Source organism: Emys orbicularis, chromosome 8, assembly GCF_028017835.1.
Source record: "Emys orbicularis isolate rEmyOrb1 chromosome 8, rEmyOrb1.hap1, whole genome shotgun sequence".
NCBI classification, from domain to species: Eukaryota; Metazoa; Chordata; order Testudines; family Emydidae; genus Emys; species Emys orbicularis.
In genome coordinates this window covers 78310402-78446422 of record NC_088690.1, presented here as the reverse complement: position 1 = coordinate 78446422, position 136021 = coordinate 78310402, and the positions used below count along the sequence as shown (strand labels likewise).

The window sequence follows — 136021 nt, the reverse complement described above, 5'->3', positions numbered from 1 at the left end:
AATACTAAACATCCATGAATAAATCAGAGATAAAGATCATAGTATCATAGAAATGCAGGTCTTGACGGGACTTTGAGAGGTCGTCTAGTCCAGCCCTCACCCCCCGCACTGAGGCAGGACCAAGTAAAGTTAGACTATCCTTGACAGATGTTTGTCCAACCTGTTCTGAAAAACCTCCAGTGATGGGGATTCACAACCTTCCTTGGAAGCCTGTTCCAGAGCTTAACTAGCCTTCTGGTTAGTTTTTCCTAATATCTAACCTAAATCTCCCCTGCTGCAGATCAAGCCCATTACTTCTTGTCCTACCTTCAGTGGACATGGAGAACCATTGATCACTGTCCTTTTTATAACAGCCCGTAGCATATTTGAAGACTGTTATCCGGTTCCCCCGTCAGTCTTCTTTTCTCAGGACTGAACATGCCCAGGTTTTTTATGTTACAAACAAGCGTTCACAAAGAAGTTCCCTTTATTATGAGTATTAGATACTCAGGTCCAAGTGGTTTGGATGCCCGATTCCCATTAAAATTAACAGGAACCAGGCATCTCTCAACCCCCCTAGACTGTTCTGAAAATCTTAGCCTCAAAATTCATTCTGTAACAACACAAGCCCCTTAAAGCTGGATCATTTCCAGCTGTACTTTTCAAGTAAATTATTAAAATGTTTTATTAGTGAAAAAATCTGAGCCCTTTGGGGCAGCTCTTGTGCCGTGTAATATCACTGCAGGGTGAAATTTTCCAAAGCACCTAAGATTTTAAAGCCAGAAGGGATCGTTGTGATCGCCTAGTCTGACCTCCTGCATAACACAGGTCATAGAACTTCCCTGAATTAATTCCTGTTTCAAATCCAGTAGCTGTGGCAGATCTAGAGCATATTTTGATGTATTGAGGGCTGTACTGGAATTTCACGCTATCACTTTAAGACTGTGGGGGGCTTTTTAGTCCTGCTGGCAGGCTAGGGGGCTCGGTAAGGAAGCCTCAAAGTGTACGATCAGAGTCAGTCTGAAAAGGTCGAGTTTAAAGAAAGGTGAGGTGAGTTGTGCCTCTCTCTGCCTTACAGAGCAGCCTGTTTTCTCTCTCTTGGTTTTTGGGATCAAGTGTGTACTCATTCTGAATTTTAAGACAGAAAATAGTGGTATGTTGCAAGCTTCCAGCAAGAGTATGCATATTTTTTATCTAACTTCGCAGTATGCGTGCCGTGAACATAACACACAGCTTTTAGAGAAACATCCAGTCTTGATTGAAAGATTTCTAGTGATGGAGAATCCACCACAACCCTCTCCAGAGGATTTAGGCACCTAGGTGCAGATTTTAAAGGGGTTTAGGTGCCTAACTCCCATTGAGAATTAAGGGCCTAAAAACCTTTGAGGATCTGGCTGTTAGGTGCCAAAGTGCAATTGACTTTTAATGAGATTTAGGCCTTGAAGTGCACAAGGTGCTTTTGAAAAAACCTGAGTATAATTATAATACTAATGATGGTTAATCACAGATAAGCACTTTCATTAATCAACAAGCTGAGTCTCATTTTTGCCTTTCAAAAGAATACCCAGTAGGGGGAAAGACCCTCTCACAAGCAAGCAGTGCCATTCGCTGAGCTTTTCTCATTTTCATCCAGCAAGTTGATTTTACTGAGTATCAGCACCTTCATAGGCATGTCCTCCTAATGCTAATCTGTAGCCCTAGGGTTCCCAAGTGCATATTTATTTTGCAACTATCATTGTGGGATTGCACTCAAAACTGCACAGACAGTGAAGAAAGCAATTTCAGTGTGAACGATTGTTATTGATTAATAAGAATGTATTGATACATCTCAGTGTTACAGAGATCTGGCCTCGGCCTGCCAAACCTTACTCGGGTAAGTAGTGGTTGCTCATGCAGTCAGGCCCTTTGGAGTGAATGGATTGTGTGTAAGGATTACTCATCTGAGGAGGGATTTTTTAGGATCAAGCCAGAGGCAGGATTTACAGAGGCAAGTAGAAACAGGCCCTGTGCTGGGAATGCGACAGATCCCTTTACAAACAGCAGTTCAGAACCAGCTTCTCAGGGAGGGCCTGGATGGCGTTTTAAAATTACAGATGCTTGGCAAACTGGCCCGCCTGGACCACTGCTCTGTCTCTAGAGAGACAGAACGCAGCTATCGATTGTACATGGAGGGAATGTTTCATTTGGAAAGGAGATATTGACTTAACACCTCTGGATTAGCTCATACCCATGACCTCCCCCGACTGCTCAGGCCCAGACCCTTCCTGGCCCTACAGGGTCTGCATGGAGGGCAGGGTCCAAGGAGATCCTGAGTGAGGGCCAGGCAGAATTACAGTCCCCGAGCGCAGGCTAGAGCCCAAAGGGGTGGAGACACCTTGAGAAGAGGCAGCACCAGGGCTCCATCTCCCATCCCCCACTATTTTGTGTCGAGTGGATACACTGGCTGTGTGCAGGGGCATTCTTCTTACTTGAGGCAAAATGCCTCTCACTCAGGGCTTAGAAAAAACAACAATTATTTTTCATGGGAAATGTTGAAAATTTTTCATTAAAATGTTTTTTTTTTAAACCAGTGAAAGTTTTGTTGGGTTTCCAACAAAAAACGGAAACCCCCTCCCCCCCAAATGTGCAGTTTTCGATACACAATTTTCAGTAAAACATGTTCAGTTTTCAAAAACAAGAATGAGACAATCTCTACCAAAGCCCACAATACTTTCTGCTGATATTTTTTCAATTTCCGGGTTTCTCAATGAAAAACTGGCCAATTTTGAGAAAAATATTTTTTTTTAATGAAAAAATGTTTTAATGAAACAATATCCAGCTGCTCCAAGGGGGCAATGCCTGTCCCTTGCTGTGGATTTTGCTTACAAGCCACATCAAACCCTCCATTAGTCTGTGTTGCTTCCACTGAAGGCCGGGGGATAGTTTGCCATTGATTTCAAGGGGAGCAGGAGTAGGGCCATTAGTTCTGTAGTCAGGAAAAACTCTCATTGTTTGCAATGGGAACAGGATCGGGCTCTAGGAGAGGAGCATGGGGTCTGGCCCTTAGATAGCTCAGAACAGGATAAAAGTTGGACTCAAAGCCACAATCTGAACCCTACTGGATGTTGAGGTCATTTGGATCCAGATCCAGGGCTGAACCCTGCAGTTCAAACCCATCTCTAAACCGGAGGGTCACTTTGAGTTGTATTTATTTCCCTTTCTCTAAGAGATGAAGGATAACAGAACAGCTGCCTTTTTGCAGCTCAAGGCACCCTTGGCAATATTTATAAATACAAGTATTATCACTACAGATCCTTTGGTTTTCTCTCGCTCCCCCAATCAGTAATGGCCTGACAAAAAGCAGGCACTGGGACTCCCCTCCACCCCACCAAAAAAAGCCAGGCAATAGATATGTTTTGCAGCATGCAAGGGCAACAGATGTAGATGCTTTTGGACCAAGTTCTCAAGTTGAGGGCCCTTGCAGACAACACCCTGTTAGGACCCCCCTCTTTTTTTATATGTGGGGGTCTCTGGCTTATTTTGCCTAGGCACTGACAGAAGGAAATCCACAGTTAAAATCAGTTGCACCAGGATCATTTATTTAATGTGGCTTTTCTGCATCGCTCATTTCAGAGATGCCTTTCTCCCCTCGCCCCTCCCCCCGTCCTCTGAAGACAAAACTCTATTCACAAGTGACTGCTAAATTAAGAAGGTTAAAATTACCTTTGGAAGTACTCAGGGTACTGTGGCAAGTAACGTGTGTTCTTGTGAGCATTTCAGTGTCCAAATGCCAAAGGCTTTACCCAGCTCCCCGAACATCAGTACCATAGTGAAATAAAGCTGAGACTGTTAAGAGTACATCTGACACTGACTTAGACAGTCATGTCACAGCGGAGGGATCCAACCACACCATTCCCAAAGTGGGTGCCAAACTTGTCTCAATGCCAAGAATGTATTCTGTCTCTGCAGAGCTTGAAACCAAATCTGCCTTTGGAGCAGACAGCTCCAAGCTCATCCATGTTTAGAAAAAGTTGTGTGAAGAAAGATCTTCTTGATTGGGTTCAAAGCACGTGAATCTGCATCTGAACATCAATGAGACTATGCAGAAGTGTCAGCTTCATAGCTATAAAATCAGATGTACTAGACTGGTCTTACTGGAGATTATGATCTGGGTTGTTGTTGTTTGTTAATATAGATCAGCAAAATAACAGCGGCAGGTGCTGATGCATCAGAGCTGTGCCAGGTTTAGAAGTAACTGGAGTCTCCTGTTCAATTGGGTTCACATAGGGGACTAAATATAACTCTTAGCAATTAAAAAAAGACATTACTAGAAATAACTGTCAGGGCGATTAACTCTTCTGTGTTCAAACAAACTGCAAACTGTTTGCTTTGCTTGGTCACCGGGTTATTTTAGGTGCAGCCTTTGGGGCCTGACCCTCCAGGGTGCTGAAGTCTATGGGAGTTGACGGAGCTCATCAGTTTGAAGCAGGATCTTCAGAATCAGGGCTACATACTCAGCCAACTCTTACTGGAGGAGTCGCCTCCTGCAGTCAATTCCTTTGCCAGAGACATGCCTGGAGCCTGACAGACATGCTAGCCGCAGTGAACTGTATTGTATGGTTGTAGGAAGGGATTTTCAGACATCTGAGCAATTTGGGTTTGAAAATCCCTCTTGTGAAGCATATGTTTGGGGCACCTGGTCCTTATGAGAATGTCCTATAGATTTTAACAAGGAAGGAATTAAGAAGTTTCTATAGAAAGGACTCTCAAACCTACAGCGCTTAATAGCGAATAAGGTCCTTTCCATCGTTTTTTTAAACCGTCCTATAGAATTCTGTAGCAGGGATAGAATTCCCTATTAAAGTTTGTGGGATGGAATGACAAGCACTATAGAAAGTTGATTTTCCTCTATGAAACTCTACAAGAGATGTCCAGAAAGGACAATAAGCTAAAGCAACCAGATCATTATTGACACTGTTCTTTTGGTATTTTTCACCCAATCATTATTTTACATCCAAATAGTTGTATTATTTTTTAAGACTAGAGAAACAGATCCTGCAGGACCTCAATGCACTGAAGGCCTGCAGTGGGTTGGGCCCATGATGCATAATGACAGTAGGTTAATAAAGCTAAATGACAGAGCAGCATTATGCCCTTGTCTTGCTCAGCCTAGCAGAGGAGTAAGGTACCTCACAGCTTTGCTCAGCCAACCTGGATCTTGGGTCCAGGGTTTCTGAGACTATGGTGATGAGGGCCATGTAAGCACACGACAGACAGATCCATTGAGCCTGGTGTGGGATGGAGCCCTTACCCTCTGCAATCCTCGTGGGTGAGGAAGTGTGAGAGGAGAAACAGAGCCAAAGCTCCCAACCATTCCCCTGAGAGTGGCTAGTCAGACATAATGAGGGAGTAAGCTGCAGCCTAAGGAACCAGGAAGGGAAATGTGCCTCTGAGGGCTGTCTCTGCAGCATAGGACCTCCCTAGGCTGCTCCTGGGGATAAGGCGTGGTGTCATTTATGAATCTCGCCTTGCTCAGGTCTCAGTCTGAAGGTACAATCTAGCCCACAGTAAACCTGCCATAAATAATAAACACCTATTCTGATTGGCCATCAGTCTCCACTCACAAAACAGCCTTGAGCTGCTGGAATCCTTCTGGCTTCGGAGGAGACAAGTCTATGAGAGTGTGTGAGCCCATATTACCATCTAGCTTTATCAAAAAGCTGCAGAGGCTCTAAACATGGGCGCGCCAGAGCAAGATCTGTAAACCCGGGCTCCAGACGGCAGCCACTTTGAATGCCCCAAACTCACAAAGCCCTCGCTCATTTCTCGAGGTGGTGGGAAGGCGCAGATACACCAAGTGTGGCCAGGGAAACAGAGGAAGCGACTAAGCAGAAGGCATATGAAAGGCCCATAAACCACCAGGGGCTGTGCCACACAAGGACGCATGTATGACTAAATGAGTTGGTCACAGGATCTGTCCATGCAGCTCGGCCCTTTAAAGATCTCCACTATTCTGGGGGCAGCCTGGGGCAGGCAGCTAAGCATAGACAAAGAGAGCCATGCTGGAGTTGAAAGAAAAGACAAGCTTGGAGGAAAACCACAGGCCTAAATCCTATTGATCTCTGCTGCATCCTAGTAAAGAAGACACCTTAAAGAGGCAGCTCTGAGTCTGAGTGCCCTGCACACCCGTTTCCTTAGGTTTCTTTCAGAGTCAATTAACAAGGTGTCACGCTCGTCCTAGGATCTCAGAGCCCCTTGCAAACGTCCAGTAATTTCTGAGAAGGAGGCCAGACCGGCATCAGTAAGACCCCATCCCCAGAGCAAGCCTGAATGCCCTTCAGCGCAGGCAGCAAGGCCCATCTGTGCCCTCAGGCTGGGCCGGAGGGGGAGTCTGGGGTCTGCTGAGTCACTGTTGTGCCGAGTGCTCAGGACTTGATGTGGTGCCAAAGAAGCTGTGCTGTGTTAAAACCGATGCTCGTGCAGCTAGAGGCTGCGATGGACACAGCTGATACCAACTAAACAAGCACATAAAGAAGTGGACCCGATCCTGCTAAAAGTTGCCTGGGCTTCACTGCGGCGCTGCCTGCGCATGGGAGCTCAGCTGCACACATCTCTTTGCAGCGTCAGGGACTGTGTTTTTTGCAGCTGCAGGAAATGCAGCACGGAGTGCGTGAGTGACTCGCCCAGGCTTGCACAGCGAGTCTGGGGCAGAGCCGCGAGCAGAACCCAGGAGTCCTAGCATCCAATCCTCTGCCCTAACCACTCGATGACACAGGCAGCAAGGAGTCGTGGCGCCAGCCTGCAGGCCTCCTGGGCATGCCAGGTAGGACTGGTGGGCAAACGCTTCCCTCAGTCACACTGATGGAAACGTGGCGTACAGCGTCACATAGGCATTGCCAGCATGGACCAGCCCTGCAGTCCAGCCACTCCACTGCCAGCAGCAGATGCTTCAGAAGAAGGTGCAAGAATCTCCCTAGTGGAAAATTATGGAATAACCTGTCCCTGGGGCAAGTTTTCCCCGACCGTTAGTGCCTGGCTCGTGCTCAAGTCTGGGGCTGAGAGCCTCTAGCAATGCTTTCTGCGATCGTGTGTACCTGTGAATGTCCCCGGCCAAATGACCAGAGATCAACTAAGGGATGTTGCCAGGGGTGGGGAGCAGGGAGAGGGACTGGCCTCCAGAAGTTCCAGTCACTGACGAGAGGAGGCAATCAGTGCTGGCCAGCGCTGGAACGTCACCGAGGGAGCCGTCTACCTACCGTGTTGTTCAACGTGTATTACACACGAAAAACGGCTAAAAGAACTTTGACATTACAGCGTCCTGCCCTCAGCAATTAGGAAGTTACCCAAGCCTGACCCCTTCTGCTCCTGGCCCCTCCCACCTACCCTTGTCTCAGACCCAGTCTTCTTCCCAGCCCCCTCAGTTTGTAGTCCTAGGCCCAGTCTCCCCTTCACCTCTCCCCCCTTGGCTCTGTGTCCCACTCCCAGATACCATCTGCCTCGGCCCAACCTCCTAATCCGAGGTCCCACCTCAGCTCCATAGCCCAGGCCCCCATCCTACCTCCTTCAGCTCCTCTTCCCAGCCACTCCCCTGGCTCTTTTTCCCAGTCTCCCCCCATCCCTCTGGCCCCTTGCCCCAGTCTCACCACCTTTCTTCTCCTCTCTGCCTGGGCACCAGCCAGGGGCATAGACACCAAGGAGACAGGCTCCCAGCTCTCACTTCCAGTGCCGAGCCTGGAGCAGCCAGCAGCAGTCGTTACAGGGAAAGTCCTGAGTCCTGTAGCCCTGGGCTGGGACATGCTCTGTCACTCTGTGGGCTTGGCACATGTGCAGCCTGGTCACACACAGGGACTGAGTGGGACTGGAGCATGCTCAGTGTGGACAGAATGATTGGGGAAATTAGCTGCCAAACTCAACCACACCCAAATGGGCTATTTAAATGTGAGAAGCATCATATGATTGCCCAGCGGCCCTGGTGCTGTAGCCTTCGGGGTGACTGAGCCCTCGTGAATCTGTGTTACCTTGAGCTCATCAGATAGTGCCATTGTGAAGTAGCCTCTTGTTCAGCACAAAGGGTGATTTCATGTCACCATCATTGGGGTGGGGAAAGCTAGGAGCCCAAAAGTGCTACTGAAGGTGACCTTTTATAAACAGCCCTAGAAGAGTTAAGAGCTGAGGCAGCATGGCTCTCACAAGCTTTCAAGGTGGATTGATTGCTTTGTTCAATTCCCGTTCGCCTCTCCAGGATGAATAACATCACACAGAGTGCAGAGGAAGAATGAACATGGGAGTGGGACAGATTTGGGCTTGGGACATACAGCCTGTTACATCAAAAGGCCCCAGCTGGCTCAGCGCTCAAGCCTTGATCCCCAGCGTTTGATTTCTGAACTCAGTGCCAGGAAAAGGGAGAGCATTTTAGAATCTGCCCCTTTTCATCGCAAGCCGCTTTTGTTCAGCTCTCATGCTGGAGGAACACGAAATACTTGCCCATAAAGATCTCTCCATTGCCCCATCCTTGCTGCATTAGTAGGAGGACAGACCGTCTGTAACTGGGTCAGGTTCTTCTTCCGTAATTATATGTGCGAGCTCATCACAGCTGGCCATCTGTGAGTGCCTGCTTATGCATTAAATAGTCATCAATGTTCCTTTCTCTGGGGCGTTTCAGCAAAGGCTCTCATGACATGTTACAGACATTAATGAAGAAATCCTCACAGTGCTCCAGGAGGTAAGGCAGGGACACGCATGCCACTCAACAGAATCCCCTCTGGAGTGGACATGATAGTTGCTAACAGCATCCACAACACCACAAAGCAGTTTTAGGAATAATGAGCCAGAACCTCGGCTACGGCATTGCTCCCTTCATGTCCGTGGCGCTACACAGTTGGAGATTTGGCCCCCAAGACTTCAGGTAGCAGACAGGAATTAATCAAGTGGAAAGCTGGCCAGGACAGTGTTTGTACAGACCCCACATCACATAAGCATGTGCTTAAGACCTAAGGCCCAGATCCTCAAAGGTAGTGGGGAGCCCAAAGCCCTTTGAGCATGTGGGGCTAAATCCTTTTCTGAACTGGGCCTGAAGGGCTGGTCTATGCGGGACATTACTGTGCAGCAAGCTGGGGTGTGATGCTCCAGTGCACCAGCCTGCCGTGCAGTAACATCCCGTCCGGACACTGCTACAGAGCACTGTGCTGTAGACTCACACCCTGGGGCTTGCTGCAGAGTAACATCCCATGTAGACACGCCAGAGTGCCGCAGGATTGTAGTGAGCACAAGGGACCAGGCTTTGGGGTTTATATTTCTTCTGAAGGAAAGCAGCACAGTGCCCTCTACCCTCCTGCTGGTGCTTTGGTGACTAAGGGTACGTCCACACTGCAAAGTAAACCCATGCTTGAGCCTGGGCTCAAGTCTAATCCCCCTTGAGTCTATACTGCAATTGCACTAATCCAGGGCTCAGACTCAGGGTGCCAGGACCCTGCAGGGCTGGAGGTCCGTGCTTGAGTTAAACTGGGACCCAGGGTCCAAGCTCTATTGCTTTGAAGTGTATACACTGCTCCGCTTGACTCTGGCCCCAGGAGACAGCTGGAAGTATCCCACAATTCCATGGGACAACTTCCTCAGTCCTCTCTAGCCCAACAATCAGGGGCTGCTCTAGCTATTTTGCCGCCCCAAGCACGGCAGGCAGGCTGCCTTCGGCGGCATGCCTGCAGGAGGTCCCCATCCCGCGGATTTGACGGCATGCCTGCGGGAGGTCTGCTGATCCTGTGGCTTCGGCGTACCCGCCGCCGAATTCCCACCGAATCCGCGGGACCGGCGGACCTCCCGCAGGCATGCCGCCGAAGGCTGCCTGACTGCCGCCCTTGCAGGGACTGGCAGGGCGCCCCCCGCAGCTTGCCGCCCCAGGCACGCGCTTGGAGCGCTGGTGCCTGGAGTTGCTGCTACCAACAATCTGCAATGCACATTATTGATAACAAAAGCCCCTTCCCATTCTGTGAATGACAGCTGCTCAGGTCAGCATTAACCCATTTTCTGCTGAGCACTGATTAGCAAGCACACTACAGAGAGCCTCTGGGCTTTGCAATGGAGAGTGAAGTCATCAAACCTTTTGCAAAGGGAGCTGCTTCAAACCACCTGTAATGTGCAGGGTGGGCAGTAAAGTTTCCCCACAGTGCATCATGGTCCTAGGACGAGAAAGGCCATATTTTGGGGGGAGAGCAAGAACGCTAGGGACTCTGGGATATGGTTATTTTGACTCCGGTCTGTGCTCTGCAGTGTGGAGGACAAAGCCCTAGATTCGAGCACAGGTTTAAAATGTCTTAATGTAGGGTTAAAATACAGTGTAGCTGCTCAAGCCCCAGGTTCGCTAACGTGGGTCAGCTGACGCGAATCCCACTAAGCCTGGGCTCATGTTGCAGTGGAGACATAGGTGAGGGAAGCGCTCTGTGCACTGACTCACCTGCGTGGCCAAGCCTGTCTGCTGTGAACTCTGCAGAATGCCCTTTGCAGCCACGTGTGTTAGACTCAGGGCCCTCTGCACGTAGCCTGTCAGAGAAAGAGGGTGACATTATTGTGCTCTAGATACCCCAGGGTAATGCTGGAGTAACACCACTGAAGTCACTTGTGTAAAGGAGTGGCTGTAGCCCAGTGTGTTTATGGGAAATACAACCACAGTGTGGCAGGGCTGTTTGAACACTCGGACTCTCCCTTGGACTCTATCTGTGCTGCACGTGTGCAAAGGAACTCAGGCTCAGCCCCCTCAACAGTGGAAAGACCTCTCAGCTGTCCGGTGTTTGGGTCCAATATTGCTTCCATTAATTTGGGTTCAGAGCCCACTGGTTCCACCCCATGTGACAAACAGCTGAATTTAGCCCAGACCAGAAACAGTTGATTAGCCTCAGGATTTCTTTATAGGCTGAGCTCTGGCAGTAACTGCAGCGAAGCAGTGTAGGGTATGTCTACACTACAGCAGCAGAACTACAGAGCTGTAGATGTGCCCCGGTAGCGCCATAGCATAGACGCATCCTACATGGACAGATGGGGTTTTTCTGTCAATATAATCTACTTCTCGGAGCGATGGTAGCTCGGTTGCTGGAAGAATTCTTCTCTCAACCTCCTACATCAACAGTGGGGGTTAGCTCGCCCTAACTACGTCGCACAAGGTATAACATTTTTCACAGCCTGAGCAACGTAGCTAGGTTGATCTAATTTTCAGCTGTAGACCATTCCTTAAGGCTTATGCCATAGTCCTGTTTGAGATGGGATCAGCAAGGCAAGGCCATGGTATAATAACAAGCCTCCCTGTGTGGTTAGTCATGTGCTTATCCTAATCGGGCTAGAGTAGGAGGCAGGATGAGGGGGCACTGCCTTAAGAACGTGCTTTGTCCCATGAGAACTCTGCCCTCGGATACGTGTGTAACCCTCATGGGGCTGGACCTTGCTCTCAGTGAGCCTAGCGCACAGCAAAGGAGTCATTCCGGATTTACACAGGGGATGCGCTCAGACGCTGCTTCCTCAGTGGGAGATTCACACTTGCCACTGATGGCCAAACTGTGTCTCCCCCAGGGAAATGAGACTGCTCTGGAACTATCACCCATGGGAAAAACAGAAGTAAAATGTCTACTTCCCTCAGCTTTACTTCCCTCAACCATGATCAACTGATCATGTTGCCAACTACCCACTGCACATGACACAACCCTCAGGGGCTCTTCAGCCATCACCTACGGAGCACCCTGGGTTTCATCTGACTTGAGCTACCAGGACTCCAGCATAGCCCTATCTGGTATGTCAGCAGATGTACTGTCCCTCAAGCTCCAAAGTGTCCCACTATAGCCACTATAGCTCAAGAGCAGATTGGGGGGGAGGGAGGGAGAGAGCTTACAAGCTCCCTGACCATGACTAAGGCAGCAGAGGTAAGAGAAAGAGAGGCATTTTTCCATGCGTGGCGCCTCTCAGTTTCCTGGGTGTTCGCCTTTCCCCTCCCCACCCCATCTCCACACTTCAGGGGGGTGTCACTGCTCGGAGGCGGCGCCCCCTGGCTGTGCCTGGCAGGAGAGCAGGTACCTGCAGGGTGGAGTTCGTCTTTTCCTTGTTCTGCTCTTCTCCCGCTTCACCCATCTCATCACCCCCCACGGCTGCTCCCTCTCTAGCTCACCCCTCCCAGCTCCTCTCAGTTCTTCTCCCCACCTTTCCGCCCCCAGCCACCCCAAATCAAGCAATGCAGGGGCCCCTCTGGCTTGGCCACGTTGCTATCCCATGCAGCCTGCCACTCCCTCTCTCGGCTGCTCCTCATATAGCCCCTCTAATCCCATGGGCTTCCACAGGGACTGTGGGGCTTAGGACAGCCAAAAACACAAGGCTCAGGAAAGGGAGGAGGGGGAGGGGAGTTTGGAGAGCTGGGTTTAAAGGGGGGTGAGAAGGAAAAGGAGAGGGCTCCAGGCCACAGTGCAGCACAATGGAAAGCATGAGGGTGGCAGGGGACAGAGGCACAGCCACAGGAGGCAGGAGCTTAGGGAATGGAGGGTGCAGGGCCCTGAGTGTCATCAAGCTTGAGTGTGATGCAGAAGCAACTGGAAGGCTGGGGCGATGGGGACAGGAGGCTGCTGGGAACTGTGCTTCAGGAGCAATGCAGGGAAAGGCTCACCCAGAGCGTTATGCACCCCTGGCCAAGCCTTTGGGGCTGAATGGATGCAGCCCAGCTTCTCCTGCCCTCCTACCACAGACTGTTTTAAAGCAACAGGCACCCCTCCAGCATCTGTCCATCTTAGAGGGGAAACTTTGGGGTGTCTCCCTGCTGCGGGGGGGGGGGGGAGTCAGAGTCACATCCTGCCCTCAACCCACCTCATCCTGGGTACCTGCATCTGCAAGTCTGGGAGCTGGAATGCAGTGCCAAGAGTCCCCATTGAGTCCAATGGGCTAAGAAGGAAATTTACCTGCAGCTCTTGAACCATTGAGGAGTCCCATTCTCCCCTTGAGAAGGGGTGTGGTGCAGAGATGCTAGGTTCAAGACTTCAGCCAGCAAGGGACACAGAGGACTGAGCTCAGATCATGACAGAGCAGTAAAGGGGAAGCTGATCTCAAGATATTTAGTTTAAAACCATTTATTTGAAGTCACTTGGTCTGTACATGCATCCCGTCACCCTTCTGGGGTCTAACAGTATTTACCAAGCTTCGTGAGACTGTCCCTGCCATTATCTTGGTGGGTACGGGGGGGCCAGACAGGGGAAGCTGTGAGACACAAACAGCACTGGCTAGGAAGGGGCAGAACATGGCTAGGCAATGGGAGTATTTCCCTATAAGCCCTCAGCCCACATCAGCAGTGACCAAGGAACAGCCACTATTGCAACCCAGGGCCTACTCTGAGCAGAGACCCAGCTGAGGTAGTGGCTTTGTGAAGCACACAAATGCTTAGAGGACAAGGGGAAGCCCATCTAATCCAGGTTGGACGGAGGTCACCAGTGGGGTTCCTCAAGGTTCGGTTTTGGGTCCGATTTTATTCAATCTATTCGTTACTGACCTCGGAACCGAATGTAGGAGTGGGCTGATAAAGTTTGCGGATGACACAAAGTTGGGAGGTATTGCCAATTCGGAGAAGGATCGGGATATTCTGCAGGGAGACTTGGATGACCTTGTAAATTGGAGTAACAATAATAGGATGAGATTTAATAGTGAGAAGTGTAAGGTGATGCATTTAGGGATGACTAACAAGAATTTTAGTTATAAGTTAGGGACGAATAGGTTGGAAGTGACGGAGGAGGAGAAGGACCTCGGAGTCCTGGTTGATCGCAGGATGACTATGAGTCGGCAATGTGACGTGGCTGTGAAAAAAGCTAATGCGATTTTGGGATGCGTTAGGCGAGGTATTTCTAGTAGGGACAGGGAGGTGCTGCTTCCGTTATACAAGGCGCTGGTGAGACCTCATTTGGAGTACTGTGTGCAGTTCTGGTCTCCTACGTTTAAAAAGGATGAACTCAAACTGGAACGGGTACAGAGAAGGGCCACTAGGATGATCCGAGGAATGGAAAACCTTTCCTATGAAAGGAGACTCGAGGAGCTCGGTTTGTTTAGCCTAACCAAAAGAAGGCTGAGGGGGGATATGATTGCTCTCTTTAAATATATCAAAGGGATTAATACCAAGGAGGGAGAGGAATTATTTCAGCTTAGTAGTAATGTGGACACGAGAACGAATGGGTATAAACTGGCCGTGGGGAAGTTTAGGCTTGAAATTAGAAGAAGGTTTCTAACCGTCAGAGGGGTGAAATTTTGGAACAGCCTTCCGAGGGAAACGGTGGGGGCGAAAGACCTTTCTGGCTTCAAGATTAGGCTTGATAAGTTTATGGAAGGAATGGTTTGAAGGGATAACGTGATTTTAGTCAATTAGGCATTAACGTGCCATCGCGGGTAAAATGAGGGTCCGGCTGTAGAATCTTGCCTGTATGCTCGGGGTTCTGCTGATCGCCATATTTGGGGTCGGGAAGGAATTTTCCTCCAGGGTAGATTGGCAGAGGCCCTGGAGGTTTTTCGCCTTCCTCCGCAGCATAGGGCAGGGGTCGCAGGCTGGAAGATTCTGTTGTGGGTGGGTCAGCTTTTGTGGCCTGCATCATGCGGGAGGTCAGACTAGATGACCATATTGGTCCCTTCTGACCTTAAAGTCTATGAGTCTATGAGTAATTAATTTCACTTGCACCAGGCTCCAGAGGTGAAAGGCCACTGCATTAAACCACACCTGCAGTGGCCTGAGTCTGTATCTGCACTCAGGTTTGGCCTGGGCACTCACCTGTCATGACAGAGGGGCAACTGGGCCAAATCTGAGTTAGTGGTGGCCACACAAACCCCATGTGCCAGGTCGCACTGCCTGGAATGGGGAGTTAGGCCTAGCCCCACAGGACAGGAGCCACCAATGAAGGGTGAGTGCAGGGTGGGCTCACTTTCCAACCCCCTCCCTGACCTCTCCCCTGCCACGGGGGCCTCCCCTCTGCACCAGGCCAGGAAAAGTATGTTTGTGTAGGCCAGGGCCCACTGATAGGTTAATGTGGCAACCCATCTACAACCTTCCTGAGATAGTGATAGGATATTGCTATTGGCCTTGTTGGCCACTGCAGTAACGGTGGGCACTAGAATCTTTACAGTGGTTGCGTATCGAGGGGATACATGGATTGTAGTGTAATGTTTAATATAGTCACTTTAAACCCTTCTTCTGTTTCTTTTCCAGGACTTGCGCTATGTAACTTTCCTGTTCTTTCTGTATTTTTAAGTCTGACACTTGAGTCCTGCGCAAAAAAAAAAAAAAAAAAAAATAATCAGAAAGTTGCACTGGCAAGTGTCACGCTGCTAATTTATCACCAATTCTCCTGGTCGCTTCCTGGGCAGGTTAATCAGGGATCTTCTAAGCAATTACTAAGGAAACGGCCGCATTAACAAGGAACCTTTATTAACCCAGAGCTAAAGGCTGCCCCGGTGGTAGCACTCAGGAGTTTTTTGCCACTCTGTATCCAGGTGTGTTAGCAAACGAGGGTTACACTGATTTCACTCCTTGGCATTAGCAACATAATTCTCCTGTTCCTGGCAATCAGTGTCAGGTTGGTAAATCAGACTCCAGGCGTGAAAGGTGCAGGGAAGACCCACTGCTCAGCCAAGAGGTGGCTCAGGCCTGGTACACACTTAAAAGTTATGTCTGCATTGCTACATGGTCCAGGGGTGTGAAAAACCCACCCCCCGAGCGACACAGCTATATAAGAACATAAGAAAGGCCGTACTGGGTCAGACCAAAGGTCCATCTAGCCCAGTATCTGTCTACCGACAGTGGCCAATGCCAGGTGCCCCAGAGGGAGTGAACCTAACAGGCAATGATCAAGTGATCTCTCTCCTGCCATCCATCTCCATCCTCTGACGAACAGAGGCTAGGGACACCATTCTTACCCATCCTGGCTAATAGCCATTTATGGACTTAGCCACCATGAATTTATCCAGTCCCCTTTTAAACATTGTTATAGTCCTAGCCTTCACAACCTCCTCAGGTAAGGAGTTCCACAAGTTGACTGTGCGCTGCATGAAGAAGAACTTCCTTTTATTTGTTTTAAACCTGCTGCCTATTAATTTCATTTGGTGACCCCTAGTTCTTGTATTATGGGAATAAGTAAATAACTTTTCCTTATCCACTTTCTCAACATCACTCATGATTTTATATACCTCTATCATGTCCCCCCTTAGTCTTCTCTTTTCCAAACTGAAGAGTCCTAGCCTCTTTAATCTTTCCTCATATGGGACTCTCTCTAAACCCTTAATCATTTTAGTTGCTCTTTTCTGAACCTTTTCTAGTGCTAGAATATCTTTTTTGAGGTGAGGAGACCACATCTGTACACAGTATTCGAGATGTGGGCGTACCATGGATTTATATAAGGGCAATAATATATTCTCAGTCTTATTCTCTATCCCCTTTTTGTCAGCTATGCTGACAAAACCCCCAGGGTGGACACAGCTGCATTGATGGAAGAGGCTTCTGTTGATGTAGCCAACGTCATTCGGGAAGGTGGTGTTCCTACACCAACAGAAACCCTGTGTGCAGATGTAGGCTGTGTCTAGGCTAGGGGGTGACGCCAGCATGGGCCCCATGCTGTAGATACACCCGAAGAAGAATTCAGTGCTTTTCATTAGAGAGAATTTCATGCAGATGAAAGGTGCAAGGCTGGCAGCCACAGAGAGGGTTCATTCTCCATTTATCCACAGAGCAGGTACAACACGAGCACAGAATGCAAACATCCCCCGATTAATATGCCTACCCCCTGATCTGGAGGGACAGTCCAGACGGGAAGTCTCCATGGACAACTCAGTCCTTGGCTGCTCTACTGAGACAGCTAGCAATGGGGCCGATGAATGGGTTTCATAATGCAGACACCCATTCCCAGCCACTGGGATCCGCCTGCGTGACAGATGCCTTGGCCCCTGTGCCATGCTGCCCTGGTTGCAATCAGCAGAGGCACTTGAGCTAGATCTCTCTCACTTTACACGTTGGGGGTTGGCAGGATGTTCTCTGTGAGGAGCCCTCAACTTTGGAACCTACTCCCCTCCCACCTGCTCTGAAACAGCACCGGCCTGCTGACCTTCCAGGCATGCTGCAAGAGCCGGAAGGCGACTGACAGAGGCAAAGGATCAGTGTGGAGGCAGATGGCTTGTAGTTGGAGTGAATTTAATGTGATTACTTTTGAAGTGACATCAAAGGCAGCTAGAGAGCCAGATGGGTAGATTGTTAAAACACTGAAACAGACAAAATAGACCCCATATTCCCACTGAGGTCAGCGTCAAACTCCCACTGGCTGCAGCACGAGGCCGATAACCATCTAAGGAGGTAATACTCACTTGAGTGTTTGCTTCTGCTTGGTGATGAACTGCTGCAGCTCCTTAATTTCATTCTCTTTGTCATTCAGAAGATCCTCCTGTTTCATAATATGGCTCTCGATTTCTACCAAAAAAAAAAAAAAATGTGGAGGGGGGAGTTGAGGCTTAAAACTCACTTGAGATGCAGCTAATCTTCGGTGCATTTCTATTCCCTCTGGTATGAACATGGCAGCTGGATTTTTTTTTGGCCTTTGTTTTAAGGATTTCTTATAGTATCAGCTACAAACAGTGATACTGAAAACATGGGGAAAATGTTCCAACACCCCCCAAAATGGAGATTAGCTCTGCAGCAGGTGCTGTTGAAATGCTGACAACAGTGACATTTGGCTACAGTCAGTTCTGGATTGGTTTCACATTATTGTGCATCTGATCATAAACACAAACCGTCTGCAATGCCGGCATGAATCCTAACTGGGGCAGCTGGGGTGAGAGGACAGCTTGTTAAACAGAAATACACCAAAAATAAAGGTTCTTGGGTCTAGCCCCTTCCATCTGAAGGCTTCAGGACGCTGCACAGATGTCTGCAGGCTTCACAACACCCCTGTAAGGAAGGTATGTATCACTAGCAATATAGTACAGCTAGAGATATTGAGGCACAGAGAGGTTAAAGGGCTAATCCTGTGAAATGTGGAGTACCCCTGAATGCCCTCAGCTCCCACTGACTTCAGCTGAAGGCACTGGGCACCTCCCAGGAGACGTCTGGCACATCCCAGGATCAGGCCCCAAGTGACTTGCCCGATCACATGCTATATCTGTGGCAGAGATAGGCCCAGATCCCCCTATGCCTTCATCTCCAGGTCGTGCTTCCTGAAGCTAAACAGTAAGGTGCTTTCATTACAGATGAGGGGAAGAGACTGAGTGGAACAAAGCGTTGCCCTGTTAAATGTTTTATTGCTCAAACCCTGGATTGGGCCACGCACGACTTTGATTGCCTGGCCTGGGATTTCAGCCTAATGCCTCGGGAGCACCTTAACCTGATTTGGGAGGAAAACCTGACCAAAAAAAGAAGTGGGTAGATATTTAAAATGTGCCATCTGCTTGTGGAGAAAGCCAGCTCTCCTTAGCAGTCAAGCAGGGCCACTCCGAGCCTTTGCTCAATGACTCAGAGAAGCACGATTCCCTCTCTGCTCCTCCCTTTCTCCAGGAGGGGCCCGTATCTGCACCAGGCCTTTCCCAGCTGCAGAGTCCTTCCCTCCTGCACCAGCTCCGCTGATATACTAATGGGAGAGTGGAACCACAGCTCCACCAACTCCTTGCACTGCTTCATGCCCACGTAGGTGCCCGGGAATAGTGATTGCATGGAACGTGCTCCCTCATCCCCTGCACCTGGATCTACGGTCCAGAGAGACCCAGTGGCGGGTGGCATGTGTGTGTGTCTGTCTTGGCGGGAGTACGATATTAAGTCACATCACACTTCCTAATTAAAGTAAATCCTGGTTACTGGCCTTTTGTTTCTAAGCTGGTAGAGCAATGCATAACAGACTTTAGCCTCTGGTAAACTTACCATTGCATTTGCTTATTAGCTTGTCTTTTTTGGTGGATTCTCTTAGCGCTTTGCTCTTAATGTTGGAAAGTCTAGAATAGAAGCAACAAAAATGAAGGCAAGTGACATGAGTGTCAGTGTAATTTTAAATGCTGAAGAACCTTCCCATCTGCAAGGGCTGATCTTCCTTCTGCACCCACATGGCCATGCAACCCCCTTAGGCAGCTCTAAACATCTCAGCCACCACGGCATTTGGAGATCTCATTACCTGATGTGTACTCGCATGGCAGCTACTCTGCTTAGCCTCTGTTTGTCAGAAACTGGGAATGGGCGACAGAGGATGGATCACTTGATGATACCTGTTCTGTTCATTCCCTCTGGGGCACCTGGCATTGGCCACTGCTGGAAGACAGGATACTGGGCTAGATGGACCTTTGGTCTGACCCAGTATGACCGTTCTTATGTACTCAGGCATCCAAATGACACTGATTGGGACTACATATTTAAGCCCTGATCCTGCAAAAGTGATCCACTTGGGCAGGCCTGTACGACCAGGCAAAGGCCCAGAGGCTTCAAAATGATCCCTACACACAAATCACTTTACAGGGCTGGGGCCTTAGGCAGAAATGCCCTTTAAAAAACGCTGCTGAACCTCTCCCATCACAAAGCAATACATTTTAGAGGCAACCTGAAGAGCCTTATCTTCCAAACCCTAAATTCCAGGCCTCACATTGCTGAACTTGGCTCCAAATTCATCAAAGCATTTAATCATGAGCTTAAAATTAAGCACATGCTTAAGTCCCATTTAAGTCAACTGAATTTAAATACATAGTTAAATGTAGTCAACAAGGGAGTTTGTTGTGATGAAGCTGATTTTATTACTTGTATTATTGTAACGGCCAGTTGCCCCAGTCACTGACCAGGGAGAGCCCCATTGTGCTAGGGGCTGTACAATCAGAACAAAAAATGATTGCTATGGTTGCTAATAGCTTTTGGCTCCAATTCAGCAAAGCACTTTAGTACGTGCTTAACTATTTTCCGATCTCTAATTCTATTAAATTCAGGTAAACACACTTTGCTCCCACATGAGAACGGAGTCCCTAATTAAGTACAATGCTGTCATACCCAGCTTGGTTACTAACGAGACAAAATACTTGCTGCCTGTTTTCAAATATTAAAACACAAATTCCCCCTCCCCAACTTACGCTTTTTCAAAGACTTGTTTCTCTCTTTCAAGCTGCTTGGACAAAACCTCAATCTCCCCGAGCGCAAACTGCAGCTTCTCAGCTTCCTTGGCAAGCAGGATTTTGGTCTTTGAGTGCTCCTCCTCTTCTTTCTGTAATACACAAAGCATCCCTATGTTCTCTGCCAGCCCCAGACCAATCCAGAGTGTAAATCACGGATTTATAGAAATGTGAGGCTTGAGAGGTCAAGACAAGCCCCCTGCGCTGAGGCAGGACCGAGTAAACCTATGCCAGCCCTGACAGGTGTCTATCCAACCTGTTCTTAAAAACCTCCAATGAGGGGGATCCCTTGGAAGCCTGTTCCAGAGCTTAACTACCCTTGAGTTAACCCTTAACTACTTCTTGTTGCCAAGAAGGCTAACGGCATTTTGGGCTGTATAAGTAGGGGCATTGCCAGCAGATCGAGGAACGTGATCGTTCCCCTTTATTCGACATTGGTGAGGCCTCATCTGGAATACTGTGTCCAATTTTGGGCCCCACACTACAAGAAGGATGTGGAAAAATTGGAAAGAGTCCAGCGGAGGGCAACAAAAATGATTAGGGGTCTGGAGCACATGACTTATGAGGAGAGGCTGAGGGAACTGGGATTGTTTAGTCTCCAGAAGAGAAGAATGAGGGGGGATTTGATAGCAGCCTTCAACTACCTGAAGGGGGGTTCCAAAGAGGATGGAGCTCGGCTGTTCTCAGTGGTGGCAGATGACAGAACAAGGAGCAATGGTCTCAAGTTGCAGTGGGGGAGGTCCAGGTTGGATATTAGGAAACACTATTTCACTAGGAGGGTGGTGAAGCACTGGAATGCGTTACCTAGGGAGGTGGTGGAGTCTCCTTCCTTGGAGGTTTTTAAGGCCCGGCTTGACAAAGCCCTGGCTGGGATGATTTAGTTGGGAATTGGTCCTGCTTTGAGCAGGGGGTTGGACTAGATGACCTCTTGAGGTCCCTTCCAACCCTGATATTCTATGATTCTATGATTCTATGATACCCTTAAAGTTTTTCCTAATAACTAACCTAAATCTCCCTTGCTGCAGATTAAGCCCATTACTTCTTGTCCTAACTTCAGTGGACATGGAGAACCATTGATCACTGTCCTCTTTCTAACAGCCCTTAGGATATTTGAAGACTATTATCAGGTCCCCCCTCAAAATCTAACGTATGTTGATCATTTACAGTTCCAGAGGACGTTTCACTTCAGAAGTTGCCAAAGCACTTTACGACCAGTCTAATCATTTTGCCCACTAATGAAAGGAAGCCATGGCTAGGATGGAAGGTGGTAGCTGATTAACAATGCACAGCAAAATTACAAAGCAAGTTAGGACAGGATATGTTAAAGAAAAAAAAAAAAAGACTATAGCCAGTTGAAACTGCAAGGGAGTTGAAGGAGGCAGAATGCAAATCCCTACAATGGCCAGGCCACCGGCGCTAACACCCAAACTCTAAGGAAACGTGTCACTGGATCTTTAATGATCACAAGTGGACAAGTCCACCATTTTGTCTTCTCCAAAAGACAAAACCTTTGGCAGGACAGTGCCCCTAGCATCACTAAGGAATATTAATTCAATATCTACTCAGAGAGATGAGTGCCACTTACTGAATTATCCAGCCACACAATTCTTTAAATGTAAACAGTGAAAGATCTTGACTGGCCAATTTCATCCTTCTGCTTACAAGCTCTTAAGTAATCAGGGCGTTTATTAGTTACATCTTTCCTGGTGAACTTCAATCAAAGGATGGAAAATCCATTAATTACACAATATATGTGGGCTACCTCACTAGCTAAGGACCTGGGTGTCCCACTCCACTTGCTCCTACCATACACAACTTACCATTCAGGCTAAGAGGCTCTCAAACACACTAACAACTGAACACGTTTTTTCCATTGTTAGCTCAGTGATGGAGAGGATCTATCTGGCTCCCACTCATCCATGACATCTAAGCATGCACTCTTCTGTGATCTCCCAGTTACCATGGAGCTGGCATGGAAGAGGCCAACATGTCGCAGATTTTTTGGTATATTTGATACTTTGGAAAAGTGCATTTAAAATTGACTATTATTTTATACCTATTGGAATTGAAATTATTTTTTAAAATGAAGTAAATGGATTTGTCATTTAATCACCTTTAAGCAACATCCTAAGCTTCATCTTCAACCAGGCATCACATAATAGATCAACTGCTCACAGCTCCAAAGTAAACAGGGCTATTTTCTGTTCTGTTTTTCACAGGTTCTTATACGGCACTCCTCATGGTAGCATCTGAGCACCATCCAGTAGTAGTAATGCACAGCTCACGTGTTGTTTGCTCTCTCATCCTTGCCCACTGGGAGAGTTTTTTTAAAATATACCTGTTGCGATGTATTTATATTAAAGAAGGCAAGGTCAAAGAAATGAGCCTTGCACTTGGAATGGAAGGTGGTGAGGTTTGTGATAGTTCTTAGTTCCTGAGGGGAAGAAGGGGGGTCATTGACCAGCTCCCAAGCACTTCCACTGGCTGAACAGATGTGTCTCCTCTCCCTCTCCCCCTCCCCTCCCCCCATCCATGCTCCATGGGCCTCCTAGTACCTTTACTCTGTATAACCTCAGGAGCCACAAAAAGTTAAAATGTCAAACATCTAAGCAAGCTCCCAGGGCACTGACCTGGTTGTTTAGACAGCTCACTACATACGGCTCAAGCAAGTACAGCACCACTGAAAACAAAATAGCTAGACACAAAGATTTAAAAAGAGAGGAAAAGGGGTGGGGGTGGTAGAGAGAATACACACTCAGAGAAGACTAGTTAGTGGTACTAAGACAGTCTTTTTATTCTGTTTGTGCCACACGTAGCCCCATGGAATCTTAGTCCGCTGACAATTAATACTCCTTTCCATGAGCTTCACTCTCTTTGGTGTCTAATTAATGCAGTACTCAGCGATTTTTTTTTTAGAACTGCTAAGCTGCATCAAGACTACCCTTGAGTCCAAATGCAGCTCTCCTACCTTTGAATAAACACTGCAAGGCTAATTTCAATCTGTTTGGCCTAGTTTCCAACAGAAATGGAAATCGTTACATTATTCATTGAGGCCTTCACCAGGATTGGAGCCCCATGGTACCAGATGCTGTTCAAAATGTACGAAGATGTAAGTCCCTACCCCCAAGAGGTTACTTACCTCCAACTTCTTTACAACAGCCTCATAATCCTCCTTACGTACAAAATTCTCCTCCTGTATTGCTATCTGCAAAAGGAATTTGAAGTTCAATAGATCAGTTACATGCACAGATGGAGCTTCAACACAGTACGGTAGACCTCCAAGAGTGACTAGTGATTTTGAGTGCCCAACTTCACACCCTTCAAAGAAGGCTGACTTTCCAAGGGCAAATGCTCAGCATTTTCTGATCATCAGCCCTTTCTTAGGTGTCTCAACTTGGACACCCAAAGACAGACACACCCAAATCGCTCATGTTTTTTTAAAGGCCTGGCCATAAAATCCAAGTGTGGTACAATGACCCTGCTGCTAGCAGCTAGCAGGTCACTGGGGCAGAGGTGTCTCAAGAAGAATTTACTATTTTGAACACAAACAAAACTAGGGGAAAGGTGCCTTGCATGCCCGTGAAAACAGCACTGGCACATGCAACACAAACACACCCGCTCACAGGCAAATGCCAGAGAGCCAGGGAGGGGGGACCAATGAGCACATGCACCCAATTGCTCAGACCCCAATCCCCTGCATCTGGGGCAGCCCACAGCATAGCCCAGGGTAGGGTAACCAGATAGCAAGTGTGAAAAATTGGGATGGGGGGGTAAAAAGAGCCTTTATAAGAAAAAGCCCCAAATATCGGGACTGTCCCTATAAAATTGGGACAACTGGTCACCCTAGTGCGAGGTGAGGAGCCTCAGGAAGCCACTGGGACAAAAAGCCACAAGCACTGGCCCCACCCACCAACGCTCCAAGCCCCGCCCATCCGCGTCCGCTCCGCCCATAGGCCCCCGCCGGAGCGCTGCGCTGACGCCCGCACCCGGAGCCGCAGCCGCTCTATTAGCGCCTCCTGGGTCGCGATGAGGTCCCGCAGCTGCCGGAAGGCCAGAGCCTCGGTACCCGGCCGCCCCCACTCCGGCTCCCCCGGCCCCGCCGCCATCTCCGCGCTCCCCCCGCCGTTGGAAATGGCCGCCGCTTCCACCGTGGCCAATCACAACCCAGCTCCCTCACCGCCCCCAGCAACGGGGACAGCGAGGCACCGCCCGCTGGCAACCGGGCGGGGGACACGCCCACTCCTTAAAGGCCACTCAGGGGCATGTCTACACAGGCAGGAAAAACCCGTGGCTGGCCCTGGCCGCTGATTCCGCCTAAGGGGCTGCTTAATTGCACTGTAGCCATTCGGGCTGGGGCTGGTGTTGGGGCTCTGCGAGGGGAGAGGGTCCCAGAGCTGGGGCTGCAGGCTGAGCCAGAACATCTACGCTGCAATTAAACAGCCCCTTGGCCAGAGTCAGGTGGCATGGGCCAGCCCTGAGTGTCTAATTGCAGTGTAGACATACACAGAGGGAAACACAAAGGGGGTGGGGAGCGGACAGGGAGAGGGAGAAGAGGAGTTTGAAAGGAGAGCGGGAAGCTGAGCGGCCTGACCCATAACCCCAGGCGCTGGGCGGCCCCAGCCTTGATGTGGGACCTGGGCACTGGTGACTAAGACAGATAGGAAAGGGAATAGTCTCTCTCCAGTGGAACAGCATCACTGGGCCTTTGGGAATTGGCTACTGGGGGAGAGGGCAGGGGCACAGCTTGGGGTGGCAGGGGCACAGCTTGGGGTAGCATGGGCAAGGTGGCAAAAGGCCTGCAGGACAGGCTGGGTGAGGAGTGCCCAGGGTGGTAGGGAAGGGAGGCCATGATGAGCCAGAGAGGCCAGCACAGTGTCAGCTGCAGGGGCCTGCAAGCCAGAGGAGTAAGCATTCCTGCTAGGCAGCCAGCTCGTGGGATCACTGACACTGTAAGTAGGGGAAGCCTGGGCAGGAAGAGAGTAAGTCAACCCTAGACATGTTGGGCCTAAAACCCATTTACACCTGTCAGTACATTCTATGCGGATATACCTTCCTTACACCTGTGTAAAGCAAAAGGAACATCAGACTCATGGAGCTGACACTGGAGACATCAGACAGGTTTAGATGTGGAACTGAATGGAGGATAAAAGGTTATCTGCCTAGATTATAAACTCTTTGGGGCAGGGATCATCATGTCTGGGTTTGTACAGCACCTAGCACAATAGGGTTCTGGTCTGTGACTAGGGCTCAGAGGTGCTACAGCAACACAAATAATAATTAATGCCAATACCTAAAGGTAGTGGGAAAGGTGCTTCTCTCCTGGCTGTCACACAAAATTACCAGTCTAACAAAAGCACAGTGATAGCTCTGGCTTTGTTAATGGAAGTGTTGGGTTTTGTTTCTGGTGATGGTTAAAGGCACTCTTGCCATAGGAAAGCACCTTCAAAAAGGTGGATCTTACATTTCACCTAAACAGGCAGTTTTGGGCTTAGTAAACCGTGGGAAAATTGCTAAAATGTCATAGACAAGGCCCCTCCCTGGGGTTTCTTCTTACAATAGGCAGGGCTCTGCTGCTAATAATATTGTGCTCTGACACCTGGTCAAATAGTAGCCATTGCTGTATAGATGACAGCTGAAACCATAGCAAGAGATGAGATCACATGCAGGGGCTTTATCTATACAAGACTTCAGCAATTCTCCCACTGCTGGTGCAGGATCAGCACTAGCACTGATTGGGTCAGGTGTTCTAACTACTGGTCTGAGCAGGAAATATAGGAGAGGAGCTAGGGAACACTGGTGTAACTCTGGAAAGATATGTTAAAGGAGCAGTTAGAAAGCAATGAGAATCTTACAGCAATAAGGTGACACTAAAGAATGTAGGTTTCATCTTCTAAATAGTTGTCACTCTGCTTAAAGCATGTTTCCCTCCTATGTTTCTCCAAAACTCCAGCCCCTCCCACCCAGCTGCATTAATAGCACTGATTCTGTTAAGGAAATGAAGTTATATGGTGTCTGTTTCTACTGAGAATCATTCTCGTTTTTTCAGTAGTGACCCACTGGGAATGAGTCCAAGTTCTATGCAAAATGCAGTTGCACTGGCATTGATTTACTGATGTTAAATATATTTTTGATCTGTAGCTGGGCTGTACACAATGGATAACCTGTGTCAGCTGCTGATTAACAGGACTATTACAAGCAAATGGTTTACATTTATGACCTTTGATGCCAAAGCACCATACAATGAAGTATTGGGGTACAGATCAGAAGCCAGCCAGGGCACTTCACATGACAGGGAGTAGGCAATTTTGCTAAGGAGCCTGGTGCAGTCAGCTACTTTGATCATGTGTGATAGGAGAGAGAGAGCAAGTAGGAATTCAGTTAAAAAGGTACCTTCTGAAAGCTTCCCCCACATAGTAAACTCTAAGGTACTCAATTTATCAATATTGGAAGGCTTAAGGGACAAGTCAGTCCTTTGGGATTTAAGCATCTGGCTGTATGGGGGTTTAGGAACTTCCTCATGTGAGGCTTGTTTCCGGCTGATGTGCTTGAGTCTGCTAATGTTAACAGTTACTGTGTGAGTGTGACAGTTAACTGTGAAATATTTCTCAAAGATTTGGGAAGAGGGAACAGATCAAATATCTTTATAGAAAGGCTAGATTGTTCCTTGGAATATTTTCCTAGCTGCAACGGGCTAACTCATCATTAGAGCTGGTCAGAAAATTTCCAACAAACCAAATGCTGATTCGGTGCAGTGAAATGTTTTGCTGAATCTATTAAATATTCACAAAAACTTTTGCCTCAACGCAGGCAGGTTTTTACTGGACACCTGCCAGCATTGTAGGGTTCACAGCTCTGGCAGGGAGCCCACCAGTCCCCGGAATCCTGGCAGGCATCCCATGCCACACAAGGGATGGTGCCAGCCCTAGGATCCCAGGCTGGAGGCTGGGCTCTGGGAGGTAGCAGCCTGGGAACCCTGGCTGGAGATGTCTCTGGGATGCTAGGATCCATGTCAGGGAGCCTGCTAATCCCTTCAGAGCCCCAGCCAGAACTGGGAGCCTAGCATCCCCAAGAGGCTGAGCTCCAGCTGGGGTTCCCAGCAGTGCTGCAGAGCTGTTAAGTGACATTGACAGGAATGTTACTTTTGCATGTCAGTTGAGGACCATTTCATTTATGAAACAACATTTTCAGGGATGTGTGATTCATCAAGAAATTTAAGTACATTTGCTTTAATTCTAAGTTAGAACTAAAGCAAATTCGTAAATACTGGAATCCCTGTGTTTTGCCCATCTCCACTCATTAGATAAAATTACTGCATCACGATCACCAAGATTTCCATGGTAACAGTTGAGAGGAGTAACTGTTAACTTGGCCTCTCGCGTGCTCTGCTAGTTGGTGGTTCTAAAGCAGCACACAGGCTGTTACAAGTCACTCTGATTTGCCACGGTATGGTGGATTTGTTTTTTAGTTTGACTGCAGAAGTTGGGAGGGCATTTTCCACCCTAATATCATATTAAGGTGACTTTGGCTTTTAACTTCATGTTGGTGAACTTATTTTGAAAAACATACACTAATCTATTTAGATATGAAACCAGCTTCTTTGATTCCACTGGAACAACTTACCAAGGGTTATGGTGGATTCTTTATCGCTGGCAATTTTTAAATCAAGAGTGGATTGGATATTTTTCTAAAGATTTGCTCTAGGAATTATTTTGGGGAAGTTCTATGGTTTGTGTTACTTAGGAGGTCAGATTAGATGATCACAATGGTCCTTCTGGTCAGGGCCGGCCTTAGGCCAATTCAACCAATTCCCCTGAATTGGGCCCCGCCCCTAAGAGGGCCCCGTGCCCAAGAGCCAGTGCGCCGTACCAGGGTGGCCCAGCTTCCCCAGGGGGCAATTTAAAGGGCCTGGGGCTCCCAGCAGGGGCTGGAGCCCCAGGCCCTTTAAATTGCCACCAGAGCCCCACTGCTGGAGCCCTGGGGTAGGGCTGCGGGGCTCTGGGGGCTATTTAGAAAGTCCGGGGCTCCCGTTGCTTCTACCGCCCTGGCCCTTTAAATAGTCGCTGGAGCCCTGCCGCTTCCCCAGGGCTCTTGCGGCTATTTAAAGGGCCGGGGCCGTAGAAGCAGGGGAGCCCCGGGCCCTTTGAATAGTCCCCAGAGCCCTGGGTAGCAGGGGGCTCCGGGGCTATTTAAAGGGCCGGGGCTCCAGCTGCCTCTGCTGCCCCGGTCTTTTAAATAGCTGCCAGAGCCCCGCCGCTTCCCCAGGGCTCCGACGGCTATTTACAGGGCCGGGGCGGTGGAAGCTGGGGAGCCCCGGGCCCTTTAAATAGCCCCTGAGCTGCTGCTGCTACCCCGGTGGGGGAGGGAGGAGGAGGGGGCACTTACCATACAAGGTGGGCTGTACCCCCTGTATCCGCACCCCCTGCCCGCAGCCAGCCCCTGCTGCACCCCCTGCCCGCACCCCCTGCCCTGCCCGCAGCCAGCCCGTCTCCAGCCAGCCCCGCACCACTTGCCCTGCCCGCAGACAGCCCCGTCCCCCCTGCCCTGCCCGCAGACAGCCCGTCTCCAATCAGCCCCGCCCCCTTGCCCTTCCCGCACCAGCCCCGTCCCCCCTGCCCTGCCGCTGCCTGCCGCCAGCCCTGCACCCCCTGCCCTGTCTCCAGTCAACCCCTGCTGCACCCCCCTGCGGCCCTGCCCGAAGCCAGCCAGCCCCACACAGCCCCCTGCCCACACCAGCCCTGTACCCCCTGCCCTGCCTGCAGCCAGCCCCTGCTGCACCCTCCTGCCTGAAGCCAGCCAATCCCGCACTCCTCTGTCTCCAGCCCTGCCAACCCATGCCGCACCCCCCTGCGGCCCTGCCTGAAGCCAGCCAGCCCACCCCACACCCCCGTCTCCAGCCAGCCCTGCACCCCTTGCCCTGCCTGCAGCCAGACCCTACCTCCAGCCAGCCCCATGTCCACTGGTGCCCTGCAGTTCCCAGGGCAGTAACCCTGCACACCTGCTTCAATGAGGGGGGCAGGGAGCAGCTGGGACCCACACATGTGCACACCCCCCCAGGGAGTGGCGGGGACCCACACATGTGAAACGGAGCTCATTTCTAGTTCAGGCCCATCTTTTTAAAAAAGAACTTTAGGTAGGGTTAACATATACCTGTATTTTCCCGGACATGTCAGGCTTTTTGGTTCTTAAATCACCATCCAGGAGGAATTTTTTAAATTCCTGGGAAAATACGGACATATGGTAACCCTATTGGTACAAAAAATACACACTGTGGCACATCCCTTAAATCAGAACTTTTTATAGGGAACCAGTTGCTAAGAAATGAAAGGCTTTTTTTTTTTACATGATTTTTTTTTTTTTTTTAGTCATCCCTGCCGGGGCCCCGCCGAAAATGTTCGAATTGGGCCCCGCACTTCCTAAAGCCGGCCCTGCTTCTGGGGTTGGAATATATGAATCTATGAAAGTACAGATAGCCTTGACTGCAGCTAAGCAGTACAATGGGTTTGGCTGTTGCTGCATCTCACAAACTCCTGTGAGGCATAGGGATAGGGGACAGAAACACATTAAGCACTTATTCGGTTGTTTGCTACCCAGATCTGGGTTTAGGCTTGGTCTTAGCAACTCTTTTTCAGGCCTGACTCTGGCACAGACATAACCGATGGCATGGTAGCTTCACCTGCTACTTCCTATTGATAACTTTTGATGGCACTAGGTTTAGATAAATAAATAAATTAATGGAGATATCCTATCTCCTAGAACTGGAAGGGACCTTGAAAGGTCATTGAGTCCAGCCCCCTGCCTTCACTAGCAGGACCAAGTACTGATTTTGCCCCAGATCCCTAAGTGGCCCCCTCAAGGATTGAACTGACAACCCTGGGTTTAGCAGGCCAATGCTCAAACCACTGAGCTATCCCTCCCCCCTAATGTAGCCTTGTTAAATCTTATATCCCAAAAGAGTGCTTCAGGGAGCACAGTAATAGCTCGGATCAACATTCCAAGATGAACAGCGTGGCTCCATTACATTTAATACAAAAACTTTATCTTCTGATTAAGAGTACACAAGTCAAAACAAACTAAGGTCTCAAGAACTGAGCTGATTATTCAGACCCACCAATCAAGACAGAACTGATTTTTCCAGAATTCTTACTGTAGTAAGGACAGAACAGCTTATTTTCTAATCATCTAGTGTAACAATACAGAGAGGAAATATACACAAATATACAACTTATATAAATTAGATCTGTACAGTCAAGGTTCAATAGACTGATACACTATTACAGTATGGCCAATATGGATTTACTTAAGGTAAATGGAATATACATTCAGAAAATAAATACTTTAACATCTCCTACTGAAATAAGTTAAATAAATACGAATACTAAGTTTGCACTTTCCATTAAACAAAAGTTTGAAACCAACAAAATAAATGCTACACCTTTTGATGTGTCATGCGTGCTTAGGTAAGAAATAATTTATAATAATATCACCAGGAAATGCAAATCTTTAGTTTACACTACCAGCTGTATTTACCCACAAAGTGAGCATCTCTTTAGTTTGACAAATATTGAAGAAAATACATAGTTAACCCTGACTATAAATCTGTATGTTCTAACATTACTGCACTTTGCAACAGAGCAAAGTGCAAAACTGTTTCTAGTATCAATTAACTGGTTATCGTGGGCTGCTCCTATCAAAATCCAGTGCATCAGAGAAGATCACACAATAGAGCCATGTTTCCAAAGCATATGGCCAAATTCTCCCTTTGGATACAGGTATACATCCGTCATTGGCTTAAATGATATTTGTGTGAGTACATCTAAGGATAGAGTTTGTACCTTATGTTGTCTCAGGGGCTGGCAAGAAGAAGAGAGATTGGGAATTTCAAGTGGACCATAGATAGGAAGACAGCGTAAATGGCTTGGTCTGAAAAGGTAATCTAGTATCTCCAAGGATAGCCTTCAAAAACTGCTTTGCTTTCTCTGTGTGGAGGAAAACAGGCTTTTCAAGTGGCAATGCTGCCCTGCCTTGTCCCCCCACCCCCAGGCTGCTTAAGAAGCCAAGAGTGTTCCATCTTCACAAGTAACTGATGAACCACTGCTTCAGGGTTATGGCCACCAGTGGGACAGTAATTCATTTTATATTAAAAGTCTTTGTGGAAACTATTGCACATTGTCAATTTCACATGATAAAGCCCAAAACTCCACAACCATGTCTCTTTTCATATTCAGTATCTTTTTACCCACAGTATGTACATAAATTAGAATGTGAAATCCTTCATTTCTAAAAATATAATTATATTCACAAACCTTTTGGAATTCTCAAACAAACAGCCCGGAGGGCTTACAAAGCTTCAAGCACCTTCTTAAAAGTAATACATGTCCTTACACAGCTCATATTTATATCATGGCAGGAAATATTAGAAGCCTAAATCAAAATGAACACGCCCTACTTGCTGCTCAGAAAAACACTCTAATTTAAAGACCAGGAAATAGAAGTTGATCACAATTTGGTAAATGCCTTCTGGTTAAAGAAAGTAGTTCATTTAACGAGTTACTGTTACCTTGAGAAATATTTGACTAGATTTGATCTATTTTATCTATTTTCTAGCAAAAACAGAAGTAGTGACAAACATTAGCACAAGACATTTTATGTTGCTAATTGTTTTTACTCACATACCCTAGAATACTGGCATTGAAGTAGTCTCTGAGAAGGATTTTAATCTCCGATATGATGCCATGATTCTGAATACAGAACATCTTACTGTTTTTTAAAACAACTCTTTACTTTTCAGTCTTGTTTTCCACTTAATCATGGTCTCTTTTTAGTCCCACAGAAATCTCCTAATCTGCTTCTTGTAGATCATGTCCTGCCTCTATAAAACACTTTAAGATTGTTGGATGAAAGGTGCAATATAGTGTAAATACAAAATATCATGTAGGTATTCAAGTTATATACAGTACATGTTATGTGTCTAACCAGATTATAGCATTCAGTTTTCCTACCACATTTTTGATAGTACTGGGAGCATAAATTAGAAATAACTGGAGGATACTAAACTCGATGTAAACACTGACCTGCTATTCACATAAAATCTATTGTGGTTTATATCAAATTACATATACAATGCTATATTAAAAAATCTTTATAAACAAAGTCAAGTACAGCACTCAGATTAGGAAACAGCAGAATTAAGGTCACCTGTGAAATGTTAATTTGGCACCCTTGTGAGCGTGCACAATGATACAATCTTTAATTATATGATGACATACTATTTTTTCCCCCTGCAGGATCCCTGCCTCATTTAGAGCACAGGATGGATGTTGCTTTCTGAATAAGCAGCTACTCAGTATTTTGTTTTATCCTCCTTGAGCAGTCTGTGACGTCCATCCTTATTTATACTGCACGCCATCCAAGCCCTGCACCAAATACAGATTTAATTTCTTTGTAGGTTTTCTATCACTATAGTATTTGAGTGCTTCACAACCATTAATCTATCTATCTTCACAACACCCTTAGAGAAAAGGGGGTATTATTCCCATTTCACATATTGGGGGGCTGAGGCAGAGAGATTCCTGTCAAAATTATCCAAAGTGCCTGTGGTCTGATTTTTCAGAAAACTTGTATTTTATATCACTTTATATGTTCAAAACACAGACTTCACCTACAGTTGTGAGTGCTCAGCACTTCTGCAACTCAGTCCCCAGGTGTCTCAAATCAGGCTCTCACAAACTAGTGGCCACCTGTGAAAAAAGTTTGGCTTAAGTGACTTGCCCAGCACCACACAGAAACTCTGTGGCAGAGGCAGGAACAGAATCCAACTTTTCAAGAGCGGAATTCAGTTGCGTTAGCCATCAAACTATCCTTTCTCTTACTGCAATCCCATTTCATTCCCTACACACCTTCCAATTTCTACAATAAACGGTCCTACAGACAACTGTCTCTATGCAACCCGGATTCATTTTTCCTCAGCACTGTGCATCCTGTACATTGAATGAGGCAGGGGTCCCGTGGAAAAAAAATAGTATGTGATCATGTAATTATAGACTGCATCATAATGCATATACACAGGGAGTGCATTGACACTGCATGGGCAACCTTAATTCTGCCATTTCTTAACTTTGGAGCCCATGACTTTGCAACCTTAACATTATTCTAAGGTAGTATTTTGTATGTGATCTCCTAGATTTAAAAAAAAAAAAAAAAAAAAAAAGCAAACTGTGGCTACCTGCACTACCTATAGTGAGGTTTAAAAGTGGGTGGAGTATTGGATTAGTTCTAGTGGAGAGGGGTCAACACATTACAAGAGTCACTATTGTCACTAGATCCGGGCTGAAGATGGGATCTTCTCTACCACTACATGTAATGTACCTGGTCTGTGGAAAAAGACAATTTCATCCTCTAGAAGAGTCCGTTCAACAAATTTGTAGACGGAGAGTCCCGTTAAGGGGGTAGGCATACGTGGTTTAAAACCCACCTTTGGACAGCCTTGATCCTTCTGCAGCTGCATGCAGGCCGGTCTCTTTGTACTGTTAGAACAGCTCAAAGGATGCTCTAATTTACACCAGGCTGAAATAGTTACAAGGGGCCAAAATGCAACTGAGGATTGACATGTTGCAGAAGCATCTGGGCCATGCCCTCTTTTCCCTGCTACACTGGCAGCAGGGTGGTCGTGTGGCATAAGAGCCTCTACATCAGATCTAGTCCACTGGAGGATCAGCCTTACAGTTCCTAGGCCAGTTAAATTAGATTATAATGGTAATGCAGCACACAGTAGCTGCCCTGCACTAGAGTAACCCACCCAGTAACTTGATTATTTGTAAAAACATTTTGTTCTCTGCTGCTGATGAGTACATCTCTTTCTCTGCCTTCCATTAAGTGTCAGATTTTATAAAAGAGGATTATAAAACAGGAGAGTAATAAATTAGTATTACAAAGAAAAAAAAATCCAATCTCTAGAGTGAAACATGCATGACAATTGCACATCAAAGCAAGAATGTGTTAAATAAGAACTGTATCAAAAAACGGCATGCAGAATCTGTTGGAGCAAGAAGAAAGAGAAGGCTTGGAGATAAAATCAAACTAGACAATAAGCTTAAAAAATAAAAATACTGTGCCACTGAATAGAATACATGAGAACAATGCATCTGCAGTCTCTTCTCCAGTGGCTTGGCAGTCATCAGAATCCACCAAAGATTTCTTTCCTACTGTAAATGTAACAAATTATCACCTCTTGTAAGTTTCTGATTACAATGAAACTCTCAAAGTTTGTGCTGGTTTTCTTAGTTAGCTGTGGGAAAGCTTCTCCCGCTCATTGCAAAAGAGATGGGATACACCTTTGCTTAATTAAGTCCACTGGCATCCTTCAAATTTAGCTAAAGAATAGCTGTAATTTTCACAATGAATGTTATCATTGCAAGTTTTCCATGTGAGAGAAAAGGATAAATGGGTGAATTCAAATGAGATATTGTGGCAAGAGCAGGGACTCCAGGAATGCATCCCACGTGCACAGCAATGAATGTTAGCAACTGAGATGCTATTGCAGGAACAAACAATTTCCAAGTTCCTACTTGCAATCTGGGTTAATTACATCACTAATTATAAAAGAATAGTACAGGTTTGGATCTAAATTCAGCAAAGCACTTAACGCATGCTTAATTTTAAGCACATGCTTAAATCTCATTGACTTCAATGAGACCTAAGTACATGCTTAGGTACTTAGCTGAATCAAGGCCTTGATGAATACCTGAGCTAAGCACTGGAAAGTAGAATGGAGCAGGGAGTATGCCCTCTAATTTTTTTTTCACAAGCCATTTTGGATGCAACGACATCAGCTTCAGATGAATATGGGAATGCCAACATATAACTGAAAACTACATCACCTGAATGACTGAGTGTGGTCTATGTCCAAATAAAATACAGAGTGTATGGGATATTATGTATACCTTTCTGGCAAACAAAGTTGCTTGGGTAGCAGAAAAACTATATCAAATGAAGACTGGTGCCACACTAAGCTACATTTTAGGGAGTTAATTTACACTGAATACCATTGGTCCTTCGAACCAAACAGAATATACAGTATATTAGAGCAAATACTGTGTCTATGGCTCAGGGTTGCCCAATTTGGTGAAAATTACCAAGTTACCAATTATTAAGACTCTTCATTAGGCTCTTTTTCTTTTTTTTTTTTTTTTAATAAATACAAAGGAAAATAGAAACAAGTTAAAACAGCAATAAATAACCCAGCATTTGTCTGGCCTACTCAGCCCCCCTTGTGTAGTCCAATAAGATTGGAGAGCTTTTCACAGTGCTCAAGTTTCAGTGACTCTGCTTTCTGTTTTAATCGCTCATCTCTGTATAATCTGGCCAAATTCGACAAGTCGGATTCTGAAAGATGAAAAAGATAACATTAGAACAATGCTACTGAGCCTGATGTGTATAATCATTTTTAAATGCTTCATTTTCCTCAATACATTTTTATAAGATTAATAAAATCTTTAAGGAGACACTGTCAGCCCAAATTGGGCTAGGCATTTAGGAAAGTAAAAACAAATATTTCCATCATTATTTCAAATTTTAACCGTATGAAATAAACCGTCTCCTGCAGTGTTTGTAATCCAAACACTGCAGCCTTGTGCTAGTGCATGAGAACCAGAAAATGAAACCGATTGTCTATTTTCATTGTCCACAAAGAAAAATACAAAATGTAAACAAAGGGCAGAGTGCAGTGGTGCCCAAACTGTGGTGCGTGCACCTCTTGGGGGGCACGGAGGAACCTTTGGGGGGGCAGGGAAATGATCAAGGGAGCAACTAAACTGCTAAAATCCTTTGAGTTTACTGAAAAATTATTTTTAGTCTTTCTGATTTGCTCACTAATATAATTTTCTCCTTAAGGAAATTACCAATTGAAAACAGTTAAATATACCTATGGAGAATAGCAGACATGGATTTCTGAACAGGTCAGAAAAGTTTCCTTATGCACAAGCTACCTGATGACATTCAATTTGTTTGAAGAACTTTACACAGCTGTCAGATCACACAGCCAACAGGCTGATTCAGTATGGAAAGAACCTCACAATGGGACAAATCTTGTAGTCACTACTCTGTCCCATTGCAATCTATGGGAGTTTTGATTGAGTAGTGACTATAGGACTTTGTTCTTTGTATTTACTGAATGACTCTATAGACTGACAAGCATTAAGGATTTTTATTTTGAAACAGGAACCCATTCCTCCATTCCCCAACACTAAAATACCATCCACTGAGTACACACATGAATTTGGAGCAGGCACCTGTACAAGAACATGTTTTCAGATGTCAGCCAAGACTAGGCTGGTCTCAGCACAGAGGGACTCTCAGCCAACTAGCTTTAAAATGAAAGCTTATTGAAATGAAGTCTCTGTTACGGGTTCTCTCACGGGGTCAAACTTCTTACTGTGGGATGTTTACGCCTTTTCTGGTATGAATTTCATCATGTAAATCTCCTGTACTTTATCTGATTCTTTAAGCTGATTTGTCCTTATATCTTTTAATATCCAGTTAATCTTTAAAAAGGAAAATAATGTAATATGGTATTCATAGAATATGTTGTTTCAATGTCATATTTCAACCCTCTATTTTCAGTTGACTTTATGTGGTGTTCTTTGATCCTGAATTTTGTTAACTTCAGTCTTACATAGAAATTGCCCTACCACAACAGACCAACGGTCCATCCAAATCTGGTATCCTTTCTTCCGCCTTGGCCTATATCAGATGTTTTAAAGGAAGACAAAAAGCCACAGCACACCCAGCCTATTGTGCAATACTAAGCCACAAGAGGAGAAACACTGCCTGCAGCTGGCAATCAAATCTTTTAAAATAAATAAGAGACACCAAAAAAGTGATCGGCCGACCATGTAATTTAGTGGACTAATAGGCTGTTGAATGACTGTAGTCTCCAATAATGAGGTAGGCAGACAGCAGATAAAACTTTTCAATGGTCAGATCAAAGACAATACAATATCCATTGTTCCTATAGTTTTAACTTTGTGAAACTGTATATATCGATATCCATCAGCAACAAAGTAAACTCCAGCAAATAAAACAAACTACCTACTACCAATAAGTACTCATTTAACAAAATGCATGGCCCGAATGAGGCTAAACATCTGAACAGAAAGGAATTAATGGACCAAAGTTACAAAAGAGCTGATTAAAGGTCTCCAGAGAACTTTTCTCCATGACTGTGTTTTGCATTCAACACCGTTTATTTTTATAATCTTGGCTGTACTAAAGTTAGCACAGTCTCAGTTGTACTCATTACTGGCTCACTGGACCAGATGATAATCATTCTTAAACGGTTTTTAATTACTGTGGTATCCTCAGGCAACTGCTAATCTCAAACACTGTAAATATAGTTGCAGATGTGTTTCTAACGTATACCATGGCTAATGATGGGAGCATATGTTTTTGCTCGTTAGTTAACGGAATGGCAAAATTGTAATGTTTTCCTTTGCTGGGCATAATAGTCCTAGGAAACATCTCTCTCAAATTTGTGGATTTTAGAGAGGATATAAAATTCAGCTTTAAAAGTGCCAGATCCTCAACTGCTATAAATTTGCATTGAAGTCAATGGATCTCAACCATTTATCTTTGAAAATTTGTGGCGATCAAGGGAGGTCCCGGACGATTGGAAAAAGGCAAATATAGTGCCCATATTTAAAAAGGGGAAGAAAGAGAACCCAGAGAACTATAGACTGGTCAGCCTCACTCCCGGCAAAATCATGGAGAAGGTACTCAAAGAATCCATTTTGAAGCACTGGGAGGAGAGGAAGGTGATCAGGAACAGTCAACATGGATTCACCAAGGGCACGTCATGCCTGACCAACCTGATTGCTTTCTATGATGAGATAACTGGCTCTGTGGATATGGGGAAAGCGGTGGATGTGATATATCTTGACTTTAGCAAAGCTTTTGATACAGTCTCTCACAGCCGTGGGGAAGTTTAGGCTTGAAATTAGACGAAGGTTTCTAACCATCAGAGGGGTGAAATTTTGGAACAGCCTTCCGAGGGAAACGGTGGGGGCAAAAGACCTCTCTGGCTTCAAGATTAGGCTAGATACGTTTATGGAGGGAATGGTTTGATGGGATAACGTGATTTTAGTCAATTAGGCAATAACGTGCCATCGCTGGTAAAATGAGGATCCGGCTGGAGAATCTTGCCTGTATGCTCGGGGTTCTACTGATCGCCATATTTGGGGTCGGGAAGGAATTTTCCTCCAGGGTAGATTGGCAGAGGCCCTGGAGGTTTTTCGCCTTCCTCCGCAGCATGGGGCAGGGGTCGCAAGCTGGAGGATTCTCTGCGACTTGAAGTCTTTAAATCACGATCTGGAGACTTCAACAGCTGAGTTAAGGGAAAGTGGGTGGGTCAGCTTTTGTGGCCTGCATCATGCGGGAGGTCAGACTAGATGACCATAATGGTCCCTTCTGACCTTAAAGTCTATGAGTCTATGAGTATTCTTGCCAGCAAGTTAAAGTATCGATTGGATGAGTGGACTATAAGGTGGATAGAAAGCTGGCTAGATTGTCAGGCTCAATGGGTAGTGATCAACAGCTCGATGTCTAGCTGGCAGCCGGTATCAAGCATAGTGCCCCAGAGGTCGGTCCTGGGGCCGGTTTTGTTCATCATCTTTATTAATGATCTGGATGATGGGATTAATTGCACCCTCATCAAGTTTGCAGATTACACTAAACTGGGGAGGAGAGGTAGATACGCTGGAGGGTAGGGATGTGTCCAGAGTGACCCAGACAAATTTGAGGATTGGGCCAAAAGAAATCTGATGAGATTCAACAAGGAAAAGTGCAGAGTCCTGCGCTTAGGAAGCAAGAATCCCATGCATCGCTACAGGCTGGGGACCGACTGGCTAAGCAGCAGTTCTGCAGAAAAGGACCTGGGGATTACAGTGGACGAGAAGCTGGATATGAGTCAGCAGTGTGCTCTCGTTGCCAAGAAGGCCACAGGCATATTGGGCTGTATTAGTAGGAGCATTGCCAGCAGATCGAGGGAAGTGATTATTCCTGTCTATTCGACACTGGTGAGGCCTCACCTGGAGTACTGCATCCAGTTTTGGTCCCCCCACTACAGAAGGGATGTGGACAAATTGGAGAGAGTCCAGCGGAGGGCAACAAAAGGGCTGGGGCACATGACTTACGAGGAGAGGCTGAGGGAACTGGGGTTATTTAGTCTGCAGAAGAGAAGAGTGAGGGGGGATTTGATAGCAGCCTTCAACTACCTGAAGGGGGGTTCCAAAGAGGATGGAGCTAGGCAGTTCTCAGTGGTGACAGATGACAGAACAAGCAGCAATAGTCTCAAGTTGCAGTGGGGGAGGTCTAGGTTGGATATTAGGAAACACTATTTCACTAGGAGGGTGGTAAAGCACTGTAATGGGTTACCTAGGGAGGTGGTGGAATCTCCATCCTTAGAGGTTTTTAAGACCTGGCTTGACAAAGCCTTGGCTGGGATGATTTAGTTGGTGGTGGTCCTGCTTTGAGCAGGGAATTGGACTAGATGACCTCCTGAGGTCCCTTCCAACCCTAATATTCTATGATTCTATGATTTACACTAGCTCAGGATCTGGCTCCTATTACAACCATAGGGTATCAAAGAGAAGGTTATGATAGTCTATGAATAGCTATATGGGGAACAGAAATGTTACAATCAATGGCTCTTCAATCTAACAGGCAAAGGTTCAACATGATCCAATGGCTGGGACTGGAAGAGGGGCACATTCAGACTAGAAATAAGGCACACATTTTTAACAGTGAGGGTACTTAACCACTGGAACAATTTAACAAGGATTGTGGTGGATTCTCCATCACTGGCAATGTTAAAATCAAAGTGAGAGGTTTTTGTAAAAGCTAGCTGTAGTTGAACTAGAGCATATTAGACTTGAAGCAGGAATTAATTCAGGGAAGTCCTATGGCCTACATCATGCAGGAGGTTGGACTAGATCGGGGTCTCAAAAACACGGCCCGTGGAGTTATTTGCTGCAGCCCGCCAAGCTCCCCTCCCCCGCCGCCCCCAGCGCGCTGCATCCTTGCTCCTCTGCCTACCTCCAGGCACTTTCCGCCGCCAAACAGCTGTTTGGTAGCGCTTAGCGCTTTCCAGGAAGGAAGGGGGAGGAGCAGGGAGCCGCACGCTCAGGGAAGGAGGCAGAGAAGAGGCAGGACAGGGGCGGGGTTTTGGGGAGGGGGTTGGAATAGGGGCAGGGAGGGAGTGGAGTTGGGATGGGGACTTTGGGGAAGGGGTTGGAATGGGGGTGGGGAGAGGCGGGGCAGGGGCGGGGCCTCATGGAAGGGGTGGAGTGGCGGCGGGGCTAGGGGGCTTTTGTACCTTTATATGAAAAGGTGTCAGTGATGCAGCCCTCCGGCCAATGTACTAGTCCTCATATGGCCCTTGTGGTGATTTGAGTTTGAGATCCCTGGACTAGATGATTACATTGGTCCCCTCTGGCCTTAAAATCTATTAACCTTAACTATGGAGCAACAGTTGCTATCTCATAATACATATAGCCCTACTGGAGTCTGAAGCCTTGTTTACACTAGCACATTCCATGTCAGCAACAAGCATATTCCTTCTCCCCATGATTGTACACTGGCTGACTTACCCTCCTCACCTTAAGATGCGCTTTGGGCTGAAAGCTAATGTACAAATGTAAAATGCTGAGCGGAAGATTACTGCATTTATGAACTGATGTTCAGTCCTGGACCTTCTCCTCCCTCTAACTCTCAGTCCCTTTTAGACTTGCAAACTCTGGGGCATGGAATTTTAGAAATGTAGGGCTGAAAGGGACCACAAAAGGTCATTGAGTCCACCCCCTCAGCACCAAGGCAGGACCAAGTATACCTAGACCATCCCTGACAAGTGTTTGTCCCATCTGTTCTTAAAAACCTCCAAATGATGGGGATTCCACAACTTCCTCGGAAGCCTATTCCAAAGCTTTACTATCCTTACAATAAAAGTTTTTCCTAATAACTAACCTATATCTCCCTTGATGCCGATTAAGTCCATTCCTTCTTGTCCTATCTTCAGTGGACATGGAGAACAACAGATCACTGTCCTCTTTATAAACTGCTCTTAACATATTTGAAGACTTATCAGGTGCTTCCCCCCAACTCTCCACCCGTCGTCTTTTCTCAAGACTAAACATACCAAGTGGTTTTAACCTTTCCTCATGGGTGAGGTTTTCTAAACCTTTTATCACTTTTGTGGCTCTCCTCTGGACTCTCTCCAATTTATCCACATTTTTCCTAAAGTCCTAAATTGGACACAGTACTCCAGCTGAAGCCTCACCAGTGCCGTGCAGAGTGGGACAATTATCTCCCGTGTCTTACATATGACACTTGTGTTAATAAATCCCAGAATATTAGCCTTTTTTGCAACTGCATCCCTTTGATGATTCATATTCAATTCACTATAACCCCCAAATCCTTCTCATCCATACTGCCACCATCTAGTTATCCACCATTTTGTAGCTATACCTTTGATTTTTCTTTCATAAGCGTAGTACTTTGCACTTGTCTTTATTAAATTTCATCTTGTTGATTTCAAACCACTTCTCTAATTTATGAAGGTCATTTTGAGTTCTACTCCTGGCCTCCAAAGTGCTTGCAACCATTTCCAGCTTTGCATTCCTTGGCTCAGGAGACCTTTGTAGACCTACATGAAGGAGATCAGCTACGTGCTTAATTGTAACTGTCCTGAAGCCAGCTGAAGTATCTGATAGCAAAAAAATCTATAAAACAATTCTATGCTGAAGATGAATGGTCACATAAGGAAGATATTGCTCTTCTTGGTTTGAAAATGTGAAGGTCCAAGGGTGCTGGTTAAACAAAAAAGCGCATGGTGCAACGGCTGTAGATCTTAAGGATATGAGAAATGATAATGCCAGGATCATCAGCACAAGATAAGCAGACTAAACTAGACATTTCTTCCACCCTATGCTGTGAAACCAAAAGTACCATTTCCTGTCCAGAGACAGACAGGATTGGACACAGCTAGGGACTCAATATAGAGTCAACCAAGACAAAGGACTGAGAGGTGCATGGAGACTGACGTGTTCCCCTACCCCTGAAGCACAAGAACGGAGCAGACTGGGGAAGCTTGCACTGCCACCACCTCTGGTTTAGCTCATTCTGTGCACAGGGATTTCGGTCTTCAGCACAGGGCTCTCCATCTGGCACATTTCACCAGCATTAAGTCATTTTACCAAATCTTTTTATGTAAAAGGAAAAGACCCAAACCTGTATTCAAGTATACAACTGAAGTAATTTGCAATGCCCTATAAAATGCCATAGATGCCTAAAGGCAATAGTGGACCAGGCAACCGTAGGCCACCATCAAATAAGCCGACGGCCAATAGCAATCTATAGGGACATGCGATTGCCCTTCCAAAAGTAACTCTGGAAAGGTGGAAGAACTACAAGGGGCCAACGACATTCACTAGGAGAAAGAACTCAAAACGTAAACCTGCATCCACGTTTGTTGCCCTTACTCATTGCAATTTCTGTACCAGACCAGCACATGGCTTGCATGGACAGGAAAGTGGGACTGGAACTGCACATACCGTTCCCTCTAGAACCCAATCACAGTGCAGGTCATTCGACAAGGCAACAGGTTTCAGAGTGGTAGCCGTGTTATTCTGTATCAGCAAAAACAACGAGGAGTCCTTGTGGCACCTTAGGCCTGGTCTACACTATGACTTTAATTCGGATTTAGCAGCGTTAAATCGAATTAACCCTGCACCCGTCCACGCAGCGGAGCCATTTATTTCGAAATAAAGGGCTCTTAAAATCGATTTCTGTACTCCACCCCGACGAGCGGAGTAGCGCCAAAATCGATTTTGTCAATTCGAATTAGGGTTAGTGTGGCCGCAATTCGATGGTATTGGCCTCCGGGAGCTGTCCCAGAGTGCACCATTGTGACCGCTCTGGACAGCAATCTGAACTCGCATGCACTGGCCAGGTAGACAGGAAAAGCCCCAGGAAAATTTGAATTTCATTTCCTGTTTGCCCAGCGTGGAGAGCACAGGTGACCACAGATACCACAGATACCTCAGCTCATCAGCACAGGTAACCATGCAGGCTGATAATCGAAAAAGAGCACCAGCATGGACCGCACGGGAGGTACTGGATCTGATCGCTATATGGGGAGAGGATTCAGTGCTAGCAGAACTTCGTTCGAAAAGACGAAATGCCAAAACTTTTGAAAAAATCTCCAAGGGCATGATGGAGAGAGGCCACAATAGGGACTCAGATCAGTGCCGCGTGAAAGTCAAGGAGCTCAGACAAGCCTATCAAAAAACAAAGGAGGCAAACGGTCGCTCCGGGTCAGAGCCGCGGACATGCCGCTTCTACGCCGAGCTGCATGCAATTCTAGGGGGGGCCGCCCCCACTACCCCACCTGTGACCGTGGATTCCGGGTCGGGGATAGTCTCATCAGCTACACCTGAGGATTCTGCGGATGGGGAAGAGGAGGAGGAGGAGGACGACGAGCTTGCAGAGAGCACCCAGCACTCCGTTCTCCCCAACAGCCAGGATCTTTTTCTCAGCCTGACTGAAGTACCCTCCCAAGCCTCCCAAGCCAGTAGCCAAGACCATGACCCCATGGAAAAGGGACCTCAGGTGAGTTTACCTTTTAAAATATAAAACATGGTTTAAAAGCAAGCGTTTTTTAATGATTAATTTGCCCTGAGGACTTGGGATGCATTCGCGGCCAGTACAGCTACTGGAAAAGTCTGTTAACGTGTCTGGGGATGGAGCGGAAATCCTCCAGGGACATCTCCATGAAGCTCTCCTGGAGGTACTCCAAAAGCCTTGCCACAAGGTTTCTGGGCAGTGCAGCCTTATTCCGTCCTCCATGGTAGGACACTTGACCACGCCATGCTTGCAGCAAGTAATCTGGTATCATTGCCTGACAAAGCCTGGCAGCGTATGGTCCCGGTGTTTGCTGGCATTCAAGCAACATCCGTTCTTTATCTTGCTGTGTAATCCTCAGGAGAGTGATATCGCTCATGGTAACCTGGTTGAAATACAGGAACTTAATTAAGGGGACAGAGGTGGCCGTTCCTACTGGGCTGTTTGCCTGTGGCTGAAAAGAAATCCTTCCCTGCAGTTAGCCAAGCACGGGGGGGGGGGGGGGGGGAATTGGCCCTGAGCTTTTCGCGTTTGGCTAGCAGGGATCTGTTACCAGCCACGCGGTCGGGGGAGGGGTACATTGATCATCCCAGGGAATTCATGGCGGGGGGGGGCGGGGGGGTTAGTTTGGTTTCTGCAGGGATCTTCCCTGATACCTGCCACGCGGTGGGGGGAGGGGTACACTGATCATCCCAGGGAATTCATGGCGGGGGGGGGGGGCGGGGGGGTTAGTTTGTTTTCTGCTGCTGAAGGTTAACAGGAAAACCGCAACAGTCAACAGGCTTTGCCTGGTATGTGGGAAAGGAGGGCGCAGAAGCCGAAAGACAATGGTTTACCATGGCTGCCTGCAAGCTGAATTCTGTTGCCCGGACCTGCGTCTGTGATCTCTAACACCAAAGCCACAGGCACTCAATATTAAGATGGAAAATGCGACCTTGTACTGAAATCACATGTGCTATGTAATGTGAATAGTGTTTTTAACCATGAAAGAGTATAAGCATTGTTCTGTAAAATGTATCAGTTTAAAAACGTCTCTCCTTTCTTTCAACCCTCCCTCCAGCAGCTGCAAATTTTTCAAGCCTCCCTCCTCCGTCCCGAAGGCTATCTCAGATAAGGCGGCGTAGAAAGAGGACGCGAGACGACATGTTCACAGAAATAATGGAATCCACCCGCAATGAAAGAGCTCATTTGAATGAGTGGAAGGACACTGTATCTAAATTTAGGAAAGATGCCAGTGAACGTGAGGTCTTGAGGGACGCTCGAGATGAGAGGTGGCAGGCTGCAACACTGGGGCTGCTGCGTGAGCAAACGGACATGCTCCGGCGTCTGGTGGAGCTTCAGGAACGGCAGCAGGAGGATGACAGAGTGCCGCTGCAGCCGCTGTATAACCTCCCTCCCCCCTCACCATGTTCCATATCCCCCTCACCCAGACGTGTAAGAACGCGGGGGGGGGGGGGGGACGCTCCGTGCACCCTCCCACTCCACCCCAGTGGACAGCCCAACCAAAAGGCTGTCATTATATTGAATTTATTCAGTGGCCTTTTACTTCCCTCCTATCCTCCTCCCAAACCTCACCCAGATTACCTTCTTGGTTCTCTCCCTATGTTTATAATCACTTAATAAAGAATACATGATTTTTAAACGATAGTGACTTTATTTCCTTTGAAAGGAAGCTGGGGGAAGGGGGAGGGTGGGTTGCTTACAGAGAATGAATGAGTCAATAAAGGGGGCTGGTTTTCATGAAGGGAGAAACAAACAGAAATTTCACACTGTAGCCTGGCCAGTCATGAAACTGGTTTTCAAAGCTTCTCTGATGCACAGCGCTTCCTGGTGTGTTCTTCTAATCGCCCTGGTGTCTGGCTGCGCGTAATCAGCAGCCAGGCTATTTGCCTCAGCCTCCCACCCTGCCATAAAGGTCTCCCCCTTACTTTCACAGAGATTGTGGAGCACACAGCAAGCAGAAATAACAATGGGGAGATTTCTTTGGCTGAGGTCAGAGCGAGTTAGTAGCGATCGCCAGCGACCTTTTAAACGGCCAAATGCACATTCTACCACCATCCTGCACTTGCTCAGCCTGTAGTTAAACAGCTCCTGACTCCTGTCCAGGCTGCCTGTGTATGGCTTCATGAGCCATGGCATTAAGGGGTAGGCTGGGTCTCCAAGAATAACTATTGGCATTTCAACATCCCCAACGGTCATTTTCTGGTCCGGGAAGTAAGTCCCTTGCTGCAGCCCTTTAAACAGAGTAGTGTTCCTGAAGACGCGAGCATCATGAACCCTTCCCGGCCAGCCCGCGTTGATGTTGGTGAAACGTCCCTTGTGATCCACAAGTGCTTGCAGCACCATTGAAAAGTACCCCTTGCGGTTTATGTACTGGGTACCCTGGTGCTCCGGTGCCAAGATAGGGATGTGGGTTCCATCTATCGCCCCACCACAGTTAGGGAATCCCATTGCAGCAAAGCCATCCACTATGACCTGCACATCTCCCAGAGTCACTAGCTTGTGTAGCAGCACCTCAGTGATTGCTTTGGCTACTTGCATCACAGCAGCCCCCACAGTAGATTTGCCCACTCCAAATTGATTCCCGACTGACTGGTAGCTGTCTGGCGTTGCAAGCTTCCACAGGGCTATTGCCACTCGCTTCTCAACTGTGAGGGCTGCTCTCATCCTGGTATTCTGGCGCTTCAGGGCAGGGGAAAGCAAGTCACAAAGTTCCATGAAAGTGCCCTTACGCATGCGAAAGTTCCGCAGCCACTGGGAATCGTCCCACACCTGCAACACTATGCGGTCCCACCAGTCTGTGCTTGTTTCCCAGGCCCAGAATCGGCGTTCCATGCCTATAACCTGCCCCATTAACAGCATGATCTCCAAAGCACCAGGTCCCGCGGTTCGATAGAATTCCATGTCTATATCCTCATCACTCTCGTCGCCGCGCTGCTGTAGCCTGCTCCTCGCCGCCTGGTTTTCCAGGTTCTTGTTCAGCATAAACTGCACGATAAGGCGCGAGGTATTTATAATGTTCATGACTGCTGTCTTGAGCTGAGCGGGCTCCATGCTTGCCGTGGTATGGCGTCTGCACTGTTCACCCAGGAAAAAGGCGCGAAACGGTTGTCTGCCGTTGCTTCCTGGAGAGGGGGGGAGGATATACCCAGAACCACCCGCGACAATGTTTTTGGCCCCATCATGCATTGGGATCTCAACCCAGAATTCCAACGGGCGGAGGAGACTGCGGGAACTATGGGATAGCTATGGGATAGCTACCCACAGTGCAACGCTCCAAAAATCGACGCTAGCCCCGGTACATGGACGCACACCGCCGAATTAATGTGCTTAGTGTGGCCGCATACAACCGAATTTATACAATCTGTTTCCCAAATTCGAATTATATAAATTCGGATTAATCCCGTAGTGTAGACATACCCTTTAGAGACTAACCAATTTATTTGGGCATAAGCTTTTGCGGGCTAGAACCCACTTCATCAGATGCATGGAGTGGAAAACACAGGAGCAGGTATAAATACATGAAAAGATGTGAGTTGCCTTACCAAGTGTGAGGTCAGTCTAACAAGACAATTCAATTGACAGCAGGATACCAAGAGAGGAAAAATAACTTTTGAAGTGGTTATGAGATGGCCCATTTCAGACAGTTGACAAGAAGGTGTGAGTAACAGTAGGGGGAAATTAGTATTGGGGAAATTAGGTTTAGGTTTTGTAATGACCCAACCACTCCCAGTCTTTATTCAGGCCTAATCTGATGGTGTCCAGTTTGCAAATTAATTCCAGTTCTGCAGTTTCACGTTGGAGTCTGTTTTTGAAGTTTTTTTGTTGAAGAATTGCCACTTTTAGGTCTGTTATTGAGTGACCAGGGAGATTGAAGTGTTCTCCTACTGGTTTTTGAATGTTATGATTCCTGATGTCAGATTTGTGTCCATTTATCTTTTGCGTAGAGACTGTCCGGTTTGGCCAATGTACATGCTGGCACATGATGGCATATATCACATTGGTAGATGTGCAGGTCAACGAGCAGCTGATGGTGTGGCTGATGTGGTTAGGTCCTATGATGGTGTCCCTTGAATAGATATGTGGACAGAGCTGGCACTGGGGTTTGTTGCAGGGTTTGGTTCCTGGGTTGGTGTTTTTGTTGTGTGATGTGTAGTTGCTGGTGAGTATTTGCTTCAGGCCAGTCCTCGCTTACAGACGGCCCCCCCAACCTGAAGCAAATACTCACAAGCAACTCACACACCATTTGGAACAGTGCTGCTCTTCTCAAAGGGGGAATCGGATGGAGAAAGGACCCTAAAAAATGCTTGCTCCACCCAAACCTGTCAGAGTGTCCCACATAACTGGTCATCCAGCTTTTCTGCAGTCTAAATATAAGGAAGACAAACAACTTTTGCAGCTTGGAATATTCACACTCTCCTCAACAGAGGTGAAGAATCCTGAGCATAGGACCACTCTACTCGACAGAGCATTGGCGCAGTACAATACCGATATTGCTGGGCTCTGTGAAACAAAAAACTTATTTCTTCTAGCTGCAACTCACCAGCGAGTGCTAGTTACACTTTTTACTGGATTGGCAAATCTGAGGATGAATGCAGATGCACTGGTGTGGGGTTTGCCATCCAGACTTTGATTGTCTGCAGATTTGTGTCACTGCTGAAGGGTGTTAATGACAGATTTATGCTCCTTTGCACTGGCCTTGCTAACAGTCATGCTACTGGCATCAGCGTATAGGCACCAACAATGATCTATCCAGATGAGGATACGGAGGACTTCTATCAAACCCTTGATAACCTTGTCAGGTTGGCTCCACGTAACAATAAACTGATAGTTTTTGGCAATTTTAATGACAGGTATGGTTGTAACTCTGCATCATGGGGCAATGTCAGAGTTCGCATTGCCAACTCCATGACGACCTAACGGTTTGCTACTTCTTTCCAAATGCACTGAATACAACCTAGTCATCACCAACAATGCTTCAACAGGCCAACAAGTATATGACCTGAATGCATCCTTGTTCAAAACACTGGCACATGATTATGTTACTATATGGCAAAGAGATCTCTGCCATGTCAGGCTCACTTGCGTCATGAGAGGCGCTGACTTCTGGTCAGCCCATAGACTCATGAGAAGTCAAATGTTCCTCTGTAGTGCTCTCAAGCAACACTGAAAGCAACTCAAGCCAGTGAAGTAAAATTAGTATTTCAAGCCTGGAAAACTGTGACAAACAGTCTGAATTCCAACAAACTCATGGAAGCATTTCCCTCAGTTACAGAAGCCTCAGTGGACATTGAGACAGCCTGGAAACATTCTGGGGACACAACATATAATATGGCTGCTGAAGTTCTCTGCTTCATTAAGAGGAAATATCAGGACTGGTTTGTTGAGAAGGACCCCAAAGTATGTTGGCTCTTGAACTCACTGCATGCTACCCATCAAGCCTACGTAGAGGACAAAGATTCAGCAGCTAGAAAGGCTGCATACCACACAACAAAAATGGTGGTTCAGACCAGACTTCGGCAAATGACAGAAGCAGTGATGAGAAAAGAAAGCTGCAGAGTTACAATTGGCAGCAGACTGCAAAGACACCAAAGCTTTTTTGCTGGCGTTCATGTTGTATATGGCACCATGTGCAATAGGATAATCCCTGTATGCAAACTGCACTGCAATTGACTCTTAACTGACAAAAAAAGAAATACTTGACTGATGGATAGAACATTTCAGTTTGCTTCTTAATCACCCTTCCCAACATTTGAGGAAGCAATTAATGCTCTTACACATTTCTTGAAAGAAAAACTAGCAATAACCCTCACCTTACATGAGACCACCACAGCCACAGCAGATGTTACAAGGGAAAGCACCTGGACCAAATGACATTCCAGCACGGTGGCTACCACTATGCAAAGCACCTCAAATGGCTCTTCCACATTATCTGGGAGCAAGAGTTGGTGCCACAGGATCTCAAGGCTGCCAACCTCATCTACCTCTATAAACATAAAAGTGATAGGGCAAATTGCGATAATGACCCTGGCATTTCCCTACTCTGTTGCTGGGGAAATTCTTGAACAGGTCATACTGTGAAATATGATATCGGACCCTTTCTAGTCACCAATGCCACCAAAGAATGTTGCGTGCTGGCACCCATATTCTTTTCCATCCTTTTTGGGGTATGCTTATGGATGCATTTCATGACACTGACAGGAGTATTTATCCAGTTCCATGCAGATGGGAAGTTGTTCAATCTGCAATGCTTCTGTGCTCACACAAAAGTGGCAGATTTACTTTTTAAAGACCTTTTAATTGCTGATGACTGTGTGCTGGTTGCTCCCTCGGTTGTTGACATTCAATTTATATCTGATCACTTTGCTCATGCAATCATTTTGATTTCACCATCAGCCTAAAGAAAACTGACGTACTGTACCAATTTGTGCTGGGGCATGTGCATGTCTACCCAACTGTTAAGATCAACAATGCTCCTCTCAAGTCCACGGAGAAGTTTTGCTACCTTAGGTGTATGATTTCACAGAATGCCACATTTGATAATGAAATTACCCACTGCATAGCCAAGGCCAGCCCTGCATTTGGAATGCTGTCACACCACCTATAGAACAATAGGAATGTCAAGATAAACACGAAGCTAAAAGTCTATCAAGCAGTCATGCTTACAGTGCTTCTATATGATTGTGAGACATGACAACGTAGTGCTGCCACATTAGCACACTTGTTCAGTTCCATACATGCGGTCTTCGGTCTATTTGCAGGATCAAGTGGTTGGACAGGATTCCCAATATTGAAATCTTTAATTGTTGTTGGATGTCTGGCATTCAAAGCATGCTCATAAAAACTCAGCTGCCTTAATCTAGGCATCTCATTCATATGTCCGACTTGAGATAGGGGGACCAGTCCCGATTTTAGGGTCTTTTTCTTATATAGGCTCCTATTAGCCCCCACCCCTGTCCCAATTTTTCACATTTGCTGTCTGGTCACCCTAACTTGAGAATACCCAAGGCCATATTTTAGGGCAGTGGTTCTCAAACTTTTTTTTCCACGCACCACTTGTAGATTGCTGAGGGTCTCGGAGGACCACTTAATGATCTTTCCAAATATTGTTTGTACCGTTAGCTAACTATTGTAAAGTGCTTTGTATAAAAGCACTATATTAAAAAAAGTAAACATTCTTTTCTTCTACAAATAAAAGCACACAACTCATATTTTAATATCAGTAGTCTTACCTTTCTAATGCGATGGATGTACCCTCTCTCCCCCACCAAGGCAGCCCCCGAGCTAGGGTTGGGAAGGAGGGGGGGTCTCTCCCCCGCAACAGCAGCCACAGAGCTGAGGCTGGGAAGGAGGGCCATCTCTCCCCCAGCAGCCGCAGCCCTGGAGCTGGGGAAAGTCACCTCTTTCTCTGGCTGTCGCAGCCCTGCATGTCCCAACTTCCCCCCAGCCCCTCTTCTTACCCCACTGCCCCCTACCCCTATTCCCCCCAAGGCCACCACCTCACCTTACATGTGCGTCTTCTCCAGGGTCCAGGCACCTAATTAGTGGAGCAACACCTGCGCGGCTCCACTAATTAGGTGGGTGGCCCTTAATTCTCTTGTGTGCGACTGCCCAGGCATGCACCTTAGAGGGAACTATCTGCAGACCACCTGAATGGAGCTCGTGGACCACTGGTGGTCTGCGGACTGCAGTTTGAGAACCTCTGTTTTAGGGTCAGCTAAAGCAAGACATCTGTTCTCATGGTGGTCAGTATAAATTATATAAAGACACACTGAAGTCAAAGTTGAAAGCATATCAAGTTGACCCGAGCAACTGGGAAGGAAGAGCCCACAATAAAGCCAAGTGGCAGCAGATTTGTCATGTCGCTGTTATAGGCTTTGAAGCAAGGCCCATTAATACCTTACGTGAAAAACAAGACTAGCACTAAGCAAGGAATAAAAGCAATGGTCAAGGATAATCCTGGCTGTCTCATATGTAACCATGTTTGCGGTTCCTGTATTGGTCTGCCTCACATATACGTGTTCACCTACAGTGTTTGCTGAATTCTTGTACATAGACATTGACATGAGACTCCATTATCATCGTATTCAAGTTCATAGACAGCCATGTTGTATCTATAGGTGGTACTATGTCCACAAGTACCCAAAAAATCATGAGTTGGGCCTCTCAAAATCATGATATTTGACAAACAAAAACAAAAAACAAACTTACATGCATCTTGGGTTCTTTTAACTTGATTTCTGGTTTTTGGGCCTTCAAGATTTTCTCTGCAGTCACAATGGCTAGATTTTATTTATTTATTTATTTATTTATTTTAAGGAAAGCTGAGTCTCTCAAATAAATCACATGAATCCAGGAGCTGGGGCTTTTTAAAACACCAAATATTATGAAACTTGTGATAAGATTACCAGAGTTGTCAACACTGTTGTTGCCTCTTTGTTGATACAGAAAATATTGTTTGGACAAGGCATGCACTCTACAATGTTTGTGCCATATTGACCTGATTGCTGGACATAACAGGAGATCAATCAAAAGCAAAAAGTTTGTTAAAATATGTTCAGGTTGAGATTTATAGGGATACTATCAACTTAAAAAGAAAAACTTCCACGTGAAAGTGGTTTACTTACTATTACTAAAACACTTAAGATGATAAATGTTTTTTTCTTTTTTCAGTTTACTATGCACTTGTCTAGTCATTTCAATTATGGAAATTCAAACTTGTGATTCCCCATATAACTTGGTCCCCTTGTATGTGTATATTTTGTTAAAATGTAAGAAAGGGACAAGGACTGTATCTTTGTTCTATGCAGCATCAATTCAGACATTAGTGCTTTAATACTATGTGGTGTTAAAGTTTATGCTTTAATATATATGTGCCATGTGACCAAGTTAAGGTTGATGTGAGAATAATAATTTTGAATTTCCTAACTTTTGTGCATTTTAAAGTCTCAACATTTTATTGTCACTTTTTGCATTGCATTTTCTTAAAGTAAAATAAATTCTTGACTGTGGTAAAAAACATGACCTCAGACTCAAATAAAGGTGGCTCATTCAAATAAGCACATACTTTTGGCCTCTGTCTCTTTAAAATGTGATACAAAGTAACATGGTATGTGAATGCCAGTTTCAAAAATTTTCTGGATCTGTCAAAGATCAGATGAATAAATGTGGTGGATTTCATTTTTAAAACATTGCTACCCTGAGTTATTCAAGTGTAAAAGAAAGCACCTGAAAAAAAAAAAAAAGTCCACTGGTGAAAAACACTTCAAACTCATCTCTTAAAATCAGCCAAAGCGAACTGTGTCAAGCTTTCAACAACAAATTCACCAGGTGACAAAAGCCAGGGCAAAGTTACTTTAGGCTGAGAACCACTGTTCTAAACATTTACCACTGTGGGCCGCATATGTAGCTCTCTATGTGTTATGTGGGCTGCATCCACACCATATATATATATATTACCTGTATGGCCCTGAGGATGCCACATGGGCTGCAGCTCTGTTCTTCATGGTTTAGAAAGTTATATATCCCCGTAACCTAGGGCTTATAATGGAAATACCTTCTCAAGCAAAGCCACGCTCTGACTTTATGTGATGTGTACCTACACACTTATAAATAACAAAGATTACTTACTTTGTTGTTTCTCCTTCCAGCAGCTGGTCTGGATATAGTCTATATAATCCTTTTCAACGGTTTTCTCTAGCTCTTGAAGTTCTGTTCCTTTATAACTATTTTCAAAGTTTTTATCAACATAATAAGGCACCTGCAGGTTTTGTGTTTCTCTAGGGACGGTATGGCCTATGGACCTGTGAAAACAGCATAGAGACAAGTGTGTTTTTAAGGCAGTTCAGAAATATCAAGGAATGTTAATATTCCCAGCAGGAAATACCTGTAACTTCTTCACAGCAGCTATTGCAGAACTACAGCGCCCTCAACCATTCGCTAAAGAAATTACACATCTCCCTGCTCCATAATCAACCTTACACCTTCCTAACACAGCTGATAAAATAAACATGACTGGCTAGAAAAACACAATGAAGACACAATATCTAAAGAGATTTAAAATGAAAAATGGAATCTAAAGGGAGCAGCCTCAGAATTGATACTGCCCAAACTCAAGTACAGTATGCATTAATGAGACTGCATTTTTCTGGGGAGTTCTTGGTAACTTGGTCAAGTCACTTCCAAGACATAAAAAGGCCCAAACACAGCTTTGTTTGTTTGTTTGTTTGCCTCCACTTTCCAGCAGCCTCCTGTCAACATCAGTGGGAAATGACTGGACAAACTTGAAAGGACAGCAGTCTTCAGGGTGCATTTAGGGCACAGGGCCAAATATCTGAGGGTGCAATGTGACTGTAGTCATATAGCCCATTCCACGTAGATTTCCACTGCCTCACATAATATTTTTTAGGCACCCCAGGGCAAATTATAGAAACCTGTGGAATTCTGAATAAGGGATGATCCTGGTTCCACTTCTTTCTAATGTTTTGAAACTGCCCTGCAGTCAGGGGAGCTGTGCGGAGCTAGCCTCTCTGCCTTCTCCACTGGTTTAAACCACATTCTTCTTTCTAATCTTCTTGGCTCCTCTCTCTGCATCTTTAGAATTGTTGCCTTGGATGAGGAGAAAGCAGCCAAGAAGGGAGGGTCACACTCCATCTGACATGCCTCTCCCTCCTTCCACAGTTCGGCTTGTCCCCTCCTTCTTGGTTTATTAAAAACCCTCTTTTCTTCCTCTCGCACAAGGTCTGAGGGTTTTATTCTCTGCATTAAGAACAATGGAGTTTAATTCCTAAAGATAAGGTTTAGAGGCAGAGCATATGTGCCTATGTGCAGGGCTGAAGTGTGACTCTCTTGGATCAAAGGGCACAGAGGCAGCAGGAGGGACTGCCTATTCTGGGAGCAGCCGGGAGTGTTTCACTTGGGATTGGCACAACTCAAAAGACTCACTGGGGGAGTATCTTGCTGTCTGCCAAACATGCAGGCTGACATCTTGTGGTAACAGTGATAAGAATTTTGGAACAGCCTGAAAAACAACGCCCCATGAAAAAGGACAGAACGCGAGCCCAACATCAGCGAGTTCCAATTATGCTACCCCCAATAGGGTGCCATTTAGGAGGGGCAATTTCCTCCTTCCCCCATGAAGCACCTCAGCCCCAGCTGCAGATAAAGGAAGCATGTAGCTGAGGGCAGGCAGAGGCAGAAAGCAAAGCCCTTCCACAGTGGCTCCCCCTTGGCATTATTGTCCTTCTGCAGCACTCTGGGGAGAGCCTATGGACTAAAGCTCATCCTCCTGGGCTCCTGATCAACCAGGCTTGCCAGTATCTTGGAGCAGGAGCCACCTTCTGCTGGCATAGCCTGTGGGGTGGACGCCTTCCTGCATGCTGAGCATCCTGGCTGCCAGGCATCTGTCCTGCTGAAGGAGTACAGGGGAACAAGTGCTGGGAAAAGCAGGCAGCAAAACCCCCAGAAGTTCACTGAAAAGTCCCTTAATTACAAAGTGATAATGCTTTCTGCAGAGACCGGATGGGAAAAGTTAGTGAATTCTCTATTAAGTCCAACATCCCTCTACCTCCCCACTCCAAGTAACCTAGACCAGATAAACAGTTTTTTAAAAATTGGACTTACGATTTGTAGAACAGGCTGTACGGTGGATTAGTGGCCATCAGCTGAGTTATAACTGACAAAACTATGATCACCAAAACCGGCAGCAACTGAATAAATGCAGAGTACGTATTCTGAAATGGACAACCATAGTTAGTGGATGATAAAAGTTAGAGATGGAAATAAGACCTACTAGCTCATAAAAGGCAGGAGCGGTCTCTAGGCAGACAACGCATCAGATGTTAAACAGACAAGAACAGAGACTACCCTTGAGTTAACAGAAGAAGCGTGACATTTAAATTTCAAACTAGTTAAATTTCAAAATTACCTTTATTAGAAAAATACTTTAATAACTTAAATTTCAAATAAATAAATAAATAAGTGTTCTCCAAATCAAATTTTCGCAAAGTTTCTTTAATGCACAATTCCATTTTTAAGTCAAATAACTATCTCCTCAAAAAGTATGTGCACACTGTGCTGCCAGGAGGCAATGCAGGTCAAGGAATACCCTGCTTGGATACAGTTTACATCTACAGGTTCCCTGTAGTTTCTAAAATTTACAATGTTTTTTTCTCAAATCCACAACATTATTTATTTTCTACCCAAGGACTGAAACTCTTAAGAATGTTACAGGTTAATAAACAATACATAGTGCAATTTGGAATTAGATATGTGTATTTTATTTTATTTGTTTGAATATGTTTTTCAAAGTAAGTGAATTTAGTGCAAGTGAAACAGTGATGGCTCTAGGGACAAAAGTCTTCTGTTACTCCATAAAACTAACAGCCCGGACAGTAACAGCGTAAGTTTCTTTTTACACTGTCCTGCCCACCTGCCTCAACTTTGGCTTTTAAGGGGAAGCGCAGAAAGCAGTCTGTAGCTATTCAGTCCTTGGTGTCTGTATCAAGATTACCAACAAGAATGTTCACTGCAACCGTATGTGATATGAACACTTGTCTGTCCACACCACAAACATATTTCCCATTAGGCTACACAACTGACACTGGATGGTAATGATTTTCAGCCACTACTGATCCATTTCAACTGATGAAAGACCATAGCTCTTTTCTGAGTCCCCCCCACAATAAGATACATTTTGGAAGTAGCAAATAAAGAGACAAGTACAGTGGTCCCACATAAAAAATCCATTCTGATTGTAAAAATATTACTGGTTCTAGAGGCATTCCCCATTTTAAGAACTGTAGAACCTGAGTTACAAACACCTCAGGAATGGGTTGTTTGTAACTCTGAAATGTTCATAACTCTGAACAAAACATTATGGTTGTTCTTTCAAAAGTTTATAACTGAACATTGACTTAATACAGCTTTGAAACTTCACTATGCAGAAGAAATATGCTGCTTTTAACCATCTTAATTTAAATTAAACAAGCACAGTTTCCTCACCTTGTCAAATTTTTTTTTAAAACTTTCCTTAGGTTTTTTTTTTTTGGTAGTTTACATTTAACACAGTAGTGTACTGTATTGTTTTTTTGTTTGTTTGTTTTTGCTGCTGCCTGATTGCATATTTCTGGTTCCAAATGAGGTGTGTGGTTGACTGGTCAGTTTGTAACTCTGGTGTTCGTAACTCTGAGGTTCTACTGTATAGGGAACACTACTGAAACCCATATGAACTTGAAATGCGCCCACTGTAGCCATGATCAATATTTAAAGCTAACAGCTTCCTCCCACGGTACCTGAGGCCTGTTCTCTTCCTCCTCTTTGTCCTGCGTCCAGGCTCTCTCATTTCGGTGTCGCCGCCGATAATAGTGGGCGTCTGGTGTTACATTTGAAAACGTATGAATATTTCCTGTATTAAAAAACCCCAAAGAGGTGAACTAGCCATTTTCATTCAATTGCAGGCATCTATTATTCCTCAGAAATTCTAGCTGGCTATCCCACCTTACAGTAAATGGCCTGAGTTACCAGGCATAGTCATGACAGGCCAGGTTATAAACTTCAAATAATACACCTCAGAATTGAAATTCCAAAACAGCACATGGGAGCTAGCCATCATGCAGCATGTTGGGGCATTGGTGTGCCAAGAGAAAGGGAATGTTTAAGAAAAATAACAACAACAAAAGGCAAAGCAAAACTTGGTGCAAAACCATCTCAATTAATTTTCTAAAAACAAAAACAAAAAACAAAACAGAGACCCATTGGGGTTTTTATACTGCAACTCTTGCTGTCACATGAGTTTTAACATGTCCTCTTGAGAGACTATTTTGCGTGGGAACCTGAGGCTCTAAATATAAGTAATAGGCTTTATCATTCAGTCCATAAATTAGGCTGCTCTTAATTACTAAATTTGCCCTGCTGTACTCATTTCTGTTCTCTTTCTTTGAGCTCTTTATTGCCTCATTAAGGATTTTGTAACGAGAGAAGAGATTAAGGAGAAGTACCTACTTGATAAAGAATACAATTCAGGATTTCCTTTTCTTGTAGGCTAAAGAGAGACACAGTATATAGCTGATTTATTTTAGAACTTCTAAGATGGAGGAAGAAAGAAGCACAAGCTATTTTGATCAGAATGATGCTGTTAAAGAGCTCTACCAATTTTTAAAGCTATGGATTTTACATTACATGAACACCGGAATAGCTATGCTCTTTCCTTTTTAATTCAGGACTCTTTTGTAGTAGAGGCTCCAAATTAAAAATGTTTGTCCTAATCAGGATCACAGAAATACGACTCCATCTTTAAGCCTGCATGAAATTAATATAACTTTACACTTCTATAACATCCTTTATCCAAGGTTCTCAAAGCACTTTACAAACATGGGCAGGATAACATTGTTACAAGAAACTGAACTTAAAATAAATTCTTGACTTTCATTTATTAAAGTCTAAATATCAAAATGCCCATACACAAAGCTCGAGGCCAATTACTTGCAACACCATAATGATCATCCAGCAGCATTAAAAAACATCCCATTGGTACCATAAACTCAGCCTACTTGCAGCATTAAACAAACAGTAACAAATTAACTCAGGGCATGTCTACACTCTGGGCACTACAGCGGCACAGTTGCAGTGCTACAGCTATGCCACGGTAGCACCGTAGCGTAGACACTTCCTACATCAGCAGAAGTGGTCTTTCTGTCAGTGCTGGTAATCTGCCTCCCTGAGGCAGCAGCAGCTAGGTTGACAGAAGAATTCTTTCGTCAACCTCGCTGAATCACGCTGGAAGTATGGTCAGCTTAACTACGGCACTCAGGGGTTGATCTAAATTTTTAAGTATAGACCAGGGCTCAGTTGGCCAGCAAATGGAAAGGAACAGAAATGTTCCTTTCCACCCCCTAATGCCTCTGGGTCCATATCTTCCATCTCTCCAAAACCCGATTAAATAAGTGGCTTTTGGAGCATGCACAGGTCATCAAGTTCATAATATTTCAGACAAAGTGGAGGGAGCAAGTTCCAGGATCTCAGGACCGTCACGCAGAATACCCTATCAGCATAAGAAAAAGTTAGGTGTGGAGCTGTAGTTTTGCTCATCTCCAAAGGTTTTCAACTCCAATTCCCCAAAAGCCTATGCTGCAGCTTACAACTGTTTTGGTGCATATGGGATTTGTTCATGTGCACCAAAACAATTGAATTGATTTTCCTCAATTAAAGAGAAAAATAACCTTTGAGCTAGGAAAAAGTATAGAAAGTTCATCTCAAAAGTTTTTTTGGAGGAAGTTATGATTTGGTTTTAATATCAAAACAGTTTTAAGCTTTGTTTAAGCTTGGAAGTAGGCAAAGCATACACAATTTCTGCTTTGCAAAAGAATTGCAAGGAAGATGTTTAGTCGTATAGCAAATAGGAAGAAAAAAGTGTTCTAAAGTCATAGCTATTTAGTTTTAATAGGGAGTTGTAATGAAAATCCCTGTGCTCCCTTATTTTTCTTTGCCACAAAATCTGCAACACCCTCACTTAGGCCTTGTTTACACTACAGAGTTTTTTTTTATGCAAGTTACACCAATGATCAAAAAACGGTATAATTACATCGCTTGTGCATGTTCACACAATGCTCCTTTTGTTGGTGGAGCACATCCATAGTTGGTGCTTTAGCATCAAAAGTGATAGCAGTGCTCTATGGGTAACTATCCTACTATGCTACTCGCTATCTTCTGCAGCTAGGAGTTGTGGAATGGCGGAGTGGATCGCAGTGCATCCTGGGTGTGGGCTCAATGTCCCGACTCATTTTTTCCCGTCCCACCATTCCATGGGCTTCCAACTGTGTTTTGTGGTGTTTTTCAATGGCCCCTGTTTACTGTGCGCCCAGAGCCTGCACTGCTTTCTACTGTTGTGGTCACTGTTATGAACACATCACGGCTGGTCATGCAGTATATCACAGCAGCTGTCATGGCACATCTGCATATACTCAGGGTATCGCTACACTGGCAGAGTTACAGTGCCGGCAGTTACATCGCCGCACAGAGAGCGCTGAAGGGAAACCGCTGTTGTGTGTTCACACTGCCAGCTGCCTGCGCAATAGCATGTTCACACTTGTGGCACTTGCATCGGTATTTGGAGCGGTGCACTCTGAGCAGCTATCCCACAGAGCATCTCTTCCTCTTCTGCCGCTAGGAGTTGTGGGAAGGCGGAGGGGGTCATGGGGCATCCTGGGTCCTGTCCCAATGCCCCGTGATGCATTGCTTCACATACCAGCAATCCCTGTGCTTCTGCCCACATTTGGCACCATCTTTCAATGGTTTGTGTACTGCACGCAGGAATGGATCTCATACTGTTGACCAATATGCTGCTTGCTCTCACTAAAACATCACGAGTGGAGTGGAGTTATTCCTTAAACTACAAAGGCAAGAGGAGTTCAATATTGATCTCTCCATGCGTACTAGCTATGACACGAGATTGTTCGTGGCATTCACAGAGGTGCTGACTACAGCAGAACGTTGGTTTTGGGCTTGGGAAACAAGCACTGAGTGGTTGGATCACATCATCAATGCACGTCTGGGATGATGAGCAGTGGCTGCAGAACTTTTGGATGAGGAAAGCCATATTCTTGGGACTGTGTGATGAGCTCGCCCCAGCCCTGCGGCGCAAGGCCATGAGAATGAGAGCTGCCCTGCCGTTGGAGAAGTGTGTGGCGATTGCACTGTGGAAGCTGGCTACTCCAGACTGTTACCGATCGTTCGCTAACCAGTTCGGAGTGGGAAAGTTGGCCGTTAGACTGGTGTTGACAGAAGTGTGCAGGGCCATTAATCGCATCCTGCTCCAAAAGACCATGATTCCGGGCAACGTGCGTGACATTGTGGATGGCTTTGCACAAATGGGCTTCCCTAACTGCAGAGGGGCGATAGATGGCACGCACATTCCAATGCTGGCACCAGACCACCTAGATGCTCCATAACCTTTAAGAGCCGCTTCATGCCTTCGTTCTGGCGCGCCACATTCTCCTTTCAGTCCCCCTTCTCGCTGTCCCACCACTCCTTCAATACTTGTTTTTCAGCCGCGGAGTGCATCATGACATCACACAGAAAATCCTCTTTAGTTCTTTGAGGCCACTTCCTAATTCTGCGCAGCCGTTCAGCTGACGATAACAAAGAGGGAGGCTGGGCTCCCAAGGTCATATCTGTGAAGCCAAAATGTAACATTTTACAGAAAGCAGTATTGTTTGCAACACACAGACCACTGATTCAGTGACTTAAAACACAACCACTATTCACATACCTGTCACTAACTGGCTGACGTCAGGCAAGCACACGAGACACAAGACCCCCAAAATGGTGAGTAACCTCAGGGGTAGGGGAAATCAGTGTTCCAGGACCGTACTGTAGACTGGGCATGTGGCTCTTGGGGAGAGCCAGCACTGTAGGGGGGACCTTACAATCATTACTGTCCCCCCATTTTCCACAGGCTGTGTTCATTATGGAAGATATCTCGCTGCTGAGGGCGAGCAGGGAATCAAAGGAGGGTCTTCTCCAAGACTGTGGCTTCCGCCCTGGCCCTTATGCGGCTCGCCTGTGTGCAGCAATGGTCCTCCCCAGTGACGGCAGAGTGGCGTGGGAAAGGTACCCTTAATGGGGCAAGAAACAAAGCAGCTCTGCCAAAGAACCTGCAGCAGCGGATTGCCCAGTATCTCCATGAGCGTTTCCTGGAGATCTCCAAGGCAGATTCCCGTGAAGTGAGGGAGTCAATCAACACCCTGTTCCATTACTTAGACTAGGCATGTGGTGGTACGCACATCACACAGACACACGCCTGCTTTCTGCAACCCTCCTGCTCACAACAACTCGCTTCAGCGATTCCCCAAATCAAAGCCACTTACCAGGGGCTTCCTCTCCTGTTTGCGCTTTGCCAATCTCCGACAGCTGTGACTGGTTAGCCTCCTTCGGGGTAGAAAAGAGCTCCTGGCTGCAAGCATCTCTGGCCTCCGAGTCATCCTCTGCCTCTGGGTCTCCCCCCGCCACATCCTTGTCCAAGATTTCCTCCTCTTGGCTCGGTGCACTTTTGACTGGCACATGAGCCACCGAAGTATCCACAGAGGCCTTCACAGTGGAGGTGGAGTCGCCACTGAGTATCGCGTCCAGCTCTTTGTAGAACTGGCAGCTCGTCAGCGCAGCACCGGAGCAGTGGTTTGCCTCCCACGCCTTGTAGTAGGTGCTCTGCAGCTCCTTCACTTTGACCTGCCCTAGAGTGTGTCCCGGTCACGGCCCCTTTCTGTCATGAAATCTGACTGTAGGTATCGTAATTCCTACAGCTGCAGCGCAGCTGGGACTGGACAGCCTCCTCTCCCCAAATGCTCATGAGGTCCAGCAGCTCAGCACTGCTCCAAGCGGGGGATCGCCTGGTGCGTGGAGCAGGCATGGTCAGCTGGAAAGTTGAGCTGAGACCATTGTATGCATCACCGAGCAAACAGGAAGGGGAATTTCAAAATTCCCAAGGAATTTAAGGGGTGGGGCTCACGGTTGGTCACCTGAGGGCAGGGCAGTACAGTTCAAACCGATGACCAGAGAGGCGAGAACAGGCATTGTGGGACACCTCCTGGAAACTAGCTGCAGCACTGTAATCGACCAGGGTGTCTACACTGGCACCATGGAGCTGTAGCCACAATGCAGAAAGCTGTACGCCTCTCGTCAGGGTGGGTTTTTTTACAGCGCTGCAACTGCACAGTTTCTGCACACTAAGTGACTTGGCAGTGTGTACACCTCAGGAGTTACACCGCAGAAAGCTGCTTTACTGCGCAGAAACTTGCCAGTGTAGAAAATGCCTCAGTAAGCTGCCTATGACAGCAGCACTACAGTTGATGTGGTTGGCAAGCACACTCCTGATCCCTGGAGATAAACACCGTCTCCCTACCTCCAAACCATTTCTGGCTTCAGGCAATGGGGAGAGAGAAGAGGCAGTTTTGCCAACTACAGCTGGAGTTAAAAATGTGGCCCACAAGGAATTCAACCTGCCTCAGCCCTTGCTGCGTTAGTGGTTCTCAACCCTGGAGCTCAGCGCTTATTAGGAACTCTCGGGAGAGGCAAGAAGACACAGGCAGGGGTTGGGAGTGTGCTGGCTGGCCACACCAGAGCAGCAACAGCATGAAAGGTTCACTGAACCATGTGGGAATGCTGTTGTAGCAACACATGTGAAGAAAGCAAGGTTAGGGTAGGTTTTCGCATTCTGAAAATCTGAAGTCAACAAACTCAATTTAAAATTGCGCATCTCAGGAGTTTTGCTAGACATATAAAGGAAGAAGTGAGAAAAGAGTAACAGCAACTGGCACTTTAATTATTGGGTTTTACTATTCTGAAAAGTACAGTTAGGTTATGTCTACACTACAAAGTTAAGTCGACTTAAGTTATGTTGACAATCATCCACCACTGTAATTAAACCGCTTTTGCACATCCACATAATGCTCCTTGTGACGTCCAGTTAGTGCTCTTGCATTGACAGAGAGAGCAGTGCACTGTGGGTAGTTATCCCACTGTGCAACTCACCACCATCTGCCGCCAGGTGTTCTGGGAAGGGATCGCAGTGCATCATGGGGCTGGACTCAGTGGCCCATGGTGCAGTTTTCTCCGTCCCATCATTCTATGGGCTTCCTACTACGTTTTGCACCACTTTTCAACAGCCCCTGTAAACTTCCTGCTCATCATCTCTGCCTGAAAGCATGGATCCTGGACTGCTCTCCAGTATTGTGATGAGCATTATGAACACAACGTGGCTGATACTGCAGTATTTCATGAGCTGCGAATCTGATGCCACCGTGGTGTCTGCCCTGCTGTGTGCCATGGAAAGAAACAATTCAAGATTGATGTTGGCATTCACAGAGCAGCTGCACACAGTGGACCGTCAGTTCTGGGCATAGGAAATAAGCACTGAGTGGTGGGATTGCATCGTTATGCAGGTATGGGATGATGAGCAGTGGCTGCAGAACTTTCGGACGTGCAAAGCCACTTTCCTGGAACTGTGTGCGGAGCTCGCCCCTGCCCTCTGGCACAAGACCACCAAAATGAGAGCTGCCCTAGCAGTGGAGAAGCAAGTGGTGATTGCTGTGTGGAAGCTGGCAACTCCACACTGCTACCAATCAGTTGCGAAACAGAAGTCCACCAGGGGGGTTGTAGCGATACAAGTGTGCAGGGCCATTAATCGCCTCCTGCTACAACTGTCTGCGACTCTTGGCAACGTGCGGGAAATAGTGGATGGCTTTGCGGCAATGGATTCCCTAACTGCGGCAGGGTGATAGATGGCATGCATATCCCCATTTTGGCCCCAGACCACCTTGCAATGGAGTACAACAACAGAAAGAGCTACTTTTCTATGGTACTGCATACTGTGATGGATCATTTCACCAACATCAACGCATGGTGGTCAGGGAAGGTGCATGACGCATTTATCTTCAGGAACACTGGCCTGTACAGAAAGCTGCAAGCAGGGAGTTTCTTTCCAGACCAGAAGATTGTAACGGGGGATGTGGAAATGCCAATAGTGATCCTTGGAGACCCAGCCAACCCCTTGCTCCCATGACTTATGAAGCCATACACCAGAAACCTTGACTGCAGCAAGAAGCACTTCAACAACAGGTTCAGCAGGTGCAGAATGACTGTTGAATGTGCATTTGGCCAATTAAAGGGTCGTTGGCGCTGCTTTTTTGGCAGGTTAGACCCGAATGAAGAAAAATTGCCGTGGTCATAGCAGCCTGCTGTGCTCTGCATAACATTTGTGAAGCTAATGTCGAGATGGTTTTATTATGTCAGCGTAGCAAGAGAGTTAAATCGGCGGGAGGAACATTGCAGTGCATAAACCTCCACAGTAAGGTTGATGTAAGCTGTCTATGTTGAGTTAGCTGTGTAGTGTAGACATGGCCTTAGGTTCTTGAGCAGTATCAAATAAAGCTAACTTTCCAACTCTTTACACTTCAAAGACACTATAGACAGAACACTGACCTGTAGGGAAGTGCCCACCAAAAAACATGTTGAATATTTCTTCTGGTGTGATGTCTGCTTCAAATTCCCTGTAATAATCATAATTCCTAGCCCGGGGAGTGCTGAAAGTCTCTTGCTCATCCCCAAATTGATCATATCGTAATCGTTTTTCAGGGTTGCTCAGAATGGCAAAAGCATTGCCTATTGCTGCAGAATAAGAGAGAGCAATATTACACATTTACTTCATGCAATCTTTTCGAGTCAATATGCCTTTCATAAGCTGAATTTTATAAGATGAGTAGCAACAAGTTGATAGAGGCACATTTTCTGTTGGACAAAGTGTAACACACAACCATCTGGACAGAGAGACTCGATGTCCATTGGAGGTGTTATTCGTAAAGCAAAGTGAGTGCTCCTTTCAGTTATTCTTATGGATACTGGTATTAGCACTGATGAAAGCTGCTCACTCATCTTGGATAGAAGCAGGAAGTTAAAACATCTCCTGTAGCATACTGAAGGGTTGAAAATACTCAGAAAACTGGGGAAGAGACTATTCTGGAAATCTGTTAAAGGGCTGAGTGACAATACAGCTTTTTACCAAGTCTGAAACCAGTTAGTGACATGGTAGGCTTTAGACAGTGTGTGTCCACACACCATATGGTTAATTACATGACATTGCATCCTTCCTGTAGGATGTGTACTTTTAACTTTGTGTTAAGTTAACTTGTGTTACATTCCTACGAGTTGGACAAGATAAACACTATGCTCCTCCTAGGATTTACCTCAATCAGCTGAAAGGTTACAACTGCCTTGTCTTCACTAGACTTGTAACACAGGTTAGCTTAGCATGGGTTAAAAATATATCTTTTTTCCTAGTGAAGACAAGGCCTTAGTTAAACAAGTGCAATTGCGAGTACAGCATACCACAGAGGGCTAAGTGAGAATGGCAGCAGGGTTAGAGTGATCTCATGCACCAGAGGAAAGAAAGGAACGGAGGGTAAGGTGAGGGATGGCCATTATCTTACAAATGCCCACTTGCTGGCAACCCCATTCAAAGGCACAGTTTTGAGCTAGGGGAGTTCCACCAGTCACCTGAGAGACTATCAAGAATAGGGCTCGATCACAACATTTGGGAAACAAATTCTCAAATAAGGATCAAGGAATTTACAATAATTGCCTTTATATTAATAAGTGGTAGCTTTCAAAATTGTCCAATTTGCTTTTTAATGCCAAAGGCAATCCACTAGCCTTATTATGTTTAGCACTGAGATAGCTGTGGAGAATGAAAGCCTCTCTTCATAGAATAAGTACATCACTGGCAGTTTCCCCTCTCCTCTACACGTCTCAACTCTGACCTGAAAGAGCCACCAATAGACCAGTTTGATGTCCATGGCCATTTCTATTCAATCTGTAACCACTTCACTGAGACTGAAAATAAAGGTACAAACTGATACACTTAGGTGTCTACCAGGACCTGAAATATGAGAATTGTTTCACATTGGCCACCATACAGCTAGTCAGCTGACAATGACCTCATCACTAGCCACCTGAGCTGGCTCTAAACTAGTGCCCCAAAGATGAAAGACCCCATATTTTATTACCAAGCCACCATGTCTCCCAGAACACACCAACATCTTTAGCTATTAATTTCTGAAGGTCAAATAGCTGCAGCAACAAACTCAAGTATGCAATAACTTTTTCTTGGAAAGTTGTGTTCATATAGTTTTTCCTAATGTTCAAGGTATCTAAATATTAATGCAAGTAAAGAACATTGAAGTTTGATTTTAAAATTTAGAACTTTTGTACCACCTTAATGCTATTTGAAATACATTTTTCATAGGCAAATTTACACTGAAAACCAACCCCCAGCCCAAAAAACCCCCAACAACTTTATGTCTTCTCTATCTTAGTACTGGCTAACTGAAAGCAAGGCTTTGCCAAGCTCTGTGTTAAGATAGTCCTGGCCATAGTTTGAAGATAAAAAAGAGAACGTATAACAGATTTAATTTAAGTCTTTAGATACTGAGATTGTTGATATAGATAATATAATCTTAGTATCAAGTATCAGGGGGTAGCCGTGTTAGTCTGTATCTACAAAAACAACAAGGAGTCTGGTGGCACCTTAAAGACTAACAGATTTATTTGGGCATAAGCTTTCGTGGGTAAAAACCTCACTTCTTCAGATGCATAGAGTCATGACTTGTTTTTATAATCTTAGTATAAAATTCAGAGAATCAGAATAATACACTCAAAAACTTTCAATGTTTTCATGATTTTTAACTCATAATTAGGGCCCTACCAATTTCACGGCCGTGAAAAACATGTCATAGATAGTAAAATAAACCCTTCCCCGTGAAATCTGATCTCCCCATGCTGCTCTGGGAGCACCCCTGCTGGGGGGCTCCTCGCTGCAAGTCTCTGCCAGGCTGGGGAGGAACAGGACTTGTCCATCCCCTCCATGGCCACATACAGAACAATAGGTGATTAGACAACCAGGAAAACTGTTGATCAAATGGACGAGGGCTATTGTTACAAACAATACTGCTTAAACACCCCTGTGAAACTTCAAAGGGATTTAGGATGCCTTTTCATTTTACTACTATCCTGCTTCTCACAGAGGTCTGTACTTTGAAACTCCTCCTAACAAAGACAACTCTTTGTCAGGCAGCTGTGGGATTTTATGAAGAAAACTGTATGCATCCTACCATCGCCTATGAAAATTATAAGCTGCCTGTGTTTCTATGAAGTCTTCAGCCAGGGTGCATTGCCATAGTCTGAAGCAAGCCTTGCTGGAAAATTCTTTTTAAAATAAACCGTACTTCATCTCACATACCTTTAAAAGCGTCTGTTGCTCCAGGAGCACAGTTCTTGTCAGGGTGAAATTTAAGGGCCAGTTTTCGATAAGCTTTCTTCAAATCCTCCTCATTGGCATCTCTCTCAACTCCCAAAATTTCATAATAATTGCTACACTTCTTTATTCTGAAAAGAGACAAAATTGAAAATTTTACAGGGAACCAAATAGACAGCACTTAACATAGGTGAGAAAAAAGCAGCAGCAGAGAGAGACTGTATGTTGCTAAGATGCATGAGGAATCAGAGTTCTGTCTCAGGGATGGGGTCATGTGTATCACTTAAAATTCACTTAGTAAAAATGTAAATGCTGAAGAAAGGTGCCAGGTTCTGCATCCTAGAAACTGAAGTCATCTGTTTAGCCACAAAGCAGTTACAACAAAGGCAGGTAACACAAGCTTCCCCACCAATCCAGCTCAACCCTCAACTGAAAGGAGAAGATCTAAAGAGCTGGTGTGTAATTTGGTCTCCATGTTCATCCATCTCTTGCCTGCCCTGGTAAGAAAGCCATCAGTGTGCCCGTTTGTACCATGCACATAACTTCGGAACCTGAACACCTGGCCAGCAGGAACTGGACAGCACCAGGTTCATTTCATATAGAATAGCAAACCAGGCACATGTATCATTTGCAGTAGAAGAGCTTATTTAAATTACTTTCACCTGAGAAGACAACATTTAAAATCCTGACATTGATCAACAAGTGAAAAGGAGCTTGATGGGTCCCCCATTGTCATCTCTATTTGTGCAAACCACAATGTTTGTCTGCCTATCTCAGATACTTATATAGCCCCCATCCATGTTGTACCTGAGCACCTCATAATCTTTAATGCACTTATGCTCACACTACCTCTGTGAGGTAGGGAAGCACTATTATTTCCATTTTACAGATTGAGAACTGAGGCACAGAGAGACTAAGTGACTTGGCCCCGTGTTACACGGGATGTTTGTGGCAGAGCAGGACCTGAACCCAGGTCTCCCACAACCCAGACTAGTGCTCTAACCACTGAGCCATCCTTCCTCAATCTCTACTTAAGCAGCTCAGGGCTAGAAGGGCTAAAACTGAGATGCACTGACAATGCAGGGGGGTGAACAATACTCGACTATACTATCCTTTGCCTCAGCCATGCCTCATTTTCATGAGCAGGGCCCCAGTCCTGTGAAGCATTGCACACAGTGGACACACACATCCACACAGTGCCCCACTGAAGTCAACAGAAACAGGGGTCTTGCCCATGCAGAGGTCCCTGTAGGAACAAGGCCTAAATTTAAACACACAGTTATGCTTATTTTCATCAAATCCTTCTTTTCAGGGAGTCTGTTTCAGCTGGAAAAGTAAGTTTGGGCTGAAACTTAGAATTTCAAGTCTTAGCTAGAGCTAGGTCTCCTCGACACAAAAAATTAATTAAAAATGGTTCTACCTTTTAAAGTTTAAAACCTAGTAATCTAAAAAGGAAATGTTTGTGCTCCTGTAACTTTAAAAAAACAGCTGTTTTTAAATGATCTTTTGCTAACTTTTTAGATTACAATATGGATAAATTGGTTGCAGTATTTTTAGTAAACATTCACATTTAAATTTAGGAAGGCACAGTGACTGACATTCTTTTCATATACAGCAACTTTTGTTAATCACCTATTATTATGCATATTCCTCCTATGATTATGATGGCTCCATAGTTTAAACTGACTAGATACTAAATACAGATATTCATAATAGACATAACTGTTCATTATTTGTGACTTAAACCCATAACACCTCAAGGAAGTTTAAATTAAAGTTCAGAATATAGTTGATACTGCAGATTTCACCACTCAGAGATACTTATAATAAAAGGGCCCAATTTTCAAAAGGTGCAGAGCACCCACAACCGCCATAAACACCATTCAGTCAGACCACAAGTGCACATTAGCTGCTCAGGACTACAGCAGCTTTGCAGTTGACATTTGGTTACTAAAAGATCACGAACGTGAGACTTTTCCCTCTGCCAATACAATTTAATGTAGGGTTTACTGAAAATAGTTTGTTTACCTTTGTACTCCATACAACTGCTCCTCTGTGTAAGTCACACTAGCTTCTCCAGAGCCTGCTTGACCCCTCTCATTGTCGCACTTCTCCTTCTTCCCTCTCATACAGTCGCTGCAAGCACAGAAGTCAGAACTCTCACTGTTTTCCTCTGTTGGGCATGCATTCCTTCTGATCGCGTCAATTAAGGCTGCAAAGCAACATGTTCCCGTTATGAATGTATTACCAAAAATGCAGTGACATATCATTGCATGTTTCACTGTACAATAAACATAAAATTAGAGAATTAAAGTTAGCATAAATCTGGTTAAAGAAATGTGTTGTAAAGAAAGGCCCTAACTAGCAAGTAAAAGAAAGATCTTGAAAGTAGCAAGCTATAAGGCCAGCAGGAATGAAGGAGGGAGGATGCCTCGTTCAAAGAATGAAATAAGGGAAAGTTCCTAAAAAGGCCTCTGACCAATAGTGGTGACTGTAGATGGTTTTAAATAAGACAAAGAAACTGTCTTTAAAATAACCAACATGGACCTTCCCACCCCATTTATCAGTGTTCTCAAAAATTGGGGCCTACGTGAACTCAGATGCAAAGGAAAAACTGCTAGTCAGCTAGGAGGAGGGAGAGAGGCATGGAGAAAGGCCTTCAGAAAAAAGGAGGTTGGAAACTTTATCTGGATTAAGACTTCAAATAAGGGAGAACTGCCTCAAATCAATTTTGCACTGAAGTCAGCAATTGGCAAGGACATCACTTGTTTGTTAAAGGGTATATAAAAAAGTAAGCTCTTAAAGGGTTCATTGCTAATACCTGCCTGACCACATTGGAGTGTCCCAGTATGGGTCTAAGCATCCCTGGGTTTAGCCCATTTGTAACTATCTTGATCAAATGCTTATAAATGTTTTGTTACTGTTTGGAGTAGTACATTGCTTATTATTTAGGCATGTTTAGAGAAACTGTATAACTATCAGTCAGCCTTTGTATTTAATAAAGGAATTCATGGTTAAATTGGTGTTGTGATAATATCCCGCATAAATAATCTCAATATTCATTCTAATGGAAACATCTTTTCACATACAAAAATCCATGAAAGAAAAATTCATCTTTCATCACAGCATTATCCATGTATTATCTTTAATGGGGGTCTTTTTGTGTGTGTGTGCTGTATCTGAGAAACACATTACACAAAGCAAGTAACAGAGAAAACAAAGGAGAAAGTTCACCAGTTATATCAACAAAGCAAGAACCAAATACAAATTGCACATAATAATAGTGCAGAATAATATAAATGATGCATGGACTGGAAACTACAGCTTCAGGGCTAGATTGCACAAAGCAGTATGCAGAGAAAAATGTAATGCAACTTCAAGCCCAAGGCCCTTCCTCAACTCCCACAGTAACCTCATCCCCCCTCCCTGCCCAGCACCCTGCCCTCCCCTCCCCAATCCCTGCCCAGCCCCCACAATGCCCCCTCCCCTCCGCACTCCCTACCAACCCCCTTCCCCTCCCCAATCCCTGCCCAGCCCCCACAGTGCCACCTCCCCGCTCCTTGCCCAGTCCCCTCCCCACTCCTTTCCCTGCCCAGCCCCCACAATGCCCCCTCCCTGCCTAGCCCCCCGAGCTCCCTCAGCCGCTGCCAAGTGCCGCGGCGCTCGCTACCTTCGGCCCAGCGCTCCCCGCTGCCCAGCCCCGCCATGTTGTTCGGGGGGGAGGAGGGGGACGGGAGCGGGACCCGGCGTTACTGCGGCGCCGGCAGAGGGGGCGTGGCGCGGGGCCCCCTGGGTACTGTAGTCCTGCGGCTGGACTACAGTACCCAGGGGCCCCGCGCGGCTGGGGGCAGGGAGGGCGCTAGGCGCGTGGGGTGCTGGTCCCCTGCCCTCGCCGTGAGCGAATGGCGACGTCATCGAAATAGGCGATGGCGTCATGGAAACGCTCAGTGACGTAATGGAGACGCTGTAAACTCAACCCCCCAGCCAGCCATCAGGTCTGTGGCACCGGGGTGACAACCAGCCTGGTGCCGTACAGCGCCTGCCCCTCGGTGAAGGCCTCAGCCCCTCGGCTTGCCCCGCAGTGCTGGGAGCACTGAGATGGGCCTGCAACCTCTGGGGCAGCTCCTCGGGGCTGGCTGCGGCTGGTTATTCGCAGCATCCCTTCCTTGTGCTGGCGCTAGGCGCTGCGGTTTAGTCTTGTACGGCTTGGCTCAGAGGAAGCACTGCACTGCAGCTCTTAGGAGCCGAAGTGAGCTTCGGTGTGGTAGCAGTGCTGTTATTGTCATTGTGTCTGCCCACACAGCGCCTGCAAAGCGCACAAGGCCTAGAGAGCCATGCGGTCCTTTGTCTGAATAGCTGACATCCTGAAAGACAAGTACAACAGGAGGAGGGCGCGGGATGGAGTTACAGGTGACAAGGGCAGTGGGCAGGGCAGTGGCTGGCACATATTAGTAGATCCATTTGCTTTTGGGGTGGGGAGGTGCATAAACTCTCTTCCTCTTGCAGTCTACATGGCAAAAGTGGATCTTGAAGGATCTAAATGATGAGAGGGTAAAGTGGCCACTTGTGCCTCCCCAGAATACAGGACATCCCCTTGGCTGTCCCTGCTGCCACCTGCGTGACCCCCCACCCCCGCCAGTGTGACCTCTCATGCATGGTGCATGTGAGGTAGGGTGACCAGATGTCCCGATTTTATAGGGACAGTCCCGATTTTTGGGTCTTTTTCTTATATAGGCTCCTATTACCCCCCACCCCTGTCTCGATTTTTCACATTTGCTGTCTGGTCACCCTAGTGCGAGGTCATGCTGCACGGAGGACACCATTTTGCAGAATGTCCTGCCCCCACCTGTGTGACCTAGCACGCGGCATGCTGACGGGCGCAGAGCAGTGTGATCTGCAAAATGGCGTTCCCTGTGCATGATACTGGACAAAACCACGTCCAGTTTTATATCAGTGCTGGAAAGGGGCAAAAACAGGACTGACTGGCTTAAACCCGGACATGTGGCTGCTTGTGAGAGGATAGTGTCATAGTGTATCAGCTTGAGAAGGGCATTCAGTGTGTAGGGACAGCATGGAAGAAAATGCAGAGAAAGTTGTGGGAGATTCAATTAAATGGGGCAACAAAACTGGCATCACTGAGAGTGGAGGAGGTGGGGAGCATCACAATAAGAAACAAGGTCCCATAAGTAGAGATGAGCAAGTCGCAATTAGCTTGATTTTGATGTAGTGGAAAAGGCGGGAACAAGTGGTGAGATCCAAAGAGGAGGGTGACATGTTAGGAAGATCATTTTGGCAGCTGCATTTTGTGCAGCCTGAAGGGAGCTAAGTGACTGTCAGTGAGCCCAGAGATGAGGTTGCAGTAATAGCCCAGGTTGCAGTCAGATGGCCCCATCAGTTCCTGCAGGCTGGATGATTCAATATTGTGGTTCTCAAACTTGTTCCTATTGTTGACCACTTCCTCAGACAGACTCCCTCAGGGACTATCTTCCCTCATACACTGCGTGGCCTCATTCCACACTTTTATTTGGAACAACTGTACTGCTTAGTTACATGACCAAATTGTATTAGGGCAGTATGTAGGAGGCTGAAAAGATGCTGAAAGAGAAGTCAAAGAGGTAGGTGGAGAAGATAGTATCTTGAAAGCCCAGTGAGGGTAGGATGCTAAGGAGGGAATAAACGACAATGTCAAAAGCAGCAGAGAGATTGGGAGGGTGAAAACAGAGTAGAGGGCCTGAGGTTTGGCCAGAAAGAGGTCATTAGAGACCCTACTGAGAGTAAAGTGGAGATATCAGGAGGCGGATTGGAAGGGATCCAAGGCAGAGCTGGAGAACAGGGAGTGAGTTCATTGGTTGTAGACTGTGTCTTCCATGAGTTTAGAGTTTGAGAAGGGGCAGTAGGACCCTAGGAACAATTAGCATGAAGGGACAGTTTTTCAGAAGTACATGTGCACATGGTTTAGGCAGGGGTGGGCAAACTTTTTGGCCTGAGGGCCACATCGGGGAATAGAAATTGTATGGCGGGCCATGAATGCTCACAAAATTGGGGTTGGGGTATGGGAGGGGGTGAGGGCTCTGGTTGGGGGTGCGGGCTCTGGGGTGGGGCTGGGGATGAGGAGTTTGGGGTGTAGGAGGGTGCTCTGGGCTGGGACCGAGAGCGGGAGGGGAATCAGGGCTGGGGCAGGGGTGCAGGTTCTGGCTGGGGGTGCAGGCTCTGGGCTGGGGCTGGGGATGAGAGGTTTGGGGTGCAGGAGGGTGCTCCAGGCTGGGATCGAGGGGTTTGGAGAGCAGGGGCAGGGGATTGGGGCATGGGGAGAGGCTCAGGGGTGCAGGCTCCGAGCGGCGCTTTCCTCAAGAATCTCCTAGAAACAGTGGCATGTCCCTTCTCCGGCTTCTACACGGAGGCACGGACAGGCGGTTCTGCATGCTGCCCCATCCGCAGGCACCACCCCAGCAGCTCCCATATAAGCACGTAGGAGCCGGAGCGGGCCCATGCCGCGGCTTCCGGGAGACGCGTGGTCCAGCCCCCGACCCTGCACCCTGGCTGGAGCGCCGGAGCAGGGGCCAAGCCGCGTGGTGCGGCCCCCGACCCAGTGCCCGACCTGGAACGCTGGAGCGGGGCAAGCTCCAGACCCCGCTCCCCAGCAGGAGCTCACGGGCCGGCTTAAAACGATTCGCGGGCTGGATCCGGCCCGTGGGCCGTAGTTTACCCACCCCCAGTTTAGGGACTAGAAGGAGAATTCTTGGAATTTGACCCTCGTATTATTCAATATTGCAAACATTTTTACTCTATTTTTGTACAATTCATTTACAGAGGTGGGGGTCTAAGGCAGCTGGGCAGCAGAGTCTGCAACCCAACAAAGGGTGGTAACACAGGGTCTGCACACAGGAGTGTGCCTGAGAGACTCAGAGCTAGAAATAATGACCCTGTTCTGCCCAGACCCAGTTAGTTTAAGAGCACATAGAATCCAGCCATTGGGGTTCACTCACAACAGACTGGTGTCTATCCAGAGAGGGGGACTGGATCAGACTGTGACAGACAGAATTTTCAGTGGGACAGAAGTTCTATTTTCCAATCAGCGCCAAACTATATGTTTTTCCCTTCCGTAATTTTACAGAAGAGTTTGGCAGGTTATTTAAAAAACATCCTTTGTAGTCCACCTTTCACACACATTTAAATTATGAAACTAATGGATATATTTAGAAACTCAATCAATAGTTACTTGTGAAAACATTGCATTTATTATTCCATACACTTTATTATCTTCTGTAAAACCCAGCTGCAGGTCAATAATTGCCATCAGCATATTTCAATCCTGCATCCTCCACAATACATCCTTAAATCACCCTATGAAATTAAATCAAGCTAAATGATTGTGCCCGATTGACTGGTGCAATGGAGTATATGTAACAATACATATATTGACTCTGTCAGTGAAAGTGAGATTTATTTTTCTTTCACTGCCATCAATGTTTATCTTGAGGATCGATACATCTTGATGTTCACCTCAAGGGAAGTCAATATGTGCATGTTGTGCAGCATGTTAAATAAGGCATTTTGAAAAGTCTGTTCATTCAGGCTATGGAGCAAGTTAAGTTTGTTAGAGCGAGTCATGAGTGTAGGCTGGGCAGAGAGGAATGTACAGGGCTGGCCCAAGTGCCTGTTCGAGCCGCCTCACCCCCCAATCAGATGCCCTCACCCGCCACTGGCTTGCCGTGTCCCTCCTCATTCCCCCACCCAAGAGGAAGAGGGACGCGGCGAGCAGTGGGGACTTTCAGAGAGAGGGTGGTGGTGTAATGGAGGACTAACCGTCAGGCAGCAGCAGGAGGCAGTGAGGACAACGGGGAAGGGGCAAGGCTACCATGGCCCAGGTGTCCAGCAGCAGGTCGGCAGCAGCTGTGCCAGGGAAGGCTTAGCCTTCCCTGGCCTATTATACCTGCCATCCATGACTGGAGTGGTTTAGCCTGCATCCTCAATGCAAAATGGGTGGGTGACCAGCCCAAGTGAAAGCCTCACTCAGGCTTTAGTCTATAGCCCAGCCAAGTCAGCTAGCCCAGGGTGAAAGCACCACCATACCTGGATATGGGACACTGGTACAATGCTCTTGTGCTGACAAGAGCAGCTCTGTGGGGGATGGAAGGAGGAAGATGTGTAGGGAGCTGGGCACAGAGGCAGTGAGTCTTGGGTGCCGTAACCCAGGTGGGCCCTGTACTGACCCAAGACACCTTTCTGATGACCTAGTGCTGGTGCAGCATGGAAGGGTCAGCTCTGTCCCATGGAGCAGGTAGGCTGAAAAGGGAGCTAGCCCTGGAGGATGGGGAGGAAATCCCACTCCGATTGCCTGCTGCCCACAAGCTGCCCCACTGGAGGGGAGGAATGCCCCTCCAGTGCAGGGGCAGGGCATTGGCTGGGCATTGGCTGCAGGACATCAGACGGGCTCTGGGCTGATTGTCTGCCACAGGGTGGGGCTAGAAAGAGCATGCTTGCCCTGAGGCCTCTGCCTAGTTCCTGGTTGTACTATTGCAGGGATTGGGGGAGTTGTGTGCGTGCCCTCCAGAAAACCCCCCAAATGGTCTCAGGTGCTGTTGGAGGGCTTGTTGTTTCATTGCTGAGTGCAGTGCTTGTTTCTGGGGTTAGTTCCTGCTTCTTCAGAGGTTGCGGAAGGGAACCAATGTGTTTAGGCCCAATCAGAGACAAGTGCACGGGGGTGTTTCAGGATCCATTTAACCAACTTTGGGGTGCCCCAACCCCACTGGGGTAGGTGGGTGTTGTCTTATTACCTAGCTATTTATAATCCATAACCACACAGTGCCACCTTGCTGATCTAGGGGCTTTGTGAGATCTCTTCTGGCTATGTCGAGTGGAGGTGCTCTCTGGCCTCAAAAGGATTTCTGCTGGGGTTACTTCAGGCACCTTAGTCTGAGACAGGGTTGCATTAGTCATCTGGGTCCTCACAGGTTCTGTGGTGCTCACCCATGAACCTTTCTGATGTCATGGCTGCAGGAACCTTATCTGGGCTAGGCTGGTGTGCTACCCAGGGAGCCAGTCACAGGAGTCTGGGCTATCCTTGAGGATTATCATGTGTTATCTGGCTGGAGAATTCCTTAGACAGGCCAGGCTGCTTTAGGGAGCCAAGTGTTACTCTCTGATGCACCCCAGAACAGCAGTCCCTAAACACAAGGAAAGGGAAGCAGGACCCTCAGGTAGATGGTCAATCAAAACGTAACAACCATAAACCAATTAGGTCAAAACAGTTTGAACAAAACTTAACTGCAGTCCAACTGGCAGGTATGTAGCAGCACGCCCTGTGTAACTGCACACCCCCAAAGCTAAGTATTTACAGGAACTGGAACACTGAGTTCAGGAACCAGGAAACAAAGAGGAATAGGACCAGGGAGGGAGAAGGAAGCAATAAGCAGGAAGGCAACACACCCACACACCCACCAGGAGACAGTGTGCTTTTGTTATTGTCTCTCTTCTATATTCCTGAAATCACACTGAAGACTGCAAGGGCACTGGATGTACAGCTCAGCCTTAGCCAACATAAGCAACAAAGGGTGTGACCCTCTAGTAAATAATAGTAATTCCTGTTATTAAAGGTGAACTAGCAGAATTTTTGAAAATAACCCTATCCGACTCTCCCTATACATCACACAGGAGCCAAAAGAAAGGAGCAAAAGTCTGACTTACAAACTTCTTTGCGTATCACCTTTAACAGTGCTCAGTGGATTAGGTTGTAGAACATCCCCAGATCCATTTGAAAGTGAGGAAAATGTAGGAGGTAGGCACAATGTAATTCTGCCATACCAGGAGGCTGGGAAGTTGAACAGGTCAGCTGTGCTATTACCAAAAGTGTCCTAGGATCTCTGATCTATGTCTTGCCCAAAGGACACCACCTCCAGCATGCTAGCTCAGTATTCAGTACTGACTGCAGGTGGAAGGAGCACCCATCAATATCATTTCCTGCAGCACTTTGCATCTTCCTTGGAGGACTCCAATCTACAGACTACCCTGGCCCAGCATTGCTTAGCTTTTGAAAGTTCAGAACTCTAGAGGTGGTCTGGCCACAAACATGTTAGCAAAGAAACATCTGTGTTAAACCTGAGGTACCACTGCTCAAACATCACAGTGATGAGCACAGTATAAATGCCTAGACAGAGAATCTCATTGACATTTCCTGTTAAGTGTTGCATAGGGAGTGTAACAAGGGTGTGGTTTGTTCCTTTTTGGGCCAGGGAGGCAGGTGCTGCGGATCAGCTGACCCAGCTGGACAGTAGCTAATGATTGGGTCTGATTCCCAGGTGGAGGATATCAATGAGGGCCCAGGAGAGAGTTCAGTGTACCCTCTCTGGTGGCTGCAGCAGAAGGCTCTGAGGAGCAAGAAGACCCCCAGGTTGGGGGAGAGTAGACCCTTTCGCTACTGGAGGCCAGTCTCAGTCAGAAACAGGATTGTTGCTTGTGTCATTATTCCACATTTCTTTTTGTGTGCTGAAGAATAAACAGAGCCCTCAAGAAAGGGCTGAAATGTAATTACATGTGGCTGATTGTTTGTCCCAGGCTGGTGTTCAGGTCCACCAGCGTACAGTGATTATGTGCCCAGGTCTCTCTGCGTGAGGGCTGGGTCTACACTGAAAAGTTAGGTTGATCCAGCTGTGTCACTCAGGGGTGTGAAAAACCCACACCCCTGAGCAAACTAGTTGAGCTGTAGCCAGTGCTAGGTTGACAGGATTCTTCTGTTGACCTTGCTGTCACCTCTCAGGGAGGTGGATTAAATTACAGCAACAGGAGAACCCCTCCGGTTGTTGTTGTAGGTATTGTCTCCACTACAGTGGAGCAGCCGCAGCTGTGGCACTGTAGCATTTTAAATGTAGACATAGGCTTAAGCATGGTGGCTCATTGGGGCTGTTAGTTAGGAACCAAAGATTGGCAGAAAATAAAGGGCTGCATTCTGTTAAAGTGACTTTACTTCTGTTATTCCAAGTAATTGAATCATTTCATCTGACAGATGTTGCTGTCCCCATTCAGAAGGGATCAGAGCACAGACCTGTTGGAAGCATCATATACTCAGAGGCCACATTTGCCATCAAGGAAGGGTTATGGATATTCCCTGCAGGGAGCATACTGTAGTCATAGGAACATGTCTGACTGGCTGAAGTTTAATTCATAGAAATAATAATTAAAATACTTTGCACTTCTCCAGCAGCTTTCATTCATGGACCTCCAACTGCTTTCCAGGCATTAATTAATGTAGCCTCACAACACCCTTGGGAGGTAGGTAAATATCATTCCTGCTTTAGATAGGAAAACTGAGGCACGGAGAGGGACTATCAGCAATTATGCCTCAATTCAGCAAAGCACTTAAGCATTTGCTGAAGTCCTATTGACTTCAGGCCTGATCCATGCCTGCTGAAGTTAATGGGAGTCTTTTTGTTTGTTTCAATGGGCTTTGGATCATGCCTTTCAGTGCAAAGCTGAACTGGGATGTTTGTGATCAGGTGTGGGGCAAGCCAATGATTGTCTGGCACAGATGCCAAAGGGTCATTAAGGGAGTGGTCTATGTCATCGGTGAAGTTGTAGGTTTGGCTCTCCTCCCCCTAGGAGCTGCTAGAACACACTGAAAGTTTGTGTGCCTATCAGAAATATAGTTAGAACATCAAACATTATGAGAGGCTGGCTCCAGCTGGAGAAAACTCTTATGACCCACATGGGGTTACTGAACTTGATTTTAGAGTAAATATATTGATTGGAAAGGATGTAATAACTTATAAAGGAAATGCCTCCCCCTGCCAAAATAGAAAGTCAGTTCTGATTAGCTAGTAGTGTTTCCTCATGGCTCCTGTCATGTCACTGTCTTCATAACACCTACAAAAGAACCAAAACATGATGCATCAGTAGGCTTTCTTGGCAGACAAAAGAAAACAAGCAAAGTATCCCCCCAGGGACTAACCCTTGGAGAGCCACTTGGGAACTCTTGGCCATCCCTCCAACAATCCCAAATGCTAGACTAGGTGTCAAATAGTAACCTCTAGGGAAGTGATGGTCCAGCTGTGTGTGTGTGGGGAAGGGAATTAATGTTAATGAAACCATGTACTGCAAACACCAATCACAACACATCATACCCACAGTGGGAGCTGGGAGGAGAACAGTGGTCCCTGATCTCTCAAACATAGGTCTCTACCTCCAGCTAAAGAAGAACTTTTTTAGCCCATAGTGGTAGTCCCTTCCCAGTGTGTTGTCAGCTGGCCACTAGATGGCAACGTAACCCTCACTTATACCTACAGAGACAGACGGTACATGCCAATGGTGCTTCAAAGGACTCAGATAGTTCAGGTAAGCTTTGGATAAGCACCCAAATTCTTCCATGCTCTTCTGAACCAACTCAGACCTCTGGAAGTTTGTATGGACCTGTTTATTACCACCTTTCCGATGGATTAAGAAAGCAAAGGAGAGAAACAATATCCTAAGCAATTCTCTAAAATGCAAGGCTAGAAAGAGAAACCTTTTCCGAAGAGGGGTAACTTGTACTGTTGTTCATGCTTAAGTTCTTCATGGAGATCAAAGTGATGCTGTCCTTGGCTGTAGCAGGAGAGCAACTGCTAAACAAGAGAAGGTGCAGGCCAATTATTGTCTTTGGAAAATTAAAGCAACTGTCATAAGAGGAGAGGTTTCTCATCACAATCAGACAAGGCTAGGGAAAAGGATGGCTCAGTGGACCAGGACTAGCTGCTAGAGCTTTCCCCCTCTTGGTTGCTGGTTCATTTCCAATCCACGAAGAGAAAGGAGCCCAAGCTATAGAATTCAAATCTGGATCTGGCACTCCCCATAGTTATGGGTAGGAGGCTTCTGGATTAATGGATCCAAACTGGATCAGTGAGAGACAGCACAGTCCTGTGAAATTTGGATCTGAACTTGGAATCATTGTTCTGGTTCTGACCCATCTCTACTGGTATAAATGAAAGTTCTTCTCATCCGATGTCTCCTCAGTGGTCTCTGGGAAACAAGTTGTGGTTTCAGACCAATTCTTAAATAGATAAATGTTCATGTAACAAATCTATCAGCACAATTAGTACTGTTGTTGGCAGACTCCGTGAAGAGGCCAAGGACACAATGGATAGAGCGCCTGAATTACCCTTTCACTACATGGTCCTTCAACATCATGGTTGAACACATTGCTAGGCATGGGGAGTCTTGCACTGACTGTTGCTCATGCTGTGTCCGTTCTGGGGCTACATAGCGGAGTTCAGCCTCCAGGGCTCTGGCAATCACTAGGTACTGATTGTGTTGTACAAAGAAGGTCCAGGAACATATTGTTTTAAAGTAGCAGCAGCATTCAGGGGTATTACTACCGTTTGTGTTGTGGAGGAGTGTGAAAAAAGTGAGTCAGGAAGAGGCATCCTTTCCCTTTACTCTGTTGATTCATACTGGATTGTCAGACAGTTTAGAGAAGGGTGGTCTAGTGACTGTGGCACTAGCCTATGACTGGGGAGACCTGAGTTAATTCCCTGCCACAGACTTTCTGAGTGACCTTGGGCAAGACCCTTAGCCTCTCAGTCCCTCATTTGTAAATTGGGAGTAAATACCTTAAAGAGTGCGAGGTGCTCAGATACTGTGGTAATGGGGCGTGTCATATAAACTTGGTCTTTGGGACCACTCCTGTCTCAGTGAAGGCACTTTCAGATCTGGGGGCCTAAACTTAGGCATCTAAGTACATAGTTAGGTACCTAAATATAAGTAGGCTGATTTCCTGAAGGTGCTGTGCCCCCCACTGGCTTCAATGCATCTCAGAAATTCGGTACCCAAATACGTGGCTTGAGATCCAGTTTTTCCACTAACTCTACTGGGGGCAGGATCAGGATCAGTGTCACTTTTCACCTATCCCAAAGAAATGTCATGACATTCCCCTGCACCCCAAATGCACAAAACATTTCCCTCCCCTTGCTAGAGCGAGTTTTGGAAAAAAAAGGAGATCGGTCCTAGTCCATGCCTGGAGCTCGCAGGTGCTATGGCAATACCAATAAATGATACTAATCCCTGATCCTTCATAGGGGCCATGAAGAAAGCCGTGATTGCTGAGCAGCCTCACCTTTCAGATACCACGGAGCTCCCCGGCTTCTGTTTATCTGTTGGAAAAAAAAAAAAAAAGTTGATGCTGGGTGAAAAAAAAAATCTATCAATGAGCAAAGGGAGATTTATTCAGAATGACCCCGGTGGTGTTGTAAATGGCAATCAATGGAATGTAAAGCCTCTGCCAGGTATTTCAGCCCTGATTAGAGAAAACTGTATAAAGCTGAGTGAGCTGAATACAGTGCTGATGTTTGCCTTACTTGTTTCTTTTAAGCCTTTTGGCTAACATAGAGTGTCCTGTCAGTTGAGCTGCTTTGCCCCCTAGTGGACAGTGCTTGAGCTGGAATATAGGCTTCACCAGGAAATCTTACTATTCAGTGCAAAAATCTGTGCTAATGCAACATGCAGGTCCTTCACTCGCTCCGGGTCTGAAGGACCCGCCGCTGAAGTGCCGCCGAAAACCCGGAGCAAAGACACCCCCACTGCCAAAGTGCTGCCGAGGACCCGGTAGGGAATCGGTTATTAGGATTTTGGGAGCTCATCACTGGACAAAGCCATTTTTAATAAAAGCATCTTAAGCTCATTCCCCTCCGCCTCTACTCAAAGTGGCCAGATCAAGTTTTTTTTGCTAATTAGTGGGTGTAAAGGGGAAGAGGGAAAGGAATAATTTCAGGATGAGACCAAACATGGAGAGTTTCGGCCTACAAAGGATTTTTATACCAAAATTACATGGGCCCAGTTCTGAAGCCCATCTGTGACTGAAAACAGGGATCTGGACCAGAAATGCCATTTAGCTCTGGATACAACCCCTTATAGCACTTCTGGAATGACTGTAACCACACAAGCATATACAAATACCTTCTGCATCTTTGGAACGGTTACACTTGAATTTCAGACTGACCACGCTGGCCAGGACGATAACAACAACTACCAGAATGACTATGAAGCTGATGACACCTGAGCAATGGAGAAAAGAATAATTAGTCAATGATAATGTAACAGGTCTGTCTGGGGCCCAGTCTAACTCCTACTGAAGTCAATGAGTTAGCCCTGTTGACTTCTATGGGACTTGGGTTGCATCCTTAAGGAAAAACATTAAGCAGATTTTTATTTCTGTTGTAATGAACATCAAAATGTATTGACCAGAGAGGTGATATTCACTAGAATGAGAAACCTCTTGCTCTTTTGTCTTGAGTGGTATTTTCCTCAAATGACAATACATCTTGACTTCCAATAAACCTTTAACCCAAAAGGCTGAGTTTACTCCTGGTATAATCCTACCAAGGTTGAAACCAACTGCATCACCAAGCTTCGCCTCCGCATCACCAAAAGACAGGCCCTTACCAAACGCTGCCATCGTCAGAGCCGATTTTTCCTCCGTCGGGGCAGGGTCTGAGAGGGAAGATCCTGTGCTCCAGGCAGAGGCGATGGTTGTAGAGGTCACTTGTTTCGAAGCGCCTGTGGAAAAGGTAGTTTTACCTAAAGACTTTCTACTCAGAATCCGGGGAGAACGTAATTCTGAGGCCACATTGGCAAGGTGCCTCCATTCCCCCAAAGAGCGTTTAGCCTTACTGCAGAGAGAGACTGAGCTGCTCCCAGTGAAATCAATGCAAAATTCCCATTGGCCTCAATGAGAGCAGGACCGTATTTTGCACTTCTGTGCCCCTTTTCATCAAAAGATCCACATGGATGAGTGAATGCTCATGATCTACCATTTTACAGCCGGCACAGAGAGGCCGAGGGATTTGCAGCATGACACGACTGCAGCAAGAGCCAAGTATAGAGCCCACACTTCCTGATTTTCATTTGTGTGCTTTAGCCACAAGACCAGCATTCCTCTCAGAGAACCAGCTTTCCTGCCTAGCTCAATCAACCGCCCTTCACACCTGAACAGTTCATCCCAAGGAAGGGAAACTTCTGTGGTGTTTTCAGGTTTGCCAGAGAGTATATGGGAACTATCAGACACACTGGTTAGCTCCTGGCACAGCTCTCTGCCTCTGCTTATGGCAATGGCTTTGAGAGACAGTGATGTAATGGCACCAATCCAGGATATGCTGCGCAAAAGGTTGTAACACCGTCTTTGGGCTTCTACACTGGAGCAGAAACAGATTTTCCAAGTGGAAACCAAAGGAACTGGTCAGAAAATGGAATTTTTGTCCTGTGGAACATTCCAATATTTCAACATTTGTTTTCGTCCAAATCAGGACCAAAAAAATGGAGTATCAAAAATGTTCACGGAATGAAAAATTCTGAAAAACTTCCATTTGGAAGTGTTGAAATGAAAAATGTTGACATTCTCAATTGAAATAAAATGTCAATTTGAATGGAAACGTTTTGGTTCAAAATGTCACTTTGGAAAAGGGAAATTTTTAATGCCAACTGACATTTACCCATGGAAAATTTCAATGTAGACAAAACACATTTCCCAACACCCTCTCTCCCCCCCGCCCCCCCCCCCAAAAAAACCCACCAAAAAACCACGCCTTCTTTTTGACCGAAATTTTCAAGCAGCCTTCAACAGCTGCCTCGCAGAGTAGAACTGTGCCGGAGGAACATAACTGGTAATGGGATTATCCAGATTGCAAATGTTGCTGTACAATTGTTCTATTAATCATCAAGTTGTTTGCCTTGTGCTGAAATACTGCATCTTCTAATTTATCCATGGTCACTAGACAACTGTCTTATAGGACTTTCTTTGCTACACTGCTTGCTTAGCCTGGCTTGGGTACTTAGTATTTGGGAAATGTTAGATCCCACACCAAAAGCCTGGAATGATGGAAATATCAGTAGCAACTCCATAGTTAAAGCTGCACTGAGCTTTTACATAAAGCAGGATTCAAATTAAATACCAGGCTCTGTGATACCCTAAAGAACTATTAGCTTTACTGAGCACAAACATCTACATAGATAGAACTAACTTACACTGCATGCACTGGGACTTGTGTAAAATCTGGAATGGACTCTTGTGGGGGCGGGGGTGGACTTTGGTTGTTCCACAGTCTTGGGTTCAAAGCCCGAACTCAGGATTTAGAGCTCAATCCAACTCCCACTGAACTTAACTGGAGTCTTTCCACTGACTTCAGTGCTGGATCTAGCCTTTACTCCAGGAGAACTCTCCCTGAAGTCTACAGGAATCTTGCTCGGAAGAGACTGCAGGATTAGGGCCTATGTCAGAAGCATGGCACGGGTCTTTCCAAGACATTACAGGGGGCATTTTACTCTCAAAGTGAGGTCATTCTTTTCACACTCAGACACAGTCCAGTCAGGGTGCATTGGTTGGATTTTGTCATCTGGTCTATATTGACTGCTGGGATGACACCCCCGTTTATTCCAGGTGTTACGGATAGCAGAACTCCAAGGTCGGACTACATTTAGAGCACCTGGACCCCGTAAACCAACTAGTTCAGTTGCAATAAATTCTTGTTTAAATTAAAAGCTGTTATATAAAGGGACACAGCCTGTGCTTCCAATTCCCCTGGATCTGGATGAGGAAAACACAAGACATGAGACTTGTCAATGGACAGTTTGTAGCAATTAAAAGAATTATACACCAAGCTGGAGGGAAATGTTGGTTTTCCCTAACCACGGTGGCAACCAGTGAAAAAGGGCTTTGTTTTTAGGCTTAACACCTTCCCCCCAAACAAAACAAAACCCCTACTGTGGTTGTACCCCACCCCCTATTCCATGCTTTGAAGTTAGATAGAAACCACGTGAAAACAGGGAATTAAAAATTCCCCTGTGACTGATCAGAAACTCACCTAAGCCGTTTGCCCAGGATATTTGTGTTGCTGACTGATCAGAAGGCTTGACTTTAATGCTGGCTGTTTGCCAGCTCACCAACAAAAGGCCTTGGGTGTGTGTGTGTAGGGGGGTGTTTTCATAACTGTATGTGACTAAGAGCACAAGTCCCATTGATCTTCCAGGAGCCAGGGGATCATAAGTCAATTGAGGTGCTTTTGAAAATTCCACCCCTTCGGCTGGCTAGCAGCCACCACCCTCCACCCCAAAGAGCTTCCTGAGCCTCTGCAGTGCCACAGCCCCGACCCGGCCACGCTGAATGCCAAGGTTGTAAACAAATTAGTGCAGACTCTGAATGCAGCAGTGTGGGAGAATGTAGTCTGAAGATGCACCAGACAATGCATGTCAGCGCAGGGGAGTCAACTATAGGGCTGCCCTTTGTTTTTTAAAGTTCCTTGGGGAAACTGTTGCTTTCACTGAAATCTCCCCCAAAATTCAGCTCACAAGATAACACTGCAAGCTGGAAAAAACCCTGCAGTTGTTACTGCATTCTCTCAGACGATTTTTTTTTCAACCTGAATTTAACCACAAAGTCTCTTCCCAGTGCTTAATTTGTGCAAGGGCTTGCTCAGGCTGAGCCTTGGCACCTCTAGGCTTGGCAGTTCATAGTCCTGGCACCTCTAGCTTGGCAGTTCATAGCCCCGGCACTCTGGGTTTTCCTGCTTCTTTTATGAAAGTAAAAAAATTGCTTGAGCGTCCACACCTCTTTCATTACAAATTAAGCACTGTCTCTTCCTCATCCCTGCCCAACAAAATCAGATAGCCTGCCAATAAACCATCTATGGCATGCATTAGCTTACCTGTGCAATCATCAAAGATACCGGCTGAGATGTTAAACTAAAGACTCAGTGGTCTACTTGGCGCTGGTTAGGCCCTGGCTGGAGGACTGTGTCCAGTTTTGGTCACTAATGTATAAAAAGGATATAGCCAAACTGGAAAGGATCCAGAGGCAAGGGAGATGATCAGGGGGATGGAATGCAAGCCATATAAGCAAAGACTGAAGGAAAAGAGGAGAATAAGGGGGGACATGATAGTGGTCTTCAAATACTTGAAAGGCGGCCATATAAAAGATGGAGAAAAGTCATAGCTCTCTTACCGTAGAGGGCAGGACAAGAGGCAAGGGGTTCAAACTACAGCACAGCAGATTTAGATTAAATCTCAGGAAAAACTTCCTAACTCTAAGAACAATAGGACAATGGAACAGACTGCCTAGGGAGGTCATGGAAGCTCCTTCACTGGAGGTTTTCAAAAGGAGGCTGGATAGCCATCTGTTTTGGATGGTTTAGACACAACACATCCTGCATCTTGGAAGGGTGTTAGTCTAGATGACCCTTGCGGTCCCTTCTAATCGTATGGCTCTTTGATTCTATAACTCTTCTGCCTAACCCAACAGTCATACAGGAGAAAGTTGTGTGAAACTTCATGAAGAGTTTGAGAAGTTCCTACACAGCCTATGAGCCAGACTGGACGGCTCATACTCCTGTTGGTGAGCACTTAGAGCCTGCTATTCCAAATGGCTCAGTGCACTGGGTGCTGGGCATGCAACAATTTGGCCTTTACCTACATAGTCTTCCTGGCATCACTTGTATAAGGAAGCACTCATTGACAGGAGGATGGGTTGCACAATCTAACACTCTGTGTATGTCTACACTGCAAGTGAAGGTGAGATTGTAGCACACTTGGCATGTAGCGCAGTGTAGATATGTCAGTGTAGCAACCAGAGTGCATCTTTTTGGTGTTACCCTGCTAGCTAGATTAAAGCTAGCACCAATATGCCAACCTGTGCTACAATCACCCTTCACTTGCAGTGTAGACATAGCCTGTGTGTGCAAAGTCTCAGTGTCACTACAAGGAAGTGTACCGTACTAGGAACACGGCAGGCACTTAACAACTGGAGCTGATGTTGATGCCGATTTTGATTTTCCCTCAGCTGTGCCAGACAGATGGCCTTTTGTTGTCTGCTTTGAGGACCTGGGAGTTGGTGTAATTAAAGTCAACACATTTGAAGCTGTGGAATAAATGCAGGGTTATTTTTAATTAGCTCTCATCACCCGTGTTCGTTTAGAAACAGCTCAGCTAAAGGCAGTGCCCTTCCCAGGAAGTCCTCAGGCCTCCTGGGAGTTATGGGTAATCTGTTAAAAAGAGCATAGCATTGAACAGCCAAGGAAACTGCTTCTAGTTCTGCTTGAGGGAACAGAGCGCCTGCAGTACTGTAACTTTAGCAGTAGCCAGAAATCTTATTGCTCAGGTGTGTTGAGGCAAACACAACTCTTGGGCTAGAAGGCAGGAGTTCCAGCTCGTATTGCACCTTTTCCTTTTTCTCAATTTTTAAAATAAAGAGGTTTGTACTGGCCTAGAAATACCCATCACCCCCACACACAATTGTTTGCTTTCCGACACACGCTGGCTTAGGTGTTTCACTTCCTTTATGCTTGGATGGCTGAACAGCAGCTACAGAAATTCACCTTTGCAGTTTGCTTTGAGTTTTGGGGGGTCCACTTGAACGTGACACTCTAAGCAAAACGTTGGGGCATGAACCCTGTGCAGAACGAGGCAGAAAAATAAAGCTGTGCACAAATCCCTGCAAGGAAAGTTGAAGCAGCATCACATGACTTCGCAGGTGTTTGTTGCTGACAATCTTCCTCACTGTCAGGTGGGAAAGAAATGCAGGGGAAACAGCTTTAAAGTATTTCTCCTTTAGGCTCCAATTCAGCAAAGCATTTAAGCACATGCTTAACTTTAAGCACATGTGCAAGTATTTTGCTGAATAGGCATGGATTGATAAATAGGAGCCATGCTGAATTCCCTTCTCCCTCCATGCATTAGATGACAAGAAGGCTTGCAGCGGGTTTTTGCAAACTGGAACTCTTCTTTTAGAAGGAGTGGCCCAGAGGATCCTGGGATCCCCACAATCTAAGGGGCTCGCTGACCTCCTTTCTGGCCCATGCTGCACCGGAATGCAATTGCTTTTCCCATCGGAAAGGAGTGATGCTCTCTCACGTACTTGCTGGTGCCACAGGTGTGGCTGTGAAGTATATGGTGGCCATGTAAAAGCCACGGGCCAGAGTTACAAAGGTATCCACTTAAGTGCTTTTGAAAATCCCACTAGACAGCAATCTGCATCTTAAGGTACCGAAATCCCTTTGTAAATCTGTCCTCAGGTGAGTTTCTGACCCATGAGCAGCAGACTTGAAAATGGTTATCAGCCAGGTCACTACCTAAAGGAGTTGCGCAGTGTGGGATTGCAGTGGGAGGACTTCTTTTATCGGCATAGCTATTTGTAGCAGTGGACATCCGCACTGGTTCTAGCTGTCGATATAACTCTGCTAGTAAGGGGCTTGTGCTGCTCCAAAAAGTTAGTTAGTTAGTTGTCATGCTGTCTTGGACAGCCCAGCAGCCTCCAAAGTATCAGGTATCAGGGGGTAGTCGTGTTAGTCTGTATCCACAAAAACAACAAAGAGTCCGGTGGCACCTTAAAGACTAACAGATTTATTTGGGCATAAGCTTTCATGGGTAAAAGCCACTTCTTCAGATGCATGGAGTGAAAATTACGGATGCAGGCATTATATAATGACACATTAAGAGAAGGGAGTTACCTCACAAGTGGAGAACCAGTGTTGACAGGGTCAATTTGATCAGGGTGGATGTAGTCCACTCCCAATAATAGATGAGGAGGTGTCAATTCCAGGAGAGGCAAAGCTGCTTTATGCCATGTTATGGCATCCATAGTTCTGTCCTAAACCAAATCTGGCACATCATGGGGTACGGTGCCTGTGAGAGACAGGTGGCTGCTGACAACATCCAGCGATCATATTTTATGTCTTCTAAAGGGTCTTTTCCATCCTGCTTTCATTGGGTCAAAGATGATTCTTGCAGGAAGGCATTTGGCGCAAATGACCATAACAGATTCAATTGCATTGGGAGACCGTTTGAGAGAGCGGGACTTGTTTAGTTAGAGGTCGGATCTCTTAATCCGACTTGACTTCGAACCATTTAATGTTTTTGATCATTTGGAGATAATGCTTCATCTGAATAGTGATGACGGTGAGGGGCCATGTTTCAGTCCCATAGGTCAGGATACTGACCACTGAAAAGGGGAATGGGTATTTCGCAATAATGGTTATTTTGGTAGGAGACAGACAGGAGAGCAGATGCACAGCTGAGCAGACACACACCTGCATCCACCGAACAAAGCAGAATTTTGTTGGTGCAGCTTCTGAGCTTAGACCAGTCCTCAGTGATTTAGGAACACATGTTGTGTTGATACTTGGTGCTCCTAAGTTACGTAGGTGCTTTTGAAAAGTCCATCCTGGATCTAAATCTGAAGTAAAACTTTCTCAGGTTGAGAGTGTTTAGGCAGTGTGACCTAGTGGATAAGGCACTGAAGTAGGAGTCAGGAGACCTGAGTTCAATTCCCAGCTTGGCTACTGGCTTTCTGTGTGACATTGGCAAAGTCACTTTCCTCCCTGTTCCTCAGTTTCCCCATCTGTAAAATGGCAATAATACTGACCTTCTTTGCAAAAGTGCTTTGAGAGCTAAGGATGCAAAGTGTTGTATAAAAGCTATAGTGTTATAGTCTGGCCCATTGCAGAAATAGGAGCCAGTTGTGACGTTAAGATCTGATTTCAGATTCAATCTTTCTCAGAGATCAGGGATGTTCAGACCCTGAGGGGGTTGATTTAGGATCATGTTGTGTTTGCTTGTTTGGGGGGAAATTATGTCTTTAAAGGAATTTTTCAAACCAAAGGTGCAGTATGTTTCCAGAGGAATCTACCCAGATAGCAACATGTGGACCCGAAATAGGAAGAATTCAGACTTGCTTATCATATGGATTTATATTTGCAGACTGAAGCTTGTAGCTTTCTGTCGACAGCCTTTGTCTCCCATCTCTTGGGAAGGAGTCCTCACTTCTAGCCACCTGCAGCAGCCTCCCTGAGCCAGTTTCAGCGGAACCAGAAGGCAGAAAAGCAAAAATAAGGTAAGGGAGCACTTTTCGTTTGAAAATCCATTGTTTCAATCCTTTGCAATGTGATTTGACAGCTGCTTCCATGGAACTAGACACAGGAGTAGCCATACCTGCATGGGCTAATGGATTAAACCAGGGACTGGGAGCCTGGAGCGTGGGTTTAGTCCCAGCTCTCACAGGGAGTCTCTGGTTCAATGTCCCTCTCAGTAAAATGGAGATAACAACCCAGCAGGGGTGTTGTGACGAGGGGCTTGTGGGTCAAGCACCACACATTGTTAATCGCTTGTTTGAATGAAAAAGTGACACCTGTGAATCTCAAACTTCATTTTTGTAAAGTGAGCGTGGTGCAGGGAAGCCTCTTCTAATGAAGGACGCCATTGCTATCATTATTTCTACTGCAGTAGCATTTAGAGGCCCAGGCCAGACACCAGGGACACTGCATCCCTCTGGCCCACATACCTACACCGAATTCCTGCCCTGAAGAGCTCACAGTCAATACATATGGTGAACCAGCAGGTGGATAAAAAAACCCTCAATCCTGGGGGAGGAGAAGGTAAGCATTGAAAGCAAGACCTGCACCAAAGTTAGGCACTCAGCAGGCCATAGCAGACAGGCCTCCCGAATGCAGACCCACAACTGGCCCATTCACCTGCCTGCTAAATGGCTTCTGTTTTCGTTTGACTGAACACAAAAGCTGCCCAGCAGGCTACAACACAGGCCAGTTACTGGACATGCCAGCCAGGATGCTCCCTTCACCACTGCTCTGTGGGTTCTGCTGGCATCCAGTGCCACATGGGCTACATGTCCGTAGTTTCCCTCAAGCTCTTCCCTTTTGCCCGACTTTACCTGAGCTGTGGTTCTGGCCTGCAGGGACTGGCGATGGTGAGGAAACGATACCTGAAACAGGAGCAAAGTGATGGAGTTAGATCCCTCACACCCCAGCAGCAGGTGTCATCCTGCTGGGCCCAAGGCAGGCTGAGATGGGTGGATGGGAAGGGGCCTTTCACACAGCATAGGGTTCAGAGATTGATGTGGTGAGGAGGAAGCAGCACTGAAGAGGACTTCATCCATCACCAGGCCCGAGACAGGCTGATGTGGCTAGGAGCAGGTCCAGACCCTAGACTGGGAGGGGGCCCATTGCAAGAGAGCACAGAGGTCTGCCCCAGGAAGTGAGGGGAATGGGGAGCATTGGCAAGGCAGGGAGCCAGGAGGGCCACCATACAGCCACTTGTAGGTCCCATTCTTGCCTCACTTCTTCTCCTGGCTGACTCTGCTCCCAGCTAGCAGTCTTCCCCTCCACAGGCAGCCAAGCCAAGCCTCCCATCCATTGCTCCTCGGCAGACAGACCCTGGAGAGGAGGAGCCAGACTGGGGCCATGCTTCATGTCCCCGTTAGGGGTCTGCTCTTTCCTCTGTCCCCAGAGACCTGAGGGAGGAGAGGTTGTATTACACAGCAGTCAGAATTGGAGAGGAAATGCAGTCCCATAGGAAAAACAGAGACACGTCAGCAGGCAGGGGGCCCTCGGGTTGTGTTGGATCTGGGCCCTATTCATTCTCAAACCACCACCGGATAGTGCTGGATGTTGTAACTGGATCGAGATGCTGACTGTACCTGCTGTGACGCTGGCTGTGATTCGTGGCGTGGCTGTAGTATCTGAAATGACATGACCGAGGTATTTTGTAGAGAGTCATGACTGGAGAGTCAAGCTACCCCACTTCCCATGTTTTTCGATGCTAATCGTTTGGATTGTGTCCCCCATCCCATCTTCTGTCTGGTCAGGCTTCAGAAGACACCTAATCCCACTTCCCAAAAGCAGCAGATAGTCAGAAGTGATGAGCTGTTCAGAGTGTGACACCTGTTGATCGTATTGTTTAAGGAGCTATATGTATATGTAGTAAGGTGTAAATTGGTAACAGGGACAGTAATTAGCCGTTGGAACAATTTACCCAGAGTTGAGGTGGAAGCTCCATCACGAACAATTTTAAAATCAAGATTAGAAGTTTTTCTAAAAGATCTGCTTTGGGAATTATTTGGGGGCAGGTCTCTGGCCTGTGTGCTACAGGAGGTCAGACTAGATGGTCACAATGTTTTGCCCTTGGAATCTATATTATTTTTATTCTTCATTTAATCAAAAAGTGCAGATATGATTTCACTCAGGCTGAAATTCATTTAAGTGGTGCCTAGGTCTTGTGCCACACCTTTGCCCTGGGGTGAATTCATCCCCCAAGAACAAAGCCCACAGGTACATAGAACATAACAATATAATCAGTCAGGTTCCTAATGGTCAGGGCTACAAGAGGAGGGTATAACAGTGCTTCATTTTAGAGTAACTTTGTTTTCTGTGGGTCTCTTATTGTTCTTGTGCTGCTCCTTCGTGTGTTTCCAATGCTTGGCATTGTGCAATGATAAGCTAGTGCCCGTTGCTCTATCTTGGCGGAGAAAGGCCATTTGAGCTGTTTTCTGGAGCCGAGACAATACTTAAAGCACATGTTTAAGTGCTTTGTTAAACTGGGATCTTAATGCTGTTGAGCACCACCATGGGTCAGATATTTAGGGACCTAAAGATGCAGATTGGTGCTTACTGGGGTTTTCAAAAGCAGCTAGGCATCCCACGTGGCGCTTTAAAAATCTACCCATCTCCTCAAAGTTTTCATCTCCGGACTGGACTGCAGATGCTAGAATTACCTTGGTCCCTAGTTACACGAAATGACAACAGCAGTTTTCCAATCGCAACTTCTCAGATCCTTTCTTTCCAGTAATTCATTAAAATATAAACCTCAGGGGACAGGAATAAGCATATGAAAACCAGCACCATTTCATAGTAAAGCCCCTTGGAGGGCGGGGGGAGGAAAGTATTTCAGTATTTGGGGAAGAGCTTGCGCGTCCTTGACCAGTTCTGGCAAGGACGGGTTCCATTAACACTACTGAAATCTAATTCCCAAGCCTCTCTTTTGTGCTGTCACAATCACATTGCCCACCTCTATGATGGTGGAGCAACCATTAGAAAGAAAACACAGGGACAGTCAAGCAAGAGCTTGTCCTCCAGGGAGGATGTCCTTCAGTGGAAATCAACAGTAGTTAACACAAGCAAAAAAGAGTAACATCAAAATTCCCGCTGACTATGATGCAACCCAGCCCTCTGCCTTTATGGGAGGAACCCACCTTCCCATTAGCATTCCCTCCTTTCCCCAGCAGCCAAGTTATGGATCTTTTCCTGAGCAATGTTGCAAAGGGAGGGGGAAGCTGAGCTGAGGTTAAGCCCTTGTTCTCGAGGGGCCAGGGAGTGTCCCCGTACCAGATTAGACTGGCCGGAAGAAAGTAAGGCCAACATTTGGCTGTCAGATCCACCCTCCCAGAGTTCCATGTGAGCAGGGACAGAGGAGTTGAGATCTGCCACACGGGGTGGAGAATGGGATCCTACCCTGTGTGCGCAGAAACCTTTCAGGCAAATCTGTTCTCCGGGGGGCAATGGAAGAGCAGAGCCAGGCCTGACTGGGAATCCCAAGAGCAATGCCCACCCGAGTCTGGGAGAGCACAGATCCAGGTCAGGCCCATCTCTGCTAGAGAACCAGCATCCATCTTCTCTTCCTTCACATTCTCTCCAGGAATGAAATCCCCCCGCCCCCCCTACACAGCACACAGAAGCTGTTCCCAAGAAGCCAAGCACCCGTCTCAGTGCCTGTGGATGTGGCAGTGGGAGGAGGGGGGCATCCAGTGCAGGTGCATTTTTCATGCTGCTGCTTGTGCCAACAGCAGTAAAGCGCTGTGAACTTGGTCCCCACTGGCATGCAAAGGGTTTATGGTGGGAGCTCTGAGAGCTACATTAGCACCTTGCTCCCAAAGAGCTCCCCACTCCCTGAGCAGCTCTTTGTGGTTCCTGGCCCCTTTGTCTCAGCTTTGGGATGCCTACTGCAGCCTTGGGGCTGGGCTAGCTCCCACAGCGTGAGCTGTAGGGGAAGACTAAGGGTATGTCTCCACTGCAATTACAAACCCGTGGCTGGCCCGTGCCAGCTGACTGGGGCTTGGGCTGCAGGGCTGTTGAATTGCGGTGTAGACTTTTGGTCTCAGGCTGCAACCCAAACTCTGGGACCCTCCCCGCTCATGGGGTCCTAGCTCAGACATCCACACCACAATTAAACAGCCCCTTAGCCCAAGTCAGCTAGCATGGGCCAGACACATGTGTGTAATTGCAGTGTAGACATACCCAAAGAGGCCAGGGGCTTAGGGAACTGTCTCAGAGCCACCCTCTCAAAAACTTATTGTAGTGGATGGAGTGTGGGGCCAGGAGGTATCGCACGGGGCCCAGACCTCCCAAGATTGTGGGTGTCTTTGCCCCAATGGGCCCCTCACCCACCAGTTCTGCCTGGCTCAGCTTTAACTCTCACACTATGCTTTAGGGCAGGGGTGGCCAACCTGAGCCTGAGAAGGAGCCAGAATTTACCAATGTACATTGCCAAAGAGCCACAGTAATACGTCAGCAGCCCCCCACATCAGCTATCCCCCCGCTCCCAGCACCTCCCACCCACTGGCAGCCCTGCCGATCAGCCCCTTCCCCTCCCTCCCCGCACATCCCGATCAGCTGTTTCGTGGCGTGCAGGAGACTCTGGGGGGAGGAGCGAGGGCACGGCAGGCTCAGGGGAGGGTGCAGGAAGGGGTGGAGTTGGGGCAGGGCCTGTGGCAGAGCCAGGAGTTGAGCAGTGAGCTCCCCCTGGCACATTGGAAAGTTGGCGCCTGTAGCTCCAGCCCTGGACTCAGTGCCCTCACAAGGAGCTGCATATTAACTTCTGAAGAGCCGCATGTGGCTCCGGAGCCACAGGCTGGCCACCCCTGCTTTAGGGCCTGGGTGGGACAGGGAGCTGGAGACACAGTGGGTTCTGGTAACTCCAATTCCTTTTCCTTTCTTCTCTTGACCCTGCGGTCCTTCCTACCTGATAGCTCCATTCTGGATGTGTGAGAAGCACCATTTCCCACATCTAGCCAGTCCTGCCAACTCTCACGATTTTACCATGAATCTTGTGTTATTTGGTGTTTGCCTTCAACCCCCAGCTCCTGGAATCCTGTGATTAGGGTAGGGTCTCAGCTTCCATTTTTTAAAAAAAAGTAACTTTCTAGTCCTCACGGTTACAGAGAAAAGCTGAGTGCCCCCTAAAAGTTCAGAAATCAAAGGCCAGATAAATAAATCCAGAAGTTTATTATTATTAATTAATATTATTATTGTTGTTTCAAATCTCATGATTTTAAAGCCAATCTCATAATTTGGGGAGCCTAACCCATGATTTTTGAATGCATGGAGTTGGCAATACTGAGTCCAAGTTTGCAGCCACTGCTCCTAACTCGATGGTGTCTAGATAAGTGACAGCAGCTTTCTAATGTGCAGCAGAAGCTCAAAACAAGGGAAACAACAGGAATTAGTCCCCAGCCAGGCAGCTCAGGGGCACCATTATTATTTTTTTTTTTTTTACAGATAATGTTCCCCAGAGCACCGGTTTCCAGATACAACATTTCTGATGGGAAACAGGGAGATAACATCTGGGGAGGGGAATTTGGAGTGAGGTAGTGGGAAAACTGATTGCACCGCTGTTGAGAGAGAGCCAATGGCCTTGCAAACTTCCTTATGCGCAGCACAGCCAACACCCACCAGCGCTGCGTCCCCATTCCTCCTGCATTGCACAAAGCTCATTTGAGTTTGTCCCACTTCTGGACCTGACTTGCGCTCCTTAGAGCTCCAGTTTCCCTCGCCCTTGCAGATTAATTGGCTAAAAGGTCATGTTTTCATGCGTGGAGTTTTTAAAGGTCCGCAGTTTCAAAAGCGTCCGCATTAATTGGGGAAAACAACCCGCTTTGTTCTACGGGTGCCTGTCTGCACCTCTCAGTGTCTAAATACTTAAACAAACCTGGCTCTTAGAGCTAGACCCTTAGAAGTATTTAGGTGCCTAACTCCCATTGGTTTCCATGAAAGTTAGGCACCTAAATCCCTCTGAGGATCTGGGTCCTAGTGCTGGATTTTCAGGTGAGCCCATCACCTACAGCCAGGGCCAGGGTTTCTGACACGCTCAGCATGCTGACTGTTGCAATGGGAGCTGCTGGGCACTGTACTCCCTTGAAAGCCAGGCCCTAGGTCTGCAAACTGAGGGCCAGATTCTTCACTGTGATGCCTTCCATGCCCCAGCACAAAGGCAGCGTAAGTAGGTGGTATCTAGGAACCTACGTGGGGGTAGGGGGGTGGATCCCATCCCAACCTGGGTGTGTGGGGGCAGTTCAAGTAATGTAGCTCTTTCACAGACTCTCCACCCCTCCAGTTGGGATCCCAATGGCTATGCCCCCATCCCTCCCCACACTCTACATGGTGAGCTTGGTGGAGTTGGTGCTGAGCTCAGCTCCACCACAGGCGGGGGGCGGGAGGAGGGATGGAGGGGGAGCCAGTCCACCTCCATGTGCCTGCCCCTTGCATAGCAGAAGCACCACACTATGCTGGGGACCTTACATTGCCCCTACAGCCAGGGGTGAATTTCATCCTAAGGCATAATCCCAGCTGTTCTCTAAAGTTTACTGTGGCTGTTCTAAGTGACACATACGAAGAGGGAGGGGCTGAGATCCTAGGATGATTTGTTTTTTACCTGCTGGGCCTCCTCTAGTGAGAGATGCAGTTATGGTCTCAGCATCTGAAAGAGAAAATGGCAGCTTGTCAATGAAACAATGGGCTGGTATTTTCCTTGAGGCTGGCAGGGAGGGGGTTTCTTTTGGCAGAGCCCCTCAGGCCATTCTGGCTCCATTTGTGACAGGTTTCTATAAATCCACCCCTAGGCGCCTGGCTCTGTGTATGTGGGAAAGTCCCTGTCTGTCTAGGCAGAGAGCAGCCTCATAGCCTGCGGGGCATTCTGTGGATCAGGTTTGGCGAAGCGGGTGCAGCTGGGAATACCTCGCCCCTCCCTATTCCCAAAGGAGGGCTTCATCCCTCATTCTCATCCCCACCCTCTGGGTTTCTGCTAGAGGAGTGAGTCTAGTTCCCAGTGAGGCTCTGTAGATGGGAGGCAGTGGAGCACCACATCCCCTATTCACCCTAGCCAATGCCCCCTTCCTCACACAAGCACTGTCTCCTTGGGTGTAACTGAGGTTACAGCTGCTTTGCACCACCATAGCCAGGGAACTGTCTACAGCTGGAATGTCTTACTCTTGATCAAAACCCCCAGCAGCTCAGTGGCAGAGGCCGGACTGGAACCCAGGAGTCCTACCTCCCCTTCCCTGTTCTCTAGGCACAACCTGGCCTCCCACCAGACCAGAGAAGTAGAAGAAGATGGAGGGATGTAGTCACATATAGCTCTAAAAGCAGTCAGGGCCGGCTCCAGGCACCAGCTTACCAAGCAGGTGCTTGGGGCGGCCACTTCGGAGAGGGGCGGCACGTCCAGCTGTTCGGCGGCAATTCGGCGGACGGTCCCTCACTCCTGCTCAGAGCGAAAGACCTCCTGCCGAATTGCCGCCGCAGATCGCGATCGCGGCTTTTTTGTTTGTTTGTTTGTTTGGCTGCTTGGGGCGGCCAAAACCCTGGAGCCGGCCCTGAAAGCAGTGAATCCTGCAGGGGAAGTGATCCTTAGGATCCTACAGCTCCAATCAGTCCCATGCACAGCAGTATAATTGCACGTAATAGAAACTGAAATAGGCACAGGCCACAGAGACTTTGCACCCATTGTTCCAGGTCAGTGCTTCAATACTGTGGTGAAAACTGCTTTGCAGGTGCCGTGAGACAGTGCCCAGAGGTTGAATCAGCCCCAGCACGACACAGGCTCTGTCTTTACTTACAGTGCAAGCCCAGAATGTACCCTAGTGTTGCTGTTCTCATGCATGTACGCGTGTGTGCGCTCAAAAAGAGCGTATCCCAGCGTGGTTGCCATCACACACAGATGGAGCATATCCCAGGATTATTATTAAGCACCGTGTGCGTGCGCGCACACACACACACACGAAGGGAAGATACAGAAGGAATGATAATGATCCCTTACAACACTAGCATTTTTCAGGCTTCCAGCCAAATCAATGGATGTAATTCCTCTGCCAAAGCATGGTTATAGAATGAAAACGTTGGGCCTCTCCTCCCACGCAGCTCACGTGGCTGAAAGCCAGAGAGCAGCCCGACAAATGGGTGGCTGACACATTGTTCTTGTATCGTCTCTCTGCAAACCACATTACTGACATTGTTCCAGCTGGTTGCAGCCAGGTGAATTATAACAGCTCTGAGAGCATGGACTGAGTGCAGGATTCAGCGATGGGCACGCCTGTTCACTACAAACTGACCTTCCACAATGCCCCCAAGATGTGAGGTCAGAACTAATAAAATTAACTAACAATTTTACCATGATTCCCTTCCCTGGATTCCCCAGGGTGCCTGGCCTCTCTGTATTGTCCGTTAGGTGTTTGCTGTTTCATTCACACTCCAGCTTCTGGACACTTGTGCTTACATGAGAATCTCTGCTTTTATTTGACAAAAAAAAAAAAAAATTTTTTTTAAAGTCTAGCCCTTCTGGTTGTGGAGAGATGCTTGAAAATGAGACCTGAATGTACCCTAGAGCAATGGTGGGCAACCTGCAGCCTGCGGGCTGCACGCAGCCCGTCAGGGTAATCCACTGGCGGGCTGCCAGACAGTTTGTTTACATTTGCATGGCTGCCCACAGCTCCCAGTGGCCGCGGTTCGCCATTCCCGGCCATTGCAGAGAGCCACTGGGAGCTGTGGGCGGCCGTGCAAATGTAAACAAATTGTCTTGCGGCCCACCAGTGGACTGCCCTGTACGGGTATCACTTCCATTACTCCCTTGCATGAGCTACTCGTGGGAGATCAAGGTCTGCTGGGCTACTGCTCCCTTCCCATGCAGGTGAGCGAGAGGTATGCTGGTGGGGAAGGGGACTGACCAGAACTTTGACTCCACTCCTACCCCCAGTGGCTGGCCAGAAAGTTGTGCTGCTGTGGAGGAGATATTAATCTGCGGCGGGCATAGGAAGGGCCAGAATAATGGGTAAGCAAACTAGGCACGTGGCTATGGCCCGAATTCAGTGGGGGTGCCTATATTTTTTAAATGTATTTATTTTATTTAATTGATGCAGATTTGCACACAAAGTGAAAGACCTTCACTCCCCTGCATGAATGGCATTGTGACCTTGTAACGCTGCTCAAACGTGAGCCTTTCAGTTCATGTGCAAATTGGCACCAGTGGATGAGTGGGCAGATAAGTCTTACTCACAGCTGAGACTCGCTTTGCCTTTCCCAACCCCGGCGCCAAGGAGAGAGGAGGGGGCTGGGTAAAGAAACTACTTCCTCCTCCAACCAGATAGGGGCCCAGGTGTGTATGTCTGCCTAGGGCCCAGCGATGGGTTAATCCAGCCCTGGGTATAGGGCTGAATTAGATCACTTCTCTCCGTGGGCAAGGGGAGAACCAGTGAGGTCCAAGCCTCCAAAACAATTTCGCTGGCCTGTCTGAAAGGGATTGGGCGGTCTTAATTATTCGGTGATGACAATGGGTCAAATTTTCAGAAGGGCCTAAATCCCATTTTTAAATAGAATTTAGGCACATAGGACTAGATTTTAAAGGTATTTAGGTCTGCCCCTAGAGCCTAAATGCCATTGACTTTGGGCAATCACCCCCTGGCCCTGCTGAACCCAAGCTTCTGGAGCTTTCATAGTTTCCAAGGCCAGAAAGGATCATCTGTCTGATCTCATGTATAGCACAGGCCAAAGAACTTCCCTGAACTGATTCCTGGTTGACCCAGAGCAGATCTTTTAGAAAAACATCCACCATGACCCTTGGTAAGTTGTTCCAATGGTTAATTACCCTCCCTGTTCAAAATTTACACTGTATTTCCAGTCTGAATTTGTCTAGCCTCAACCAGGGGTGGCTCCAGGCACCAGCGCACCAAGTGGATGCCTGGGGCGGCAAGCCGCGGGGGGCGGCCTGCCGGTTGCCATGAGGGCTGCAGTCAGGCTGCCTTCGGCGGCATGCCTGCGGGAGGTCCGACGGTCCCGCGGTTTCGGCGGCAATTCGGCGGCAGGTACGCCGAAGGCGTGGGACCGGCGGACCTCCCGCAGGCATGCCGCCGAAGGCGCGGGACCGGCGGACCTCCCGCAGGCATGCCGCCGAAAGCCGCCTGACTGCCGTGCTTGGGGCGCAAAATACATAGAGCCGCCCCTGGCCTCAACTTCCAGCCATTGGATCATGCTTGTGTGGCCCCCGGGAGCTTATACTTGGTGCATATTTTTCGGATGGAAGACCCTCAGCTAGAAGGTTTTTTCCAAAGCCATTTTAAAAGTATCCCAGCCAGATGAGGAGCTTAACTTCATGTACAATTCGATGAATAAATATTAAGCCATAGGTTTCCTTACCAGCTAAAGTTTCTCCCAACAAACACCCTTACCTGGAAAATGTTCCCCTGCTTTTCCATTCCGTGGCTGCAAAACAATTTGCATCAATCTCAATGGAAGTTAGTCTGCACTGACAACAGCTGCTGGGCCACAATCCCTCCCACGCCTCTTAACAGGCATTGATGCGATATTAATGCCCTAAACGTCAGGGTTTGTAAATATCCTACCTGAACAATACTCTGCTGCAACTATACCACAGAAATTTCTCCAAAAACAAATAGCTCTTCTTTCCCCAAACTATCACTTTTCCAAACCGAAGGCACCATCCTGTCACCCTGCCTAGACGACTAACTGCCCGTAACATCACATTTGCTTTTTTAGATTAAGCCATATTTTTTAGAGCATGCGTATCACTCCAAGCACCTGGAATTTCTACAATTGCTGTTGTTTATGCTTGGTAACTTCCAGACAGCTTAGCTGGAGCTTAATGCACTTTTAAGAGAATTGGCTTCTGGGTTGGCAATTGATGTATACAGTTTTCAGCCCAGTTGAATAGAAGCCCTAAAGCAGCTAAGCCCGGAAATTGGACATGTGGGAATGAGGGAGGGTGGGGGGAGAGGAGGAAGCTGCCTCCTGGTAAATAATGGAAAGGGGAAGGTGACTGCAACTGCTTTGGCCACCCCAACCCACTAGATCAGGGGTCTCAAACTCAAATGACCACGAGGGCCACATGAGGACTAGTACATTGGCCCGAGGGCTGCATTACTGACACCTCCCCCCCGCCGCCCTCGGCCCCGCCCCCACTCCAACCCTTCCATGAGGCCCTGCCCCTGCCCCGCCTCTTCCCACCCCTTCCCTGCCCCCATTCCAACCCCTTCCTCGAAATCCCCACCCCAACTCCGCCCCCTCCCTGCCCCCAGGGGGTGCAGGAGGGGTGAGGGGTGCGGCAGGGGGTCAGGGCAGGGGTGAGGGGTACAGGAGGGGGCTCAGGGCAGTGGGTTGGGGTGTGGGGTGCAGCAGGGGGTCAGGGCAGGGGATCGGGGTGCAGGAGGGGGCTCAGGGCAGTGGGTTGAGGTGTGGGGTGCAGGAGGGGTGTGAGGTGTGTCAGGCGGCTCAGGGAAGGGGGTTGGGGTGCAGGGTACGGCAGGGGGCTCAGGGCAGTGGGTTGGGGTGCAGGAGGGGTGTGGCGGGGGGTCGGGGTGCAGGGTGCGGCAAGGGGCTCAGGGCAGGGGGTTCGGCTGCAGGAGGGGTTCGGGGGGCAGGCTCTGGCCCGGCGCGCACCAGGGACAGGGCAGGTTCCCTGCCTGCTTGCCCTGCCCCGCCCCCACGCCGCTCCGGGATGTGTATTGCTGTTGCTTCAGGCATCGCCCCCAGCATCTCCCGTTGGCCGGGAACGGGGAACCACGGCCAATGGGAGCTGCTGGGGATGGTGCCTGAAACAACATCAACATACACACCAGTGTGTCCCCCCTTCCTCATGTTCCGGCCGCTTCGCGGCGCGGCGCGGGGGCAGGGAGCCTGCCCTGCCCCCGGTGCGCGTCGGGCTGGAGCCGCTCTAGGTAAACGCTGGGGGAGGGCGGGGGAAGGGCTGCGAGGAGCTCGCGGGCTGCAGAAAATTACCTTGCGGGCCGCATGCGGCCCGTGGGCCGCGTGTTTGAGACCCCTACACTAGATCCTAGTGAGGATCGTGTTGTGTTGCTGCTCGGTACCGCTAGAGGGAGCTAGTTCTTCAGTACAGATTTCAGAGTAGCAGCCGTGTTAGTCTGTATCCGCAAAAAGAACAGGAGTACTTGTGGCACCTTAGAGACTAACAAATTTATTAGAGCATAAGCTTTCGTGGGCTACAACCCACTTCTTCGGATGCATATTCTTCTATATGCATCCGAAGAAGTGGGTTGTAGCCCACGAAAGCTTATGCTCTAATAAATTTGTTAGTCTCTAAGGTGCCACAAGTACTCCTGTTCTTTCTTCAGTACAGTGCACCATCAATGTACTAGCTCCGGTTAAAGGAAGGTCAACAAAAGCCTTGAAGATGTCGACGTTTGTAAGATTGACGACTGCAGAACACCAGTGAGACTGAGCTAGCCAGGCTCCTGGCCTCACTTAGGAGCTGGCCCTTTAAAGCAGGAAAGACAGAATGGGATTTTTCATCCAGTCAGCTGACCTGTTGAGCAGTGGGCTGATCAGCCCTACTACCTGATGGAAGTACCATGCGCTCAGACAGGCAGTCATGACGAGGGAGTGGTCTGCCAGGGGGACGGCAGAGATCCATAGAAGGGACCATTAGATCTAGTTGGACCTCCTGTATAACACAGGCCAGAGACGTTCATCCAGCTACTCCTGCTCTGAGCCCAATAACTTGTGTTTGAGCTGACAAAGTGGGTATACGTCTGACGAAGTGGGTATTCACCCATGAAAGCTTATGCTCCAATACATCTGTTAGTCTTAAAGATGCCACAGGACTCTCTGTTGCTTTTTACAGATCCAGACTAACACGGCTACCCCTCTGATACCATCTCCTCCAGTAAGGCCTCGCCCCCAAAGGCCCCACCCACGCTCCGCGCAGATGCCCCACCTTTGCTCAGCTTCTTCCCCCCGAAGTCCCGCCCACGATGTGTCCTGAGGCCCTGCCCCGGCTTGGTGTCTTCCCCAAGGTCCTGCTCATGCTAGGCCTCTTCCCCTCGAGGCCCCGCCCGCCGCTCACACAGGTGAGAGGGGAAGGAGAGGCGCAAGCGGTGGGCAGGGCCTCAGGGGGAAGAGGCTGAGTGGGGGCAGGGCCTCGGGGCAGAGTGCATGCGTAGCGGGGAGCAGGGACACGATCCGGGTGCCAGGGCACCATTGTAAGCCTGGCACAGAAAATGTGTGCTTTATTTCTAATTTGAATTTGCTTTTAATATCCCAACTTTGCTTGTTCTGTCTTTCTCCCCTAGATTAAAGAGCCCTTTAGTACCCAGTATGCTCTCCTGGGGAAGGTATTTATACACTAATCAAGTCACACCTACAGCTATGTCTACACTGGAGCGAAGGTTTAATTTCCATCTCGAGTGGACGTACCCCAAGATAGACAGCTAAACCCAGAGCCGGGGAAGCAATGAAAGGCAGCCCAAACGATGGCGCGGGAGTGGAAACACAAAGGGTGTGTTTAAAGGAAATGCCAAGCGTCCAGGCTCACTGCTGACAGGCTTGCCAAGTGGTGAATCCTTGTGTGCGGGGAGGGGAATGATGCTGACAAAGAATGTGCGTGTTGTACGCTGCGGGGGGCGGGGCGGAGTGACTCGGCTCATAGAAGAATTTGTTGTATGTGTCTGGAGAGTGCCTTTCAATCACACCATGGTCCCAATCCCCGAAAACAGCCCTTAGGCACTACTGAAATACAAATAAGTAACAATAATAGACAGGTTGCCTCCAGCAGGGCTGCAATTACAATAAACATCAGAGCAATTCAAATGACTTGCCACTGAATTTAAGTGCTGCCCAATTACCTTTTCTCGAGGCTGGAGTGATTTACGGTTAGATCCTGCAATTTTAGGTGCGGGGTGGGAGGCTGCTGAGTGATTCATGACGGGAAATATTGCAGTTTCTGGCCCTGCTGGAACAGGAAAGTCCTGATAACACTGATCCAGGCTCCCCAGAGGGCTACAGGGACATGTCACCTCCCTCACTCATGGAGAACTTTTTTTCCCCAGAGGCAGGAGAATTTTGGATTCTATTTGTGGTATTTCTTCTTTAACCTTATTTTATATATAGAGAGAGACACACGTACATTAAAACAACGAAGTGGTGGGTTTTAGAGATTCCCGGTCGGTTTTTATTTTTGGAACTTCAGATGTTTCAAGAGTTTTTGCTCGCAGGTGTATTTCCCAGCTGCTCTGCTGCAGCATAAAGAGAGGCACTTGATCTCTTTAAGAAGGTTACAGTCAGTGGCAGGAACTTAATCGACAGCTGTGGTTCATCTTCTTCTTCAGCACCAGGGGCCTGATCTTTCCCTTGACTTCACTGGGCTTTGAATCAGGCCCCAGAAGGCCTCTGCTCAGTGACACGTGCTAGCAGATTGCAGGATTCCTCACGGGGGGGAATTCATGTCATCCATAAAAAGACTCAGATCTGGGCTTTATGAGGGCAAAGTGCATGGGGTTGGAGGGACAGAACTCCATCCCACCAACGCAGGAGGGCTGTGTAACACCCTGTGCCTTGGCATCACACGTTGAGGGTGTTATGCCACTGGAGTCACATAAGTAGCCCCCCTCCTGGCCTGACTCTTGCCTGTTTGGGGGTGGGGTGAAATCCTTTCTTTCTCAATGCGCAGAGAGCTCCCACATTCCCCCGCTACTCTGCTCTGTAAATGGTAAATACAGGGCCTATGTGACCTCTGCCCCAAGGTCCATGCCCCCTTTGTTTTTTATGAGGTCACAATACACGCTTCCAGAAAAGAGAGTGGAATCATTATCATCATCAAATAATACTTTGACCTTTCATCTCAGTCTTTCAAAGAACTTTAGCCAAGATTTTCCTAATTACGAGCCTAAATTTAGGGCTTCTAAATTAATTATTTAGCTACTTAAGTGACCCAATTTTCAAAAATGCTGATATGCACTCGTGGGTGAAACACAGCAGCTGCTAAACAGCCCACAGCAACAGTAAAGAACAGTTTATGATGGCAATGAAGGAAAATCCTATATCTCATTGAAGCTGCAGGTGGAGATTCTGCTAGGTAGAATTTAATCTGATGTGTGGAATCCTGTATATAATTTAGGGCTACCATATGTCCGGATTTCCCCGGACATGTCCGGCTTTTCGGTCTATAAATAGCCGTCCGGGGGGGGGGGGGGGGGGGGTTAAAAATCTAAAAATGTCCGGGATTTCCCCCCGGTCGGCTATTTATAGATAGAAAAGCAGAGGCCAAGCGCTGCTGGGCACCCAAAGCCCCTTCCCGGCTCCCCCCATCCCCTGCAGCCTTACCATGCTGTCCGGCCCGCAGCTGTCTTCCCCCTCCTCCCCTCCCCTGAACGCTCCGCCCACCTGCTCCTCCCCCTCCCCTGCTTCCCGCGAATCAGATCTTTGCGGGAAGTCTGAAAAGAAGCAGGGGCAAGCGGGAGGCAGCAGCAGGTAAGCTGGGGCAGGGGGGCGCGAGGAGGAGAGCTCTGGGGAGGCGCGGCCCTGGCCGAGCGGCCCCAGCGGCTCCGGCCCGGCTCGGGCCCCAGCACCCCCAGCCCAGACCCGGCCCGGCTCGGGCCTCAGCACCCCCAGCCCGGACCCGGCCCGGCTCGGGCCCCAGCACTCCCGGCCCAGCTCGGGCCCCAGCAGCGCCGGCCCGGCTCGGGCCCCAGCACCCCCAGCCCGGACCCGGCCCGGCTCGGGCCCCAGCAGCGCCGGCCCGGCTCGGGCCCCAGGACCCCGGGCCCGGACCCGGCCCGGCTCGGGCCCCAGCACCCCCGGTCTGGACCTGGCCCGGCTCGGGCCCCAGCACCCCCAGCCCGGCTCGGGCCCCAGCAGCGCCGGCCGAGCACCTCCGGCCCAGCCCCAAGCCCCGCAACCCCGGCCGGAGCGCAGCCCGATTCCTGGGCTCTTTAAAGCCGGCCCTGGTCAGGGGACAGGGAGGGGGGGTTGGATGGGTCGGGAGTTTGGGGGGGGGCTGTCAGGGGGGCAAGGGTGTGGAGAGGGGTTGGGACAGTCAGGGACAGGGAGCGGGGGGGTTAGATGGGTCTGGGGGGGCTGTCAGGGAGGCTGGGGTGTGGAGAGGGGTCGAGGCAGGCAGGTAGCAGAGGGGGTTTGATGGGTCAGGAGTTCTGGGGGTCCTGTCGGGGGCGGGGAGCAGTTGGATAGGGCATGGGAGTCCCCGGGGGTCTGTCTGGGGGCGGGGGTGTGAATATGGGGTGGGGGTGTGGATAAGGGTCGGGGCAGTCAGGGGACAGGTAGGGTCGTAGGGCGTTCTCAGGAGGGGGCAGTCAGGGGACAAGAAGCAGGGCGGCTTAGATAAGCGGTGGGGTCCTAGGGGGCAGTTAGTGGCAGGGGTCCCAGGAGGGGGCAGTCAGGGGAGTGGGGGGGTGTCATAACTATAAAGGGAAGGGTGACAGCCATACTGTGTACAGTACTAAAGTCCCTCCTGGTCAGAGACTCTAAAATCCTTTTACCTGTAAAGGGTTAAGAAGCTCGGGTAACCTGGCTGACACCTGACCCAGAGGACCAATAAGGGGACAAGATACTTTCAAATCTTGGGGGGGGAAAGGCTTTTGTGTGTGTCCTTTGTTTAAGGGGTTGTTCGCTCTTGGGACTGAGAGGGACCAGACATCAATCCAGGTTCTCCCCATCTTTCTAAACAAGTCTCTCTTATTTCAAAATTGTAAGTAAAAGCCAGGCAAGGCGTCTTAGATTTACTTTGTTTTCTCAACTTGTAAATGTACCTTTTACCAGAGTGCTTATCTTGTTTGCTATACTTTGAACCTAAGACAGAGGGGATTCCTCTGAGCTCTTTAAGTTTGATTACCCTGTAAAGTTATTTTCCATACTGATTTTGCAGAGATGATTTTTACCTTTTGCTTTAATTAAAAGCCTTCTTTTTAAGAACCTGATTGATTTCTCCTTGTTTTAAGATCCAAAGGGGGTTTGGATCTGTATTCACCAGGAGTTGGTGAAAGGAAGGAGGGGGGAAGGGTCAATTTCTCCTTGTTTAAGATCCAAGCAGTTTGGATCTGTATTCACCAGGGAATTGGTGAAAGGTTTCTCAAGGCTTCCCAGGGAGGGAATTCTTAAGATGGTGGCAGCGGACCAGAGCTAAGCTGGTAGATAAGCTTAGCAGTTTTCATGCAGGCCCCTACATTTGTACCCTAAAGTTCAAAGTAGGGATACAGCCTTGACATGGTGGCACAGCGGTGGGATCGTTTTAAACCCAAAAGCCAGTAAGATTTTTTTTTCCTTCTAGCTGCTTGGAAAGCAGAGCTGAAGGTAGATGCATATCTTATCTCTCCTTGCCTGAAGGCAGAGGTGTTAAGTTTTTTTAACAAGGTCCTTTGTTAAGAGAACGGTTCAATCAGTGAGCAAACTTTGATCTGGTAAAGGTAATTTACAATCTGAATTGTGTTTTTTTTCTTTTTACATCCTCGGGAGTAGCTTGTTAGAAAGTCTCTGTTAACTCAGCAGCACTCAGCAGGAGCCTGAGCTAAATACATCCCAGTTTCAGTCAACTGCAGAGGGGTGTGACCCAGCACAAGAAAACCAGGAAAATGACTACCAGTGAAGCAGCTAGCAAACTAGAACTGGCCAGACTAGAAGCAGAAGAAAATGAGAAAAAACATCAGAGACTACTTCAAATTAAAAAACTCGAGGAAAAAGCCAAACAGGAGGCCCATGAAAGAGAGGAGAAAGCCAAAGAGGAGGCCCACAAGAGAGAGATGGAGCTGGAAAAAGCCAAAGAGGAGGCGAGAGAAAAAGAAAGGAAGCATGAACTGGAAGCAGCACGTGCTAAGCAGGATGCATCAGACCATCCTAACAATTCCTCTCCAAGTACCACTTCCCATCCCAGGAAATTCCCCACCTACAAGGCAGGCGATGATACTGAGGCCTTCTTAGAAAATTTTGAAAGGGCCTGCCTTGGATACGACATCCCTCCAACCCAGTACATGGTAGAGCTGAGGCCGCAGCTCAGTGGACCCTTAGCAGAGGTGGCGGCTGAAATGCCTAAGGAACACATGAACAGTTATGAACTTTTTAAAAACAAGGCCAGAATCAGAATGGGGCTAACACCTGAGCATGCCCGTCGGCGGTTCAGAGCCCTAAGGTGGAAACCTGATGTGTCATTTACCCGACATGCCTACCACATTGGGAAAAATTGGGATGCCTGGATATCAGGAGCAAATGTTAAATCTACGGAAGAGTTGCCCTTCCTATTGCAAATGGAGCAGTTTTTAGAGGGTGTTCCTGAGGAAATAGAAAGGTACATCCTAGATGGGAAACCCAAAACTGTAACCGAGGCGGGGGAGATTGGAGCCAAATGGGTGGAGGTGACAGAAAAGAAAAAAGCTAGTAGCAGTTGGAGCGAATATCAGAAGGGGCAAGCCGAAACAAAACCTTATCACCGGGGTCAACCCAAGACCCCACCCACATCCCAAGGGAAACCCCAGACGCCTTCTCACCCCACCCCACCAGTCTCCAGCAACCAACATCGCCCCGGTGATACCTTAGCAGGGCGATGTTTTAAATGTAATGAACTGGGGCATATAAAGGCTCACTGCCCCAAGAACCCCAACCGATTACAGTTCATTACACCCCAATCACACCAAAGAACCCCAGACCCAGATGCCTCTCTCATACCCTCGGAGCGAAGGGAAACCTTGAGAGTGGGCGGAAAGAAGGTTATCGCTTGGAGGGACACTGGGGCACAAGTGTCAACTATCTACCAATCCCTAGTGGACCCCAAACTCATCAACCCGGAGGCTACAGTGACAATTCAACCCTTCGTGTCACAGTCTGTAACCTTGCCTACAGCCAAGTTGCATGTCCAGTACAAGGGCTGGTCAGGAATGTGGACTTTTGCAGTCTATGACAATTATCCCATTCCCATGCTACTGGGGGAAGACTTGGCTAACCATGTGAAGCTAGCCAAGAGGGTGGGAATAGTCACCCGCAGCCAGGCTAAGCAAGCTTTCACCCCCATCCCTGTTCCTGAGCCGTCCACCAGGACCCCGTCTGTGTTACCGGAGACCCAAACACAGGTGGTGGAACCGGATCCCCTGCCAACGACTGTAACAGCCGTAGTGGATCCAATCCCAGAGACCCAGCCAAAGCCAGTCCCAGAACCGGAACTGGCAACGCAACCAGCACCAGAACCATTGCCAGCACTGAGTCCAGCGCTTGCAACCCCGTCTACAACTCCAATGCCAGAGGACACCAGCGAGCCTAAACTGGCGGAAGCAGCAGATAACCCTACCCAAGAGGCTCAGCCAGAGCCTGAAATACCACATAGTGCACCAGCGGACAGCGGTTCACAGTCAATGGAAAAAGCCCCAGCACCTACATCGCTTCCAGAGGGACCAAGCCCCAGTCCACAGTCCAAGGAGGAACTGATGTCTCCAGCATCAAGGGAACAGTTCCAGGCCGAGCAGGAAGCAGATGACAGCCTTCAGAAAGCTTGGGCGGCGGCACGGAGCACCCCACCGCCTCTCAGCTCTTCTAACCGATCACGGTTTGTTGTAGAAAAAGGACTTTTATACAAGGAGACTCTTTCTGGTGGGCACCAAGAAGACTGGCATCCTCAAAGACAGCTGGTAGTTCCCACTAAGTATCGGGTAAAACTCTTGAGCTTAGCCCATGATCATCCCAGTGGCCATTCTGGGGTGAACAGAACCAAAGACCGGTTGGGGAAGTCCTTCCACTGGGAGGGAATGGGCAAGGACGTTGCTAATTATGTCCGGTCTTGTGAGGTGTGCCAACGAGTGGGAAAGCCCCAAGACCAGGTTAAAGCCCCTCTCCAGCCACTACCCATAATTGAGGTCCCATTTCAGCGAGTAGCTGTGGATATTCTGGGTCCTTTCCCAAAGAAGACACCCAGAGGAAAGCAGTACGTACTGACTTTCATGGATTTTGCTACCCGATGGCCGGAAGCTGTACCCTTAAGCAACACCAAGACTAAAAGTGTGTGCCAGGCATTAGCAGACATTTTTGCCAGGGTAGGGTGGCCCTCCGACATACTTACAGATTCGGGAACTAATTTCCTGGCAGGGAACATGAAAAACCTGTGGAAAGCTCATGGGGTGAATCACTTGGTTGCCACCCCTCATCACCATCAAACCAATGGTCTGGTGGAGAGGTTTAATGGAACTTTGGGGGCCATGATACGTAAATTCGTAAATGAACACTCCAATGATTGGGACCTAGTGTTGCAGCAGTTGCTTTTTGCCTACAGGGCTGTACCACATCCCAGGTTAGGGTTTTCACCATTTGAACTTGTGTATGGCCGCGAGGTTAAGGGGCCATTACAGCTGGTGAAGCAGCAATGGGAGGGGTTTACGCCTTCTCCAGGAACTAACATTCTAGACTTTGTAAGCAACCTACAAAACACCCTCCGACACTCTTTAGCCCTTGCTAAAGAAAACCTAAAGGATGCTCAGGAAGAGCAAAAGGCCTGGTATGATAAACATTCCAGAGAACGGTCCTTCAAAGTAGGAGACCAAGTCATGGTCTTAAAGGCGCTCCAGGCCCATAAAATGGAAGCGTCGTGGGAAGGACCATTCACGGTCCAGGAGCGCCTAGGAGCTGTTAACTATCTCATAGCCTCCCCCACCTCCAACATAAAGCCTAAGGTATACCATGTTAATTCTCTTAAGCCCTTTTATTCTAGAGAATTAAACGTTTGCCAGTTTACAGCCCAGGAAACTGATGACGCGGAGTGGCCTGCAGGTGTCTACTATGAAGGAAAAAGGAATGGTGGCGTGGAAGAGGTGAACCTCTCCACGACCCTGGGACGTCTGCAGCGACAGCAGATAAAGGAGCTGTGCACAAGCTTTGCACCGATTTTCTCAGCCACTCCAGGACGGACCGAACGGGCATACCACTCCATTGACACAGGTAATGCTCACCCAATTAGAACCCCACCCTACCGGGAGTCACCTCATGCCCAAGCGGCTATACAAAGGGAGATCCAGGACATGCTACAGATGGGTATAATCCGCCCCTCTACCAGTGCATGGGCATCTCCAGTGGTTCTAGTTCCCAAACCAGATGGGGAAATACGCTTTTGCGTGGACTACCGTAAGCTAAATGCTGTAACTCGTCCTGACAACTATCCAATGCCACGCACAGATGAGCTATTGGAGAAATTGGGACATGCCCAATTCATCTCTACTTTAGACTTAACCAAAGGGTACTGGCAAGTACCACTAGATGAACCCGCTAAGGAAAGGTCAGCCTTCGTCACCCAGGCAGGGGTGTATGAATTCAATGTACTCCCTTTCGGGTTGCGAAATGCACCCGCCACCTTCCAAAGACTTGTAGATGGTCTCCTAGCAGGATTGGGAGAATCTGCAGTTGCCTACCTCGATGATGTGGCCATTTTTTCTGATTCATGGACAGAACACCTGGAGCACCTGAAAAAAGTCTTCGAGCGCATCCGGCAGGCAGGACTAACTGTTAAGGCTAAAAAGTGTCAAATAGGCCAAAACAGAGTGACGTACCTGGGGCACCAGGTGGGTCAAGGAACTATAAATCCCCTACAGGCCAAAGTGGATGCTATCCAAAAGTGGCCGGTTCCAAAGTCAAAGAAACAGGTCCAATCCTTCTTAGGCTTGGCCGGATATTATAGGCGATTTGTACCACACTACAGCCAAATCGCCGCCCCGCTGACAGACCTAACCAGAAAGAAACAGCCAAATGCAGTTCAGTGGACTGATAAGTGTCAAAAGGCCTTTAACCAGCTTAAGGCAACACTCATGTCTGACCCTGTGCTAAGGGCCCCAGACTTTGACAAACCGTTCCTAGTAACCACAGATGCTTCCGAGCGAGGCGTGGGAGCAGTTTTAATGCAGGAAGGACCAGATCAAGAATTCCATCCTGTCGTGTTTCTCAGCAAGAAACTGTCTGAGAGGGAAAGCCACTGGTCAATCAGCGAAAAGGAATGCTACGCCATTGTGTACGCGCTGGAAAAGCTACGCCCATATGTTTGGGGACGGCGCTTCCAACTACAAACAGACCATGCTGCGCTACAGTGGCTTCATACCGCCAAGGGGAATAACAAAAAACTTCTTCGGTGGAGTTTAGCTCTCCAAGATTTTGATTTTGAAATACAACACATTTCGGGAGCTTCTAACAAAGTGGCTGATGCACTCTCCCGGGAAAGTTTCCCAGAGTTAACTGGTTAACAATTGTTCTTGTAATGAAACATATTGTTAGTTTTTATATAATCAGTAGTATGTCTAAAGGTACATGTGTCTTGTTAACTCTGTTTTCTCCTAGAACTCCAGGAAGAAATCACAGCCAGTGTGGAACCGAACGTCCAACACTATCTGTGATTTGGGGGGCGTGTCATAACTATAAAGGGAAGGGTGACAGCCATACTGTGTACAGTACTAAAGTCCCTCCTGGTCAGAGACTCTAAAATCCTTTTACCTGTAAAGGGTTAAGAAGCTCGGGTAACCTGGCTGACACCTGACCCAGAGGACCAATAAGGGGACAAGATACTTTCAAATCTTGGGGGGGGAAAGGCTTTTGTGTGTGTCCTTTGTTTAAGGGGTTGTTCGCTCTTGGGACTGAGAGGGACCAGACATCAATCCAGGTTCTCCCCATCTTTCTAAACAAGTCTCTCTTATTTCAAAATTGTAAGTAAAAGCCAGGCAAGGCGTCTTAGATTTACTTTGTTTTCTCAACTTGTAAATGTACCTTTTACCAGAGTGCTTATCTTGTTTGCTATACTTTGAACCTAAGACAGAGGGGATTCCTCTGAGCTCTTTAAGTTTGATTACCCTGTAAAGTTATTTTCCATACTGATTTTGCAGAGATGATTTTTACCTTTTGCTTTAATTAAAAGCCTTCTTTTTAAGAACCTGATTGATTTCTCCTTGTTTTAAGATCCAAAGGGGGTTTGGATCTGTATTCACCAGGAGTTGGTGAAAGGAAGGAGGGGGGAAGGGTCAATTTCTCCTTGTTTAAGATCCAAGCAGTTTGGATCTGTATTCACCAGGGAATTGGTGAAAGGTTTCTCAAGGCTTCCCAGGGAGGGAATTCTTAAGATGGTGGCAGCGGACCAGAGCTAAGCTGGTAGATAAGCTTAGCAGTTTTCATGCAGGCCCCTACATTTGTACCCTAAAGTTCAAAGTAGGGATACAGCCTTGACAGGGGGGTTGGGGGTTCAGAGGGGGGCAATCAGGGGGTGGGAAGTGGGAGGGAGTGGATGGGGGTGGGGCAGGGGCGGGGCTCCTCCCCCCCCCCCAGTGTCCTCTTTTTTGCTTGTGGAAATATGGTAACCCTAATATAATTGTTGTAGTTACTAGCTGTGACAGATATTGAAACCACATGCAGGATCTTAGACTTTGGGGACCATATTGTTTTAAGTTTATATATCTTTGAGGGCCACGGATTGTATGCAACTCCAGGGTGGTTGAACACTGGAATAAATTGCCTAGGGAGGTTGTGGAATCTCCATCATTGGAGATTTTTAAGAGCAGGTTAGACAAACACCTGTCAGGGATGGTCTAGATCAGTGGTTCTCACTTTTTTCCTGTGGACCACTTGAAAATTGCTGAGGGTCTCAGCGGACCAAATGGTGCTTGTACTGTTAGCTAACTATTTTAACATGCTTTGCATAAAAGCACTATATAAAAAACCTTAATGATAAATTAACTTTTTTTGTTCTACAAATAAAAGCACACAACTCATATTTTAATATCAGTAGTCTTACCTTTCTAATATGATGGATGTGCCCTCTCCCACCCCGCTGTGGCAGCCCCCGAGCTGGGGCTGGGAAGGAGGGGGCTCTCTCCCTCTCTCTGGCAGCCCCTGAGCTGGGGCTGGGAAGAAGGGGGGGTCTCTCCCTCTCTCCCCCGCCACAGCAGCCACAGAGCTTAGGGTGGGAAGGAGGGAGGTCTCTCCCTGGCAGTCACAGCCCTGGAGCTGGGGAAAGTCGCCTCTTTCTCTGGCTGCTGCAGCCCGGCATGTCCCAAATTCCCCCTCATCCCCTCTTCTCACCCCACTGCCCCCTCCCACCTACCCCTTATTCCCCCAAGGCCACCACCTCATCTTACATGTGCGTCTTCTCCAGGGTACAGGCACCTAATTAGTGGAGCCACGCCTGCACGGCTCCATTAATTAGGTGGGTGACCCTTCATTTTCTTGTGTGCGGCCGCCCAGGCGCACACCTTAGAGAGAACCATCCGCGGACCACCTGAATGGAGCTCGCGGACCACTGGTGGTCCATAGACCACAGTTTGAGAACCTCTGGTCTAGATAATACTTAGTCCTGCCATGAATGCAGGGAACTGGACTAGATGACCTCTCAAGGTCCCTTCTAGTCCTATGGTTCTATGGGGAGGAGAGCTACCACAGCTCCTCCAGGCATTAAACACAATGGGAGCTGATTGCAGGAATCATTCAGGCTGTAAACAACTCCAGAGAAGTACAGCCAGCTGGGGGAGCTTGCAGAGACTAGTTCATACTGGGGTTTCAGAGACCAGCAAACAAAGAATTTTTTCTTTAAATAGCCTGAGTTTAAACTGATCCAGGGACTTCTTTCTGATCCAGCAAATGGACAGGCCTGTCTGGCCAAGGGTTAACCCAACCCTTGAGGAAAAGGCTGAGGGCTGGGTGACCTCTGGTAAGATTTGAGTATGCGTATAGGAACCTTGGTTGTTTTTATGGGCGTTCTCTGTAATGCTTTCACCCAAATATGACTATTCTTAGGCTTTGTGAAGGCTGGCAGGTAACTGGTATACACGGTTGTAGCCCCTGCAGAAAGGTTACCCACAGATGCTGGATCCCGGTCAGACCTAATGGGGAAAATCACAGTGACATGCAGAGGGACTGCCAGTCTAAACTCCCAGGCTGGAGGCAGAGACCCGCAGGTCTCTGGCCAAGAAGTGACGACTAGGAAGCCTGAAACTTTAAGTGGGTGACCTCAAGAAAAACTGGGGTGGGGCTGGGGGTGTCAAAGGTGCAGTTAACCCTGAAAGTGTGATACTATTTATCCATCTCTACTTAATGTTCATAGACATGTCTTATCATTCAGCATCATGACCATGACCCTTGTGTTTATTATCCTTGATTATTTATATTACACTAGTAACTATAGGCCTCTGTGAAGATCTGGGCTCCATTGTGCTACCTAGGTGTCCATAAGATGGGTGCACAATTGGTTGGACAACTGTACTCAGGGAGTAGTTATCAGTGGTTCACATTCAAGCTGGAAGGGCATATCACATAGGATCCTGCAGGGATCTGTCCTGGGTGCAGTTCTATTCAATATGTTCGTCAGTGATTTGGCTAATGGCATGGAGAGCACATTTATAAAATTTGTGGATGACACCAAGCTGGGAGGGGTCACTAGCGCTTTGGAAGACAGGAGTAGAATTCAAAATGATCTTGACAAACTGGAGAAATGGTCTGAAATAATAGGATGTAATTAAATAACAACAAATACAAAGTACTACGCTTAGGAAGGAATGATCAATTGCACAAATAGGTCATTGCCCATTTTGTAAGTTCCCGCTAAGGTGCACACCTGGGCGGCCGCGCAGGATGCCACCAAGGGCCATGCACTTACCTTCCGCCAGCTCCGGGGCTGCGGCGCAGTGGGGAGAGAGGAGGACTCCCCCAGCCCCAGAGCTGCTGCAGCGGGGAGAGAGGAGGACTCCCCCAGCGCCAGAGCTGCTGTGGGGAGAGAGGTCTGAGGGGAGTCCTCTCTCCCCAATGCAGCTTCGGGGCAGCCTGAACCCCAAACCCCTCAGCCCCACCCCAGAGCCTGCACCCCCAGCCGGAGCCCTCACTCCCCCACACGTTAACCCTCTGCCCTAGCCCTGAAACCCCTCCCACACTCCGAACCCCTCGGCCCCATCCCTGCCACACATCCCCTCCATGTTGGTGCACATAACAAAATTCATTCTGCACATGGATGGGAAAAATTAGAGGAAACATTGGCAATGACTGCCTAGGAAGGAGTACTGCAGAAAAATCTGGGGGTTCTAGTGGATCACAAACTAAATAGGAGTCAACAATGTAATAGTGTTGTACCAAAAAAAAAAAAAAAGTGAGCATCATTCTGGGATGTATTAGCAGGAATGTTGCAAATAATTCACGAGAAGTAATTCTTCCCTCTACTCAGCACTGATAAGTCCTCAGCTGGAGTACTGTGTCCAGTTCTGGGCACCATACTGTGGAAAGATGTGGACAAATTGGGGAAAGTCCACAGGACAACAACAAAAAATGATTAAAGGTTCCAATCAAGAGCTTTAACCACAACTCCATGTTCCTAGCAGAGGGCTGGTTCTCATTTGTTCACTACTCACTGGGTTTGCTTTCTAGCTGCTCCTGCTGGAGACAGATCAGTGTTCTATGGGAAGTCAATTAAAAACCATTCGACTCTTAAAAAAAAAAAAAAAAAAAAGCAGCAAGCCGAAAGCCAAACACTGCGGGGAAGCAGCGTGTGTGGGACGGGACGGCCACGTTACGGTATTTGTTGAATCCTGTTTACCAGTTCCATTGAGTCAAGCAGCTAGCAATGAATGAGGGGCATGTGCTTGCCTCCAGCGCCGTCCTCAAGGCTGGGCCTAGGAGAGCTGCCTCCTGCGTTTGTCCGCCCCCACGCAAACATTCCTCAACATTGTCAGCTGTCCAAGCAAAACAGATCTGTTCTGTGAAGCCGTTCCCTCAGAATAGGTCCCTGGCCACTGCCAGGAGATCCCCTGCCCAGCTGGTGCTTCCAGTTTCCTAAGCACACCTCTGTTTGGAAAGTGGTGTGTTTGCTCTGGGTTCCCATGGCAGCGGTGCTCTCGGCCTCTCTGCTGTGTGGCTGCTTGGGTCTGTCTGGTTTGGCCTGGGGAAGGATCTGCTGCTTGCCAGGCTTGAGTGAAATAGGCTGAGAAAAACCTTCTGTTCAGGCTGGGACCAGAAACCCACTGCAGGCTCCCAGCCCAGCTAGCTGATGGCTATTGTCTAATCCAAGTGTTGTCCACGAACAGAGCTATCGTGCAGGGTTCTGACATTCTTCACTCTGAAAACGGTGCATTTCTAGCTAATAAAATTACAGGATTGTCACCTGTCTGTGTGTCACTCTGAAGTCTGGACTGTCTGTTGACTCAGGGTGAAGCCATGGAACAGCTACAAGCATGGCTGAGAGCACTCTTTGTTCAGAATATCCCCAGGGTCAATCACTGGGATTTCACGGTCTGGTATGGTCCAGTTTTTAAGTTCTCAGCCATTTTGACTTTATGAATTACACCTTTGCGGTGTACAGTTACAGCAATGCATGTATCTAGGCTGTGCCAAGAGTCCTAGACCCTTGTGATATTAGAGGTTCTCAACCATCACCCGCCTTACTCTACAACTACTTTCCATGCAACAGTTTTATTGGTTGTATGAGGGAGACTATATACATGGTGGATTACTTGGCCCAGCTGCTACACCACTGCAACAATACATGCTTCCAGCTACTAGTTATTTTGTACGAAACTTTCTCTTTGTACTGCACTTTTACATTTCAAAGGAGTCTGCTGGCATCAGGGATGGCTGCCATTTTGTTCTCAGAGCTGCTGCAGCATGTTACAGAGGAAACATACACTGTGGTCTCTCTTGGAGACTTGCCTTTGTTTTTTTCTCTCATTTTATTCTGCCTGGCTCAGCGTTAACACCCACCTTTAGGGCTTGGGTTTGGGCAGAGAGATGGTGAGGGGGTAGATTTTTCTAATTCCAATTCCTTTCCCCTTTGTTTCTTGAGCATCCTGTTCTTCCTGGCCAAAGCTGAGGGAGGAAGGGAAAGTACCTGATGAAGCAGGCCTATCTGAACTCATCCATTTCACTCCCTGGGGAGTTGTGTAAACACCTTCACCAGCTTCCATCTGAGAGCAGTCTCCTCTGCCTGCACTAAGGAATGTGCCCGGACCTAGCTGTGCTGTGGTCCCTCACATAGGGATTAGGCAAGGCGGGGGGAAGGGGGAGAAGGCGGGGACAAATCCAGTCATCCAGGTTATTAGCTTCCTGTTCCATATCACGGAGACAAAGGATTCACTGTCACCTTCCCCAGGCTCACCTTATAGCTGCTGCTGGGGTGGGGGCACACACCGCTCCTACTGTTCAGGCTGGCTGGTCTGCAAAGCTGCCGGGCCTCTTTGCTTCCCGGTGCTTGGCCTGCCTGGGGAGTACTGCGAATGGTCTGCCCGTGAGAAGCCAAGTGTAGGCGCATGGGCGGCTCATGCAAAGTCCCACCCTGCTCTCTAACCCCAAAGTTCAATCCAGGCCTTTCAGGTACTGTCCAGAGGTGCCTTTGCCAGCCAGCAACCTCTCACCGCAGTGCGCATTATCACAGTGACCCTGCCTCAGTTTCCCCCAGCCCACTAACAATCATTTGTCTCTGTGGCGGAGGAGATTCCTCTTATCACTGCAGCCGGGTTGTTTATAGTGTCTCCCCTTCCGGGGCAATAATGAGTCTGATACACTAGGAGCCCAATAATCTCAGGCCCCTGCAGAGTCCTGACCCCTTTGCTCCTCTGGATTTTACTATCCCCTTTGCTGGGGGGTGAGGAGGCTGGTGAGGGGGCTGGCAAGGGAGCCCCCCCACCCAAGTTCCAGCCCCAGGACCCTGCATTAAGCAGCTGGGACCAGCTCCTCACAATCCATTGCTGCCCCCCACCTCCCCTCTCGCGTAGGCCCTTTGCAGACTCACATTCTCTGATTCTCCCTTGGGGGGGGGGGTCTGACTTCCTGCCAGGCTGTTGCCCAGGGTGGCTCCTCTCTGTAGCCTCCCCTCTCCTCTGAGCTGCAGCCTCTTATCCCCCAGCTGTTGCTGGCCCAACAATTAGCGCAGCTGAGGAGATGGCTAACCTGCCTGTTAACCCCTTAGTCCCTGTGGTAGGATGGGTCTGTATACCCCTGACAGATGCTTGGGCTAAACATTCCAGTTACTGGGCATGTAATTCACAGCCATTAGTTTTAGGGCCACACAACCCCGAGAAAGTGATCTACGATTTCTCCTGTCGCTTGAGGACCTTTGCTCCTGTGGACGTCACTCTGGTAGCAGCCAGTTCTGTGCCCCAGTCCGCATCTCTAGCACATGTGCAATGGTAGAGTCCCAGGGCTCTGCAGGCCACGCTTGTTTCTTGTCAAGATGGACCTGGACCAGTCCCCCAGTCTGCAAACCCCCAGACTCTGGGAAATCTTGGATGGGAATTCTTGCTGTGACATTCCATGCTTCTTCCTTCACTGCTACTGGGTTAGGGTGTCCCAGTCACTCGACTGCCCCACACAGCTGCTGGGTCTAATCCAAAAATAAACTATTAACCAGATCATCAATGTAAAGACAGAAGCACCCCCCTAAATGCAGGAGCTGAGCAGTGCATCAAACCCTACAACTAGCCACATGGCTGCCCGGTGAGTTATAGGGCTGGAGGCCAGGTGCCCAAGTGCTTGAAAAGTGTGGTCATCTCACAACTACCAAAGATGCAGTCTGGTGTACCAAACACCCACAACCTTTCTAGGCTAGAGACATAGACAGAGATGCAGATGGACCTGGAAAGGCCATGCGCTCTCCCTTGGTCAAAGCACTGTCTAGCTAGAGGGAACAATCCTGCACTGGAGATGAGATCTAAGAGATCCCTACCACTCTTGTGTCCTCAGCTCCGATCCCTGAATGTCACCATGTTGTCCTTGACCTTGAACACTCCCACAGGCATGTGGTGCTCAGACACTAGGCTGGATTTAACCCCTCTGTCAAGCCATATGTGCTTTGCCCTTAGTGCACACCCTGCAGGTTATTGCCGGCAAGGCTACAGTCAGGACCCTCCTAGTTCATAAGTAGCAGCTCTACCACGCGAGCCAAAGAGGGGGAGTTCATCTCACCAAGACAGCAGCAGCCGAGCTAAGCTTGTCCCAGCCAGTCTCTTGCATGGTTTACGGCCAGCAAATCTTAGAGGTTGGACCACCTGGCCCTGAGGCTAAGCCTCAGCAGTGATGCCTCTTGCTTATGGTGTGTACAGGGCTTAGTCCTTCTGCCAGCTCCGGGCTTGGGGTTACAGCAAAGATCCACTTTCAAAGCAGAGACATGCTGGTTTTCAGTTACTGGAACTATTTCCCTTAAGGACACCTGCTGCTGACTCAGCTACTGTGACACAACATGGTTCCCGGATGCACAGCCTGCTGGTCGTTGCTAACAGTTTTCAGAAGCTCTCTGGCGAGTCCTCTGGGGAACTTGAAGCATGTACTGTAATGATGCGTGGGTGGGAGCTAGACTAGTTCAGGCAAATTTGCTTAGTGAACAAACTTTCTGGAAGGTGGTTCTCCTGGGATCCTCCTGTTTTTCACCCTTCCCCTTCCTCCTACATGTCAGACTGGCCTGGCTTTTTTAGTCAAGGAGTGGAGGAGGAGGATCTTGCTGGGTTGGTCAAAGGGGGTGGCTGTCAGGGCTGGGTCGTGGACAGCCAGACATAGTGGTTGGAACTGGAGTCCACAGTCAGGAGTCAGCTGGGTCAGGATACTGGGGTCAGAAGCCGAAGAGAGACTGGAGATCAGAACTACAAGTTGGTAACCAGAGTCAAACTGAGTTGGGATACCAGGGGGTCAGAAGCAGGAGACAAAGCAGAGATCAGACCCATAAGTCAGAGGTTCGGAGCCAAGCCAGGTCAGGATGCCAGGAAGTCAAGCTGGGGGAGCAGGAGGCACAAGGTACACAGTCCAGAGCAGGGTGGATCCCAGTTGTTCCGATAGTTTTCCATTCCTGTTGCTGGCTTAAGTAGGGCCAGCGGTCAATCGCTGCTCTGGGACTCTGCCAAGGGGGCATCGGGGCAGAGTCTCTAACTGGGGCTGGGCTTCATGGGTCCTGGGTCAGCAGTAGTCAGCAGTTGTCAGCAGGCTGCCAAGTGGAGGGTTGCAGCGTGGCCGCTCCTGTGGACCCGTGTTTGAGGCCTGTGGGTCATGACGGTGGCCAGGGAATAACCCCGGGAGCTCCCACCCAGGGAGGCAGGGGGCCTCTGCAGCAGCTTTGGAGAGCAAGAGCTAGGATCTGGTCCCCCTTGGCAGTGCAGTGAGCTAAGGCACCTGCCACTGGAAGACTATACTATGAGCTGGGCTGTGATTCCCCTGGCACATACAGAGACATACTTGCATGAGCTCTCAGTGCGCCAGCCAGTGTAGCTGCTAGAGTTACCACCTTTGAAATGCACCCACCCGCAAGTCAGGCCCTCCACAACCCCACCCACAAGGCAACTCCTTGACGCCTGCCCTTTTAACAGCCACTTATAGTATCTAGAGAGATCACAGATATAGACGAGACTGCTAACATCGCACGTCTCCTCACTCTCGTGTGACTCAAACCCTCTCACACACACCCACGCTGTGCACTTGCGTGTTGGTGGGCAGCCAGCTGCTGTATTTTCCACAGTTTTGATCGGTTATCGCTTAAACTGTGGAAGTGGGAACACTGCAGCACCTTTAGCTGGACATAGACACTTTGACCATTCGATACCCCAGTGCATTGTGATAATAATGCAAATCTCTAGACCCACGTAAAGGAAAACCTGGCAGATTAAATTATTTTTCTGGTAATTGGCAAATCCATAAAAAACCCAGCCAGGCTGGTCAAATACCAGCCACGTGGTAATCCTACTAGCTGCGGTAGCAGGGGTGGCAGGAACGGAAGCATAGCTGAGCCATGCCAAGTACAAATATGGTAAAACCGGTGGGTACCTCCTTAGCATGGCTCAGCCGTGCCTCCGCTGCCGCTACCCATGCTACCAAGGCTACACTGCTATTTACACCCATGCTAGCTCAATGAGAACTAGCACGAATATGTCTATGTACACGAGAAGGGGAACCACACCCCTAGCTTGTAGTGTAGACATAGCCTAATACTAGCTTTAACCCCCCCTGTCCCCCCGCACTACTCCCTTGGCCAGCAACGTATTGTTCCCCAGACTGTCCAGCCGGGTTGCCACTATTTCTCCTCGGGAGCATAGGCCACCATCTAATAAATTTCACTGCTAGGAATATTTTCCTGATCTTTTTTCACCTCCTCCCAGGACTTTTTAGTTATATACTCTTGCGACATGCTAAGCACAGTCTCTCTCCCCGTGGTATTCCCATCCATACAGCTCTTCTGTGGTATCTTTATTTCAAAAGCAGACCTGAGCTGCCCCCTGCAAGCTGATGCGTATCTGATGACAAAGAGCACTGCTCTCAGTCCTCTGCCATTTGCGCTAAGCCTCATACGGCCGTCACACAGAGACCCTTTCACCAGCTGTGAGGGAATGGAAATAAAGTGCAGCATACACATCTGTATGAATTTGCTCTGAAATTAAAACTGACAAGCCGGAAGAGCTATGTCCTGAACTGCCATATCAGTGGAAGAATAACAGAGTGAGACAAAATATGCCAACATATTAAATGGCTGGCTGCTGACCAGAGGCCGTAACTGAATCCAACAGTAAACCCTACAAACTTAAAATGAGCGTACTAGTTAAACAGACAAAGGGAAACCAGCACCAAGATTTACCTAAGGTCACAGGACTAGAACCCAGGTGTCCTGACTTAATCGAGGGTCCTGCCTACTAGGCCAGACTGCCTCCCAGCAACAGCTGTTGAAATGGTGGATAAGTCCGTGGGGGTAGTCCAAGAGTACAGGCCTTCTGGAGAGAAGTAAACAGTAGGGCTGGCCTTACCATGAGGCAAACTGAGGCGGCCGCCTCAGGTGCCAGACTGTGGGGGGGGGGGGGGGGGGCGCCACTAGGACCCAGAGTGTAGAAAATTGTGTCTGCTGCTGGTGCATATGTATTCTCTCTGCTCTAGATGCACAGAGATGGTGGAGTGCTGTGCTGGAGGAAGGAGGGCACAAGAGACATAACAGGCAGGCAGGAGAAAAGGTGAGAGGGAATAGCAGAAAGCAGCAGGAGCTGCAGGGAGAGAGAGGAGGAGGAGCCTCTTATGTATCTCTCTAGCACCCCAAGGAGCCTGGGCTGATTAACACCAGCTTCTAAGGGAGCTTCCTGTTTCCTGCTGCTTCTCTGAATCCACTTGAGGAGAACAGGCAGTCAACTGAAGTAGTAGGAGCCCCTTAAGACTCTGATATCTTCCCTCACTCACGCCCTGCTACCAGCCTGCTTATTTGTCCCCTTCAATTGAGTGTTGAGAGCCACTATAGCTGTCACAGAAAAGCAGTCATGAGTGAAAGAAAATGCCCCTCTGGGGCAGCATTCAGAAAAAGAAAGAAAGCAAAGGAAGCTTTTCTATCTAAGCAGGAAGGAGCTCTCCTGAGATACATAGACACAAATGTTCACGGTGAGCCTTCCGGCCCCACTGAGTATGTGAGTGGTGAGGAGATGCCTGATCTTCCAGTTAGTCAGAGTGCAGGTGACCTGGCAGCTACTGCAGCATCCATATCTCCATCTCAAATGGATGTAACCATGCACATTCCTGAAGAAAAGTGTAGATCAGAGAAGAGTGTGGTGGAGGCGCAAGAAACAGCTGCTGCTGAGTTTAGTTCCTTAAGTCTAGATGATCCAGGACTGTGGACCCACTTGAGCAGTAGCCTGAGGGACTTCCTTGTACTGCATGGGCCACAACAAATGAAAAACTTCATGTTCCCCAAAGACAATGAAAATAGAAGTTTCCATCCAACACATTACTGGCGTGAAATCCCCAATGGTGACAAAGTGGAGAGGCCATGGCTTATGTACTCAAAAACCCAGAATTCTGCATACTGTTTTTGTTGCAAACTTTTCCAGTCTAATGTTCCAGCCACATTGGGTTCTACAGGACTGGAAAAATCTGGCTAGGAATCTGGCATGCCATGAGAAGGCAGCAAATCACCAGAGAGCATTCCATAGGTGGAAAGAGCTTGAGATGAGACTAAGGTTAAAGGCCACCATAGAAGATCAGCATCAAGAGAAGATTGCATCAGAGTCTCTTTACTGGCAAAATGTTCTGAAAAGGCTCATTGCCATTGTGAGAATGCTTGCTACCCAAAACCTAGCATTGCGTGGCACCTCAGGTCAGCTGTATGTGCCAAACAATGGAAACTTCCTTAAAATTGTAGAGCTGATGGCTGAGTTTGATGCTGTACTCCAGGAGCATCTAAGAAGAGTCACCACCCAAGAAATGTACACACACTACTAAATTGGAAAAACAATTCAAAATGAGATCATACAGTTACTGGCAACAAAAGTCAAACAGAAGATTGTGGCAGATCTGAAGTCAGCAAGATATTATCTCTGTTATTCTGGACTGCACACCTGACATCAGCCATATGGAACAAATTACTTTAATGGTGCGTTTTGTAACAACAACAGAACCTAGTGAAAATGTCCCTGCAATGGTGACTGTCGGAGAGCATTTTCTAGAATTTATTGACATTGATGATACTACAGGAGCTGGTATGACAAATGTGCTTCTTAAAAAGCTGGAAGATACGGGAATTGCGATAGCTGACAGGAGAGGTCAGGGCTACGATAATGGTGCCAACATGAAAGGAAAGAACAGAGGAGTGCAGACATGGATCTGAGAGTTAAACCCTCGAGCTTTTTTTGTCCCATGCAGTTCTCATTCATTGAACTTGGTGGTCAGTGATGCAGCATCAGCTTCTAGTGAGACTGCTGAATTTTTTAATGTAATTCAAAACATCTATGTATTTTTCTCTGCATCAACTCATCGATGGCAAATTTTGAAGCAACATCTGGGAACATCCTCTCTGACACTGAAACCACTGAGTGCCACATGATGGGAAAGTCGAGTAGAGGTGATAGAGCCTATCAAACACCAAATTGGGAAGATAGATGATGCCATAGTTGCCATTATGGAGGATAATGCTATGACAGGAACTGTTCATGGGAGAACAGTGGCAGAGGGAAATGGAATCACCAGAAACATACATAACTTCAAATTTCTGTGTGGCTTAGTGTTGTGCCATGACATACTGTTTGAAATAAATGTTGTAAGCAAGAGACTCCAAGGTGTTGACCTTGATATATCTGGAGCAATGGAACAACTGGACAAAGCAAAGTCATATCTACAGTCTTACCGGTCAGATGAGGGATTTCAAAACATTCTGAAGAGTGCACAGAAGTTGAGAGAGGAACTTCACACTGAAGCTATTTTCCTACCCATTCAAGAATACAAGAGTCACCGAAGAAGACGACATTTTGATTACGAGACACGGGATAATCCCATAAGAGACCTCAAACAATTCAAAGTTGAATTCTTTAACCAGGTGCTAGATTGTGCAATACAGTCAATTGAAGAACGTTTCATGCAGCTCAAGGAACACAGCAGTATATTTGGGATGTTGTATGATATTCCAAAACTCCTCACTATACCTGAAGAAGATCTACATCAGCAATGCAGGGCACTAGAGACAGTGTTGACACATGATGACATGCGCGATATTGATGCGAGTGATTTAGATGATGAACTGAAAGCCCTTTCAAGATACATTTCAGCAGGATCAACTCCAAAGGCTGTTCTGGAATATATGTGCACAAATAAGATGACCACCCTCTTTCCAAATGCTTTTGTTGCTCTTCGCATACTTCTAACACTTCCTGTAATAGTTGCCAGTGGAGAACACAGCTTCTCCAAGCTGAAGTTAATAAAAACACATCTACGCTCCACAATGACACAGGAGAGGCTGGTTGGCCTTGCAACCATCTCAATAGAGCATGAGCTGGCCCAGACTGTGGACCTTCAGGAAACAGTTCAAATCTTTTCAACCAAGAAGGCAGGGAAAGCACCACTTTGATTATTCAAACAGATAAAAATGCCAGTGTTTACTATGCAGACAAGAAAAGTTACATTTGTTGTTCAGGCATTTGAAAGTTAAGTGTTACTTAAAATTTTTGAACAAGGCATTTTAAGTTGCTAGTTCTCCTTTATTGGGGTAGGTAGCAGAGCAGTATAATGAGAGGAGTAGAACAGGAAGAAGGCAGAATTGAGACCTTTCAGAGTTTTGGCCCAAGCAAAGGGCCATGGTGCCAAAATGTTGTGGGCCAGCCCTGGTAAACAGGCAGGTGGATTTGAGTTTAAATACTCAATACTTAAATACTGATCCAAAAGGTAGCTGGAGAGCTGGGTGACATAGCAGGTCTGTCAAGCCACAGGAGAGGTTTCTGTGGAATAATCAGCATTGTTGCTGAGAGGCCAACTGTCCATAACTGCTAGAAAGCTTAATAGCATACTAAGGAACCCCTCCAATTCTGTTAAAATCATTTATCTAATTACTGGGCAAAATCCCTTCTTCCCCTGAAGCCAGGGGTGTTACATCCGGGATGAATTTGGTCCAGTCATCATTTGGATATAATTTCAAAGACATATGCTCTTGCTCCTGAGAATTACATGATAAATGAACAGCTAGCAACTGAAGAGCCAATAGCATTATTCTCTGTGACATGCATAGGTTTATTCTCTACTTTCTGATCTACATGCTGTAAATCCTACTATTATCACAGCACAATGCCTCTACCTCATGGACAACTTTTCATATGGTTTAGTTATTAAATAAAAACCTCTCATCCCAAAAATGCAGGAAGAGGGTTGTTGTTTTTTAGCAGCTATCTGTTATAGAAACAGCAGTAAGTAACTTTGCAGTCCCTTCCACTGCCTCCAGTTAAATACAGAAACAAACACAGCTACTCCGCACTCTGTCAATAGAATGCACGCCCCGCTTGTCTACAACAAAGGGAAAAGCAGCAGGCCATACTTCAAAACATTAATCGCTGGCTCTGGATTAACACTTGCTCTGCCCCGCATCCAAACATCATGTGTTAACAAACAGTTAAAAGCCGGAATATTAAATAATCTCTGTCTGCTGCCAGAACTTCAGTTGGATAAGGATGGTAATTCATGTTCTTATTTCAGTGTCTTGTCCACAGCACTACATTATTTGTATTTACAGCTACAAGAAATGAACAATCAATCAATCAAGAAGAAGAAGCAAAATACTTTACAGGACAATAATATCTTGCACATTTCAAAATGCAGTAGTTCTAGCAACTCTATTTCTATACCAAAGTGGTGTATTAAATACTAAAAACCACCTCAATGTCCCTATGTTATCACAAGATAGGCGTTCTTTTATGCCAGTGTGATCCCTCTGAAGTAAACTTTAGAAATGCTAATGTGGCCAGATTTTCTAAAGAGCTGATCTCCCAATATAAGCACTTAAACAGATTCTGAGATTTTCAATTGGACCTGCTGGGGACTGGGAAAGTTTGAAAAACCAGATACTTCTTGTAGGTCCCTAAATGGGAGCCAAACTCTTTCTAAAATCTGCTCCTCCCCTCTGCAGTGTGATTTAATTGCCTTACCTATAAAATGAACGCAGCCAAATACCCACAAGAGCAGATGGACATTCAGGGCCAGCATCATCTCGGTAACTTGTGCCTGCACAGCCTGCTCTATCCATACTCTGAGCGAAAGAGGGGCGAGGAGAAATTTGCTGGCCTGGATTGATTCTTTCGGAACTTCCTGTTAAATAATAGAAGGAAACAGACTGAATCCACAGGAGAGCCCACGCCATGGAACTCTGTTTTCGCCCATTATGGTTTAAAAGGATATGAGACATAGTTTACTGAATGCAAAGGAAACCTTGGCAACATTTTTGTCAGGGAACTCTTTTCTCAGACTGCAGGTGAACAGCAATAAAATGTATACAGCGGGCCCAGTTTGCTTTGCACTTACATAGCTTCTTTATGGTATTTACAGTATTTGTGTAGCAACAACACCAGTGCTTTGGTGGTGTGACCTAGTGGGCTAAGCACAAGGCTAACAGCCTGGAGGTCCTGTGTTCTAATCCTGTCTCTGATGCTAGCCTTGAGTAATTTACTTCTGCTGCCTATCTCAGAGGGTGACTGTGTATGGGAAAAGTGTCCATAATGGGTGTGAGCACCCCCTGCTGGGGTAAAGGCTATTGTAGGAGAGGTTTTGAGGCGGAAGTCTCCACAACGATCCCCCACCTGAGGATTATAAACTGTAATCAAGTTACTCCTTCACCTTCTCTTTGTCAAGCTAACTAGATTGAGCTCCTTGAGTCCGTCGCTATAAGGCATGTTATCTAATCCATAATCATTCTCATGGCTCTTCTCTGAACCCTCTACAATTTATCAACATCCTACTTGAACTGTGGGCACCAGAACTGGACACGGGCTTCCAGCAGTGCCAAATACTGAGGTAAAATAACCTCTCTGCTCCCACTCGAGATTCCCTTGCTTATCCATCTCAGGATCACATTAGCCCTTTTGGCCACAGCGTAGCACTAGGAGCTCATGTTCACCTGATTATCCACCAGGATGCCTAAATGCTTTTCAGAGTCCCTGCTTCCCAAGATAGAGTCCCCCGGCCTGTGAGTATGGCCTGCATTCTTTGGTCCTAGATGTATACGTTGACATTTAGCCATATTAAAACACACAGTTTGCTTATGCCCAGTTTACCAAGCTCTGTATCCCTGAAGAGGGCCTGTGCCTCTACAGCACCCTGGCTGCCTGTGCCCCTACTCCCACCCCTTGTCAGGGTGGGCCCAGTGGAGTGTGCTAACTGGGATGGATTCCCTCTGAATGGAGCAGAGCCAGGGGGAGGGAAAGAGCTACACAATGAACGTCCTGAGGTTGGATAAGATGTGGGGGATGGTTTGCATTCTCCTAACCCCAGTCTAGCCACCCCTGTCCCCACGCTGCATGGAGAGGATCCTTGGGAGCATGGGGCTGAGCACCCCTTCTGCGTGGAAGGGACCACCCCACCATGCACAGATTTAGGTCCCTGTTTGGCAAAGCACTTATGTATGGGCTTAAGCCTCTTTGACTTCAATGGCACTTGAGCACCTGCTTTTCAAGGGAAGTGCTTTGCTGACTCAGGGCCCTGGCAGCAGCAGATCTGGCTCAGTACTGCACTAGCTCATGGGTGCTATGGGGATCCAGCTGGTTCATATCTGGGAAGCATTTGGAAGCTACAGCATAGGCGCTGAGTTTCTAATCTACTGGGGGGGCTCCCCCCCGGCCCTGCCCCCATTCCACCCCTTCCCCTCCAAGGCTCCACCCCCACCCTGCTTCTTCCCACCCCCGCTGCGCCCCGCCTTTTCCCGCCCCGCGCCCGAGCACACTGCACCCTTGCTCCTCTCCCGTCCCCACCCAGGGTCTCCTGACACCGTGAAACAGCTGATCCGCAGCAGGCGGTAGGTGCTGTGAGGGAGGGGGAGGTGCTGATCTGTGGGGCCCGCTCATGGGCAGGAGGCGCTGGGGGTGAAGGGGAGGTTCTGGTAGGGGGACTGCCAGTGGGTGCTCAGCACCCACCATTTTTTTCCCATGGGTGCTTCAGCCCCAGAGCACCCATGGAGTCGGTCCCTATGAGCTACAGAGTGAATATTAGCAGCGATTTAGTGCTCAGCAAGGCCAGCGTGAGCCCTGCAGCCTGCTGAGTCTAAACTCTGCAGCAAGGTCACCAGCTGTGCACAGCTAGGGCAGCTTCAGGCAAGTACCAACCTAGAGGGTTGGTGCAGAGTTAAATGTGAATGGAACACTGAACTCAGTGCAGACACTGGTGTCATTTGGGTATTAAATTCAATCTCTAACCCCTAGAGATTAGGCTGAGGCCTTCCTGGAAGGCAGATTATCCTGTCTGCTGTTTGTGTGTGTGTGTGGGGGGGGGAGGGGGGGGTTATACCTTCCTCTGAAACAGTTGGTACTAGTTTTACCAGCTTTGCCCGTTACTTTGGGGTATGCTCATTTATTAGGGCTACTCTTCTGGGGGAGAGTGTTCTGTACTTCTATCAATATACTGTTTGTGTCACTTATGTTCTCATACGGAGCTCTACTTCTCCCTGCTGCAAGTTCCCTCCCAATGGAGCTATCCTGCAGGACCTAGGTTCCCGAGGGCTAGGTTCTTCCAGCCCCAGATTCAGATGAACACACACACACACATTAACAGAGCGCATCTGAGAGGACCAGGTTAATCAGCACTCCCAAGCAGCGGCGGCTCCAGGCACCAGCGCTCCAAGCGTGTGCCTGGGGCGGCAAGCCGCGGGGGGTGCCCTGCCAGTCGCTGTGAGGGCGGCAGTCAGGCAGCCTTCGGCGGCATGCCTGCGGGAGGTCCGCCGGTCCTGCGAATTTGGTGGCAATTCGGCGGCGGGTATGCTGAATCCGCGGGACCGGCGGATCTCCCGCAGGCATGCCGCTGAAGGCAGCCTGCCTGCCGTGCTTGGGGCGGCAAAAAAGCTAGAGCTGCCCCTGCTCCCAAGCTGACCCCTTATATGTCCCTGGACTCAGCAGATTGGGTCGAGCAGCACTTCCAAGCTGCCACCTTCATATGTCCCTGGTTCAGCAAGTCTCTATCCCCACTTTCACATCACAATTGTTCTGGTAGTAACCCACTTGATGAGCAAACCCCACAGGATTTTTGGGCGCTGCAGGGATCTTTTAGCTTAGGAACTAAGAACATTGCTGCAGAGTGAATGAGGAAACCAAAAAAACCACCACGAGGGGGAGAAAAAGAAAGAGAGAGAGAGAGAGAGAGAAAGAAGCAACCAGCTTAATCATGAACGTTATGTATTGCCAGATAATAACCATAGGGGAGCCAAACAAAAAACCCCAGTTATAATATTAAATCTAAATTTGATTATAAAAGTCAGGTTTACAAAACTATAACTGATCACACAAGTCAGGGTTAGAAGGCTATACCGAGAGAGAGAGAGAGAGAGAGAACTGGGTTCTCACCACTCCATGAAGCTTGAATCGATCTGGGGTCCCAGGTGGTGGTGGTAGCTGAGGGTCTGGAGTGCTGGAGACAGGCAGAGCCCCCACCACGATCAGTCAGGAGAAGATGAAGTCCCAATGGAACCAATGCAGATTTTGGATCCAGGCATCAGAACACTTACTTGAGCATGGATAGGAGTTTTTGTAGAGGAACAACAATGGTTCAAGGGAGAACACTTGATTTGTTTATGTGTAAACAAGGGAGAATACCAAAGTTGTTTTGTTCAGGCTAGACAATGGGAGCTGATTATTCCTGGCTTTGGGCGGTGTTCCTTGGAGGGAGCTCACAGTGTATTAGGGAGCTTCACTATTTTGGATACCAATAAAGGATTTATTACTAGAATTGGTCTGATAACTACTGAGCTGGGTGTGTGCAGGCATGGGTTCATTAACATCTGGAGCAGAGATCCCCCATCATGCAGTGCTTTCCTGCTTTTCTGGTCCCAGAGTTCCGTGCGGTTCTTGCCTTGGAATCTCTGTTCTCCATTCTGTATGCTAATGGAGATGCCTCCTTGTCCCATCTTTGATGCAAACAAGGCTGGGGGAGTTTCCTTAATTCTGTCATCCTTATCCAAAGGGTGTAGGTGTGTCTCCCACTGCCTTTTCATTGCTTTTTGTAAGTCTTTCTTCTGATGCAGTTTTGGTTCAAGCAGAGGCGAGGCGAGGCGGGGTGGGGTGGGGTGGGGCGTGGGGGGGGGGGAGATCTTTTGTGAGTCAGACAGGCTGGGTACTGCGCACTGGTTCCCCAAAACCACAGAGCTGCTAGGTAACATAGGCGCCGACTCCGTGGGTGCTCCAGGGCTGGAGCACCCACAGGGAAAAATTAGTGGGTGCTCTGCACCCACTGGCAGCCAAGCTCCCCTCCCCTCCACTCCACCTCCTCCTCCCCCCATGAGCATGCTGCATCCCCACTCCTCCACCTACCTCCCAGCGCTCCCCGCCTAGCCACTGCCAAACAGCTGTTTGGTGGTGTAGCAATCTCCGTGAGGGAGGGGGAGGAGTGGGAACGTGGCGTGCTTAGGGGAGGAGGGGGGAAAGAGGTGGGGCCGGGGCGGGGATTTGGGGAAGGAGTCAGAATAGGGGCAGGGAGGGGGCGTAGTTGGGGTGGGGACTATGGGGAAGGGGTTGGAATGGGGGTGGAGCAGAGGTGGGAGGGGGCGGGGCAGGGCGGGGCCTCATGGAAGGGGTGGAGTCGGGGCAGGGCCAGGGGCAGAGGGGGGCTTGAGCACCCACTGGCGGGAGAAGAAGTCGGCACCTATGCTAGGTAACACTAGACATTGTCAGAGACAGGACTCTGGGCTAGATGGACCAGGGCTCGGATGCGGGGCTCGGATGCAGGGACTTGGTGCTGTCCGCTTCCAGGGAGCCTGCCTTAGCCCTGCAGCACGCCGCTGCCACCCCAGAGCCACTCAAGGTAAGCAGCGCCGGGCCGGAACCCGCACCCCGAAACCCTCCTGCACCCCCTCTTCCCTGAGCCCCCTGCTGCACCCCGCACCCCTCCTGCACCCCAACCCCCTGCCCTGAGCCCCTTCCTGCACACCGCACCCGCTCCCACACCCCGCACTCCCTCCCACACCGCAACCCCCTGCCCCAGCCCTACATTCATGGCCCTGCATGCAATTTCCCCACCCAAATGTGGCCCTCTGGCCAAAAAGTTTGCCCACCCCTGGCCTAGGCTGAGGATCTCTGAGGACTGAGGCATGCCCAGATGCGAAGCTCCTGGACCTTGGGAGTTCAGGGTCTGGGCAGGAGATCGCCATGGAGATCACATGGACTTCAGGACTACAGCATGCAGGGGAGCTACTCCCTGCAGCTCTCACTGCTTTGCAGGCCATGCAGCCCAGCTCCCCTCGGGCTGACAGCTGAGCTCCGCTCCTGTGCCCCTCAGTAGCTCTGCTGTGAGGGAAGGTGTCACCTGAGCCGACTCCGTATGCTCTGCCAGAGCGGAAGCTTGCCCCAGCATAGCTTCATGCTCATCTAAGCAGGTGCCTTCTCCTACAGGGCTCTGCCTACTGCTCCCTGGTGGCCCTTTGGCACTGTCCGCCCCCTACCACCAGCATCCCAGTCTCCGAGACCTCCCCGGCTCTCCTCCCTGCCGGGAGGTACTGTCAGTGTTTTGACAGAGCTCAGGACCAGCATGGAGGGGTGTTTTCCCCAGCCATGGGGTGGGGAACACTCCTGTGCCCCTTGGGGTCTCTGCCACAGTTATGCTGGCTGGTGGCAAGGCCCCTGCATTACAGAGCCCAAGGCTGGTTTGTGGCAGCAGCTGGGGAGCGGGGATGGAGTTGAAGCCGGAAGCTCCCATCAAGGGTGGCAGCGTTCCAGCAGCATCTAGCCGGGCAGCTCTGCTGCCCTCTGCCTCGTCACAGTGAGTGAAATGGGCGTGGCTGGCTGCAGTGGTGGATTAGCCAATGGGCCCATGGAGCCCATGCCCAGGGGCCCCGGCCAATTGTGGGTCTCCTCAGAAAAATTGGCACCCTGCCCTCTGGAGACAAGTGCTGAGGCGGAGGAAATCACTGCGCCCTCACCCCACTTCCTAGCAGCAGCACCAGGCAGGTGGGCGGGTGAAGCCCCAGTGCCCTGACTCCATCCCCGGCAGAAGAGCTGGGTGGTGTGGGAAGCCCCAGCACCCAGACCCTGGCTGCGGCCCCAGGACTGGAGGACCTCTGGCTGGCTCCCTGCTGTGACTTCAGGGCTGGGGAGCTCTCACACCCCTCTGCGGCCCCGGGGCCTTGGCGGGGGGGACAGAGCTTCTCCAGTCTTGGGGGGGAGGCAGAATGGGGTGGGACTGTGGGTGGAACAGGGGTGGGCCGGGGAAAGGGCAGAATGGTGTGGGGCTTTGGGCAGGCCTGTAAGTGGAAGGGGTGGAATGGGGGTGGAACCACAGGCGGAAGGGCTGGGAAGGAGGCCCCCCAATTGCTCTGGCTCAGGGCCCCACGAAACCTTAATCCACCTCTGGGCCTGGCTTCCCAAAATTATACATAGTGGATGGGAGTCAGGGTCTTCCCCACCTCAACATACGCATCATGGTATCTTTCAGGGCAAGGCTGAAGGCCAGTTGTTTCCTTAGGAGATGGCTTGTTTCGGGGAGGTGGGTTTCTTTCACTCCACCAGCTCCTGGGTTTCATATTAGGGAGGGGCTAGAACCAACCCCCGGGTTGCAAACTCTCTCTAAGGCTTGCAGTGGAGTTGGGACAGAGGCCGGAATCTGAATCCAGATTTGCCATGCACACCTGGACCACCACTGTGCCAAACCCCTGCATCCCACCACCCCAGACTTTGAGGGTTCTGCTCTCTGGCTCGGGATCCAAATGGTCCTTCTTGAAGTTTATAGGTGTGATGGGCCAACCTGAATCCTGGTGAAAACAGGCGAAGTTCTGAGTGAAGTCAATGGTGTCACCCCTGCTGACTCCATGGTCCAGTTTGACCCATTGCCTTGTTTCCATCTGAGTTTGCTAAAGTGCCTGGGAGTCTCCACGCCTGGGGCATCCCCAGATCCCAGTGTGTTGTTCTCTGCCATTGCTTTAAGAACTGCCCCATCTGTTGGCATGTGCAAGGCCCCTGGTCTCTGTGCCCTTGGCAAGGCTGCAGCAGGAGCGCGCCATACAGGGGCTGCATGGTTCTTTTGGTGTGGCTGGCGTGTGCTTTCCAGTTCATTACATTTCAATGGCCCACTTTAAAGCTATCCAAACAAACAAACAAACAAGCACACACTAGCAGGGACGCAGCGAGAGGAGCAAGCTAGTTCCCCAGAACTGCCTTTGCAAATGATTAAGGCTGTAAATCATTCACGGAGGTCATGGAAGTCACGCTTTCCGTGTGTGATGGGTTTGGTCACAGAAACTCCCTCAAGACTGTCACTAGATGTGCTGGGATCCCACTGAGAACAAACCCCTCTGCCAGAGAAGGCTTCCCTCCACTCCCATCTTGCTGAGCTAGACACACCAGTCGGCTACAGCACAGACCAAGAGGTTGGGCCACGCCCCCCTGCAGTTCACAGAAATTAAGATTCACTTAGCCCAGGGATTCTCAGTTAACAGGGACTTTCCCAGCACCCAGTATTCAGTCCTTCTGGGAGCCTAAACCCCAAATTAATCCATTTTACTTTGTATAGAGCTTATACAGGGTAAACTCATAAATTGTCTGCCCTCTATAACACTGATAGAGAGATGCACAGCTGTTTGCTCCCCCAGGCATTACTTACTTACCCTGGCTTAATTAATAAGCAAAAGTGATTTTATTAAGTATAAAAAGTAGGATTTAAGTGGTTCCAAGTAATAACAGACAGAACAAAGTAAGTTACCAAGCAAAATAAAACAAATCACTCAAGTCTAAGCCTAATTCAGTAGGAAACTGAATACAGGCAAATCTCACCCTCAGAGATGTCCAATAAGCTTCTTTCACAGACTAGAGTCCTTCCTAGTCTGGGCCTAATCCTTTTCAGGCCAACATTGTGGTTTATGGCCTGGGTCCAGCCATCACTCACACCCCCATAGTTTCTTTCAGGCATCTCTTGGGGTGGAGAGGCCATTTCTTGAGCCAGCTGAAGACAAAATGGAGGGGCTTCCAGGGCCTTTTATATTCTCTCTTTTGTGGGCGGAAACCCCTTTGTTCTGTGCAAAATCACAGCAACAAGATGGAGTTTGTAGCCACCTGGGCAAGTCACATGTCCATGACTGATTCAGCTTTTTGCAGGCCACCCCATTGTTTACATGTTAGTTTGAACGTTCCCAGGAAAGCTCAGATGTGGATTGGGGTCTCCCAAAGTCCATTGTCAGTTAAGTGTTTCTTGATTGGGCACTTACTGAGAATAGTCCTTTCTCAAGAAGCTGACCAAATGCTTCACTGATGCTACTTAGAATCAAACACATTGAGATACAAGTACATAGCCAATATTCATAATT

The 136021-nt window shown here is 47.9% G+C and overlaps 3 protein-coding genes across 4 annotated transcripts; all 3 read right to left on the bottom strand.

The window, feature by feature from the left end:
- Positions 1 to 14555: 14555 nt before the first annotated feature.
- SPATA24 (spermatogenesis associated 24) lies at positions 14556 to 24176 on the bottom strand. Its single transcript, XM_065409630.1, has 6 exons — positions 24057 to 24176; positions 23210 to 23275; positions 20032 to 20162; positions 18848 to 18918; positions 17305 to 17407; positions 14556 to 15218 (listed from the first exon to the last, which is right to left on the bottom strand). The coding sequence occupies exons 1-6, from the start codon at positions 24174 to 24176 to the stop codon at positions 15128 to 15130; spliced, it is 582 nt and encodes a 193-aa protein (XP_065265702.1). The 3' UTR covers positions 14556 to 15127.
- Positions 24177 to 35263: 11087 nt separating this feature from the next.
- Positions 35264 to 71269, bottom strand: DNAJC18 (DnaJ heat shock protein family (Hsp40) member C18). 2 transcript variants are annotated; one of them, XM_065409465.1, is made up of 8 exons: positions 71208 to 71269; positions 69566 to 69749; positions 67523 to 67668; positions 64711 to 64896; positions 57030 to 57142; positions 55360 to 55469; positions 53368 to 53540; positions 35264 to 35451 (listed from the first exon to the last, which is right to left on the bottom strand). In XM_065409465.1, the coding sequence occupies exons 1-8, from the start codon at positions 71242 to 71244 to the stop codon at positions 35327 to 35329; spliced, it is 1074 nt and encodes a 357-aa protein (XP_065265537.1). In that variant the 5' UTR covers positions 71245 to 71269; the 3' UTR covers positions 35264 to 35326. The 2 variants fall into 2 exon arrangements, with proteins under 2 accessions (XP_065265537.1, XP_065265538.1); XM_065409466.1 differs by lacking the exon at positions 35264 to 35451 and adding an exon at positions 44053 to 44122.
- An 8737-nt stretch (positions 71270 to 80006) lies between these two features.
- On the bottom strand, positions 80007 to 127743 carry ECSCR (endothelial cell surface expressed chemotaxis and apoptosis regulator). The gene is made up of 8 exons (XM_065409982.1): positions 127683 to 127743; positions 96980 to 97024; positions 91974 to 92015; positions 91209 to 91259; positions 82943 to 83056; positions 82457 to 82555; positions 81618 to 81654; positions 80007 to 80130 (listed from the first exon to the last, which is right to left on the bottom strand). The coding sequence occupies exons 1-8, from the start codon at positions 127741 to 127743 to the stop codon at positions 80007 to 80009; spliced, it is 573 nt and encodes a 190-aa protein (XP_065266054.1).
- Positions 127744 to 136021: the final 8278 nt, after the last annotated feature.

Bases quoted from the DNA above. Each gene is read 5' to 3' on its own strand.
- SPATA24 (XM_065409630.1), bottom strand. From the start codon at position 24,176: ATGGCGGCGGGGCCGGGGGAGCCGGAGTGGGGGCGGCCGGGTACCGAG. The intron at 23,276-24,056 runs GTGCGGGCGTCA...TTCCTTTTGCAG, and splicing joins TAGAGCGGCTGCGGCTCCGG to ATAGCAATACAGGAGGAGAA. The intron at 18,919-20,031 runs GTAAGTTGGGGA...CTTCTATTCTAG, and splicing joins AAACAAGTCTTTGAAAAAGC to ACTTTCCAACATTAAGAGCA.
- DNAJC18 (XM_065409465.1), bottom strand. From the start codon at position 71,244: ATGGCGGGGCTGGGCAGCGGGGAGCGCTGGGCCGAAG. The intron at 57,143-64,710 runs GTCAGTGTTCTG...TTTTTAATACAG, and splicing joins TGGTGGGCACTTCCCTACAG to GAAATATTCATACGTTTTCA. The intron at 35,452-53,367 runs GTAAGTAATCTT...TTCATCTTTCAG, and splicing joins CTGGAAGGAGAAACAACAAA to AATCCGACTTGTCGAATTTG.
- ECSCR (XM_065409982.1), bottom strand. From the start codon at position 127,743: ATGATGCTGGCCCTGAATGTCCATCTGCTCTTGTGGGTATTTGGCTGC. The intron at 82,556-82,942 runs GTAAGGGCCTGT...TCCATTGCTCAG, and splicing joins TCTGACGATGGCAGCGTTTG to GTGTCATCAGCTTCATAGTC. The intron at 81,655-82,456 runs GTATTTGTATAT...TTTTTCCAACAG, and splicing joins CCGTTCCAAAGATGCAGAAG to ATAAACAGAAGCCGGGGAGC.